At 41.4% G+C, this 144,179-nt stretch overlaps 1 protein-coding gene and 1 pseudogene across 2 annotated transcripts; one reads left to right on the top strand and one right to left on the bottom strand.

The window, feature by feature from the left end:
- Positions 1-42,926: 42,926 nt before the first annotated feature.
- LOC118385793 (rac GTPase-activating protein 1-like) lies at positions 42,927-124,102 on the top strand (annotated as a pseudogene).
- Positions 124,103-125,059: 957 nt separating this feature from the next.
- LOC118385959 (mannose-1-phosphate guanyltransferase alpha-A) lies at positions 125,060-132,544 on the bottom strand. Of its 2 annotated transcripts, XM_035773230.2 has the most exons (13): positions 132,401-132,544; positions 131,460-131,557; positions 131,274-131,377; positions 130,971-131,163; positions 130,780-130,839; positions 130,567-130,697; positions 130,385-130,399; positions 129,509-129,643; positions 128,494-128,591; positions 128,350-128,396; positions 126,607-126,699; positions 126,231-126,399; positions 125,060-126,041 (listed from the first exon to the last, which is right to left on the bottom strand). In XM_035773230.2, the coding sequence occupies exons 1-13, from the start codon at positions 132,438-132,440 to the stop codon at positions 125,941-125,943; spliced, it is 1,284 nt and encodes a 427-aa protein (XP_035629123.1). In that variant the 5' UTR covers positions 132,441-132,544; the 3' UTR covers positions 125,060-125,940. The 2 variants fall into 2 exon arrangements, with proteins under 2 accessions (XP_035629123.1, XP_035629124.1); XM_035773231.2 differs by lacking the exon at positions 130,385-130,399.
- Between the last annotated feature and the right edge of the window lie 11,635 nt (positions 132,545-144,179).

Raw genomic sequence — 144,179 nt, 5'->3', positions numbered from 1 at the left:
TGGCATCACGAGGAGGGGGAATGATGTGGATATATTGAAGCAACATCTCAAGACATCAGTCAGGAAGTTAAAGCTTGGTTGCGAATGGGTCTTCCAAATGGACAATGACCCAAAGCATACTTCCAAAGTTGTGGCAAAATGGCTTAATGACAACTAAGTCAAGGTATTGGAGTGGCCATCCAAAGCCCTGACCTCAATCCTATAGAACATGTGTGGGCAGAACTGAAAAAGCATGTGCGAGCAAGGAGGCCTACAAACCTGACTCAGTTACACCAGCTCTGTCAGGAGGAATGGGCCAAAATTCACCCAATTTATTGTGGGAAGCTTGTGGAAGGCTACCCAAAACGTTTGACCCAAGTTAAACAATGTAAAGGCAATGCTACCAAATACTAATTGAGCGTACTGTTAGATATTAGATATTAGATATTTTTGTCAGATGTTAGTTACTATGGAATACTGAAGTACAATTACAAGGATTTCATAAGTGTCAAAGGATTTTATTGACAATTACATGAAGTTGATGCAAAGAGTCATAATTTGCAGTGTTGACCCTTCTTTTTCAAGACCTCACATCCTGACTGATGGCAGCCCATTCTTGCATAATCAATGCTTGGAGTTTGTCAGAATTTGTGGGTTTTTGTTTGTCCACCCGCCTCTTGAGGATTGACCACAAGTTCTCAATGGGATTAAGGTCTGGGGAGTTTCCTGGCCATAGACTCAAAATATTGATGTTTTGTTCCCAGAGACACTTAGTTATCAATTTTGCCTTATGGTAAGGTGCTCCATCATGCTGGAAAAGGCATTATTCATCTCCAAACCGTTCCTGGATGGTTGGGAGAAGTTGCTCTCGGAGGATGTGTTGGTACAATTCTTTATTCATGGCTGTGTTCTTAGGCACAATTCTGAGTGAACCCACTCCCTTGGCTGAGAAGCAACCCCACACATGAATGGTCTCAGGATGCTTTACTGTTGGCATGACACAGGACTGATGGTAGCGCTCACCTTGTCTTCTCCGGACAAGCTTTTTTTCGAACGCCCCAAACAATCGGAAAGGGGATTCATCAGAGAAAATGACTTTACCCCAGTCCTCAGCAGTCCAACCCCTGTACCTTTTGCAGAATATCAGTCTGTCCCTGATGTTTTTCCTGGAGAGAAGTGGCTTCTTTTCTGCCCTTCTTGACACCAGGCCATCCTCAAAAAGTCTTCGCCTCACTGTGCAAGCAGATGCACTCACACCTGCCTGCTGCCATTCCTGAGCAAGCTCTGTAATGGTGGTGCCCCGATCCCGCAGCTGAATCAACTTTAGGAGACGGTCCTAGCGCTTGCTGGACTTTCTTGGGCACCCTGAAGCATTCTTCACAACAATTGAACCGCTCTCCTTGAAGTTCTTGATGATCCAATAAATGGTTGATTTAGGTGCAATCTTACTAGCAGCAATATCCTTGCCTGTGAAACCCTTTTTGTGCAAAGCAATGATGACGGCACGTGTTTCCTTGCAGGTAACCATGGTTGACAGAGGAAGAACAATGATTCCAAGCACCACCAGTCTGTTATTCGAACTCAATCAGCATGACAGAGTGATCTCCAGCCTGGTCAGAGAATCACTGGCTTGATGTCAGATGGTCCTTTTGTGGCAGAGCAGAAATTCAGTGGAAATGTTTTTGGGGGATTCAGTTCATTTGCATAGCAAAGAGGGACTTTGCAATTAATAGCAATTCATCTGATCACTCTTCATAACATTCTGGAGTATATGCAAAATGCCATCATACAAAATGAGGCAGTAGACTTTGTGAAAATGAATATTTGTGTCATTCTCAAAAAAAATTGCCATGACTGTATGTACACTTCTGGCTCACTGGGAATGTGATAGAAATAAAAGCTGAAATAAATAATTCTCTCTACTATTATTTCACATTTCACATTCTTAAAATGAAGTGGCGATCCTAACTGACCTAAAACAGGGAATTTTTACTAGGATTAAATGTCAGGAATTGTGAAAAGCTGAGTTTAAATGTATTTGGCTAAGATGTATGTAAACTTCCGACTTCAACTGTATATATTATTGTTATTATTTTATGGTGTGGTGGGGGTGAGTGCAACGCAAACTGATTATAACTTTGAGTTAAGTATAACTATAAGAATTCTATGATGTCAAATAAATGATATCCAGCTCAGGGGTCCAGCTATGCATTTGGTTTGCTAACTTGCTAGCAAAGTGGCTAGATGTCAAGATCAAGCTTCTTGGTTACAGCAGAGACATTCAATCCCCTCCTGGATCAAGATTCCTGTTGCCTAAATTGTTTTGTTCTTAAAAAATAGTTTAAAAAATAAATTTAATTGAAAATGTGATCTACGTAATCCCCAAAATGAATTGTTTATCGAGAGGGCCGTAAATAATAACTAGCAATTCTGCATACTCAAAGAAAGGTTAAACGCTCTCCTTTCTGGTAAAAATAGTAATACATTGCTGAGATGTAGTCACTTTACTAGGATTTAATGTCAGGAATTGTGAAAAAATGGAGTTCAAATGTATTTGGCTAAGATGTCTGTAAACTCATTGTAATCGTTACCCTTCGATAAAGTGCTGTTTGATATTCGACGTATTGATGACTAAGTAGTACTATTAAGTGTGGATTGTGGTTGTACGGTAGCTGTCTGACCTAAACCATTCCAAATAAGCCTTCTGATGGCAAATCATTTTAATTTACATTTAAGGTATGAACAGAACATGAGTCACTTTCCTGGAAATGTTGAAGTAAAAAAAACATGTTTTTACATATAGTAAGTACACACAGCTGGTACAGCATTATACATGAAAGCTGGAAACTGTAGTTTAAAGCTCTTTACACTCATGGGCTTTGTAATTGATTACCGCTAAAATCTGCAGTAGCAGACAGGTAATTCAAAATAGCATTTCCCCAGCTTACAAAGCATTTCTATCATCAAACAAACACGCTCTGCAAAAGCAAAGCCCCGGAAATCAGCGAGAGTTGGCCATTGCATTTCTGTTGGGAAAAGAACATGTCAATATCAAATTGATGTCTTAAGGAGTGTAAAAATGTTTCTGTCAGAAGCCCACTGATGCATGAGTAATGAAAGTGGGCTGAAGCTGAAGCACATTCAGCAGAGAGAGACAAGGCCATTGCCCATATATTTCATTATTCATCCGTCTACCGTGTGGTTACTGTTCAGAGGATATCTACATCCACCTTTCCTCATGTGACACATCTAGGAATACAGCAGGATTTCCTTTTTCACTTAATCTATGTATAAATATTGGATTCCCTCCCTCCAAGACCAACATCTCACTTAGGCCATGTCCCAATAACCTTTCCTTCCTCTCAAATTGTGCACTTGCTCACTTCTCTTTACTGATTTGAAAGGAAATGGCTGGTATAAGAATATGGTGAAAATTCCCACCAGCCCATACCTCCACCAATCCAATGCTTTTAGATTTGTGCACTTCAGGAAGGAGACAATATTATTGGGATGCAGGCTTGGATTGCAGATTGCTGCTCACCTTTTGTAATGGCAACAGCAATGTGTTGTGTAGCATAACAAAATAATTAGGAGTGCAAAATACTGAAAATATTATTAGCTTTTTCCGTAATCCTTTACCAGTCCCTCCAGGATTCTGCGATCGCATAATTCAATGGAAAATCAACAAATCTATGCATATTATGCGAGACCTTCCAATTTTGACCAATCACACTTTTACCGCATAAAAGGGTCCAATCAAAAAAGGGTTTGCAATTTCGACCACTTACCACGGAAAAACGCTTAATCAAACCACACGTCAACAAACTTTTTATCCCAGTCAGTCAGGAAGCGGATGGTTGATGACTGACAGATTACGACCGACAGAGCAGAAACCCATCTCATCTACCAACAAATAAAAGCTAAAGTCGCTTTGAATCTGCAATACATGTGAAAAGAATGTCCGAACAGCCACGATAGCAGCAGCAGATCACCGTGACCGAAGCAATACCAGGGAAATCTGTGGTAGGGATGTCCAATTCGCAAACAATTCTTCTTTTTACCGACTCAAAAATCATTATTATTTTCTGGAACTGATGGTCGCAATGAATGACAATGAAGGACTGATACACCCGGCTCAGCAGAGTGGCTCCAGACTCAGAGAGGTGTTCAGACCAACAACTGTCTATCATACGGTCTGTGCACGCAAGAAAATAGATGAAATCAAATCAAGTTTTATTTGTCACATGTGCCGAATACAACATGGGTAGTAGACCTTACAGTGAAATGCTTACTTCCACGCCCTTAACCAACAATGGTTTAAGAAGTTAAGAAAAATAAGTTAAGTAAAAAAAAAAAAAATATATAAGTAAAAAATAATTAAACGGCAGCAGTAAAATACAATACAGAGGCTATATACAGGAGGTACCGGTACAGAGTCAATGTGCGGGTTAGTCGAAGTAATTGAGGTAATATGTACATGTAGGTAGAGTTAAAGTGACTATGCATAGATAATAAACAGAGAGGAGCAGCAGCATAAAAGAGGGGTCTGGGTAGCCCTTTTCAGCTGTTCAGAAGTCTTATGGCCTGGGGGTAGAAACTGTGAAGAAGCCTTTTGGACCTAGACTTGGCGCTCTGGTTCCGCTTCCGTGCAGTAGCAGAGAGAACAGTCTATGACTAGGGTGGCTGGAGTCTTTGGCAATTTTTAGGGCCTGACACCACCTGGTATAGATGTCCTGGATGGCAGGAAGTTTGGCCCCAGTGATGTACTGGGCCGCACGCACTACCCTCTGTAGTGCCTTGCGGTTGGAGGCCGAGCAGTTGCCATACCAGGCAGTGATACAACCAGTCAGGATGCTCTCGATGGTGCAGCTGTAGAACTTTTTGAGGATCTGAGGACCCATGCCAAATCTTTTCAGTCTCCTGAGGGAGAATAGGTTTTGTCGTGCCCTCTTCACGACTGTCTTGGTGTGCTTGGACCATGCAGGCAGCATAGTGATGTATTCTGCTTAAAAATATTACCAGAAATAAGCACATATTTTTGCTTTATACGTAATTAACATGATAAAAACAAAAATTATAAATCACATATTGCATTGCAAAATTTCAGTAAAGTCGTCGCAAAACTCAAGCATTCTTGAGTTATCACACAAAAAAAACATTGCGAAATCCTGGGCGGACTGCTTTACAGCTAAACTCGTGACAGAATGTGATGTATAGGTGACTGACTTAAAACTTAAAACTGCAAAAACGCTAAATGAACACATGAAAAGACACGAATTGGCTACCCATGCAAAAATGTTGTTGGGCCAAATAAACAAAAATTGCTGCACATATACAGTGCCTTCGGAAAGTACTCAGACCCCTTGACTTTTTCCACATTTTATTACATTACAGCCTTATTCTAAAATGGATTACATTTAAAAAAAATCCTCAGCAATCGACACTCAATACCCCATAATGATAAAGTGAAAAACAGGTTTTTAGAAATGTTTGCAAATGTATTAATATAAAAAACACAGAAAAACCTTAAAAAGTATTCCTTAAAAATAACCTTAAAAAGATAAAGTATTCAGACCCTTTGCTACAGTATGAGACTCAAGATTGAACTGGTGCATCCTGTTTCATTTGATCATCCTTGAGATGTTTCTACAACAAAAATTGAGCCATGAGGTCGAAGGAATTGTCTGTTGAGCGCTGAGACAGGATTGTGTCGAGGCACAGATCTTGGGAAGAGTACAAAAACCTTTCTGCAGCATTGAAGGTCCCAAAGAACACAGAGGCCTCCATCAATCTTAAATGGAAGAAGTTTAGAACCACCAAGACTCTTCCTAGAGCTGGCCGCCTGGCCACACTGAGCAACCGGGGGGAGAAGGGACTTGGTCAGAGCTTAAGTTAGGGCTGCTCACTCAGTAACCCGCCTCTGTGAAAGGACAAGGACTATAAAACTTTTAAAACACACCCTCCTCTGCCTTCCTATATAAAGCCTTGACAACAACATAACTTCCTGTTCTGAGGATATGAGGGCGACGGTCCTATGTCAGAATGGTTCAGATAATAACTACAGAACGAAGCCAACATCAGCATGAGCTTTGATTGTGGATGGTATGAACTTTGAACTCTTATTCACGACAGAAGTGATACCTCCTAGCTGTTGAGTTAGCGACCGCAGCTGCAAACGCAGGTTAGGAAGGAACAGACAGAGTATCCCGTCTATCACATAACGACGTTACTACAACGTATCCAATTGACAACCAGAGACATTCCTCAAAGGACAGAGGACTTGGTTTGGCAACACAACCTACTGAAGCGCAGCTCAGAGTAAATATTTATTGCATTTTCCTTTTCCAAATGGGCGGTACTTTAGAATGCATAAGATACTGTATTTACGATAGCACAGCTTCTCCCTGTGTCCCTCATTCTTCCCGCTCCTTTACTCCAACCCAGCCCCTTTTCCTTTGTGTAACAAGCTGTCAAATCTGTTCCGCCCGCTAGGGACGTTTTCCTTTTTGACGTAATTTGTAATCAAGTTATGATGAATTGTGTGTATGTGAATTCTGTGTGATTAGTTAGGTATTTAGTAAATAAATAATTAAACCCAATGTTGTATTGCTGATTCAAATTGTTAGCCAGGGTTCTTGAAGATAAAATAATTTACAACTTTCAGATTATGAGACTGAAGTAAGATGAAGATTAATGTTGACTGCTATTGATGTAAAATATTACTAGTTCTTTAAGAGTTTATTCGGAAGATAACAGCTCTATAAATAATATTTTGTGGTGCCCGACTCTCTAGTTAATTACATTCACATGATTAGCTCAATCAGGTGATATTAATTACGGTGAAATTATTTTATAGAATAGCATGTCTTATCAATAGCCAAAGACACGAGAGACTTAATAGCATTATATTGATGACTGTACCTATTTTGTAATGACTACTGGTAATGCCTACTGGGAAACCTTAAAGCATCTCATCAAAGGGGAGCCTCTGTAAGCCATTAAAGTATGATATATACGGTTGTTATATTCTAACAAATGTGTCATTGGAACCCATAAGAGAATAGTTAATTTTCTCAAGCTTTAGGAAGAACATTACATCGCTGAGCCATTGAGAAGTAGAGGGGGGCTGAGCAGACTTCCACTGGAGAAGAAGTCTACGTCAAGCTAATAAGGATGTAAAAGCATGTTTGGGGTTCAAGGAATACCAAAAACAGCTATCAAGGGACAAAGCCGCAGGTGAATTTCAAGAACAGCTAAAGTTGTAAAAATAGAATCCCAGTAATTTTGTAGTTTAGAGTATTGAATAAGAATGTGACTAAGGTCACATGGTGAGACATGACATGTATCACACTCATCGTTTACATTTGGATATGAATGTCCTCTCACTGTCAAGTGTGTTTTAATTTCAGCAAAATTAACATGTGTATTTGTATGTGTACATGTGTACATTTGTATGAACATAACAAGATTCAACAACTGAGACAAACGGAACAAGTTCCACAGACATGTGACTAACAGAAATTTAATAATGTGTCCCTGAACAAAGGGTGGGGATAAAATCAAAAGTAACAGTCAACATCTGGTGTGGCCACCAGCTGCATTAAGAACTGCAGGGCATCTCCTCCTCATGGACTGCACCAGATTTGGCAGTTCTTGCTGTGAGATGTTACCCCACTCTTCCACCAAGGTACCTGCAGGTTCCCGGACATTTCTTGGTGGGAATGGCCCTAGCCCTCACCCTCCGATCCAATAGGTCCCAGACATGCTCAATGGGATTGAGATCCGGGCACTTCGCTGGCCATGGCAGAACACTTACATTCTTGTCTTGCAAGAAATCACGTACAGACGAGCAGTATGGCTGGTGGCATTGTCATGCTGGAGGGTCATGTCAGGATGAGTCTACAGGAAGAGTACCACAAGAGGGAGGAGGATGTCTTCCCTGTAATGCACAGCGTTGAGATTGCCTACAATGATAACAGGGTCAGTCCGATGATGCTGTGACACACCGCCACAGACCATGACGGATCCTCCACCTCCAAATTGATCCCGCTCCAGAGTACAGGCCTCGTTGTAACGCTCATTCCTTCGAAGATAAATGTGAATCCGACCATCACCACTGGTGAGACAAAACCGCGACTCGTCAGTGAAAATAACCTTTTGCCAGTCCTGTCTGGTCCAGTGAAGGTGCGTTTGTGCCCATAGGTGACGTTGTTTCCGGTGATGTCTGGTGAGGACCTGGCTTACAACAGGCCTACAAGCCCTCAATCCAGCCTCTCTCATCCTATTGCGGACAGTCTGAGCACTGATGGAGGGATTGTGCATTCTTGGTGTAAATTGGGCAGTTGTTGTTGCCATCCTGTACCTGTCCCGCAGGTGTGATGTTCGGATCTACCGATCTTGTGCAGGTGTTGTTACACATGGTCTGCCACTGCGAAAACGATCAGCTGTCCGTCCTGTCTCCCTGTAGCACTGTCTTAGGCTTCTCATAGTACGGACATTGCAATTTATTGCCCTGGTCACATCTGCAGTCCTCATGCCTCCTTGTAGCATGCCTAAGGCTCGTTCACGCAGATGAGCAGGGATCCTTGGCATCTTTATTTAGGTGGTTTTCAGAGTCAGTAGAAATGCCTCTTTAGTGTCCTAAGTTTTCATAACTGACCTTAATTGCCTACCGTCTGTAAGCTGTTCATGTCTTAACGACCGTTCTACAGGTGCATGTTCATTAATTGTTTATGGTTCATTGGGAAACAGTGTTTCAACCCTTTACAATGAAGACCTGTGAAGTTATTTAGATTTTTACGAATTATCTTTGAAAGACAGGGTCCTGAAAAAGGAACCATTCTTTCTTTGCTGAGTTTGTCAGACTGTCTGGATTTGGAAAAAATCTGTCTGCTGGAGCTGTATTGCTGCTGGATTGATTGGGAAACACTCACTTTTCTGGAGATTCAACTTGTAACCGGAGAAGAAGCCAGGTTGCAAGGTTATTTGCAAGGTTATTTACATAGAGTAACAAATCATCTGCATATAATGATAACCTATGTTCAACTCCTTCCCGTGTTACAAGCTACTGAAAGAGGCTCAATGGCGACGGTAAATAATAAAGGGGACAGTGGGCAGACTTTGCGTATCCCATGTTCCAGGGCAAAATAATCAGAACGGGTGTCATTGGTACAGACACTGGCCTGGGGAGATGTATACAGGAGATAGATCCATGAGCAAAATTGGACCCCAAATCCAATTTTTTACTTCCACTCAATTCTGTCAAATGCCTCCTCTGCGTCTAGGGAGATTACCACCTCAGGAAGTTGGAGAATTGTTGAGAATAAATTATGTTAAACAGCGTCCGAATGTTAAAAAAATAATATCTGTCCTTTATTAAGCCGGTTTGTGCCTGTGATATGAGTCCTGGTAAGACTACTTCCAAATGCCTAGCCATCCCCTTCACCAGCACCTTTACATCCACATTAAGGAGACTTAGGGGCCTAAATGAAGAACAGGAAGTGGGGTCTTTCCCCTTCTTAAGAAGCACTATTGAAGCCTGTGTTAGGTTAGGTGGCAACGAGCCATGTTCAAATGATTCATTATACATAGATAAAAGTAAAGGGGCTAACGTGGTATAGAATTTCTTAAAGAACTCAGTTGGAAACCCATCAGGCCCTGGAGCCTTGCTGCTCTGCATTGACTTTATAGACTGAAGCACTTCTTCAGGGCCGAGAGAGGTCATCTGCAGTTTCAAGATCATCTGCAGTTTCAGCCTCAACTGTGGGAGTCTCCAGTTCACCAAATGTAGTCATATTGGCAGTATCTGATGGAAATTCAGATGTATACAGGGAGGAATAGAAAGATTTGAAGGTGTCATTGATCACCGTAGGGTCAGAAATCAAGCTATGAGAGGAATCTTTAATTTGGGGAATCAGGTAGCAGCACTGCGTTTGAATTGGTGTGCGAGCAGACGACTTGCTCTGTCGCCATGTTCATAGTAGGTACCACATGAATGCAATAGTAACCGCTCTGCATCTGTAGTGGACAAGAGATTGAATTCAGATTGTAAGTTCAAGCGTAGCTTATATAGCTCTGGGGATGGCGTCAGGGCATACTGATGGTCTGACTCAAGGATGGCTTTAGTGAGTTCTTCTTTTTTAGCTTTCCGGGTTTTGTTTAAATGAAAAGAATAAGAAATAATTCTCCCCTAAGATAGGCCTTAAGTGATTCCCATAAGAGAGAATGAGAGGTTGAGCTTGTCTGTTTTGAAAAAAGAAAATGATCAATAGAAGTGTAGATACCGTTACAGAAGTCTGCATCAGACGGGAGAAGAGAATTGAATATCCAGACATTATCAAAATTGTGAGCATATACATTGACCAATATTACACGTGTGTGCCAATTGGTGCCAGTTATGATTAAATATCTCCCATTACTGTCTGAAATAACATTAGTAGTAGAGAAGTGTATTATTTTACTAACCGAAATTGCAACTCCTCTGGCTTTGGAGTTAGTCTGAATGGAAAACCTGACTAAACCTGGAGTTTTGTAGCCTTGTGATCTTTAATGTGTAAATGGGTCTCTTGTAAAAATACCACATCTGCTTTGAGCTTTTTCAAATGAGAGAAGACCCTAGACCTCTTGACAGGATTGTTCATTGCCTTAGTATTCCAAGATAAAAACTTTATAGGATTAGGCCTACCTATGGTACTATTATTAGCGTTGTTAGCCACCTAAAATATTGAAATGAAAAAGGTGTGAAAACAGACCAAGCATTTGCAAAGATAACAGAGAAAACAAATGAAAAACGCTAAGAAAATAAATAAATAATAATAGGACAGAAAATGGTCACTCTCCTCTCCTCCTCCCCTCCCCCCAAACCCAAAGTCTATTCCCCCAGCGAGGAGACACCAGCTTGAAGTTTGCGCAGCTTCGATGCATATGAACAGAAAACCTTCCCATCCTAATGCAGAGGCTCCATAGCACCAGTCGTGAAATACATTAGAAAAGGCATTCACAAACCGGTAAAGTAGGTCAACCAAAACAAACACCCCATAACGGTGAAACGGAACTGTCCTGACTCAGGGAGTCTTCAATCAGTGCAACAGGTACAATGTGTCTTAAGGATGGATGGCCAAATAAGTGTCCCACAGTATGTTGCCAAGTTACAAAAACAATAATGGGGGCCGAGTGTCTGTATATGTACGAATGATCAATAGGGCGTAATAAAAAGTGGTGAAAAGTCCTTCAGTAAGTATCTAGACGAAAAGAAAGGGGAAAAAACAACAGAGGAAAGCTCTGCAAACGCCTGGAATTGTAGCCATGCAATACTACGTTAGCCATCTAGCCAAATAACAATGACCTCCCAAATGTGTAGCTTAAATGACAACCACACAAGACAGAGTAGGTCATGGATCCAAGATACGGCTCAGAAGTGACTGTCGAACCAATGCTGGGCATCCTCGTGGGAGTCAAATTGTAGCTTCCCCCGGCATGTTCAATGTGCAGACAAGCAGGGAAGCAGGGAGTGAGAATTTCACTTTCCTCTCATGAAGGCTGCGTTTCACATTGAGGAATTTAGCTCTTTTCTTGGCGACATTCGAGGTCAGGAAAGATGAACACCTTGCGTCCGCAAAAGTGTAGCTGGTCTCTGCCCTGCCTCTGGAGGATGCACTCCTTGTCACCGTATTAGTGAAAACGGACGATAAAAACGCTAGGCTTGGAGTTGTCGTCTCAACCCCGCTGGGGAGGGGCCAAAGCGGTGGGCTCTATCCAGCTTCGGGGGTGATGGAATGATGGCCCGTCCCAACACATCCATGAAGAATTCTGACATTAACTTAACCGAGTCCCCTCCTTCACGTTTCTCTGGTATACCAACAACACGAAGATTGCAATGGCGAGAACGGGATTCCAGGTCATTGGTCTTTTCAATCAGTTTTTGGTTTTCGGAGCTCAGACGGGCTCAACCTACATATTGAATTGAGGATTATTAGCACCTGTTTGGTATAATTGTTTAATCATACACCTGACTATATGCCTACAAAAGCCCTGACTTTGTGCAAGTGTACCTAGAAGATCTGCTGCTGTTCTTGAAGGCAAAGGGTGGTCACACCAAATATGGATTTGATTTAGATTTTTCTTCTGTTCACTCACTTCGCATTTAGTGAATTGATAAATATAATCTATTAACATGTCTATTTTTGAAAGCATTCTTACTTTACAGCATTGTTTCACACCTGCTTAAAACTTTTGCACAGTACTGTATATTTTTTAGATCACAGTAAGTGAAAATAGACAACAAAAAAAATAAATACTTTTGGTCATGCACATTGCCCTCTTGCTGTCGCAAAAAAATGAAGATAATGTTTATGCATGTTGATATACTTACGTTAGACAAAGTAATTCATCACTGTGGCCAGTCTGCCAAAAGCTTATAATGTCCATTGCAGAAATCCCAAACACTACGAAATATGCAATTGATCAATGCCAGAAAATGACAACCCTGTAATACTGTCTTTCAAGGCCAATTTAAATAATTTGGCCATATCCCAACACCGCGTTTAACGGTGCCCCAGGTAATATGCGAGCAAGACCTTTGCATTAAACAAATATTTAATCTACCTGTGCCTAATAGATTAATAGACGCAAGGCTATGTGGGAGCGTGTGTTCAAAATCAAGTTAGCCTACCCTACCTTCGTAATTAGCATATAGCTTGATGTTCCTTCTCTGCACATGATTATGAGGACCGATTTGAAAACGTGGTCCTGGCCAAATTGTGAACATTATCTTAGAGCAGAGACCCCAAACTATATAAGCCATAACACAGGTCATGCATTAGACCAACTACCAGACTATTAATGTGTTCGTTCTATAAAAAATAGAAGCTTCTCAATATAGTAAATTGTGTCTGAGCTGTAATACATCTCATCGATTGATCCCTGGACGCTCGGGCCTAGTGTTTAAACAATAATTGATTTCTCTACTCACGTTTATGGAAGAATTGATTCCAACACATCAGAAGCTGCTGGGCTTCTAATCAATTTTGGTGGATTTAGTCAAAATGTTGTTCTTAGTATTACATTGGAAAACAGTGCTTTTCCCAGAGATGTGTAAATCTGAGAATAAACCCGTTCTTTCTGAATGTCTTTCCCATTTACAGTGGAGTCAAATTCTCCATTGTGTCAGTGACACTGACCATTGTGATAGCAGACAGTGAAAACAGTCAAAGCATCACACAGTGACGATTCTTCCCCAAATAGACCCATAATTGCAAACAATTATTAGAAATAGCGGACAGGCAAATAGGAAATGAACTGTTAAACCCATTTCCAGGTACTTTGAAGTGGTCTGCAGCGGCAAAGATCATTCTAAATGGATGTTGTTTGCTTCCTTGTGACCAAAATCAAATTTCAGTGTAAAAGCCAGCTGGCTACAGTCTTAAATACAACTCGGTGGATGCTGGATCTTTTATTAAAAATAACGTTTCTTCATTTCGCACCTGATCTTTGTATCCTCGGATAAGGCCACGGGTTCTTAAATCTAGGTCTGTCTGGGATACGATTACAACAAACCTTTTCCTTGAAAGGCTTCAGTTTGTTCAGAACAGTGTCAACACATTCAGAGTTCCTCATATTAGCACTGCTTCTTTAGACTGGTGAAATGCCTCCCGGCCAGTTGAAGGAAGGAAATCTTCATTGTTCATCATTAACATAGTGGGACAGCAATGGAAACAGCTCCACTGAAATGACAAGATGAGCCTGCAACAATATTCTGTTCTGCACTAGATGTGCTCAAGTAGATTACATCGAACACTTGGTATCACAGTGTGCAGAGGGATGTGATGTTTTTCTCTCCCTATCCAACTGTATAGTGTGTGCGAGTGTGCCTGTGGCCAGTTTGATCAGAGTAAGAGCAGTGTATTTTTGAAGACCATGCTCCATGGTGGCTCTGTCTGGTTGCCATGAAAGGTTGCTAGGTGAACATGTGCTAGTGGAGAAAGCAGCATGAGTGACTGTGATGAATGTGGATGGATGCATTAGCCTCAGACGTTTGCTGGAGCGGGCTCACATAGGGCATCCGTTCTGTTTAGGGGCCATTTGGAGGGATACAGATCCTTGGATTTACAGTACATTCAGACCCCATCACTTTCACATGTTGTTACGTTACAGCCTTATTCTAAGATGGATTAAATGTCCCTCATCAATCTACACACAATACCCCATAATGACAAATCAAAAACATGTTTTCAGAAATGTTTACAAATGTATAAACGTATATTTACATAAGTATTCAAACCCAAGCCTTCTTGGGTATGACGCTACAAGCTTGGCACACCTGTATTTGGGGAGTTTCTCCAACTCTTCTCTGCAAATCCTCTCAAGTTCTGTCAGGTTGGATGGTAGCGTCGCTGCACAGCTATTTTCAGGTCTCTCCAGAGATGTTTGATTGGGTTAGAGTGCGGGCTCTGGCTGGGCCACTCAAGGACATTCAGAGACTTGTCTCCTGCGTTGTCTTGGCTGTGTGCTTAGGGTCGTTGTCCTGTTGGAAGGTGAATCTTCGCCCCAGTCTGAGGTCCTGAGCGCTCTGGAGCAGGTTTTCATCAATGATCTCTCTGTACTTTGCTCTGTTCATCTTTCACTCAATCCTGACTAGTCTCCCAGTCCTTGCCACTGAAAAACATCCCCCAATCTTGGTTTCATCAGACCAGAGAATCTGGTGGTTCCAAAACTTATTCCATTTAAGAATGATGGAGGCCATTGTGTTCTTGGGGACCTTTAATGCTGCAGAAATGTTTTGGTACCCTTCCCCAGATCTGTGGCTCGACACAATCCTGTCTCAGAGCTCTACGGACAATTCCTTCGACCTTGTGCTTGGGTTTTGCTCTCTGACACGCACTGTCAACTGGGGGACCCTTAAATAGACAGGTGTGCAACTTTCCAAATCATGTCCAATCAATTGAATTTACTACAGGTGGACTCCAATCAAGTTGTAGAAACATCTCAAGGATGATCAATGGAAACAGGATTCACCTGAGCTCAATTTTTAGTCTCATAGCAAAGGGTCTGAATATTTAGGTAAATAATTGTGTGTAGATTGATGAGCAAAAAAAGTATTTTATCCATTTTAGAATAAGGCTGTAACGTAACAAATGTGTAAAAAGTGAAGGGGTCTGAATACTTTCCGAATGCACTGTACATCATTACATTTCCGCGACAAGTGTCAAATTAGACAGAAATTTAGAATGGTTCCGGCTCATTAAAAGTATGGCAGTATTTGGCAGTTACATTAACCCATAATAATAGTGATGCAAAAAAAAACAATAGTTTTATATTGCAATATTATTTTCGATGATATCATATCGATACGTTTTTTTGTTGCTAGGAAGCATTAGCTAGCACAAGTCGGCTGTACCTGTGCCAAAACTCCAGTATTTTTCATCCTATAGCTTGTTCGTTCATCTTATTATTAAATAGTGAGCCAACATGTTTTCAGCATTTATTTCCATAACTGATCAAAACATTTCCTCATGCCCTTTCGTCTTTCTGTAGCAGACATATAGTGAGCAATATGTTTGGAACATCATATCACAACAAATTTGCAGTTTCAAATTGCAATACACATAGAATCATGGCAATTACAATGCACGTCTTGCTCTTCGATGTAATCAGAGGGCTAATATTAACACGTTGCATGCCAGTACATCTTGGTTAAGAGTTGAGGAAACACTGACTGAGTCACTTCTTGTTTTTATAAGAAACATGAATGTGTTGGAAACTTACACACAGCACTGACACACACACTTACCCCACCAGACATGGCACCAGGGGTCTTTTCACTCAGGTCCAGAACAAATTCAAGGAAACGTACCGTATTATACAGAGCCATGAGTGCATGGGACTCCCTTCCATCTTATATAGAGCAAGTGAACAGCAAACCTAGTTTCATAAAGATGAGCAAAAAATACTAGAATAAATAATACAAATACTGAGTATAAGGACTAACCTTGTTAGGTATTTCAGGCAGCCCTTCTTTCATGTCAGGCCTAAACTGTTGGTGGCATCCATTTTATGTTATCATTCTGCTAAATGCTTCAGAGTTTTCACAACCCTTGATTTTTTTCTTGTGTTACAGACATAATTTAAAATGGATTCAATTGGGATTGTGTGTCCCTGGCCTACACAGACACAATACCCCATACTGTCAAAGGGGAAATGTGTTTTTTTAAATGTTTACAAATTAATAAAAAAAATATATGCTGAAATGTCTTGAGTGAATAGGAATTCCATATCCCTTTTGTTATGGCAAACATAAATAAGTTCAGGAGTAAAGATTTGCTTAACAAGTCACCTAAGTTGCATGGACTCACTGTGTGCAAAAATGGTGTTTAACATGATTTTTGAATGACTACCCCATCTCTGTACCCCACACAGAGTCAAGCAGGGAATTTCAAACACAGATTCAATCACAAAGACGAGAGAGGTTTACCAATGCCGTTTTAAGAAAGGCACCTGCTGTTAGATGGGCAAAAATAAAAGCAGACATTGAATATCCCTTTTACATGTAGCACAGTGAAGTTATTAATTACACTTTGCATATTGTACCATTATACCCAGTCACTACAAAGACACAGGCATCCTTCCTAACTCAGTTGCCGGAGAGGAAGAAAATAATCTCAGGGATTTCACCATGAGGCCGATGGTGACTTTAAAACAGTTAAGAGTTTATTGGCTGAGAATGGATTAACAACATTGTAGTTACTCCACAATACTAACTCCACAAAACACAAGACCAAATATACACTGGAGTTGCTTACCAAGACGACATTGAATGTTCTTGAGTGGCATTAGTTACAGTTTTTACTTAAATCGGGTTGAACATCTGTGGAAAGACTTGAAAAATTCTGTCAATTCTTTTGACCAGGTAAGTTGACTGAGAACACATTCTCATTTACAGAAACGACATGGGAATAGTTACAGGGGAGAGGAAGGGGGGATGACTGAGCCAGTAGAAAGCAGGGGGTGATTAGGTGGCCATTATGGTATGAGGGCCAGATTGTGAATTTAGCTAGGCCACCGGGGTAAACACCCATACTTATACGATTAGACCCAGAAATAGTGCCTCCCACTGGCCCTCAAAAACACCACTTCAGCATCTGGTCTCTACTCTAAAATGTGCAGTTTGGTCACACAACACAATGACACAGATGTCTCAATGATCTTTAAGAGAATATGGTAGTACGTTGAACCGGCCTCACAACTGCAGACCAACGCCAGCCCAGAACCACATCCGGCTTCTTCAACTGCGGGACCAGCCTTCCGGCCAGCTGATGAAACTGTGGGTTTGCACAGCTGAAGAATTTCTGCACAAACTGTCAGAACCCGTCTCAAGGAAATTCATCTGTGTGCTCGTCATGCTCACCAGGGTCTTGACCTGACTGCAGTTCGGCGTTGTAATCAACTTCAATGGGCAAATGCTCACCTTCAATGAACACTGGAGATATTCACAGATGAATCCCGGTTTTAAACTGTACCGGGCAGATGGCAGACAGCATGTACGGCTTCACGTGGGCAAGCGGTTATCTAATATATAATAATATAATAATAATAATAATAATAATATCTGATGTTAATGTTGTGAACAGAGTGCCCCATGGTGGACGAGGGGTTATGGTATGGGCAGGCATAAGCTAGGGACAACAAACAAAATGGCATTTTATCAATGACAATTTGAATGCACAGAAATACCATGGGGAGATCCTGAGGCCCATTGTCGTGCCATTCATCCACCGCCATCACCTCATGTTTCAACATGATAATGCACAATCTCATGTTGCAAGGATCTGTACACAATTCCTGGAAGCTGAAAATATCCCAATTCTTCCATGGCCTGCATACTCACCAGACATGTCAAACATTGAGCATGTTTGGGATGCTCTGGATTGATGTGTACAACAGCGTGTTCCAGTTCCCGCAACTTTGCACAGCAATTGAAGAGTGGGACAACATTCCACATGCTACAATCAACAGCATTATCAACTCTATGCTAAGGAAATGTGTCGTGCTGCATGAGGCAAATGGTGGCCACACCAGATACTGGTTTTCTGATCCATGCCCCTACCTTTTTTTTAAGGCACACTACATGGCCAAAAGTGCTAGACGAGCATCTCATTACGAAGTCATGAGCATTAATATGGAGTTTGTTTCCCCCCTTGCTGCTATAACAGCCTCCACTCTTTTCTACTAGATGTTGGAAGATTGCTGCAGGGACTTTCTTCCATTCAGCCAAAAGTGCATTAGTGAGGCCAGACACTGATGTTGGGCGATTAGGCCTGGCTCACAGTCGACGGTCCAATTCATCCCAAAGGGGATGGGATTGAGGTCAGGGCTCCGTGCCGACCAATCAAGTTCTTACATACCGATCTCGACAAACCATTTCTGTATAGACCTCGCTTTGTGAACGGGGGCATTGTAATGCTGAAACAGGAAAGGGCCTTCCCCATTCTGTTGCCACAAAGTTGTTAGCACAGAATCGTTTAGAATGTCATTGTATGCTGTAGCGTTAAGATTTCCCTTCAATTGAACTAAGGGGCCTAGCCCAAACCATGAAAAACGGCACCAGACCATTATTCCTCCTCCACCAAACTTTACAGTTGGCACTATGCATTCGGGCAGGTAGCATACTCCTGGCATCCGCCAAACCCAGATTCATCCGTCAGATGGTGAAGCGGGATTCATCACTCCAGAGAAAACGTTTCCACTGCTCCAGAGCTTTACACCACTCCAGTCGACGCTTGGCATTGTGCAAGGTGGTCTTTGGCATTCTTTGGCATTGCGCAAGGTGCAATTTGGAACTCTGTAGTGAGTGTTGCAACCGAGGACAAATTATTTTTACATGCTACACGATTCAGCACTCGCCGGTCCCATTCTATGAGCTTGTGTGACCTACCACTTTGCGGCTGAGCCGTTGTTGCTGCTAGACATTTCCATTTCACAATAACAGCACTTACTGTTGACCGGGGAAGCTCTAAAAGGGCAGAAATGTGACGAACTAACTTGTTAGAAAGGTGGCATCCTGGACTCTCGGGTGGCGCAGTGGTCTAGGGCACTGCATTGCAGTGCTAGCTGTGCCACCAGACATTCTGGGTTCGCGCCCAGGCTCTGTCGCAGCAGGTTTGGCCGGTAGGGATATCATTGTCTCATTGTCTCCTGCTTGGTTGGTTGGGTTGTGTTTCGACCTTCGACTCTCCCGAGACCGTATGGGAGTTGTAGCGATGTGACAAGATAGTAACTACTAACAATTGGATACCACAAAATTGGGGAGAAAAGGGGATAAAAACAGAAAGAAAAAGGTGGCATTCTATGACGGTGCCATGTTGATAGTCATTGAGCTCTTCACTACGGGCCATTCTACTGCGTATATCTGTCTATAGTGCTCGATGTTATACACCTGTCAGAAACGCTAGAGGAAGTAGAGTCCTTCGCAGAGATTAAAACTTCTTAGGGCTAGGAGCCACCTGTCGACAATTTCCAGTGAAATTCGGAGGGCGTGCAATTCAAATAAATAATCTTTAAAATTATGGATATTAAACATCTATATTGGTTAAAAGCTTAAATTCCTGTTTAACTGCATTGTCCGATTTACAATAGGCTTTACAGCGAAAGCATGCCATGCAAGTGTTTGAGGACGGCGCCCCACATCAACACATTTTTCAACCAGCACAGGCTTCATAAAATCACCAATAGCGATTAAATAATCACTTACTTTTTTGAAAATCTTCCTCTGATTTGCAATCCAAAAGGGTGCCAGCTACAACATGCATGGTCGTTTTGTTAGATTAAATACTTCTTTATATTAGAGGTCGACCGATTATGATTTTTTTAACGCCGATACCGATTATTGGAGGACAAAAGAAAAATCTGATACCGATTAATCGGCCGATATATAAAATGTATTTGTAATAATGACTATTACAACAATACTGAATGAACACTTATTTTATCTTAATGTAATACATCAATAACATCTATTTACCCTCAAATAAATAATGAAACATGTTCAATATGGTTTAAATAATGCAAAAACAATGTGTTGGAGAAGAAAGTAAAAGTGCAATATGTGCCATGTCAGAAAGCTAACGTTTAAGTTCCTTGCTCAGAACATGAGAACATATGAAAGCTGGGGGTTCCTTTTAACATGAGTCTTCAATATTCCCATATAAAAAGTTTTAGGTTGTAATTATTATAGGAATTATAGGACTATTTCTCTCTATACCATTTGTATTTCATATACCTTTGACTATTGGATGTTCTTATAGGCACTTTGGTATTGCCAGTGTAACAGTATAGCTTCAGTACCTCTCCTCGCTCCTACCTGGGCTCGAACCAGGAACACAACGACAACAGCCACCCTCGAAGCAGCGTTACCCATACAGAGCAAGGGGAACAACTACTCCAAGTCTCAGAGCAAGTGATGTTTGAAATGCTATTAGCGCGCACCCCGCTAACTAGCTAGCCATTTCACATCACATCGTTACACCAGCCTAATCTCGGGAGTTGATAGGCTTGAAGTAATAAACAGCAGAGCTGGTGGCAAAACGCACTAAGGTGCTGTTTTAATGAATGCTTATGAGCCTGCTGGTGCCTACCATCGCTCAGTCAGACGGCTCTATCAAATCATAGACTTAATTATAAAATAATAACACACAGAAATGCGATCCGGAAACTATCATCTCGAAAACAAGACGTTTATTCTTTCAGTGAAATACGGAACCGTTACGTATTTTATCTAACAGGTGGCATCCATCAGTCTAAATATTCCTGTTACATTGCACAACCTTCAATGTTATGTCATAATTACGTAATATTCTGGCAAATTAGTTCGCAATGAGCCAGGTGGCCCAAACTGTTGCATATACCCTGACTCTGCGTGCAATGAACACAGGAGAAGTGACACAATTTCACCTGGTTAATATTGCCTGCTAACCTGGATTTCCTTTAGCTATATATGCAGGTTTAAAAATATATACTTCTGTGTATTGATTTTAAGAAAGGCATTGGTGTTTATGGTTAGGTACACGTTGGAGCAACGACAGTCCTTTTTCGCGAATGCGCACTGCATCGATTATATGCAACGCAGGACACGCTAGATATCATCAACCATGTGTAGTTATAACTAGTGATTATGATTGATTAAGTTTAATGCTAGCTAGCAACTTACCTTGGCTTCTTACTGCATTCAGGTAACAGGCGGGCTCCTCGTGAGGCAGGTGGTTAGAGCGTTGGACTAGTTAACCGTAAGGTTGCAAGATTGAATCCCTGAGCTGACAAGGTAAAAATCTGTCGTTCTGCCCCTGAACAAGGGAGTTAACCCACCGTTCCTAGGCTGTCATTGAAAATAAGAATGTGTTCTTAACTGACTTGCCTCGTTACCAAAGTTTTTCAACCGATTTCTGATTCCAATTAATCGGTCGACCTCTACTTTATATCCCAAAAAGTCTGTTTAGTTGGTGCCATCGATTTGAGTAATCCACTTGTTCAACATGCAGACAAAGGAATCCAAAAAGCTACTGCTTAACTTTGTTAAAACAGGTCAAACTACGTTTCTATTAAATCCTCAGGTACCCTAAAATGTAATTAACCTATAATATTTCATATGGAAAGAAGTATGTTCAATGGAAAAGTAAAATTAGCAAGTGTGACTCCCAGTACCAAAACTCTAAATTCTTCCTCGTTTGAGAATAAACAAGCCTGAAACCTTGAACAAAGACTGTTGACATCTAGTGGAAGCCATATGAATTGCAATCTGGGAGCTGGAATTTCATAGGACCCATAGCTTTCCATTGTAAGAGCATGGGATCTCAAAACAAATACAATTCTGGTTGGTTTTCTCCTACCATATCAATTGTGTTATAGTCTCATATATTATTTTAACATTTCTACAAACTTCAAAGTGTTTTCTATCCAATGGTACCAATTATATGCATATCCTGGCTTCTGGGCCTGAGTAACAGGCAGTTTACTTTGGGCACGTCAGTCAGACGGAAATTCTGAAAATTGGCCCTACCCTTAAGAAATAGGATGACTAAGAAACCTTCTACAGACTATAAATATGTGACATGCACAAGGCACGTGATGAACAACGTGAGTCACTGGCTAGGACCGTTAATGACAAAAATGGCTCTCCTCACAACCCACCTGTTGCTGTTTACATACCACCTAGTTGCAATATGGCACTGTTCAGTCGGTTCCCAGTGAACCCTGATGAAATTCCTATCGAAGGCTGAGTTGCAGCTATGAAATCCACTATGAATATGTGGTAAACCCCAGTATTTACAGGGACAAGCCATATGTGTTAAGTGTGTTTCAAGATGGCGGCGCTGATTTGGAAGTGATGGGTTAATGCTGCCCAAAAAGTGCAGTAACTACAAATTTGGCTAAAAATCTTTGATCTATGGTAATGGCCAGATCTGGGGGGTCTGAAATTATTGACACCTGTGATAAAGATGGCATAATAACACAATAACCCCAAGCACACATCAACATCCACAAATAAATGGTTATTTGACCTGAAAATCAGTCTCTGGGCTTTGAAAAACTGTGGTTTTAACTGAAGAGGGCAGTCCAGAAGCGCAGACAAAGGATTTCAAGGATCTGTAAAGATTCTGCATGAAGGGATGGTCTAAGATCCCTCCCAATATTTTCTCTAATCCCATAAAACATTTTAGAAAAAGGTTTGGTGCCGTTATCCCTGCAAAGTGAGGTATTGAAAACCGGGGTGCCGATAATTCTGACCCTTAATCTTTGAGAACAAAAGTATTACTTGTTAAACAAAATCTCTGAGCAATTGTATTAGTATGAAATCATTTTCAGAAAAATGTCAGCATACAATATAGATAAGTATTTGTATTATTTATTTTATACAGTCTTTTTTGCTCATCAAGGGTGCTAATAGTTTTGACCAGACTGTATATTTGGAAATACAATTTATTTAATTTGTTTAGCTTTTCCTCACAAAATTAGGGCTGTCAAACAATATTTAATTTTAAATTTAGTTAATCAGAGGATTTGCTGCGAAGAAATCACAAATTCTGAATTTGCTCTAATTGAGCTGTAAATTTCCGATAGTTTGCAGACATAAAGCATTACAAGAATACAGACATTTTGGGGCGAAATTGTCCAAAGGGTTAGCAAAATGAGGTAAATTAATCAAGCACATTTTCTTTCTTAATTTTTTTCATACCCATTTTCACCCTAATTTCGTGCTATCCAATTGGTATTTACAGTCCTGTCCCATCACTGCAACTCAAATCAAATGAAATGTTATTGGTCACAGACACATGTTTAGCAGATGTTATTGTGGGTGCAGCGAAATGCTTGTGCTTCTAGCTCTGACATTGCAGTAATATCTAACAAATAATATCGAACAATTACGGAACATATACCCAATACAAACAAATCTGGTAAAGGAATGGAATTAAAAATATAAACATATATGGACGAGCAATGTCAGAGCGGCATAGAATAAGATACAGTAGAATAGTATAGGATACAGTGTATCGGGTAATGCAAGATATGTAGACATTATTAAAGTGACTAATGTCCCATTAATTCAAGTGGCCAGTGATTTCAAGTCAAGCCTCTATGTGATAGTGATGGCTATTTAACAGTCTGATGGCTTTAATTAAGAAAGAAGCTGTTTTTCAGTCTCTCAGGTCCCTGATTTGATGCACCTGTACTGACTTCACCTTCTGGATGATAACGGGGTGAACAGGCAGTGGTACGGGTTCCTGTTGTCCTTGATGATCTTTTTGACCTTCCTGTGACATCGGGAGCTGTAGGTGTCTTGGGGGGCAGGTAGTTTGCCCCCGGTAAATGTGTTGGGCAGACCGCACCACCCTCTGGAGAGCCCTGCGGTTGCAGGTGGTGCAGTTGCCGTACCAAGCGGTGATATAGACCGGCAGCATGCTCTCAATTGTGCATCTGTAAAAGTATGTGAGGGTTTTAGGTGACAAGCCAAATTTCCTCAGCTTCCTGAGGTTGAAGAGACGCTGTTGCGCCTTCTTCACCACACTGTCTGTGTGATTGGACCATTTCAATGAGTTGTTTCCTGAAGTCCACAATCATCTCCTTTGTTTTGTTGACGTTGTGTGAGAGGTTATTTTCATGGCACCACACTCCCAGAGCCCTCACCTCCTCCTCATTGTTGGTAATCAAGCCTACTACTGTTGTGTCATCTGCAAACTTGATGATTGAGTTAGAGGTGTGCTTGGTCACACAGGCTTGGGTGAACAGGGAGTACAGGAGGGGATTCAGCACGCACCCCTGTGGGGCCCCCGTATGGACTCTGGAGAGGTGAAGGTCGAGAGCTATGCGTCCTCTAAAACACGACACTGCCAGGCTGCACTGCTTCTTGTTTAACCCGGAAGCCAGTAACGCGACGCACAATTGGCCCAGCGTAGTCCGGGTTAGGGAGGGTTTGGCCAGCAGGGATGACCTTGTCCCATTGCCCTCTAGCTACTCCTGTGGTAGGCCGGGCGCATGCACGCTGACACAGTTGCCAGTTCTACTGTGTTTCTACGGTGTTTCTACGGTGTCAGCGTGCATGCGCCCGGCCTGCCACAAGAGTAGCTAGAGCGCAATGGGACAAGGTCATCCCTGCTGGCCAAACCCTCCCTAACCTGGACTACGCTGGGCCAATTGTGTGTCGCGTAACGGGTCTCCCGGTTGCGGCCAGCTGCGACACAGACCGGGATTGAACCCGGAACTGTAGCGACACCTCAAGCACTGCAATGCCTTAGACCGCAGCGCCACTCGGGAGGCACAATGTCTACTTGTTTTGACATCGCATTGTTTTTAGTTGTATAGAGTATGTATTTTGGATGTTTTAAAAAAAACATTCAGAATTTTGGTTTTACATCAATTCAACTGAAGGAGTGAGCAAAGAATTTTGTGATATGTAAGGGTACACCCAAACCGAACAAAATAATCCTAAAATGCAAACATTGATTTTCTACATCGCATTTGCAATAACAAACATAAAACTTGAGCCCGATGAACAACAACTTTATTTTGCCTTCGTCAAAAGTGCCATAACCTGAATTTCAGTTCATTTCGCTGGATATTTGAAGATAATAAAGTATTTAGACTTACATGTCTCTAGTGCATTTTCACCTTAGCAACCAAATAATTTAAAACACTGGCACAAAAGAAAAAGGGACAAATCTGGCAGGCAATTAAAAATGCAAAGTAGTCCAAGCAAGGCAATATTCCCTTACCACTCGAATGATTATTTCATCCAATCGTGCCAATTCAGATTGGCCATCGTAAACTGCTTTGGGTATTTCATTCTACCAGACACATATCTATTCTGCATATTTAAAAGCATTGAATACATTGAGATGTCCTTTGAGGCTCTGCTGGAGCAGTGAAATGTTCCCGTTGCAGTGGGTCGCCTGAACGAGCCTCCATCAGTGCCATATCAACTCTAGTGTTTTGTAGTTTGTGTGTAGAACAGAAGTGGAACAGAAGCAGCAGGAGAGAATGACTGGGAGTGTGTGCATACAGTCCACACCCCCAAACAGTCATCAATGGGCAGAGCGAGTCACTAATTACATTATAACCAAATGACAAGTTTTATTTAGTCAACAAATACTCTCAAAAGAAGAGTTAAAAAAAAAAAAAAAAAAGAAGCTATGTATCCGAACTGTTATTGTGGCAGAGTGTGAAGCTTAACAGAGAAGGGGATCAGGGAACGAGTGGCATTTCACTCTCAACAAAAGCAAAGGCAGTTTGTATTGCTGTTACTGTGAAATAGTCCTGTAGTTCTACTGGTTGTCTGTCCATCGACCTCTTGCGTATGTATAAAAAATAAATAATTAAATGACAAAACAAACTTCAAAGATGGCTCCATTTTCCCATAACCCATGCTAAGGGAGAAATATTGCGCATTCTTCACATCGATAATGTCCACCATTTCTTTTATCTTTTCTGTAGGTGTCGATGGGTATAACCGGTCCCTACATATGAAGATGTATATTGTGTTATTGACTGTAGGTTTTGTTTATTCCATGTGTAACTCTTTGTTGTTGTATGTGTCGCACTGCTTTGCTTTATCTTGGCCAGGTCGCAGTTGTAAATGAGAACACGTTCTCAACTAGCTTACCTGATTAAATAAAGGTGAATTTAAAAAAGATAATGTTTACTATAATATAATATAAAAAATAATTAAAAAAGACATTGATGATTGAGATTATATACTGGACATACACTTTGCCAAACACTCTCCCCATGTTGGTCCTCACAAAGGCAGCATTCATTCTGCTAAAGAAAGAAATGGGTTCAGGTGAACAGCCACCACAGTACTTGAGAACATGAGTGCAAGCTGTCATTTTGGGCTCCAGCTAAGTACACTTCAGTGTCCTTCTGGATCTGAACAGAGGTTTATTTGATTAATTCTCTCCTCGATAACAGCTTCTTAAAACACTGGCAGCAACAACGTGGTGAGGACTAATGACTATTCGATGAGAGGGCCAAGGATGGGGAAGCGATTACATCTCTCCTCGGATATCAATGGAAAAAGACCCAGGGCTCGCTTTTATCAACAATACATTTTGAAAGGCATTGTGAAATCATGGAGAACATGTGTACAACCTGAATACAAAGCCATATCAACGTATATGACGCATGTCGTACACTGCAGCATCTGTACCAGTACACTAATATCTGTGCATGGACAAGACTTTAAATGATGCTGTGCCTCAGAGGAACACAAACCATTACTGAACTGAAACAGCAAAACAAAAAAAAGCATTTTGCCTTTTGAATAAAGCTTCAAAGTATGGCATTTTGCAACCTCCAAACTGTGTGGTATTGCACACCTGGCCACAAAATAGGAATTTGTTGAGAGGAATCTAATTGCTTTGGACAGTGCCCAGGATGAGGTGGTTTATTATACGTTGTGATCCGGCATGGCAGAGGATCAAATGGGAGACAGAGATTCATGTTGCTCCAATGACTTCTATGGCCAAATGTTTCTGGGTCATGAGTATACTTTTAAACACAAACAGTGACAAGGGCAACAACAACAAACATGTAAACTGCATTGGGAAATAATTGCAAACTTGGCATACACATGAATTGAAATGTGCTGTTCCACACCTAGGGAACTCAAGCGCTATACTGGTCACATTTTCATTTTGTATGCCTGAGACGTGAAATCCATAAGATCAGTAAATTGGTATTGCATCGATGCCAAAAGACGTCAAGTTGTCAGCAAATCCGTAAAAAAAATGTATCACCACAGAATAAATGCCTGTCAGTCTATGCATGCATCGTTGCTTATGATGCGATCAGTAAGATTAAAAGAAAAGCCAATGAACATGACCAAATAGTCCTTGATTTGACAGACTCATTCATCAGGCTGTCAGATTCCTCTGTCACCACCAGCAGCCCCTCAATCTGTTCTGTTGCACTTCTTTGATGGGAAAATGAAATTGTTGTTTAGAACTGCCACCATAAGTGTTAACAATAGAATGCAACAAATATGTTTTTGACAATGACAAACTTATTAACGTGGCTAATGTAGATAGTTTGCCATATTGCCGATGTTAAGCAAGCTAGCTAAAGTTAGCCACCTTCTCTAGCTTTGGTCCAACCTCACAAGCACTTGAACACAATCATGTCGGACTTCCCACCTCACCCACGTCCCACGAGCACATTCACTTAATAATGTTTACATATCTTGCATTACTCATCTCATATGTATATACTGTGTTCTATACTATTCTACTGTATCTTAGTCCGTTCCGCTCTGACATCTCGTCCATATGTATGTGGTCTCAATTCATTCCCACTTAGATGTGTGTGAATTTAGGAAATATGTTGTGTAATTTGTTAGAATTACTTGTAAGATATTACAGCACTGTAGGAGCTAGGAGGCACAAGCATATCGCTACACCCACAATAACATCTGCTAATCACGTGTATGGGACCAATAAAATTGGATTTGACATGAATACCCCATACACCTACAATGTGGTACCTGGTAGCATAATTCTTTACCACATAAATAGAGGTGCATTGGATTGTCACCCATCATAAATGCCTTTCTTTGTACATTCAGCTTTCGGTTTCTTACACCGAATTGAATTCCTCACTTGAACTCCAACACAGGTGACTCACAGCTTCAAACAAACGAGGGTTATCAAATAGTTTACTCACAGTCCTTATATCCTAATTAGGCATATTTAATTAGGCAATGTCACGCCATTTTAACTGAATTCATTAACTTAGTTAATTAAAACCATGTTCATTTGTAAACCTTCCCCCATTGCCCCTGCATCATAATATGATAGTAATGGAAAAACTGAAAGGTGCTTTTCAACATTTCCAGTGCTGCAGAGTTAATACCATAACATCGACTGGAAGAAAAACACGAAATTAAAATGTAAAAATAATTGTACGTCCAGCAGGTAAGATCATTTGTTTGACTAATGAGGCACAAAGACATCTGGAGGTTCCATAAAAGCATGCTTTTCTCTCCTGATGAACCATATGTGTAAATTCAGAGAACTACTGAAGCTCACACAATGCCTTGAATATTTCTGGTTTCATGAATTTTACTCATTCAAATATTCTTTGTGTTACAAAATAGTCCAATATCGCAGAGAAACCAATGAGGTGAGGCCTCTTGGAAACATTTAGCTTACGAAACCATGTCTACTTAGTACAGTAGACCCTGCCATTAGGTTTATACTATTTATGTAAATTACAATATTGTAACCAAATTAAAAAAGGCACAAGATTCCATTCATGGTATATTTGCAGATACGTTCAGAGCTAAGTAATCTAGTGCCTCCCTGGGTGTATTTTTCCTCCTGTAAACAAAGTTTAGATGGGTAGGGCAGGAGAGACTATCAGCACCCTAGTACCCAGGATGTATTTGTCAGCCTTACTTTAATGTACGATTCATTTTCCACTGTGCGTGATCACCAGCGAGACAGCAAGTAAAGCCCTGGTTTAGGCAGCATGGCCGTCTGAGATATATTACTGCATGACTCAACAACCAAAGCCATTACAATTTATTATCGAAGAAAGGAAGGAAAAGAAAGAAAGAAGGACGGAAGAAAGGAAGGAAAGGAGGAAGGAAAGAAGGAAGAGAATGAAAGAAAGAAAAGCGAAAAATGTTTTGTGTGGACTCCAGGAAGAGTAGCTGCTGCTTTTGCAACACCTAATGGGGACCCTAATAAAATACCAATAAAATACCCAATTATCCTGCCTGGTCAGCCCTTTAGCCCTACCTTGTAACCACAAGACCTGAACACGAACACCTATTAACCGTCAATATTGCACATTGTCCTTACTACAGTGTTTGTGGACATGAAGCAGCCAGCTATAAACTCAATGGGACCCCCACAAACCAAGCCAGCTGTATTAGAATATATTTGCATTATTAAAACGATAACTGTTTGTGCTGTAGCCTATGTACTGTAGTTATTGGTGTCAGTGTCTTCATTAAGCAAGAGAAGGAAGCCCCCCTCCCTCAGACAGGCAGGTAGTGCTTTATGGTGCACAGTGCATTGCGGTGTGAGGGGTACCTCGGGTGTTTCACAGCCCTGTTTCAAAGGGAGGGCACGCTCTCTGATCGATGTTTTTATAAGTAAGACCTTGCACTGCGTTCCTCCTGGGCCGGGCCTATGCTTCCTGGCATCAATCACATGTCATTTCCATTCCTGCGCCACCACGTGACAGAAATACTGTAAAGGTGATCTATGTGTGTGTGTTAAGTAATTATTAAGTGTCCAGCTGCACTAATAAATCATTCACATCCACCCACCACCTCCTCAACACTCACATTCTCCCTTTCTTATACACCCCCTCTTTCCAAAATAATAACTTCAAGCTCGGGATCTACAGTAGGGTTAGTGCTATTTACATTTTCTTTCTGGGGGTTATTTAATTGAGGTAGGGAGACTTGGCCTAAAGGTACGCTGCGAATTTGAGCTGCCGGCTGGGTTGGGCTGTACGGCTCTGGCTGTGGTGCTGGCTGGTATGGTTTTAATGAGAAGCCTGCCATCAATCAGAGCCTGCGGAACGGGAGACGACTGTAAATAAGGTGGTGATTACGGGATGCCAGTGACAGGTGTCAAGGTGACAGGGGTCAGGGCACACCGCGGGACCATTATTGGAAACTGATGCAGGACCCAAGATGCTCCCTGTCAGCATGGTGACCACACTGCTGATGGATGAAGCTGTGGGACCAATCTGAGGGAGGGGTTGTGTAGGGGTGGGGCAGACTAATGTCATTGAAATCCATTGTTTCAGTACTTCTAGGTGGACAACAAATTACGAAGGTGATGCAGACTATAAACACCAAGATTCATCTATTTCAGTTGCCACTTTATATGGAGATGCTTTGATTGTAGTCAGTCATATCTACTGTGCACAAGCAGATTTGATTGTTGTCAACCATACTGTGCACAAGCAGATTTGATTGTAGTCAACCATACTGTGCACAAGCAGATTTGATTGCAGTCAACCATACTATGCACAAGCAGAGTTTTTAAATCATCATGACAAAGATGGCAACCAAGTGAAAGTCACTTGTGGAAGAAATAGCTCCAAAATGTACTTGAATCGGGACTCACATTCTTTTCATTCTATTTCTGTGCATTTAATCCTAATCCAGATCAATTTTGCAAATTACATTGAGTTTGTCTGTTTGTTAGTCAACAAAACTTTTTCTATTCAAAGCCTAACAAGAGGCTCGTTCACACTGCATTTTAGTTCTAGGCTAAGGGAGATTTTAGCCCAGGGCTAAGCATGTGTTCACACTTGCACATTCTAAAGTGGGCTAGCACAAACCTTAGCCCAGGGCTATATGGCCCTGCCAGGGTTAGCATCGGCTTTTCGGGGCTAGCCCCAGAAACACTGTGCCTAAATAGCCCATGTGAAACGGGGTCAAACACGACGCATAGAATTTTCACTGTCTAAACACAAAAGCTGCACTAGTATATATTTTCAGGCGAGTTTCAGAAGAAAGGCCTTTATTTCTGGCCCTTTTGAGCCTGTGATCGAGCACACAAATACTGTTGCTCTAGATACTCAACTAGTCTAAAGAAGGACAGTTTTATTGTTTCTTTAATCAGAAAAACAGTTTTCAGCTGTGCTAACATCATTGCAAAAGAGTTTTCTAATGATCAATAAGCCTTTTAAAATGAAAACCTTGGATTAGTTTACACAACGTGCCATTGGAACACAGGAGTGATGGTTGCTGATAATGGGCTTCTGTACTGCCTATGTAGATATTCCATAAAAAATCTGCCGTTTTCAGCAACAATAGTAATTTACAACATTAAAAATGTCTACACTGTATTTCTGATCAATTTGATGTTATTTTAATGGACAAAAGCTATTTTCGTTCTTTCAAAAACATGGACATTTCTAAGTGACCCCAAACGGTAGTGTATGCTGAGCACTTGTTGGCTGCTTTTCCTTCACTCTGCGGTCCAACTCATCCCAAACCATCTCAATTGGGTTGAGGTCGGGTGATTGTGGACGCCAGTTCATCTGATGCAGCACACCATCACTCTCCTTCTTGGTCAAATAGCCCTTACACAGCCTGGAGGTGTGTTGGGTCATTGTCCTGTTGAAAAAGAAATGATAATCCCACTAAGACCAAACCAGATGGGATGGCGTAGATGTCCATTGCTCATGTTTCTTGGCCCAAGCAAGTCTCTTCTTATTATTAGTGTCCTTTGGTAGTGGTTTCTTTGCAGCACTTCTACCATGAAGGCCTGATTCACGCAGTCTCCTTTGAACAGCTGATGTTGAGATGTGTCTGTTACTTGAACTCTGTGAAGCATTTATTTGGGCTGCAATTTCTGAGGCTGGTAACTCTAATGAATTTATCCTCTGCAGAAGGTAACTCTGGGTCTTCCATTCCTGTGGCGGTCCTCATGAGAGCCAGTTTCATCAGAGCGCATGATGGTTTTTGCAACTGCACTTGAAGAAACTTTCAAAGTTCTTGAAATGTTCCGTATTGACTGACCTTCCTGTTTTAAAATAATGGTGGACTGTCGTTTCTCTTTGCTTATTTGAGCTGTTCTTGCTATAATATGGACTTGGTCTTTTACCAAATAGGGCTATCTTCTGTATACCCCCATACCTTGTCACAACACAACTGATTGGCTCAAATGCATTAAGAAGGAAAGAAATGCCACAAATTAACTTAACAAGGCACACCTGTTAATTGAAATGCATATATTTTGATTTGTTTAACACTTTTTTTGGTTACTAGATGATTCCATGTGTGTTATTTCCTAGTTTTGATGTCCTTACTATTATTCTACAATGTAGAAAATAGTTTAAAAATAAATCAAAAATCAAAAATAAAGGTTATTGTGTGTAGATGGGTGAGAGAAAAAATCACTTCATCCATTTTGACACAAAATGTGGAATAACTCAATGGGTATAAATACTTGCGGAAGGCACTGTATATATTTCTTCCGAGACACGCTTTTAAATGGATAGTCGTTGGCTCAAATGACTAGAAGTCTATGGGAACAGCTAGCATGTCATTGCGCTTAAGCGAATAGTAGTGTGACCACTAAATCTACCTACTTTGTTTACCTACTTCTGTTTTATGTCTTCTAAGCAAAGTAGCTGAATGTCAGTGTCGTCAATTGCCTCCATTTTACCATACCCAGGCTATTGTGGTACTCCCTGCTCCAATATGTTCATGATACAAGCCCTGAGGCTCCTTAGGTGAGAGCACCTGAACTTCATGATGGAACGCACAGCAGCCCAGCCATTTCTAATGCAAATTAGTCACAAAATTACTTCTTTCATAATATGCATTAGAGTGATTGCAAAAATAATTCCATGTTTAACTATATTTAAGATAAAGGCATAAAGCTCGGATCTCTTTTTCAGCAGGGTAATGATTAAGCAGTCACGCTTTCCTAGCCACAGTATTGGAAAATGTAGAACTGGTTAATAAGGTCTAATGCAATATCTGAAGATAATACTGGAACAAGCCAAGCTGAGGAATGTTGTATTGTTTACAGTCAATTACAGTACCGCAGGGAAATGCTTAAAATAGAAGCATTGCAGTAAATACTAATTTTACTGTAGGCCCGCAGAGAAAGAGGACCCATTTCTACCTTCCCTCAAGCGTCCTGTCCAGGGGGTGTACTTGTACATCAAGCTGCCTCACGTTACAGAAACAGGAGATAGGCTCCTGTCCTATGGGTCGTTCCGGCTCGGAAAAGTCTTCGGCTCAGCATATACAGTAGAGTGCAGCTTCTCCCAAACCCTATCCTGGGGTGCCTGTTTCGTTTTTTCCCCCTAGAACTACATAGGTGATTCAAAATAATCAAAGATTGAAGAATGTATTGTTTGAAGTGGCTGTGTAGTGCTAGGGCAACAATCAAATGTGCACTCCTTGGGGTCCCCAGGATCAAGTTTGCTCTTGGACCAAGGTGCAAATCCTTACCACTGGGGGAAGTCTAATTGCATTTAAAAAAAAACTTTCTTCATTGTTTGTTGGTTTGGAAATGCGACTGTCAGTCAGAAGAAAATGCTGAGACTGATCAGACAGACAGGCTTAGATGATATCTTTAGGGTTAGGGTCCTCTGCACGGCTCACAGAATCATTTTAGTCCCAAGCCACCCACTATACCTGGACTTCAAACTGCTTGGTGTCACAGTGCTGCAGTTCATCCTCCCGGTTTGAGACTGGAAGTGGAGAGGCAGGTGTTTTTAGTAACACCGCAAGCTTTAAAGCTGCTTCCTTTTGATCCCAGCATGTCACACACATACAAGCCCACTTCCACCGGGGTTGCCTGATGAACCATGAAGCCCAATATGATGCTGGCCCTCAGCACAGCTAATCTTGGTGTACCGGAGCCCTGCTGGGGGGCCCTAGACAATCTCAGTTGACATGGTGGCCTGCCTGACCCCCAGCCTGGCTTCTCCAACATATCTCCATAAACATGAGGCTGCTCTCTGACCTGCTGGACACAAACAGGAAGTCCGCTCCCTCCTCACTCTTTCCCTTTCCCACTGCCCTGTGTTCCTCACTACCTAGTAGATCCATTGATTTTCTAAACTAGTGTCTAATGCAGGATGATGTCTCCCCACGCCCTTCCCCTGGTATGAACTCTGGGTCAGTGGGCCTGGCATGTCCAGAGGAGGAGAGAAAGACAGGCCAGGGTTGAATAATTCCCATTGGCTGATGGGTTTGGATGAGACCTTGTCCACCCTCCGTCTCCATGGCGGTGGCAATAATGATGACAGCAGCGGCTGTGGTAATGGCGACACATGCAGACGGGATCCATACAAATAAGAGTGAGATAACACTGATGGTCTCAACGCCATTAGTGTCCATCACATAGAATTACAGGGCAAAACCTCAAAGCCATATCTGTTATTATCAGCACGGCAGCCTGGTGTGTGTTTCTGCTAAAACAAGAGAGATTAGGACCATCAACCTGGTCAGGGAATACTAGATTGGAGTGCTGCTACAGCTGGACATGCATGTGACTCCTTTACCCCAGTGCCTTTTGTCGTCATTATAGCAATACTCTATATTGTTGACATCAAACAAACCAACACAGACAATGCAGGGATAAAACCCACCCATGTATTTACAACTTTGTCCTAATCTTTAACAGGCAACTCAAACATGGGATTAAATATTCAAAATGATTTGATTTGAAATGAAATTATTTAAAAGCTATTTTATCTCTCGCTGCATTTATAATATAATTGCTCATTACCACAGAACGTAAAATATTAACACCTTAAGTGGATTTGGGCAAGCATCAACATTTTTGTCGCTATTAACTTTGACACATTCCAGCATTAATACTGCATATTCCAGGAGGTGTACTTCAAACTCATGTTCATTTTGTATAAAGAGAAGCCAGGGAAAATAACAGAATGCTCTGGGTGAATAGCTGTAAAGGCATCATCCCACATAGCACCCCACTACACTCTGAAATATCAACAGAGCTGTGTATATGGTGATTTCCCCGTACTAACACGGGGGGGGCAGGAGAAATAGACTATTCTTCATGAGTTTAACAGTCCAGGCATGCAGCTACACACGGATGAGAGGGAGGCGCAAAGGTTTTTGTGTGCCAGAATAAGGAGGGTAATTGGGAGGGTAATATAAATGTTGAGGTTGCTCTATGATGATTAGTCCAATGACGGTTCAGTAGGTTTAATAATATTTTTCCAAATCAATTTACCATGGATATAAATGAAACAGACTCCAAGACCGGATATAAGTCATTCTAAGTAACCCCATTAGGCTTTCCTTTTGTGAGTGTGTGTGTGCAGTAGTTATTGCATTTAACCATAATACAGATTTCATGATAATGAATTATTATTAAATCCAAAGTTCACAGTGGTACAAAAAATGTATTTAAACTGGAGTGCAGACATTCCAATAACATTTAGATATGCCAATCCCCCCCTAATAGCGTGACAAACAGACAGTTAGCTCAAATAAAATGGTACCACTGTGGTATAGACACATGAATCTTGGCACACAGGTATAATTTGTCAAACTGAACAATTGTAGTGCCATTTGATCCAAACGGGCTAAACCTGGAGCTAGGGTTTCACATTTTGGGGAATATTCAGAGGTGGAAACATTCCGTGGGAATTAACGGGAATATATGTGAATTAACGGGAATAGATGGGAATTAACGGAAATATATGCAAATTAATACTAATACCATTTAAATGTAGATGTTTTTTTCCATTGGATATATTTACCATATCATACAGACACAGAAACAAAACCTTTTACCTTATGATAAGTAGACATAATTGCAAATGATGAAATCATTCCCAATAGAGATAAAAAATATTATAAATGTTTGTTACGAATTGAACTTTAATTAAATGAGTTGACCCTTCACATGGGATGATTTCGCTGATTTCACCCATTTTTCAACCCTTGGATTGGTCAGCCTGTTACGTGCTTTGGTGTGTGTGTTCCCAAACAAGAACCAGTTGTGCTCTGAGGCGGCTGATGTTGGTGGGATTTGGAGGATGATGGAGGCAACAGGGGAAAGATCCACAAAGTCTCTTCCACCAGGTGGCTGATGAGATATGTTGACAAGACTGCCATATTGCATCTCCATCCCAAAGCCCTTGCTTGGAAGTGTACTTCGCCAGACTGCCAAGAACCTTGCCCTCATCCAGGCCAAGGTGGCGAGACACGGTAGTGATGACTCCATAGCCCTTGTTGATCTCTGCACCAGACACGATGCTCTTGCCAGCATACTTGGGGTCAAACATGTACGCTGTGGCTTGTATGGGCTTCAAGCAGAAGTCTTCTCCCTTTTTTATATATTTCAGAACTGCAGTTTCCTCTGCTTGGAGCAACAGTGAAGTGGGCAGGGTAGTACGGATTTATTCTCTTACATCTGCAAGCAGAGTCTGAACATCAGACAGGATGGCATTGTCTCTCTTAATTTGTACAATGGCTACTGCTATACATTTCAGGAGTTTCAGGCTGCTTACCACTTTCTCCCAAAATATTTCATCCAGGAGGATCCTCTTGATGGGGCTGTCCATATCGGCAGACTGTGATATGGCCATTTCTTGGAGAGACTCCTTCCCCTCCAGGAGACTGTCAAACATGATGACAACACCATCCCAACAGGTGTTGCTGGGCAGCTTCAATGTAGTGGTCTTATTCTTCTCACTTTGCTTGGGGAGTTAGATTGCTACTATAACTTGATGACCCTTCACATACTTAACCATTTCCTTGGCCCTCTTGTAGAGCGTATCCATTGTTTTCAGTGCAATGATGTCCTTGAGGAGCAGATTCAATGCATGAGCAGCACAGCAAATGGGTGTGATGTGAGGGTAGGACTCCACTTTAGACCAAGCAGCCTTCATGTTCGCAGCATTGTTCGTGTCATGTCTGTGCGTTGTTTGTTTCTTATTTTGTATTATGTCATGTTTATTTATTAAAAACACTCACTCCCTGAACTTGCTTCCCGACTCTCACATACTTGTTACAGAATTACTCCTCTCCTATGGGAAGCATCAGGGAGTGTTTTTTGTGTCAGTGGGAATGACGTCGGGTACGGGAGCAGCTACAGGCTCTCATGCCTCAGATAGATCGCCAGGCTCCCTTGCCTCCACCGGCTAGTCAGGCTCTCATGCCTCAGCCGGATCGCCAGGCTCCCTTGCCTCCACCGGCTCGTGTATGCTCTCTCTCCGGCGCTCTAAGTCACAATGCTTCCACGTCTCAGCCGGATTGACAGGTTTCCCGCGCCTCAGCAGAGGTGACCGGTCCGCTCCTGATCCCCGGGATCGTCATTTTGGTTGGTGTCCTGCGGCCAGAGCCGCGAGTCGGGGAGGGGGTACTGTCGCGTGTGCTCCCTCTCCGACCTGTAGGGAGCACCTGTAGGCTGCTCGTTATGGTGCACACCTGTCACCATCGTCACACGGACCTGCGTGTCATCAGACTCACCTGGACTCCATCACCTCCCGGATTACCTTCCCTATATATGTCACTCCCTTTGGTTCCTTCCCCAGGCCTTCCCCCCACTGTTCCAGTGACATGTCTGTGCCTTGTTCGTGTTTCTTATTTTGTATTATGTTGTGTTAATTTATTATAACACTCACTACTGAATTTGCTTCCCGACTCTCAGCGTACTCGTTACAGTAGTAGTGTGGGCTCAATAGCATCTCATTAGTGTGCAAGATCTTGAGAATCAGCTGTACATGTGATGGAAGAATGCACTGTGCATGCAGAGGGTTGCAATTTCATTGAATTGTGGATAGTTTAACCATAATATGCCACAAGACCTAGAATTGCCTTTTGTGTATCCCACAAAAAAAGGTTCACTGTTATAAGCTAACATTTTTAATGAATTTAAGCAAAATTTCCCAAATTCCAGGGCTTAACTTCCCATGGAAAATTTCTGGAAAAAATCCTTTGCAACCCGGCCTGCAGCTAAATATCAACGTCAGCTATATTTTAGACTCCTACTTTGAGGCTATGTCAAATATTAATAGATTACTGCAATAACCAATGATGCCAGACACGTCTATGTGTGATTACAATAGAAGCGTAGCAGGGAGTCATTAATTGGTTTCATGCAAAGATCAAACATCCCTAACATGATAAAATGGGTTAAATAATAAATATATGCTTATTTTGTACCAGAATTGTTTTTAAAGAGTCATAATTCAAAATAGCATTTTTTATTTTTAAAGGCCTATTTATTTCTGCAACGTTCAAATTGTAAGCAAGCTAGTTGCCTCAAAAGACATGATTGACGGAAAAAGAGGGCGGGCTATCATTTATGTAAATCTGCTAGTTAGCTAACTCAGATACTTTTTTTATCCTACTGATTGTTATTTATCTTCAATGCCAATAAATAATAACTTCATAATATAATATTCATAATCTACCTCATGGTAACTGATGGCAGGCTGGCTAGTGGCCGGTGTGGGTATTTTTGTATATGGTGGTGAGCTAGAGTAAACTACCTCTGTTGCTGCTGCTGCTGGAACACGTGCAAATCCCGACTGAAGAAAGGAGGGGGTTGGGTTGTAGATGCAGCCGCTCCTCTCTTTCTGCTTCTCTACTGCACGTATCAGCCAACCAGACCAAAAATGGATTATGTAAATCAACTGTTAAAACCTTTTTGGGATAGGGGGCAGCATTCGGAATTTTGGATGAAAAGCGTGCCCAAAGTTAACTGCCTGCTACTCAGGCCCAGAAGCTAGGATATGTATATAATTGGTAGATTTGGATAGAAAACACTCTAAAAAGTTTCCAAAACTGTTAAAATAATGTCTGTGAGTATAACAGAACTGAAATGCCTGAGGAAAATCCATCCAGGAAGTGCTATTATTTTGAAATGGGTGTTTTTCCATTTAAAGCCTATCCACCATTTAAAGGGATAGGACCCAGATTCCATTCCCTATGGCTTCCACTAGCTGTGAACAGTCTTTAGACATTGTTTCAGGTCTTTATTCTGAAAAATGAGGGAGAATGAGCAGTTTCAATGAGAGGCCAGTGGAAAGTCCCCAACCTGTTTGGTGCGCAATCCCGAGAGCGTGCCTTTCTTGTTTTTCTTTTATATTGACGACGCTATTGAGGCTTGATTATAAACATCATTTGACATGTTTCTATGAACTTTACGGATACTATTTGGAATTTTCGTCTGCCTCTTGTGACCGCATTTCCAACAAATTGGAGGTTTTTGGATATATAGAGGAATTTTATTGATCAAAACAAATATTTATTGTGTAACTAGGAGCTTTGTGAGTGCAATCATAAGAAGATCACCAAAGATAAGTGTAATATTCATATGTGTAAACATACTGAATTGTAATTGGATGCTTTTTACAGCCATATCATACTGTGCTATGATTGGTTAAGACCACCCAAATGGTTAGGTCATGGGCAGTTTGATCCTGGTTGGCTATACGTGAACATGCCAGTTATAGCTAGCTAATAAAGAGCTACGTTAAGAAATATCCTGTAGTACTGCATTTTATTATTTTGTACAAAGTGTGCAAAACAAGACATGGTGTCAGAGTAAAAGGTCTTAAAAGATTTTTCAGGAGTTCCTTCACCTCGAAAGGACTGGCAGTCTACAAACTTATCCGATGCATGGCGTAAGTACAAACTGCATGTGGAGCTAATGTTCACGGGTCCTCTGAAGGACAGAGGAGAAGAGGAAAAATGCAGCTACCTGCTCCTCTGGATCGGTGAAAAAGGGAGAGATATTTACAAAACATGGACAGTTACCGAGGCTGAATCAAAGGTACTGAAAATATACTACGATCGTTTTGAAGCATATGTTGCGCCGAAGACCAATACGATATTCGCTAGGTACAAATTCCATGAGAATGTACAGGGAGCTAGCGAGTCTTTTGAACAGTTTGTGACAGAGCTGCGTCTGCTTGTGAAAGACTGTGATTATGCAAACAAGGATGAGATGGTCAGGGACCGTATTGTATTTGGAATACACTCACCGCGAGTGAGAGAGAAACTTTTGAATGTTGGGTCTGAGGTAACGCTGGACAAAGCTATCAACATAGCCAGATCTCATGAGCTAGCACAGGCTCCGATTAAAACCATTTTGCTCGGCAGCACGAGTGCATCACGTGAACAAGCAGTGCATGCAGTCAGGCAGACATAAAAGCACACCTCCGGTGCACAGAGAGCGTGTTTAGAACGGAGAGGGACATAACTCTAAAACAGAGTGACACAGACTCATAATGCCCCAAAACATGTGGATACAAAGTGCATGGCGAACAAGGAAATTGCCTCGCTAAAGGCAAACGGTGTACTAAATGTGGAAAATGGAATCACTTTGCAAAAGTGTGCAGAGCTTACCATGGAAAAACAGTACACACAGTGAGTAAAGATGAAATGTCAATCAAAGAGTCAAACGCTGATGAACTGTTTATTGATTCAGTGACACAGAAAAGTCAAATATCAGAGACAGAGCAAGCCTTTGCTGACATTGAGATAGGAACACAAGGCACAGAGCTAAAGTTCAAACTAGACACTGGTGCACAAGTAAACATTATTCCTATGAATAAGTACTGCAGCTTGACATCTGAGTGTGAGCAACAGCCCACCATGCGCAGACTGACTGGTTATGGTGGTGAACAGCTCCCAGTAAAAGGCACATGCACTTTCAAATGCAAATACAAGGAAAGTGGAATTATGTTGAACTTTTTTGTTGTTGACACTAGAGCACCTGCAGTGCTAGGTCTTAAAGCATGTTTAGACATGGACCTCATCAAGCTAGTTTTATTAGTGACAGCACCAGTAGAGATGTACTGGAGGAGTTTGCAGATGTTTCTACAGGAATAGGATTATTCCCAGGACAATGTACCATTCACCTTGACCCAGACGGAACCCCTGTGGTCTACCCACCGAGAAAGATTCCCCTTGCTCTCCGTGCCCGTCTGAAGAAAGAGTTGGATAGCATGGAGTAATCTGACATAGTCACCAAGGTTACAGAACCGACTGACTGGGTAAACGCGTTAGTGGTGGTAGAGAAACCACGCACAGGCAAGCTCCGATTATGCCTCGACCCAAGAGACTTGAACAAGGCTATCAAACGCCCACATTACCCTTTAGCGACGCGAGATGGCATCACACACAAGCTAGCGGGAGCACACTACTTCAGTGTCATGGATGTTAGATCAGGCTACTGGGCTATCAAGCTCACAGAAGAGTCATCTAAGCTCACAAAATTAATCACACCGTTTGGACGCTACAGGTTCAGTCGCCTGCCTTTTGGGATTATCTCAGCCCAAGACGAGTTTCAGCGAAAGATCGACGAAGTGTAGGAAGGCCTCGACGGAGTTGTGGCAATTGTGGACGACATCCTTGTCTATGGTCGAACCAAAGAGGAGCACGACCGAAACCTCCGCGCGATGCTGCAAAGGTCCCACGAGAGAGGAGTCCGGCTAAACCCCGAGAATAGCACAGTCGGTGCTACAAAGGTCAGCTACTTTGGACAACTTCTCACAGCAAATGGAATCAAGCCAGATCCACAGAAGATCTCAGCCATAAAATAAATGGAGCCACAATAGAACTGTGCAGAGCTGGAAACAGTGCTTGGCATGGTCAACTACTTAGCCAAGTACGCACCCAGTCTCTCCAATGCTAATGCACCCCTGCGTCAACTGCTAAAACAGTCCAGTGAATTTCTCTGGGACAAGCAACACGACATTGCTTTCCAGAATGTGAAAGACTTGATCACGAGAGAACCAGGACCAATCCTTGCCTACTACGACCCCGACAAAGAGCTCAGACTCCAAGTGGATGCGTCGAAGTATGGACTAGGTGCAGTGCTACTGCAAGAAGGAAACCCATCGGCTACGCTTAAACATCTCTCACAGACTGTGAAATCAACTACACTCAAATCGAAAAGGAGCTCTACGCCATTCTGTTCGGATGTAAATGTTTCCATCAGTACATACATGAACGACAAGTCATTGTGGAATCCGACCACAAGCCCCTTGAGTCAATTATGAGGAAACCACTAGCCGCAGCCCCGCCGAGGCTACAGAGAATGATCCTTCAACTACAAAAATACGACTTCACAATCACTCACCGTCCAGGAAAATACACCCCTGTCGCAGACACACTCTCCAGGAAGTTTCTTACCTACAAGGACAGCAGCCTCAGTGAAGGCATGGACATGCAAGTGCACACTGTGTACAGCAACTTACCAGTTAGTGACACAAAACTGAAGGAGATCCAAGCAGAAACAGATAAGGACTCGCAACTCACACAGCTGAGGAAAGTCATACAAGATGGATGGCCTGAGGAGAGGAGAAAATGCCCTCAGAGCATCTCAGAATTCTGGAACCATCGTGATGAACTATCACAGATCAACAGAATAATTTTCAAAGGAGAGAAAATCATTATTCCTACCAGTCTCAGAGAAGAGATTTTGACAAAGATCCATGCTGGACACATGGGCATGGAAAAGTGCAAACAGAGAGCACGGGACATTTTGTTTTGGCCCGGAATGTGCAAACCAATAGAGGACATTGTTGGTAAATGTGCCATATGTCTTGAACGACGCCCCTCAAACACCAAAGAGCCAATGTTACCTCACTGTATCCCAGACCGACCCTGGCAGGTCTTGGCAACCAATCTGTTCACCTGGAACAATGAGGACTACATCGTAACAGTGGACTACTACAGCAGAAACTTCAAACTCGACAAGCTTCACAGCACCACATCTGCAGCTGTGATACACAAGCTGAAAGCAGCCTTTGCCAGGCATGGCATTGTAGAGACTTTAATATCTGACTAGGGGCCCTGTTACACATCAAATTAGTTTGAATCCTTCACAAAAGCATGGGAGTTTACACATGTCACCACAAGCCCACATTACCCTCAAAGTAATGGCCTTGCTGAAAAATCAGTGCAGATTGCTAAATCACTCATGGACAAAGCAAAAGCAGACAAGAGAGACCCCTACCTCAGTCTCCTTGAATACCGCAACACTCCAGTTGACAACTTCAAATCACCAGCCCAGCTGTTGATGAGCCGCAGACTTCGCCCCCTCCTTCCCAGCACCAACCAGCAGCTGCAACCTGAGGTCGTCACCTACAAGGAAATGTATGAAAAACGTGCACAGAGACAACAACAACAAAAGCGATACTACGACAGGTCAGCTAGACCACTGCCATCACTGATTGACGGAGAGTCAGTTAGAATCCAGGAGCATGGCCTCTGAAAGCCAGCAGTCGCCATCCAGCCAGCTGACACTGAACGTTCATATCACGTCCGCACCGCAGAAGGAGCGGTGTACCGCCGCAATCGTCATCACCTACTGAACACAAAAGAACAACACACTGATGAGATTAACTGTTCCCCTGAAAGAGAACGTGATGGACTAAACACACACACAGCACAACATACACCGTACTTACCTGCAACACCACAAGAATTGTTGACTGACACAGAAGCATGCTCAGCATCATATCGCACAAGGTCAGGAAGAGAGGTCAAGCCCAGAGCTGTCCTAGGCCTGTGAAATGTCAAAGGGTGTAGGCGGATCGCTGCCCTAAAAGAGTTGCAGACTGTAAACTTGTTATTGAAAGTTCACTTGAAATGCTTTGGTATTGTATTTGTTTAAAATGTTAAGATGTTATTTCTACAGTGAAAGCTGAGAATCCCTTGCTTGAAAAGTAACAGTATGTTGGATCATTGTTTCAGAGTCTATGTTGATTCAGTTGGTGTAGTAAGCAATATAAATGGTTACTTACCTTGAGTTCAAACTACAGAGCATGTATTCAAAAGAAACGCTTAGAATATGGAAACATTTATTTTTGGTTTTAAAAGAAGGGGGATTTAATATTCATATGTGTAAACATACTGAATTGTAATTGGATGCATTTTACCACCATATCATACTGTGCTATGATTGGTTAAGACCACCCAAATGGTTTGATCATGGGCAGTTTGATCCTGGTTGGCAATACCTGAACATGCCAGTTATAGCTAGCTAATAAAGAGCTACGTTAAGAAATATCCTGTAGTACTGCATTTTATTATTTTGTACAAAGTGTGCAAAACAAGACAGGAAGTGATTCATTTTATTGCTATTTCTGACTTTCGTGACTGATCTACTTGGCTGCTAACTGTTTGTAATGTTTTGTGTGCTGAGCGCTGTCCTCAGATAATCCCATGGTTTGCTTTGGCCGTAAAGCCTTTTTGAAATCTGACACGGCGGATGGATTAACAATAAGTTAAGCTTTATTTTGCGCTCTGCAATTTCACCGGAAGTTGTCGAGGCGTCCCACTGATCCATAAGAAGTTTTTAATCAACTGTTATGCTGCAGCTGCTGAGGCAGGACTGTTGATAATTAAAACATGTAGCTTGCTACATATACTCACTCATCTCAAGATATGCATGTTTGAATACCGCAATCTCCATGGGCAGACCGGAAAACAGGCGCAACCGAGCAGCCGATAGTACTTGTAAAGAAAGATGGATTTTTCTGCAATTTGGAATCGTTGGGCCGGCTGCCTGAGTGGTTTTTTCCGGGGAACGCCTAAGTACAAATACATTTTCTGGATGGATAAACACAAACTTAAAAGACTGAAACCAGATAAAGTATTTAGAAAAGATAGCGGACCTATATCATTTCAAATAATATAATCCTTGGGAACTAACAATCACCAAAATAAAAGCAAGTCAGTCAGGGAAAATTGTAAATGACAAAAAACAATGAATTTAGCAGTATTGATTTTCAGTGTTGTAGTACTCGAGTCTGGTCTCCAGACGACATATTGAGTGTCACGTTCTTGCCTTGGTGTTGGACAGCAAGGACTCGTAATTTCATAATTATCAGCTTCCATTCAGTCAGCACATAAAACTGTTTTGCCAGGCCAAATATTATTGAAACATTAATATTAAGGATGCACGATATATCCGAGAACATATCGGAATCGGCTGATATTAGCTAAAAATGCCAACATTGGTATCGGTCCGATGTCTAATTTAATGCCGATGTGCAAAACCGATGTCAAAGCTTACATGCATACCTATATGACGTAGGTATATGACGTAATGACGCCACGTACAATTTTGCGCTACACTTGCAACACAGCATTCATAACAATAGCACACAATGTCTGCTGTGTGGATCGAGCAGTCAACAAGACAAGCAGTCACTGGAAATAATAACAACATTTCAGCAAGACAACTCAAATAGGAAATCCATGAAACGCCAAGATAATGGGATTTATTGCCCTGGACAATCAACCATTCTCTATCGTGGGTGATGTTGGCTTTCGCGACTGGTCGAGCACCGGTACACACTACCAAGTGCGCTATTTTTACAGATGTTGCCCTAACGAAGTTACACAGTAATAGCGTCACTGCTATAAGCTTCACGATATACTACAGAATGCCGTTTGGGCTTTGCATGTCAAAAAAAAGTTACCCGTCAAATAACTATTTGACAATAACACCATTTGATGCGTTAAATAAGGTTTTAATTTAACATGTCAAATAACACAGTTCTATTAGAAAATCTGATCATGTTAAACAAGGTTGGAATGTGAAGCAATGAAATGGGGTATCAGTTTACTCGGTGACACCCACAGAACACAAATGTGAAGAGTTTACGCAAATATTAGCGTTGTAGCTCTCATCACGGGACTGTGACCATGTGACATCACCTCCCCAGTCAGCCTATTGTGTGTATTGACATTCATGTTGCATGGTACAGCTTTACCTATGGATTGGGGATCAATGAAATGGGGTATCAGTTTACACAATACCCAAGATATTTTTCCCAACGTCCTCCTCAGAGTTATCAGATTCCAAAACATCCATGCAGTATTGTTTTTCCTAGGTGATAGTGTTCAATACACATAGGTTGACAATAAATGTGTCTCAATTCACAGTTGTTTCAGAATCCCACAATAAAAGCTACAGCGCTAATGTTCTCTGGGTGTCACTGAGACTGATACCCCCATGTCATTGATCCACAATCCAAAGGTAAGACTGTACAGTCGTGGCCAAAAGGTTTGAGAACGACACAAATATTAATTTTCACAAAGTTTGCTGCTTCAGTGTCTTTAGATATTTTTTTCAGATTTTTACTATGGAATACCGAAGTACACTGCTCAAAAAAATAAAGGGAACACCTAAACAACACATTGTAACTCCAAGTCAATCACACTTCTGTGAAATCAAACTGTCCACTTAGGAAGCAACACTGATTGACAATACATTTCACATGCTGTTGTGCAAATGGAATAGACAACAGGTGGAAATTATAGGCAATTAGCAAGACACCCCCAATAAAGGAGTGGTTCTGCAGGTGGTGACCACAGACCACTTCTCAGTTCCTATGCTTCCTGGCTGATGTTTTGGTCACTTGCTGGCGGTGCTTTCACTCTAGTGGTAGCATGAGACGGAGTCTATAACCCACACAAGTGGCTCAGGTAGTGCAGCTCATCCAGGATGGCACATCAATGCGAGCTGTGGCAAGAAGGTTTGCTGTGTCTGTCAGCATTGTGTCCAGAGCATGGAGGCACTACCAGGAGACAGGCCAGTACATCAGGAGACATGGAGGAGGCCGTAGGAGGGAAACAACCCAGCAGGAGGACCGCTACCTCCGCTACCTGCAAAATGACCTCCAGCAGGCCACAAATGTGGATGTGTCTGCTCAAACGGTCAGAAACAGACTCCATGAGGGTGGTATGAGGGCCCGACGTCCACAGGTGGGGGTTGTGCTTACAGCCCAACACCGTGCAGGACGTTTGGCATTTGCCAGAGAACACCAAGATTGGCAAATTCGCCACTGGCGCCCTGTGCTCTTCACAGATGGAGAACGTTCTGCTGCCTGCAACATTCTCCAGCATGACTGGTTTGGCGGTGGGTCAGTCATGGTGTGGGGTGTCATTTCTTTGGGGGGCCATCCTCAAAAAGTCACTGCACTGTGCGTGCAGATGCACTCACACCTGCCTGCTGCCATTCCTGAGCAAGCTCTGTACTGGTGGTGGCCCAATCCCGCAGCTGAATCAACTTTAGGAGACAGTCCTGGCGCTTGCTGGACTTTCTTGGGCGCCCTGAAGCCTTCTTCACAACAATTGAACCGTTCTCCTTGGAGTTCTTGATGATCCGATAAATGGTTGATTTAGGTTCAATCTTACTGGCAGCAATATCCTTGCCTGTGAAGCCCTTTTTGTGCAAAGCAATGATGACGGCACATGTTTCCTTGCAGGTAACCATGGTTGACAGAGGAAGAACAATGATTCTAAGCACCACCCTCCTTTTGAAGCTTCCAGTCTGTTATTCAAACTCAATCAGCATGACAGAGTGATCTCCAGCCTTGTCAACACTCACACCTGTGTTAACGAGAAAATCACTGACATGTCAGCTGGTCCTTTTGTGGCAGGGCTGAAATGCAGTGGAAATGTTTTTGGGGGATTCAGTTCATTTGCATAGCAAAAAGAGACTTTGCAATTAATAGCAATTCATCTCATCACTCTTCATAACATTCTGGGGTATATGCAAATTGCCATCATTCAAACTGAAGCAGCAGACTTTGAAAATTCATATTTGTGTCATTCTCAACTTTTGGCCACCACTGTACACTAAGGCATTTTGGCCAAATAGATGGATGCAGTTCAATGCATTATTAATATAATTCACCAATACATTTCTTGATAGGCCAAATAATATTGCTATCGGGTTGTAAATCAAAGTTGGCCTGGTATATTGTTTTCCGCCTCCATTTGGGATGTACTGTTTCAGTTTCAATGACTCAATAACAAACAAATGTAACTAAGGCTAGGAATGTCAATACAATAAAACTCACAGGGGCAATGATTACAAGTCAGTCATAGTGTGGCTAATAGGCTAGCGTATCTGTTTATGTAGCAAGCTAAAAACATGGAGCCTAACATTAGCTAGATAACCAGATAGCTAGCTGCTAGGAGGATGCCATGTCATGGCATTGGAGAAGTGGGTGAGTGACTGACCTTTTCCACTGATATCATTTTTTGGTGGCAATACACATGTTCATGTTGTTGTACATAACTGCATAACTAACATTTATAGTTGTTTGATAAATAGGACTGTAAAGTTCCAAAATGTAAGGGGACTCCCATGGTGTTTACATATTTGCAGAAATCCATTCAGGTGTATTTTGTGACTTTGGCGAATGCGTTCTAATGATCTAAAGTCGCGTTGTTGCTACTGCATGTAAACACACAGTCCAGTTCAAAGTCAAATCCAATTTTATTGGTCGCATACACATATTTTGCAGATGATATTGCGGGTATAGCGAAATGCTTGTGTTCCTAGCTCCAACAGTGCAGAAGTATCTAACAATTCACAACAATTCTAAAAGTAAAAGAATGGAATTAAGTGGTTGATGTCGATTATCTATCTGGTGCTGTAAGTGTCCTGGAGGGCAGGCAGTGTGCCCCACTCTCTGAAGAGCCCTCCGGTTGTGGGAGGTGCAGTTGCCGTACAGGATGCTTTCAATTTGTGAGGGTCTTAGAGGCCAAGCCAAAAAATGTCCAGCCTCCTGAGGTTGAAGAGGCGCTATTGCACCTTTTTCACCACAAAGTCTGTGTGGGTGGACCATTTCATATTGTCAGTGATGTGTACTCTGAGGAACTTGAAAATTTTCACCTTCTCCACTACAGCTCCTTTGTTTTGTTGACGTTGAGGGAGAGGTTATTTTTTTCTGGCACCACTCCAATAGGGCCCTCACCTCATCACTGTAGGCTGACTCGTCATTATTGGTAAATCAGGTCTACTACTGTGGTCTACAAACTTGATGACTGAGTTGGCGGGGTGAACTGGGAGTACAGGAAGGGGCTAAGCACGCACCCTTGTGGGGCCCATGTGTTGAGGATCAGCGTAGTGGAGGTGTTGTTTCCCACCTTCACCACCTGGGGGCAGCCATAAGGAAGTCCAGGACCCAGTTGCAGAGGGCGGGGTTCAGACCCAGGGCCCCGAGCTTGTTGATGAGCTTGAAGGGTACTATGGTGTTGAAGGTTGAGCTATAGTCAATGAACAGGATTCTTAAATAGGTATTCATCTTGTCCAGATGGGAAAGGGCAGTGTGCAGTGTACAGTGTGATGAAGATTGCATCGCCTATGGACCTATTGGGGTGGTATGCAAATTGCAGTGGGTCTACTGTGACAGATAAGGTGGAGGTCATATGATCCTTAACTAGTCTCTCAAAGCACTTCATGATGACAGAAGTGAATGCTGAAGTGAATAGTCGTTCAGTTACCTTTGCTTTGTTGGGTACAGAAACAATGGTGGATATCTTGAAGTAAGTGGGTACAGCAGATTGGAACAGGGAGAGATTTAATATGTCTGTAAACACTCCAGCGAGCTGGTCTGAGCATGCGTTGAGGACGCGGCTAAGGATGCCGTCTATGCCGGCAGCCTTGCGAGGGTTAACACGCTTAAATGTCTTACTCCCATTGGCCACAGACAACGAGAGCCCACAGTCCTTGGGAATGGGCCTCATCCACTTTGTCTCTGTACTGACATTTTGCCTGTTTGATTGCCTTACAGAGGGAATAACTACACTGTTTGTATTTGACCATACTCCCAGTGACCATGGTTAAATGCTATCGTTAAATGCGGTGGTTTGCGCTTTCAGATTTGCACAAATTCTGCCATCTTTCCACGGTTTCTTGTTTGGCTAGGTTTTAATAGTCACAGTGGCAACAACATCCCCTATACACTTCCTGATGAACTCAGTCACCGTGTCCATGTATACGTCAATGTTATTCTCAGAGGCGACCCGGAACATATCCCAGTCCGCGTGATCGAAACAAACTTGAAGCATGGATTCCGATTGGTCAGACCAGCGTTGAATAGACCTTAGCACGGGTACTTCCTTTTTGACTTTCTGCCTATAGGAAAGGAGGAACAAAATGGAGTCATGATCTGATTTGCAGAAGGGGGGGTCTTGTAGGCATTTCAAAAGGGGGAGTTGCAATGATCAAGTGTTTTACCAGGGCGAGTACTACAGTCAAATTTGTTTATAGAACTTCGGTAGCGTTTCCCTCAAATTTGCTTTGTTAAAAATCCCCAGCTACAATAAATGCGTCCTCAGTATATGTGGATTTCAGATTGCATAAAGTTCTGTGTAGTTCCTTGAGGGCTGCCGTGGTATCGGCTTAGGGGGGAATATACACGGCTGTGACTATAACCGAGGATAGTTATTCTGGGAGGTATTACGGTCAGCATTTGATTGTGAGGTATTGTAGGTCCGGTGAACAAAAAAATACTTGAGTTTCTGTACATTAACACAATCTGTACGTTAACACAATCACACCATGAGTAATTAATCATGAAACATACACCACCGCTCTTCTTCCGTTCTTTATGCCTGTCTGCAAGATGTATTGAGAACCCGGGTGGCTGTATGGACGGGGACAGTATATCCCGAGAAACAAAAATGTTTCACACACAACTTATTTTCAAATGAGATGACTAACAGCAAGCTCACTACAATTCCACTCACCAGATGATGATCATTTGAAAGTTAACTTCTTGAAGGTTATTGTTGAAAAGGGAGAAGCTAACAAATTAGCAACACCCTATTTGATAACACCTGCTGCAGCCGCTGTAAACTAGCCTAAAACAAAAGCGAGCTAGCTAGATTTACATTTACATTTAAGTCATTTAGCAGACGCTCTTATCCAGAGCGACTTACAAATTGGATCATGGGAAAACTATTGCTCGCGATTGCGCAGTGACCTGTTGGCCTTCAAGGCAGAAGTTTCCATACATTTTTGTAAAAACGGTCCCACCCATTAAGTCAAAATGTGATTGGTTGATTCCACGGTCACTTCAAAATGTTGCCCTAATACAGTTGAATGGCAGGTGCCTTTATCTAGCTTCTGATAGCCAATGGCTGACATAGATAGCTAGATTTATCTTCCCAGACATGAGCAAAGAAAGATCATGAGTGGATCTTTTTTTCTCGTCAGTGTTAATCCTGAAGAGATTAAATCAGAACATCAGTGAAAAGAATATAATTGTCATTATTATTATAATCATTATTTATAAATCCTTAGCCCTAGAAGGCCCTTCCGTAGAAGGACCATTGTTCCCCACTGTGTTTGGGTTAGTAATAATTTGCCACACACATTGCCACGCTCACCACCTAAACCCCTTTTTGATCCCCCAAAAATGACCTGGATGCAACCAGAGGTTTGAAAATGGGTGCTAATTAGTAACAAACAATGGAGACAACAATCCATGAGGAGCTCATTTGGGGATAAATCAGGGGGCTGAATCTTTATCCACCCAAAATATCCTTCAGAGTACTAGAAGCCATGATAATTGTGACCCTAACATACCCCTAATGCTAAGGATGGCCAGTTCTTTGAGTTCTTGGCCACTTGATGCCTGGTCCTGAGAACGCTCCAACCTGGTCCTGTTGACTTGCTATGTGGGATATTCTACTCTCATCTTCGAGCCTAACCACTTGGTTCAATTCATGACTGCATGTCTTCTTAGAAACACATGAACTGCTTTTCCCTAAATGTGATTTAAAGATAGCTGGGGTCTCTCTGGACTGTGGATTTCCAGAGGCAGGCCTGAGAGCTGCAGGTCCTTAGGGAGACCTTGGTACAGTACATCTGGCTCCATTAAGCCTGCCAGGCTGGCTCTCTGTGATCAGCACCCCACACACACACTCACTCTGGGGTGGGTTGCAGACGGGTGGGGCCAGATCACCTTGCTCTGTAAACAAGCTCTGGAAAACATCATCATGCCAAAACACAGCTCATCACTATTAGCGAGTCATTTCAGCAAATTGAATCCCCTCAACTCCTCTGGTTAGCAAACAGCTTAGGGTGATAGCTAAAGATTAAGAAAAAAAAGCTAGGCAAATTAAGGTAGGGCCCTCACCTTAATGGTGCTTGTGGGACAAACAGAGAAATAATATGATGGTTTTGTTAATGATCACAGACCAGGGTTTGACCATTTTTTCCCCGAGAGCAAACCAATCGGTTGGTTGGGGGTATATAATAAGCATGTGGCCTCAGTGGAAACATGCCCCTCGAATAACATTAATGACACCTAATGGGAGAGAAGCATATCAAATCAACTAATGAAACACTTTGTCACTATCATGTGAGGGGCATGGACAGGCAAGTGTCCTCTGTAGAAAGAAAACAAATAGTTTATTGCTTGCCAGTGTGCCAACAACTTCTTTTATTTTTGAGATTGCAGTTTAAATGTGATGATGCACAAAATGCATGTAATCAAATAGGCTCTTTATAGGAAAGCAAAGACTGAGGAATGGAAAAAATCATGAAATGTGAGCTGGGGAAAAGTAATCACACAGACTACAAAACTGGACGTGGATGCCTTGTCCCTCATGCTTACGGAACACATGCAGCACGTATAGAAAATGTCTACACCCCATTTAACTTTTTTCACATTTTGTTGTCTCAAGAGTTTCATGCAATTAAATAAGGATTCCCCCCCACTTATTTACACCATACTCCACACTTTTTATTGTGAAAAATTATATGAAAAATACCAAACTGAAATGTCATAATTGGTTAAGTCTCCACCCCCGAGTTAATTAGGCAATAAGGCCCGAGGGGGTGTGGTATATGGTCAAAATACCACGGCTAAGGGCTGTTCTTAGGCACAATGTAACACAGTGTTACCAAGGCCACTACTGTAGTTATCTAGTAAATTTGCTAGCTACTTCAGTGGATGTTGAACACATATCGATCTACCTGCAAATGAACACCTTTCTAGCAACAAATGTGTTAAATTATAGCCATGGTATAAAAGGGATAATCAACTCGGGGCTCTATGCATTCTCTGGAAAATAATGCAACTCCGTGGAAGGTCACTTCCAATCCGCTAGCACGTCGTGGAACACGCCTTCCACGTCGTTCATTATTTTCCATTAAATTCATAGCCCCTCAATGATTATCCCTTAAGTGGAAGCTCCTTTGGCAGCAAATACAACTGGGTTGGGATTACCATCTATAATTTAATTTTTTTACATGTTTCTGATTCTGGACATAAGAACAGCGATCACCCACCTCGATTTGGATGATGATTTCTACTTCCAACGAGTCAGCGGCGCAGGATATACTGCTCTCCCCAGACCAAACCCTATTCCCAGAGACTCGGAAAAAGAAGAGACCGTGGAAGAGGCCGACGTGTGGGCAGCCTTACAAAACTACTTCGGTGAGTAAATACGCCGCCTCTGCCCTCCGTTCTATAGGAGAACCTACAATTACTAGGGAACAAACTAGGGAACAAACTGTTAGAGACTATCCTCTCAACGGGACCTTAAGACCTGTAATATCCTATGTTTCTCTGAGTTGTTGCTGAACAAGGACATGGATAATATGCACTACATGACCAAAAGTATGTGGACACCTGCAAAATCATGGGCATTAATATGGAGTTGCTCCCCCCTTTGCTGCTATAACAGCCTCCACTCTTCTGGGAAGGCTTTCCACTAGATATTGGAACATTGCTGCGTGGACTTGCTTCCATTCAGCCATGTGCATTAGTAAGGTCGGGCACAGATTTACATTTACATTACATTTAAGTAATTTAGCAGACGCTCTTACCCAGAGCGACTTACAAATTGGTGCATTCACCTTATGACATCCAGTGGAACAGCCACTTTACAATAGTGCATCTAAATCTTTTAAGGGGGGGGGGTGAGTGAGAAGGATTACTTTATCCTATCCTAGGTATTCCTTAAAGAGGTGGGGTTTCAGGTGTCTCCGGAAGGTGGTGATTGACTCCGCTGTCCTGGCGTCGTGAGGGAGTTTGTTCCACCATTGGGGGGCCAGAGCAGCGAACAGTTTTGACTGGGCTGAGCGGGAACTGTACTTCCTCAGTGGTAGGGAGGCGAGCAGGCCAGAGGTGGATGAACGCAGTGCCCTTGTTTGGGTGTAGGGCCTGATCAGAGCCTGGAGGTACTGAGGTGCCGTTCCCCTCACAGCTCCGTAGGCAAGCACCATGGTCTTGTAGCTGATGCGAGCTTCAACTGGAAGCCAGTGGAGAGAGCGGAGGAGCGGGGTGACGTGAGAGAACTTGGGAAGGTTGAACAAATGTTGGGCAATTAGGCCTGGCTCGCAGTTGGTGTTCCAATTCATACCAAAGGTGCTCGATGGGATTGAGGTCAGGGCTCTGTGCAGTCTAGACAAGTTCTTCCACACCGATCTTGACAAACCATTTCTGTATAGGTCCACGCTTTGAGCATGGGGACATTTTCATGCTGAAACAGGTAAGGGCCTTTCCCAAACTGTTGCCACAAAGTTGGGGGCACAGAATCGTCCAGAATGTAATTGTAATTGCTGGAGCGTTAAGATTTCCCTTCACTGGAACTAAGGGGTCATGCCTGAACCATGAAAAACAGCCACAGATCATTATTCCTCCTCCACCAAACTTTACCGTTGGCATTATGCATTCAGACAGGTAGCGTTCTCCTGGCATCCGCCAAACCCAGATTTGTCTGTCGGACTGCCAAATGGTGAAGCGTGATTCATCACTCCAGAGAACACGTTTTCACTGCTCCAGAGTCCAATGGTGGCGATCTTTACACCACTCCAGGCTTGTGAGCGGCTGCTCAGCCATGCCATTTCATGAAGCTCCAGACAAACAGTTCTTGTGCTGACGTTGCTTCTAGAGGCCGTTTAGAACTCGGCAGTGAGTGTTGCAACCGAGGAAAGCACTTGGCAGTCCTTTTCTGTGAGCTTGTGTGGCCTACCACTTTGCGGCTGAACCGTTGTTGCCACATTTCCACATTACAATAACAGCACTTATAGTTGACTGGGGCAGCTCTAGCAGGGCAGAAATTTGACGAACTGACCTGTTAGAAAGATGTCATCCTATGACTGTGCCACGTTGAAAGTAACCGAGCTGTTCAGTAAGGCCATTCTACTGCCAATGTTTGTCTATGGCAATTGCATGGATGTATACAGTGCCTTGCGAAAGTATTCGGCCCCCTTGAACTTTGCGACCTTTTGCCACATTTCAGGCTTCAAACAAAGATGTAAAACTGTATTTTTTTTGAAGAATCAACAACAAGTGGGACACAATCATGAAGTGGAGCGACATTTATTGGATATTTCAAACTTTTTTAACAAATCAAAAACTAAAAAATTGGGCGTGCAAAATTATTCAGCCCCTTTACTTTCAGTGCAGCAAACTCTCTCCAGAAGTTCAGTGAGGATCTCTGAATGATCCAATGTTGACCTAAATGACTAATGATGATAAATACAATCCACCTGTGTGTAATCAAGTCTCCGTATAAATGCACCTGAACTGTGATAGTCTCAGAGGTCCGTTAAAAGCGCAGAGAGCATCATGAAGAACAAGGAACACACCAGGCAGGTCCGAGATACTGTTGTGAAGAAGTTTAAAGCCGGATTTGGATACAAAAAAATTCCCAAGCTTTAAACATCCCAATGAGCACTGTGCAAGTGATAATATTGAAATGGAAGGAGTATCAGACCACTACAAATCTACCAAGAACTGGCCGTCCTTCTAAACTTTCAGCTCATACAAGGAGAAGACCAAGAGGCCCATGATCACTCTGGATGAACTGCAGAGATCTACAGCTGAGGTGGGAGACTCTGTCCATAGGACAACACTCAGGCGTATATTGCACAAATCTTGCCTTTATGGATGAGTGGCAAGAAGAAAGCCATTTCTTAAAGATATCCATAAAAAGTGTTGTTTAAAGTTTGCCACAAGCCACCTGGGAGACACACCAAACATGTGGAAGAAGGTGCTCTGGTCAGATGAAACCAAAATTGAACTTTTTGGCAACAATGCAAAACGTTATGTTTGGCGTAAAAGCAACACCCTGAACACACCAACCCCACTGTCAAACATGGTGGTGGCAGCATCATGGTTTGGGCCTGCTTTTCTTCAGCAGGGACAGGGAAGATGGTTAAAATTGATGGGAAGATGGATGGAGCCAAATACAGGACCATTCTGGAAGAATGATGGATGGAGTCTGCAAAAGACCTGAGACTGGGATTTGTCTTCCAACAAGACAATGATCCAAAACATAAAGCAAAATCTACAATGGAATGGTTCAAAAATAAACATATCCAGGTGTTAGAATGGCCAAGTCAAAGTCCAGACCTGAATCCAATCGATAATCTGTGGAAAGAACTGAAAACTACTGTTCACAAATGCTCTCCATCCAACCTCACTGAGCTCGAGCTGTTTTGTAAGGAGGAATGGGAAAAAATGTCAGTCTCTCGATGTGCAAAACTGATAGAGACATACCCCAAGCGACTTACAGCTGTAATCGCAGCAAAAGGTGACGCTACAAAGTATTAACTTAAGGGGGCTGAATAATTTTGCACGCCCAATTTTTCAGTTTTTAATTCGTTAAAAAAAAGTTTGAAATATCCAATAAATGTCGTTCCACTTCATGATTGTGTCCCACTTGTTGTTGTTTCTTCACAAAAAAAATACAGTTTTATATCTTTATGTTTGAAGCCTGAAATGTGGCAAAATGTCGCAAAGTTCAAGATCATTAATACCGAATACTTTCGCAAGGCACTGTACACCTCTCAGCAAAAGATGTAGCTTGAAATAGCCAAATCCAATTATTTGAAGGTATGTCCACTAGAGGTCGGCGGATTAATCGGAATGGCTGATTAATTTTGGGTGCCGATTTTTTTTTGTTATTAAAAAAAATTATACCTTTATTTAACTAGGCAAGTCAGTTAAGAACACATTCTTATTTTCAATGACGGCCTAGGAACGGTGGGTTAACTGCCTTGTTCAGGAGCAGAATGACAGATTTTGACCGTGTCAGCTTGGGGAACCAATCTTGCGACCTTACAGTTAACTAGTCCAACGCTCTAACCACCTGCCTCTCATTGCACTCCACGAGGAGCCTGCCTGTTACGCGAAGGCAGGTAGAAGCCAAGGTAAGTTGCTAGCTAGCATTAAACTTGTAAAAACCAATCATAATCACTAGTTAAAACTACACATGGTTGATGATATTACTCGTTTATCTAGCGTGTCCTGCGTTGCATATAATCAATGCAAAAAAAAGCACAATCTTTGGAAGACTGTACCTACCAATAAACACCAATGCCTTTCTTAAGATCAATACACAGAAGTATATATTTTTAAACCTGCATATTTAGCTAAAAGAAATCCAGGTTAGCAGGCAATATTAACCAGGTGAAATTGTGTCAGTTCTCTTGCGTTCATTGCACGCAGAGTCAGGGTATATGCAAGAGTTTGGGCCTGGCTCATTTTACGTAAATATGACATAACATTGAAGGTTGTGCAATGTAACAAGAATATTTAGACTTAGAGATGCCACCCATTAGATAAAATACCTAACGGTTCCATATTTCACTGAAATAAACGTTTTGTTTTCGAAATTATAGTTTCCGGATTCGACCATATTAATGACCAAAGGCTCGAATTTCTGTGTGTTATTATGTTATAATTAAGTCTATGATTTGATAGAGCAGTCTGACTGAGCGATGGTAAAAAGCAGCAGGCTCATAAGCATTCATTCAAACAGCACTTTCGTGCGTTTTGCCAGCAGCTCTTCGCAAGCACAGCACTGTTTATGACTTCAAGTCTATCAGCCTAATGGCTGGTGTAACCGATGTGAAATGGCTGGCTAGTTAGCTGGTTGTGCGCTAATAGCGTTTCAAACATCACTCGCTCTGAGACTTGGAGTAGTTATTCTAATCTCCAATTATACTCCGCGGCTTTTGTGGAGCGATGGGTAAAGCTGCTTCGAGTGTGGCTGTTGTCGATGTGTTCCTGGTTCGAGCCCAGGTAGGGGCGAGGAGAGGGACGGAAGCTATACTGTTACACTGGCAATACTATAATGCCTATAAGAACATCCAATAGTCAAAGGTATATGAAATACAAATGGTATAGAGAGAAATAGTCCCATAAATACTATATTAACTACAACCTGATCAAGCCTACTACTGTTGTGTTGTCTGCAAACTTGATGATTGAGTTGGAGATGTGCATGGCCACGCAGTCATGGGTGAACATGGAGTACAGGAGGGGGCTGAGCACACACCCTTGTGGTGCTCCAGTGTTGAGGATCAGCAAAGTGGAGATGTTGTTTCCTACATTCACCACCTGGGGGCGGCCCGTCAGGAAGTCCTAGACCCAATCGCAAGGGGCGGGGTTCAGACCCAGGGCCTCAAGCTTAATGATGAGCTTGAAGGGTACTATGGTGTTGAATGCTGAGCTGTAGTCAATGAACAGCATTTGTACATAGGTATTCCTCTTGTCCAGATGGGAAAGGGCAGTGTGCAGTGTGATGAAGATTGCATCGTCTATGGACCTATTGGGGCGGTATGAAAATTGCAGTGGGTCTAGTGTGACAGGTAAGGTAGAGGTTAGATGATCCTTGACTAGTCTCTCAAAGCACTTCATAATGACAGAAGTGAGTGCTACGGGGCGATAGTCAGTTACCTTTGCCTTCTTGGGTACAGGACCAATGGTGGTCATCTTGAAGCATGTGGGGACAGCAGACTGGGAGAGATAGGGAGAGATTGAATATGTCCGTAAACACAACAACCAGCTAGTCTGTACATGCTCTGAGGACAGGAATGTCGTCTGGGCTGGCAGCCTTGCGAGGGTTAACACGTTTAATGTCTTACTCACGTCGGCCACGGAGAAGGAGAGCCCACAGTCCTTGGTAGCGGGCCACAATGGTGGCACTGTGTTATCCTCAAAGCAAGCAAAGAAGGTGTTTAGTTTGTCTGGAAGCAAGACGCCACTGTCCGTGACGTTGCTGATTTTCTTTTTGTAGTCCGTGATTTTCTGTAGACCCTGCCACATACGTCTCGTATCTGAGCCATTGAATTGCGACCACTTTTTCCCTATACTGACATTTTGCTTGTTGATTGCCTTGCGGAGGGAATAACTACACTGTTCGCATTCTGCCATATTTCCGGTCATCTTTCCATGGTTAAATGTGGTGGTTCGCGCTTTCAGTTTTGCGCAAATGCCGCCGTCTATCCTCGGTTTCTGGTTAGGGGCTACCCAGAACATGTCCCAGTCCACGTGATCAAAACAATCTTGAAGCGTGGATTCCGATTGGTGTATGTCATTTGCAGTTTCAGCACTGTCTTCATAAACGTCAAGTAACTTGCACTGCACTCCATCAGACACAGAGAAATATCTCACGCACACTGGAATTTTTTTTCTATTTCCCTTGTTTGAGGCATCACTGGCAACTGATAAATACACGGGCTCACATTCCGTAGGAGGCAGATAATCCTTTTCCGCAGTAGACGTCACGAAGAATGCGCCGATATTGCTAGCACCTTTAGCTAGCGTGGCCTTCTTGTGCATTTCTGTGGATGCATGCTGAGTTTGGTCACTCTCCCCTCCATGGCCAATTGAGAATTCCTGACAGCATAAAGTACAGAAAGCTTTCGTCGAGTCACCACTGACAGCTATAATCGGGATAGGGCTGTCTACTGCCCCCGCTGGAGTAATTACGTGCCCATAGTAAACATAATTTTTTTTTGTCAAAAGTTGCTAATATATGCAAATAAAACATATTATTGAATAGAAAACACTCTAAAGCTTCTAAAACCGTTTAAATTATGTCTGTATGTAAAGCAGAACTCTCAGGGCAGTCATTCTCCCAAACTCTCTCTTGTCATCATAAAAGTTGGCCCAACTTTGACGTCATCGCCCCCATCGCCTGCCCAAGCAGTTACAGGTCTGGGAACAGTCTCTCTGTCTTCAGCGCGATCTCAGCTTTCAATGGGGCTTCTCATTGTGAGAATCGCACGCTCACGAGAGTTTTGTCTGGCCGAAACCTTTCGGTCACACGAAAAAACAGGTCACTTTTATGCGCGCTCTGCTCAGGTCCTGTCTTTTTTCCAAGATCGATTATACAATGCATGCGTTTCTGTTCGTCCTCACGATTGCTGTACACCTTTATAACATGTTAAAGCTTGATTATGAAGTTAGTTTGACAAGTTTAATCGACATATAATATGTAAGTTAGAAGTTTTGGTGCGCATCCACTTGACTTTTGGCTACATTTCAACCGAAATGTGTCGTGTTTGAGAACCGAAAGACACAGACTGCAAAACTAAACGCTGTTTTTGGTAAGTATAATTCCTTCCAGGTCTTCTGATGGAAGAACAGCAAAGGTAAGGGAATATTTATGTGGTAAATTTGGGTTTATGTGGACTCCAAGATAGAGGAGCCATAATGCTACTTTTTGAGCGCCGACTCATAGTATAGCCTAGTGAACGAAACCTGTAACGTTAAAAATAAATGTAACACAGCGATTGCATTCAGAAGAAGTGTATCTAACTATATATATGTAGAACATGCATATTTAGTCAAAGTTTATGATGTGTATTCCTTGTTAGCTGACGTTATCTGACGGAGCTATCGTCATTTCTCAGGACATTTGAGTAGCATTTTTTTGAACGATGCATCATTGTAAACAGAGATTTATGGATATATATAGCATATTATTGAAAAAAAACAAATGTACTGTGTAACATGTTATATTACTGCCATCTGATGAAGATTTCAAAAGGTTAGTGCATTATTTTTCTTTTAATCCTGCGTTTGTTGATTGCATATTTTTTCAACTTGGCTATGCAAATTAGCCGTGTCTTCGGTGGTGGTTTGACATAAATATGTGCAATGTTTTCGCCGTAAAACTACTTCTAAAATGTTTTACGGCGAAAACATTGCACATATTTATTTCATTTGAGCCATTGGACTTGTTAATGTGTGGAGATTAAATATTTTTAGGAATATTTTTGCGTTCCATGCGCCACCTTCCAGCTGAACGTGGGGGGGGGTGTTCCAAAATTGGAACCCTAGTTCCCTTCTGGTTAACCCATGTATTTTTTGCTTCCCATTGTTAGTTGTAGCTGCACAGTCTTTTCTTTTTTGCAGGTTATCCATATTTCCTTGATATGCCAAACCGACCGAACAACAACAGAAATTACTTTGCAGGAATTGGCGCGTTTACACTATACTGTGATTGGATGTATATATGGGACAAGGGAGATCACGTATGGGACAAACCAATGTAGCCCAATATAAGGGACACCCCTGCTAATACGGGACAGTTGGCAACCCTACGTGACGCACAAAGAATCCCGGTGGCTGTACCGACTCTGACAGCATGTCCCAAGAGAGCCATGTTTCCGTGAAACCGAGTATATTACAATCCCGGATGTCTCTCTGGAAAGCAACCCTTGCCCTAATTTCATCTACTCTTGTTATCTAGAGACTGGAAATTAGAGAGTAATATACTCGGAAGCGGTGAGTGGTGTGCGTGCCTCTGAAGTCTGACCAGAAGGCTGCTCCGTCTCCCTCTTCTGCGGCGACATTGTTTTGGGTCGGCCTCTGGAATTAGTTTGAATACCTTGGGTGGTTCGAACAAAGGATCCGCTTCGAGAAAGTCGTATTCCTGGTGCTGGTAAGTTGACGTCGCTCTGATATCCTATAGTTCTTTCCGGCTGTATGTAATAAGTCTTCAGATTTCCTGGGCTAACAATGTAAGAAATAATACATTAAAAAAACAAAATACTCCATATTTTCATAAGGACTAGAAGCGAGGTGACCCTCTCTGTTGGCACCATCTTGCTCCGGGGCGGCAGGTAGCCTAGTGGTTAGAGCATTGGGCCAGTAACCGAAAGGTTGCTTGATTAAATCCCCAAGCTGACAAGTTAAAAATCTGCCGTTCTGCCCCTGAGCAAGGTAGTTAACCCACTGTTCCCTGGGCACCAAAAACTTGGACGTCGACTATGGCAGCCCCCCACATCTGTTCTATGTGCGCTATTTCTATGCTTCCCGTTCTTTAGTTTAGCTTTTGCGTCTCTTGCTTTTGTACACCAGCTTCAAACAGCTAAAAATACAATATTTTTTTATTATGTAAAATATATTTCACAAGAGTTTAGATGGTACGACGATTCTCTAGACTATACTTGCTTGTTTTGTCACAAATTAGGCAAACTATTAGAATTTTAGCAACCAGGAAATGGCGGAGCGATTTCTGCATAGTGCACCTTCAAGTCTTGAGGTTCTGCTCGCCGGAGTTAGAATACCTTTTAATAAGCTGTAGACCTACTATTTAGCAAAAGTTTTAATCTAAATGTTTTGTAGCTGTCTATTTACCACCACAACACGATGCTGGCACTAAGAACGCACTCAATGAGCTGTATAGGGCCATAAGCAAACAAGAAAATGCTCAGCCAGAGGCGGTGCTCCTAGTGGCAGGTGAACTTTAATGCAGACAAACTGAAATCCGTCTAACCTCATTTCTACCAGCATGTCACCTGTGCATCTAGAGGCGACAAAACTCTATATCACCATCCGTTTCTAAAATCTGACCATACCTCTATTCTCCTGAATCCTGCTTACAGGCAATAACTCGAACAGGAAGTAACAGTGACGCACAATATAGAAGTAGTCCAATGAGTGACCATAGGTACATATCTAAACCAGAAGCCATGGATTACAGGCAACATCCACACTCAGCTAAATGCCAGAGCTGCTGCTTTCAAGGAGCGGGACACTGAATCAGAACACTTACAAAAAATACTGCTACGACCTCTGACCAGCCATCAAACAAGCAAAGCATCAATACAGGACTAAGATTGAATCCCTACTATGCCGGCTCTGACGCTTGTTGGATGTGGCAGGGTTGCAAACTATCACAGATCACAAAGGGGAAACCCAGCTGCTAGCTGCCCAGTGATGACCAAAGTGCCTTCTATGCTAGCTTAGAGGCAAGCAATACTGAACCATGCATGAAAGCACCAGCTGTTCCTGACAACTGTGTGATCACGCTCTCCATAGCCGATGTAAGACCTTTAAAAAGGTTAACATTACAAAGGCCGCAGGGCTTGGTTGGGTTGTGTATCGGAGGATGCATGACTTTCAACCTTCGTCTCTCCCGAGCCCGTACGGGAGTTGTAGCGATGAGACAAGATAGTAGCTACTAAACAATTGGATACCACGAAATTGGGGAGAAAAAGAGGTTTAAAAAAAACTTTAAAAAACAAGGCCGCAAGGCCAGACGTACTCCGAGCATGCGCCGGCAAGTGTCTTTACTGACATCTTCAACCTCTCCCTGACCGTCTGTAATACCTATGTTTCAAGCAGACCACCATAGTTCCAGTGCGCAAGAACACCAAATTAAGCTGTCTAAATTACTATCACACCGTAGCACTCACTTCTGTAGCCATGAAATCCTTTGAAAAGCTGGCTCACATCAACGTCATCATCCCAAACTCCCTCAGAAGGCTGTAAAGATTTGGCATGGGCCTTCAGATCCTCAAAATGTTTTATAGCTGCACCATTGAGAGCATCTTACTGGCTTTACATGCTTCACAGTAGCAATGGTGATCTTTGGGTGATGTGCTGTGTTTGCTCCAAACGTAACGCTTTGCATATAGGCAAAAAAGTTCAATTTTAGTTTCGTCAGACCACAACTTTTTCCCACATGGCTACAGAATCTCCCAAGTGTTTTTTTTTTTGCATACTTCAAACGGATTCAAGATGGGCATTGAGCTTTGAGTAATGGCTTCCATTCATGCCAGATGTGAAGTGCTTGGGATATTGTTATCACATACACACCGACCAGTCTTGGCCATAAAGGCCTGCAGTTCTTTCAAAGTTGCTATTAGACTCTTGGTAGCCTCTGATCAGTCTCCTACTTGCTCGGCCACCCAGTTTGGAGGGATGGCTGATCTAGGCATGGTCTTGGCGGTGCCATGCACCTTGTGCTTCTTAATAATCGTCTTAACCGTGCTCCAAGGGATATTCAAGGCCTTTGATTTTTTTTTTCATACCTATCCCCTGACCAGTGCTTTTCCACAACTTTGGGTTCTTTTGAAAGCTCCTTGGTTGAGTGTCTGCTTTGCAATTCCCTCCCGAGCAGAGGGAACCAATAGGAACTGCTGAATTTATCCTGAAATAATGTGAATAACTACAGTTTAACACAGCTGGAGGCCAATTAACTTGGTGTGTGATTATGAAGGTGATTGGTTACACCTGAGTTAATTTAGGATTGCTATTACAAGGGGTGTGAAAAATCTGAAGAAAAAATGGATATGAAGACCAAATGGGGAAAAAGCAATGCATTTTAATTCCAGACTATAAGGCAACAAAAGGTGAACACTTTGAAAGAGGGTGTAGACTTTCTATAGGCACTGTAGATAATCTGACGATTCCGAATCTCTTTGAAGAGGTAGAAAGCAGGGTAGGAGGCATCTTTCACAAACACTAAGCCACCAGCCCAAAACTCAAAGCTTCTCAACTATGTATGTTCTATTAGTAATGGGTCTTATGCAAGTGTTCTCAACCAGTCTTGGCCAAAGAACCATGTGTTCTGCAATAGCATGTTCTGGACCAAAAAGTCCATGTCTGTGACCAAAAGTTTGTATATTTTCTAGAACAAACAAAAAACTATAATATGCCAATTAATTATACTTTTGAGATTCTTGAAATATTCTGAAAGCGTTGTGGGAATATTTTAAGAAATACAAGACAATGTTGCAAAGCTTCTAATAACCTTCTTTGCTTGTTAGAAAATCAGGGCTGGCATAGTTAATGTCCATTGTCCATGTCGATCCACATCCAACTTGACATCAATGCAACTTTAACTTTCAGCGATTTACTGTACTTTCTATTGGAAAGGGAACGATGTGATCTAACCTAAAGTGATCTAAATGACCAACAGGCCCTTCATAACCGCTAAACCAACAGCAAAACCTCAGATGCAGTTAGCTATTTTCTTTCTGATAGAAGGGATGAAATGACATTCACAGGTCCGTTTTCAAAACATGATGTCTGGAGCCTGCCTCCAGACGCCGCAATAAATCAGGATGACTTTGCAGAGTCCGACTAATGGCGACAAAACAGAAGATTAGTACGGCTCAAGGTTTTGATAAAAGTCAATTTAGTAAAAGTATGCATCCGTTTGAAGCAATTACCACCAGTGATCTGGCTGTACCTGCAGAATTAGGGTTGCCATGGATACCCGCTGAGCTGGAAATGGGAATGTTCCCCTGCATGACAACATCTTGGATTTGTTCATTACACTCCTATTTACCACTGCTAAAGCCAAACAAGCAATACATTTGTCCTAAAACTTAAAACACTGCTAGTCGCGTACAAAGACATTAGCCTTGTATCTTCTTCATTACACAAACAATGTAAATGTATTTCTGCTTGTGAATGTCTGGGAAATTTTGGGGAAATTTTTAATTTTCTTGACAGGAAATGTCATCTTTTGTGGTCTGTGCCAAAAGCAAAAGGATAAAAAGTGTTCATGAATGTGTTTATTAATGTTGTTTAGCTTCCAAACTGGTACATAATCTTTAATTTCAGACCTCTAAAAGGACTCATGGAAATGGAGATAACCCTGGTGCAATGTGACATGACATCAATATTGAGCAGTCAATCTCAGTGCTGAGGCCACCTCTGGTTTGTTTTCCCATTGTAAGACTGCATTGATCTGATCATCAGTAATAGCAGGGTAAATCAAATCAAATGTATTTTTATTTTTCTAATCAAATTTATTTATATAGCCCTTCGTACATCAGCTGATATCTCAAAGCGCTGTGTACAGAAACTCAGCCTAAAACCCCAAACAGCAAGCAATGCAGGTGTTGAAGCCACTGTGATAGACAAATCAACACACCAAACTTCTAAAATGGGTATAATCTTAGTCTTCTCTCCACATCGGCAATACAACTTACCTAACAATATTAGCTAGCAAGTCAGAATAGGCCAATACCAACTGCAAGGGATCCTGTTAAAATATTGTTGACCTATGAGGATATAAAAAGTCTCAAAGTCTAATCACGTACACCAGCAAATTACAAATCGTGAGTAGGTGCGCAAGGTATTTCTGAGGGTGTGTTTACATGTGAGAGACCGAATGATTTCCATAAGTCAATAAGACTTGCTTGATGAACGCTGCATTTAGAGAACAATTACTCGTCTACAGGCCACAATGTCTCTCTTCAAATGTTTCATATTCCTCCCAGTGCAGTTTGTCTAAGGTACTGTATGGCATTCATTAATATGATTTAGGTAGAACCTCATCTTTTCTGAAGATACCTCACCCTCTCCTCCTCACCCTCTCCTGGGTTAGCAGCGTTTTAATTAAACCCCAAACACTAGAGTGAAAGAAAGTCTTCACAACTTAATGCCTTGTCAGTCGCTGCTATGGAGATGGAAAGAGAATGGGGAGGTTGTTTACACCAAGAGGAGAGTTAATCTGCTTTGATACTCTTAGATTTCTAGTCAAATAGAGATATTGCATATACAGTACCAATCAAATATTTTGGGAACACCTACTCATTCAAGGGTTTTAAATTATTTTTACTATTTTCTACATCATAGAATAATAGTGAAGACATCGACACTAGGAAATAACACATATGGAATAATGTAGAAACCAAAAAAAGTGTTAAACAAAATCGGAATATAAGTTATATTTGAGATTCTTCAAAGTAGCCACCCTTAGCCTTGATGACAGTGTCGTGTCTTTGGCTATGCCAGATTAATTGCTATGACATGCTATTCTATACAATTATTTCTCCGTAATTAATATCACCTGATTGAGCTAATCATGTAAATGTAATTAACTAGAGAGTCGGGCACCACAAAATAATATTTATAGAGCTGTTATCTTCCGAATAAACTCTTAAAGAGTTAGTAATATTTTACATCAATAGCAGTCAACATTAATCGTCATCTTACTTCAGTCTCATATTCTGAAAGTTGTAAATTCTTGGTTATCTGCAAGAATCCTGGCTAACAAGTTGAATCAGCAATACAAAATTGGGTTTAATTATTTATTTACTAAATACCTAACTAATCACACAGAATAACATATACAAAGAATGAATTATACCTGGATAATTCTTTACGTCATAGGAAATGTCCCTAGCGGGCGGAACAGATATGACAGCTTGTTACACAAAGGAAAAGGGGCGGGGTTTGAGTAAAAGAGCGGGAGACTGGGGGAACAAAGGGAAGAAGCTGTGCTATCGTAAATACAGTATCTTATGCATTCTAAATTACCGCCCTTTTGGAAAAGGAAAATGCAACAAATATTTGCGCTTATCTGCGCTTCAGTAGGTTGGTGGTAGGTGGAAGGCCGTGTTGCCAAACCGAGTCCTCTGTCCTTTGAAGAATGTCTCTGCTGGTAAATTGGGTACATTGTGGTAACATCGTTGTGTGGTAGACGGGATACTCTGTCTGTTCCTTCCTAACCTGCGTTTGCAGCTGCGTTCGCTAACTCAACAGCTTGGAGGTATCACTTCTGTCGTGAATAAGAGTTCAAAGTTCATACCATTCGCAATCAAAGCTCATGCTGATGTTGGCTTCGTTCTGTAGTTTTTTCCTGAACCATTCTGACATGGGATCGTCATCGTCACATTCGCGGAACAGATAGTTATGTTGTAGTCAAGAGCTCATATAGGAAGGAAGAGGAGGGTGTGTTTGAAAAGTTTTATAGCCTTTGTCCCTTCACAGGGGAGGGCCACTGATTGAGCAACCCTATCTTATGAAAATCCAAATCTCACATTTTAGACGCTAAAATCACATTTCATCCCATCACAAATAATTTCATATTCAAACATTTAAATTGAACAACAATTCCATGTGAATCTGATAACTCTGATGTATAGACTTTCCACTGTGGAGTTTGTCATCTTATCATTGATGAGAATGTCTCAGATGAGAACCGAACTGACATCATATTCATTAAGTACCACTGCATATGTTCAATTGTTCGGATTACCACAATATAGTTTATTTCCCCACACATACTGATATTCCCAGAATCTCTATGTTAACCAGTTGTTGTTTTTTAAAATGTAACCTCAGTAGGATAGAGAAGAGAAAAGGGGGGAAGAGGTATTTATGACGGTCATAAACCTATCCCCCAGGCCAACGTCACGAGAACAGCTTGCACTCTTGGCGTTTTCTTAACCAGCCTCACCTAGAATGTTTTTCTAACAGTCTTGAAGGAGTTCCCACATATGCTGAGCACTTGTTGGCTGCTTTTCCTTCACTCTGCGGTCCAATTAATCCAAACCATCTCAATTGGGTTGAGGTCGGGTGACTGTGGAGGTCAGGTCACCTGATGCAGCACTCCATCACTCTCTTTCTTGGTCTAATAGCCCTTACATGGCCTTCCGAGTGGCGCAGTGGTCTAAGGCATTGCATCGCAGTGCTAGCTTTGCCACTAGAGATTCTGGGTTCGAGTCCAGGCTCTGTTACAGCCGACCGGAAAACCAATGGGGCGGCGCACAATTGACCCAGCGTTGTCCGGGTTAGGGGAGGGGTTGGCCAGCAGCGATGTCCTTGTCCCATCGTGCATTAGCGACTCCTGTGGGGGGCCGGGCACAGTGCACGCTGACACGGTTGCCAGGTGCATTGGTGCGTCTGGCTTCTGGGTTAAGTGGGCATTGTGTCAATAAGCAGTGCGGCTTGGTTGGGTTGTGTTTCGGATGCATGGCTCTCGACCTTCGCCTCTCCCGAGTCCGTACGGGAGTTGCAGCGATGAGACAAGACTGTAACTACTAATTGGATACCATAAAATTGGGGAGAAAACCGGGTGAAAAAAATAGCCCTTACACATCCTGGAGGTGTTGGGTCATGTTGAAAAACAAATGATAGTCCCACTAAGCGCAAACCAGATGGGATGGCGTATCGCTTCAGAATGCTGTGGCAGCCATGCTGGTTAAGTGTTCTAAATACATCACTGACAGTGTCACCAGCAAAGCACCATCACACCTCCTGCTTCATGGTGGGAACCACACATGAGGAGATCATCTGTTAATCTACTCTGCATCTCACAAAGACACGATGGTTGTTACCAAAAATCTAAAATTTGGACTCATCAGACCAAAGGACAGTTTTCCAACGGTCTAATGTCCATTGTGTTTCTTTGCCCAAGCAAGTCTCTTCTGCTTTTGGAGTCCTTTAGTAGTGGTTACTTTGCAGCAATTCAACCATGAAGGCCTGATTCACGCAGTCTCCTCTGAACAGCTGATGTTGAGATTTGTCTGTTAATTGAACTCGGTGAAGCATTTATTTGAGCAGCAATTTCTGAGGCTGGTAACTCTAATGAACTTATACTCTCTGCAGCAGAGGTAACTCTGGGTGTTCCTTTCCTGTGGTGGTCCTCATGAGAGCCCGTTTCATCATAATGCTTGATGGTTTTTGAGACTGCACTTGGAAGAAACTTTCAAAGTACTTGAAATATTCCGTATTGACTGACCTTCATGTCTTAAAGTAATGATGGACTGTTGTTTCTCTTTGCTTATTTGAGCTGTTGTTGCCATAATATGGACTTGATCTTTTGCCAAATGAGGCTATCTACTGTATACAACCCCTACCATGTCACAACACAACTGGTTGAATCAAACGCATAAAGAAGGGAAAAGAATTCCACAAATTAACAATACACACCTGTTAATTGAAATGCATGAAGCTGGTTAAGATTAACTTTTTATTTAATTAACTAGGCAGGTTAAGAACAAATTCTTATTTAAAATGACAGCCTAATGGGAAACAGTGGGTTAACTGCCTTGTTGCAGGGCAGAACTACAGATTTGTATCTTGTCAGTTCGGGGATTTGACCCGGCAACCTTTCGGTTACTGGCCCAACTTTCTAACCACTAGGCTACCTGCCACACCAATGCCAAGAGTGTGCAAAGCTGTCATCAAGGCAAAGGGTGGTTACTTTGAACAATCTCACAATCTAAAATATATTTTGATAAAGAAAAACCCTGGAATGAGTAGGTGTGTCCAAACTTTTGACTGGTACTATATCACTACAGAATAATCCTCCCTACCCATACACTGAGATGTCAGATTAAGGCAAAAGTTCAGTGCAATATGAGTACTTCTTGCATGATCTGAGCCACCTGTTTCTAGCATCTACTGTTCTTTATATAGCAGTCCAATGAATTACTTTATTGGCCGACTGTGGGTTAATACTTTGGTGTATGATGTGTATAAGTGCAGTATGGTATGTGGAAAAGGCTTATACTGAGTACTACTCGTATCAGGTGGTGAAACTGAACATGAAAGACTTTCCCATCTGCAACAGTCTCACCAACAGCCTCCTTTAGCCCTTATTTCAGGATTCATGTGCACTCAGGAGTATAAGACAGGTGGTCTCAAAATGATATGAACTGCTTTGGAAATGCCAAAGTAGAAAACGGAACTTCAAACAGAATATATTTCAAGCTTTGATGTCTAGTTAGTGCCTTTATGGGCAAAAAGCAAGATTTAGCAGACAGCTTATTCAAAAAGGTATTATTATTAGGGATGCACGATATATTGTTGAACATTTCGGAATCGGACGATATTAGCTAAAAATGGCAACATCGGTATCAGCCCGATGTCTAGATTAACGCCGATGTGCAAAACCGATGTCAAAGCTGATGTGCATACCTATATAACACAGATAGATGAGAACATCTTTGTACATAACGTAATGATGCCACGTAAAATGTTGTTGCCCTACCAGAGTTACACAGTAATAGCGTCACTGCTATTAGCTTCACGACTGACATTTGGACCAGCGATATCAGCCCCACAGTGACAGTGCGCAGAGGCCATGGACAGACAGCACTGAAACTTCACTGCTTGACATGTATGATGAAATCCTGGTTGAGAATGAAACGACTGAACAAATGAACCACGAAACAGCACAGCAAGTAAGTGAAATAAATAGGTTTTGATTATGTTTTACTGGTAATGGGGACATACGTCAATGCCAACTAAATAACTTTTTGGTCAGTGTGGTGTGTGCAACCTTTATTTAACTAGGCAAGTCAACTTATTAAGAACAAATTCTTATTTACAATGACGGCCTACCCCGGCCAAACCCGGACAGCGCTGGGCCAAGTGTGCGCTGCCCTATGGGACTCCCAATCACAGCCGGATGTGATACAGCCTGGATTCGAACCATGGACTGTAGTGACGCCTCCTGCACTGAGATGCAGTGCCTTGGACCACTGCCTCCGTGTGTGTGTGTTAACTAATTGTACGAGAATGCTTAAAAGGCCGCAAAAAAATGTAATATCGGTTATTGGTATCATTTTTTTGGCAAGGAAAATATTGGATATCGGCCAAAAATGTCATATTGGTGTAGCCATACATCACTACATTGTTCTTTCACTATGACATCACTTTCTTACAACAGAGAACTGGGGCTGGTCTTCCAATAGCGATGGAAATTATGATTACGATGCATCTTTCCTTCAACAGTCAAAGATGTAACATGCATTTCCAAAAACACCACGCAGAGAACGTTCGCTAAATGAGTCGTCGAGGCATGATTCGATGCTGATATGATCTAAAGAAAGGCAGCACTGCTCTCAGATCAGCTTTCTCCATTCAAATGTTACCTTAACATTAGAATTATTCCACAATACTGACAACATATCAGCTCCGAGAGAGTTATCACCTACGGCTGCAAATATTGAGGTGGCTGCTTAGCCAATAATAATGCACTTAATTAAAAAAATATTTTCATCCTTTGCTTGTTTGTAACAATTACAAAGATGCCAATGTCTTTGAATGTGAGTCAACTTCGTTGTGAAGTTATTGGAGGTAACAGAGAGACATCTTGATTCTATGGTTAGTGGAGATCTTCTGCGTATAAATTGACACGGTAGGGGAAACGCATCCAACGATGCACTTAGCTGTTCTACGAGTGCTCTGAGGCAGTCGCTAAATAGTGAGCATTAATCAAGTGCAACTTCAGTAATGATGGTTTTGGGAAACTGCTCACAGATTTAACGATGCTCCTATAAAGGTTCTAACAATGAACTTAGCCTTAAGATGCTTTATGGGAAACTGGGCCCTGGTCAATTCGAACATTTCTGATTCATCAATAGGCGGAGGCCTGTATGCATATTTCTAAGTTAATTGTTATCTTCCATACACCATGCAGGCCTCCACTGGAAGGATTAAGTTAAAAGGCAGAAGGAAAAATGACTCACTGACTCAGTCTTCGACCATGCAGTGGGCTTTCTGAAAGCGACATGACTTCACCATGTCCCAGGGGCGGTGTGAGGCTCGGTCATACAGCTCTGTCCAGTCAAACCTGCACAGGTAGCGCTCTAAGGTCATGGAAAACAGGTCTTTGAGATTCTTTAGGTTCGCTTCATCCACCATGTCAGGCAAGTTTGTTTCATGTTCACCAGAAAAAGACCACATCTTCCCAATATTCTCCACATCGCATTCAGTCAGCACAAACAGTCTGGGTGGATTTAAAATGCAGAAGGTTATGGCAGGGAAGTATCCCTGTTGAGCTCTTTGTCAAGTTTGGTGATAAGATTGAGCTGGAAGTAGTAGGTGCTTGCACAGATGAAGAGGTAGAGGAAGAAACAGAGTGACCTCGAGAAAGCCAGAGGCATCGCCTGATGCTGGACGAGCCACGGTTGACTGTATCTAGTAGACCATGGAGAGAGGTTCTTCTGAAAAACCTCTGCAAATATTCCTGAACCAGCAAACTATCGGCCACTGGCCCAAGCTCCCAAACACCAGACCACCAACCCAGACACATTTGCGTGAAAGCATTCAAAAACAGTAGTAGTTTGAAAGCATGGTTGAGCAATCTTGAGGAAAACAGTTTTAGGCCTACAGTTTATATGGTTCTTGTTCCAATTGAGTATTACACAACAAAACATATTCAATGAAAAACACTCTATATAAATGCATTTAAAATGGTTGTAATTTGGCAGATGCTCTTATCCAGAGGGACTTACAGTGCATTAAATGAAGACTAAAAAGTTATAGATTGTGTAACTGTATGGTTATTTAAACATAGATATTTTAGTGTTTGCCATCCTTCTCTTCATGGCCAATGATTTCCTGTTATACAAAGAAGTGGGCTCTGGCTTCCACCCAAACAACCCCCAACCCCTGTGAGACATCTCACGATAGGGAGTGTGATGTCCTGCCGACATCAATCATAATACATCAAGACACTGCATGTCCTCTCCGCTTAACAATCTCTACCTCACAAACCTCTTAGCCTACCTTCCAGTATCCACGTACCACTGGCAGACAGACAAGATACTGTACTGCCTGATAAAGGACCACCATCTCCTTTGGCGCAGCTCCAACTGCACCCAATAATAAATCCAAGAGCAACTTTCCGGGGAAGAGATTTTCGATCTACCGATTCCATGCCTTGTTCAAAACAGTTTTTCAATTTAAATTATTAGTCACAAATTTCAGGAAACTATGCGTATGTCATGCATCACTACTTCAGAGGAGCGCCATTAGAAGTTAGAAGTTAAACATGCAGGGTAGTAACATTATGAGTTGGGATTATGGTTCATTGTCTAAACAAAATACTCCACTATGCAAGTAACTATAGTATCAGTCAAAGGTTTGGACACACCTACTCATTCCAACTACATCTCTGATAGAGGTCAGTGTGTCAAATCAGAGGGCCTGTTGTCCGGGCCTCTGGCAGTCTCTATGGGGGTGCCACAGGATTCAATTCTTGGGCCGACTCTCTTCTCTGTATACATCAATGATGTCGCGCTTGCTGCTGGTGAGTCTCTGATCCACCTCTACGCAGACACCATTCTGTATATTTCTGGCCCTTCTTTGGACACTGTGTTAACAGCCCTCCAGACGAGCTTCGATGCCTTACAACTGTCCTTCCGTGACCTCCAACTGCTCTTAAATACAAGTACAACCAAATGCATGCTCTTTAACCGATCGCTGCCTGCACCTGCCCACCCATACATCATCACTACTCTGGGCGGTTCTGACTTAGAATATGTGGACAACTACAAATACCTAAGTGTCTGGTTAGACTGTAAACTCTCCTTCCAGATCCAAAGTTAAATCTAGAATTGGCTTCCTATTTTGCAACAAAGCATCCTTCACTCATGCTGCCAAATATACCCTCGTAAAACTGACCATCCTACCAATCCTCGACTTCGGCGATGTCATTTACAAAATAGCCTCCAATACCCTACTCAATAAATTGGACGCAGTCTATCACAGTGCCATCTGTTTTGTCACCAAAGCCCCATATGCCCCATATGCGACCTGTACGCTCTCGTTGGCTGGCCCTCACTTCATACTCGTTGCCAAACCCACTGGCTCCAGGTCATCTACAAGACCCTGCTAGGTAAAGTCCCCCCTTATCTCACCTCGCTGGTCATCATAGCAGCACCCACCTGTAGCACGCGCTCCAGCAGGTATATCTCTCTGGTCACTCCCAAAACCAATTCTTTCTTTGGTCGCCTCTCCTTCCAGTTCTCTGCTGCCAATGACTGGAACGAACTACAAAAATCTCTGAAACTGGAAATCACTAGCTTTAAGCACCAGCTGTTAGAGCCCATCTATAATTTAGCCCAAACAACTACCTCTTCCCCTACTGTATTTATTTATTTTGCTCCTTTGCACCCCATTATTTCTACTTCACACATTCTTCCACTGCAAATCTACCATTCCAGTGTTTTACTTGCTATATTGTATTTACTTCGCCACCATGGCCTTTTTTTTGCCTTTACCTCCCATATCTCACCTCATTTGCTCACATCATATATAGACTTATTTTTCTACTGTATTATTGACTGTATGTTTGTTTTACTCCATGTGTAACTCTGTGTTGTTGTATGTGTCGAACTGCTTTGCTTTATCTTGGCCAGGTCGCAATTATAAATGAGAACTTGTTCTCAACTTGCCTACCTGGTTAAATAAAGGTGAAATAAAAAATAAAAAATTCCAGGGTTTTTATGTTTACTATTTTCTACATTGCATAATAATAGTGAAGACATCAAAACAATGAAATAAAACATATGGAATCATGTAGTAACCAAAAAAGTGTTAAACAAATCAAAATATATTGTATATTTGAGGTTGTTCAAATTAGCCACCCTTTGCCTATATAAACAAAAAAAGAAACGTCTCTTTTTCAGGACCCTGTCTTTCAAAGATAATTAGTAAAAATCCAATTAACTCAGAGGACTGAAGGTCAAGAGGGAATTAACGATCAATGGAAATAGTGTTTTTCTGTAATAGGGAATTAATTATCAGTGGGTTAGAGACATAGGAGGAATTTGTCTGTACATTGAGCCTGAAACAGGATACTTGTTATTTGGCCATTGGCCCAGTTTTATTAGGAATTCTAATTGGTCAACCACAGACTAGGGTTGGGTAATAAATTACATCCTGTGTTTGTTCTGTGGAGAGAAACACCGAGGACAGGGAAGAATACACATTTACCTCTAAACATAACATCTATTATTTTTGAATAAACCTATTTTTCTCCCTCTGATTTGCTTTGGGGTCTGTGTTATTGAAGAGTAACATCAACTGCCAACACATGTTAGATATTGCTGCACTGTCTGAACTAGAAGCAGAAGCATTTCGCTACACTCACAATAACATCTGCTTACCATGTGTATGTGACCAATAACATTTTATTTGATATGGCCGGTGTCAGTAAACGTTGGCAAAAAAACAGAATTAAATTGTTGCCAGCAGCACAGTTGCAGTCACCAACACTCGGGATGACATCAAAACAGCCTAAACAGCTCTGCTAGGGCAAGTAAAAGGGTCAGGGTGAGCTGTTCTCTCCTTTGTGTCTGGAAGTAGCTAGCAAGCTAGCCAACATTAGCCAGTTAGCTTGGGTGCTTGACTGCTGTTATTAGGTCAGAACGCTCAGATCAACCATACTTTTCGGCCAGAGCATCCAGTGTGTGCTCTGAATGCTCCGAGAGCTAAATGCTCTGTACTTACGAACAGCCAATCTGACAACGCTCTGAGTTTACGAATGCCCAGAGCACACTCTGACACTCCAGATTCAATTTAAAAACACACCCGTAGTATAAGCCAGACTTTAGTCATGAAATCCTTGGTTGTTTAGTACATAGCCTCACATGTGAATCCTTAAAGAGATGGGTGGGGCTAAAGTTTAAGCGGGTGTGAAGGATCAAAACTGGATGGTGTTCAATGATAGATGGGAGGTGTTGAGGGTAGCTGAAGGATGGGACTAAAAACAAACAAAAAGTTAACTATTGTAAAATGAATATAGTATAAATAAACTGGAAGTAGAACCCTAAGTGTTGTTGTCCATTAGTTTACTCCAATTAGGGGAAGGGTGGTAGGGTTAGGGGAAAATAATCAAAGGAAAATATATATAAAAAAATATATATTTTTTATTTTATTTATTATTATTATTATTTTTTTTTTTACAGTGCATTCGGAAAGTATTCAGACTCCTTCTTTTCCACATTTTGTTACATTACAGCCTTATTCTAAAATTAATTAAATACAAATCCACACCAATCTACATGCAATACCCTATAATGACAAAGCAAAAACAGTTTTTTTGAATTTTTGCAAATGTATTAAAAATGAAAAAATGAAATTCCTTATTTACATAAGTAGTCAGACCCTTTGCTATGAAACTCAAAATTGAGCTCTGGTGCATCCTGTTTCCATTGATCATCCTTGAGATTAAAAATCTAAAAACCTGTTTTTGCTTTGTCATTACGGGGTATTGTAAGTAGATTGAGGGGGGGTGGGAACGATTTAGTCAATTTCAGAATATGGCTGTAACGTAACAATGTGGAAAAAGTCAAGGGGTCTGAATACTTTCCGAATGCACTGCAGCTAAGTGAAATATCATCAGCTAGTTATCTTGATGTAGGCCTATGTATCATTGTAAATTAAAAACTCATGCTCCATGAGTATTGAAAGTATTCTCCAGTTTTAGTCCCTAGAGAAAAACTATGAAGACAGAGAGATAATAGTCAGGCATATCCTTGTCATATCTATCCTCAGATATGGAGACCTGTGAAAGCTTGTCTACAGATGAAGAGGTCCCAGTGAATGGTCCAAGAGACTGCTGGCACATTCTTGTATGCCATGGGTTGTATGTATACTAATGTCAGCAAATGTTGCATACAACAATACAGTTAAAAGTCACACACAAAGTAGGCTACAAACTTATCACAACTTTAGCAGGCAAATCCTTCTCCAGGAGGTATGCTGGGTGTGCAGGCTTCTGTTCCAGCCCAGCACTAACACACCTGATTCAACTTATCAAGCCTAATGAAATGATAATGTGTATTATTGCTGGACTGGAATAGAAGTCGACTCATCCAGTAGATCAGAGTGGCTCAGGGTTGGCCACCTCTGGTGTGGACTTTTTAATTCACCTGAAATGATGCTTTAGTAATAATAGCCTACTTACTAAGAGGACTAACTAATTCAATGTTGATTCATTCGAAGTGAAGCAAAAAAGTATTTAGTCAGTCACCAATTGTGCAAGTTCTCTCACTTAAAAAGATGAGAGAGACCTGTAATTTTCATCATAGGTACACTTCAACTATGACAGACAAAATGAGGGGGGAAAATCCAGAAAATTACATTGTAGGATTTATAATGAATTTATTTGCAAATTATGGTGGAAAATAAGTATTGATGTTGCTGTTTGTTGGAGGGATTCAAACTGGTGAGGACCCAAAAATGGGACACCTTTTTTTTGCACTGAAACATGAAAACAAATCCCTGCTAAGGGGAAATGCAGATTTTAACTAATTATACAACAAATAATATGATCTACATGATCAGTCTCTGTGTGTAAAATAAAAAGTGGTTAATGTGAACCTAACTCACAGCTTAAAAACATGTAAAGAAAGCAATTCAATGTTATTTGTTGCCTAGACTTTACTGCAAATGACACTCAAGTCTTGAGAAAAAAACAATACATTAATATTGCAGTTAGCCATAACCACCTTTATAATAGAATGCTTGTGACCACACACATCTAAATATTGCTCTTGGGAAAAATATATATATATAATAAAACACACAGGTATTCTATTTTGCTCTATTATAGTGGCCACTATAGTAGACGTCGATCAAGTGCACAAGGAAGGCTACATGTGTGCAAAAATAACGTTCACTGAGTAAAAACCTTAATCCCCCCTCACATGTTACTGTTAAATTCAACCCAACAAAAACAGTATATTTGGGCTACACAGCACATTATTACATTGTACACTTTCTGCCTGTGGACTTCTATTCTACAATGTGCCAGCAGAGCATGATACCCTTTGTTGGCATAATTGATCTCTTTCAGGCAGAGAGTATATCTGGCATACCCCTTTTTATCCACTGTATTGAAAAAGTGAGAGAGGGAACGTGTGTGGTGTTCCTTTCAACTCTATAGTGGCATCCAGCATAAGCCAGGCCCAGCTCCAGCTACACTTGATCCCTGAATCCACTTGTTTAACAAGTAACGTCTCATATTCACCTTAATCTCTTATTCTGAAAATGAACCACATACTGTAGAGGGGAAACATTAGTTCACAGATAGTACTCTAATTAGTTCTTTAACTTGTTAACATTTCACACAGATTGCCAGGGTCCAGTAAGCAACTTGAGGAATGTGTTATAATTTGAGGAACAGCAAGGAAACTTGAGGAAGGCAAGTAAATGTTAGTCGTATTCCAGTTAATACTATAGCGAATGGTTTGATTACTAACGTTAGCTCTTCCTTAGCTCTACCTGTCTGACCTTATTAGTCAGCTAATTTTCACACCATATTAATTATTTGATCAGTTAAGTTGGCTAATGTTGCTCATTTCTCTGGCTAGCTAACGGAGAATTCGATCCAGCTACTGTAGCAATACTTTTTCCACCACACTTTCTCCCTCACCTCAAACTTTCCAACTGCCAGTTGTTTTTCAGTTACAGCTCATGAAGTAGGCTTCTCACCTACCTCTTCGTTATCGTTCAGGGGACGCGTTGCTGTAGCTGGTAAACTGCCGTTCCATGTTGTAACTGGCCCATTGGTTGTATCTTCTCTCCTCAGTCGAGTGCTGCATTCTGTTATGTGAACGATTGGAGCAATACTGGCTCAGGCCTTGGATACAGCTAGTATTGCTCCAACTCGCTTCACTTGTTCGCATACAGCCAGTAGTGATCCAAAGCCCCCCCGCCCAAACTTTTCTCATCGGATCTACACAAATCACGTAGGTCCCCTATTTTGGATCCAAAATGGTGAATTTCACCGAAAGGTGACTTGTTTGCGTCCCTGTTGTTGATGGTGGGTAAAGAGAGATTTGCACAACAATGTTTACAAGTCAAAGCCACAACTTCCTTTACCCAAAGTACCCATTCATGCAGGCCGATGTATTTTACAGGAAGTGAGCTATAATCATCAATGTCATGACACAAGCATAATGAAATAATAATAAGCTATAATATATGACAATCATAATGAGTCAAAACACAATACAAAAACAGTTCTACAAAATGATCCTGCAAAGGGCTACTATTGACAAGAATGATCTGTCAAAGTCAATGGGCTGAGAAGGTTTACAGACAGTAATTTGAGATGATGAAGGGGGTTTTGGTTGTGCTTATACAGTAAATGTATTGTTGTGTATGAGAGCAATGGAGGTGCTATTTCTCCTCAATCTCCCTTAAACAACAATTCATACTATGTAAGAACTGCCTTCCTAAGACTTTTCACACCTTCTTTAGCTCCCCCGGCCCAGTCACGTTGTTGACTGATTTGTTTTCCTCTCAAAAGCAGCTCCAAATGTCCCCTCATTGTCCTTAACAACACGCTAGCCGGTTCCATTCAGTTAATACCTTTACCAACAAAGGCATGTTGCCCTACGTCCCTTCCACAAAAAGTAGTAAATTCTAACACCACAACCATGTCTTTCCAAGAGTCGTGCAGTACCAGAAAATCTTCTGCAATAGGATTGGTGGTTAAGAGTTGGTGGTTAACCACCAAACAGTTGGTGGTTAAGAGGCCCTTACACCCCTTTCGTCAAAGTCTTATCCAGCTGGCCGTTCACCACAGACAGTACAAGCCCAACGCCATAAGCACAAAGAGTCTCAGCTTCCCCAGCCCACCATTGCCAGTGCACCTAAGCCGAATAAAGAACTATGGCTGCATTTACTGAACGATCAGTTCTGAAAACAATCAGATGTGATTAAGACCAATTAGTGTAAAAACTGTCAGAATTTGGCTGCCTGTATAAATGCATCCAGTGTGACTCGGCATAAGACTATGTAGAACACACAGGAGGCTGCTGAGGGGAGGACTGCTCATAATAATGTCCGTAACGGCGCAAATGGAATGGCATCAAACACATGGAAACAAAATCAAATCAACTTTTATTGGTCACATACACATGGTTAGCAGATGTTAATGCGGGTGTAGCGAAATCTTGGGATTCTAGTTCTGACAGTGCAGTAATATCTAACAAGTTATCTAACAATTCCCCAACAACTACCTAATACACACAATAATAAAGGGGTGCATGAGAATATGTACATATAACTATATGGGTGAGCGATGACCGAGCAGCATAGGCAAGGTGCAATAGATGGTATAAAATACAGTATATACATATGACATGAGTAATGTAAGATATGTAAACATTATTGAATTGGCATTATTTAAAGTGCCATTGTTTAAAGTGACTAGTGATCCATTTATTAAAGTGGCCAGTGATTGGGTCTTAATGTAGGCAGCATCCTCTTTGAGTTAGTGATTTCTGTTTAGCCGTCTGAAGGCCTTGAGATAGAAGCTGTTTTTCAGTCTCTTGGTCCCAGCTTTGAGGCACCTGTACTGCCCTCACCTTCTGGATGGTAAGCGCTGTGAACAGGCACTAGGTTGGTTGGTTCTTGTCCTTGATGATCTTTTTGGCCTTCCTGTGACATCAGGTGCTGTAGGTGTAATGGAGGGCAGGTAGTTTGCCCCTGATGATGCATTGTGCAGATCGCACCACCCTCTGGAGAGCCTTGCGGTTGAGGGCGGTGCAGTTGCTGTACGAGGCTTTGATACAGCCCGACAGGATGCTCTCGATTGTGCATCTGTAAAAGTTTGTCAGGGTTTTGGGTGACAAGCCACATTTCTTCAGCCTCCTGAGGTTGAAGAGGCGCTGTTGCGCCTTCTTCCCCACACTGTCTGTGGGGGTCGACCATTTCAGTTTGTCTGTGATGTGTACGCCAAGGAACTTAACTTTCCACCTTCTCCACTGCTGCCCCTTCGATGTGGATAGGGGGGTGCTCCCTCAGCTGTTTCCTGAAGTCCACGATCATCTCCTTTGTTTTGTTGACGTTGAGTGAGAGGTTGTTTTCCTGACACCACACTCCAAGTTCCCCCACCTCCTCCCTGTAGGTTGTCTCGTCGTTGTTGGTAATTAAGCCCACTGCTGTTGTGTCGTCTGCAAACTTGATGAATGAGTTGGAGGCGTGCATGGCCACGCAGTCATGGGTGAACAGGGAGTACAGGAGGGGGCTGAGCACGCACCCTTCTGGGGCCCCAGTGTTGAGGGTCAGCGAAGTGGAGATGTTGTTTCCTACCTTCACCGTATTTAATATATGCTATACCATTCCATTAATTAAATTCCAGCCATCACCACGAGCCCGTCCTCCCCAATTAAGGTGCAACAAACCCCCTGTGTTATAACAGGGGTCTCCAAACTTGTTCCTGAAGAGCTACCCTCCAGTAGGTTTTCGCACCAAACCCCAGATAATTAACCAGCTAATTATTAGAATCACATGTGCTAGATTAGGGTTGGAGTGAAAACCTTGCAGGATGGTAGCTCTCCAGGAACAGGGTTGCAGAGCCCTAATTTAGAACCACCATAAAATAAATATGGATATTTTCTATCAGTCTTTGAAATATGTCTGCACTTACAGATTTACATAATATATTTATATAAGCTGTACAGGGCGCTGTAGCATCAAGCAGATGCTAGACATTCAGATAAACAAAAGTTCTTTGGCTATTTGTCAAATTCTAAAACACAGGAGAGTGTACACTATTTAAAGCTAACTCAAGATAACTGGGTATTCAAAATGTGTATATGGTAAAAGTAACTTAAAAACAAGTATGAACAGTGTTGTTCACTGTCCGAATGTGTCTCAGGTGTAGAGACACAAGTGCAGAGAACTGTAGCTACAGATTGTTACACCGCATAATGTGATTTAACCAAATAATTGTCTATTTCAAGAATTCCCTCATTGATCGAGACAGATGGGTGTCCACCCCATAGTGCTGCATGTCACGAAGACAAACCTGTCTCGATCAATGAGTGAAAAGACTTGAAATAGACACGATGGAGGAACACATTGTTGGATTGTTTCAAAGAGCATTTTATAAATTCCAACTTCCCCCAGCAACTGAACAAGGACATTTTCGAGGATGAAGGTGGCCTCGCTAAGGTAGGTTCTCCACACAAAACAGTGTAAATCCCAGTAATGGATACCAAAAGTATTTAGTTAAATCTGGTGTAACGATCTGTAACTAAGAGAACTGGTGTTCAGCAGATGATGGGAATGATGAAATTGCACTTCAAATAATAAACATATAGTATGTTCAGAGAGTACTTGTAAAGCTGTGGGCGGAGTGTTGTCATGATCAAACTGCCATTCAGCTCCTCATGAGTCATCTGCAATCTGAATTCCAGCATAATGTCTAATCCCTCGAAGGATACACGGGATACAGTTCTGCTCCAATGACATACGCAGGCAAGGAATTCTGTTTCTGTATCTAGAATCCACTACAGGAAGAAGGCCAGGCATCACACAGTATTTTCTTTAAGACAAAAAATATATACACTAAAGGTCAAACGTTTCAGAACACCTACTCATTCAAGGGTTTATCTTTATTTGTACTATTGTAGAACAATAGTGAAGACATCAAAACACATGGAATCATGTAGTAACCAAAAAGTGTTAAACAAAACAAAATATATTTGAGATTCTTCAAATACCCACTCTGTCTTGATGACAGCTTTGCACACTCTTGGCATTCTCTCAACCAGCTTCATGAGGTAATGCATGTAATGCATTTCAATTAACAGGCGTGCCTACTTAAAAGTTAATTTTTGGCATTTCTTTCCTTCTTAATGCGTGTGAACCAATCAGTTGTGTTGTGACAAGGTAGGGGGTGGGTATACAGAAGATTTGGTAAAAGAGCAAGTCCATATTATGGCAAGAACAGCTCAAATAAGCAAAGAGAAACAACAGTCCATCATTACTTTAAGATATGAAGTTCAGTCAATATTTAAAATGTCAAGGACTTGGAAAGTTTCTTCAAGTGCAGTCGCAAAAACGATCAAGTGCTATGATAAAACTTGCTCTTATGAGGACCACCACAGGAATGGGAGACCCAGAGTCACCTCTGCAGCAGGGGGTAAATTCATTAGAGTTAACAGCCTCAGAAATTGCAGCCCAAATAAATGCTTCACAGAGTTCAAGTAACAGACACATCTCAACATCAACTGTTCAGAAGGACACTGTGTGAATCAGGCCTTCAAGGTGGAATTGCTGCAAAGAAACCATTATTAAAGGACACCAATAAGAATACACTCTCTTGGGCCAAGAAACACAGGCAATGGACATTAGACCGGTGGGAATTTGTCCTTTGGTCTGGAGTCCAAATCGGAGATTTCTGGTTCCAACCACTGTGTCTTTGTGAGACGCGGTGTAGGTGAACGGATGATCTCCGCGCGTGTATTTCCCAATGTAACGCATTGAGAAGGAGGTGTTATGGTGTGGGGGTGCTTTGCTGGTGACACTGTCTTTGATTTATTTAGAATTCAAGGCACACTTGACCAGCTTGGCTACCACAGCATTCTGCAGCGATACGCCATCCTATCTGGTTTGGGCTTAGTTGGACTATGATTTGTTTTTCAACAGGACAATGACCAAACACACCTGCAGGTGGTGTAAGGGCTATTTGACCAAGAAGGAGAGTGATGGAGTGCTGCATCAGATGACCTGGCCTCCACAATCCCCCGACCTCAACCAAATTAAGACGGTTTGGGATGAGTCAGACAGCAGAGAGAAAGAGAAGCAGCCAACACGTGCTCAGCATATGTGGGAACTCCTTCAAAACTGTTGGGAAAGCATTCCAGGTGAAGCTGGTTGAGAGAATGCCAATAAGAATGCCAAGAGTATGCAAAGCTGTCATCAAGGGTGGCTATTTGTAGAATCTCAAATATTTTAATTGTCAGCCATTTTTCCTGTTAATGCAAGTTATTGCTAGTTTGACCACCAGAGGGTATCTTTGAGAATCATTTGATAGTCTTCCATATTGTACGCAGGTGGGAGACCGGGGTCCAATTCCCCGATGTGGAGGAAGGAGTAGGCTGTCCTTGTAAATAAGAATTTGTTCTCAACGGATTCCATACGTGTTATTCCATATTTGTGATGTCTTCACTATTAATCTACAATGTAGAAAATAGTAAAGTATAGAAAAGTCCTGCAATGAGTAGGTGTGTCCAAACTTTTGACTGGTACTTGCTTAATTAATTTGATTAATATTATGGTGTTTCTATTCCATGAAAAACCCTCTGGGTAAATTCAGACCGTTCAGGCCAAGCAGTAGGATTGATTCGAGCGTTCTGGCCTTACAACGGCAGTCAAGCACCCACGCTAATGTTGGCTAGCTTACTAGCTACTTCCGGACACAAATGAGACCGCTCTGACCATTTCACTCGCTCTAACAGTTTTCGTGTTAACCAGAGTGTTGGTGACTAACTGTGCCGCTGGAAACAATTTAATTAAGCTTTTTTGCTGACGTTTACTGACATATTCAACAGGTGTATCCATTGAGAACGTACAACGACTATACCATTTAGCTAAGCTAAGAATGATGGGAATAATCAAGTCAATAAACGTAGGGTAGTTAGATATCCTATAGTTAATATACTGTCAAGTTTGATGTATAACTACTAAAGTTAGGTAGATAGCTAACATACCGTTACATACTGCTGTAATGATATGCTATGTGGTTCGTAAGAACAGCGTAGCTAACAGATTGTCGGCCAACATAACGTGTAAGGTACCTTATTTGAAAAGTCATTACTTTATGACATTGAGTAGCAAGCTACCGCCAGGACGCGCTCTATCGACTCTGCGACTTGAGCATGCTTTTGGTGCACAGTCGATAGCACGCTGGACAAGAAGGTTGAGGGTTCGAAACCTTCTCCCTGCTGGTTTCATTTGAAGTTGTGCACAATTATCAGTTTATTATTTGGTTTATATTGCCCATTCATTGTCAGTTAGAAACACAGTAGTGCATTGGGCCCCAAAAGCATAATGAGTGCTCCAACTTCCCTCCCCCTTGGTCGTTAGGGAAAATCTGGTCTGTGATAGGACGGGTGGTTTTCACACCTAGCTCGGTATTAGACTATTCTTTAGTAAAGGTTGAATAGTCTATAGTTCAGCTATTAGCCCCCCCTCCCCAACTTGCAGCAAATGGATGTCTTTTTGTCTAGAGTGAAACGTTTTTTATTTTCCATCAAAAATAATTGTTCTGAACGCAAAAACGAGGCTTCACAGTACAAAATCGAATATTTTGTAATAGAGTGTAAAACTTTATGCATTTTATTCCCCCAAAATATTATTTGAAAACAAAACTTCCATTTAATTTTGCTATCAACCACCCTCCATTTTGGCAATTTTTTGAGTGTCAGCCTTTCTTTCCAAAACAAAGGAAGTCATAGCAAACACCTACAAAGAAGGACTGTGTGATGATAGCAACTCAGGTAAGCAGCACTGGGTGTTCTTCCGTCCAACTTCTACATAGCTAGTAGTTATAAACCGAGACTGAATCATAGGAGCTAACATTCTACTATATTACATAGATACATGCATACTGTAGAATTATAAATCATGCAATTATTATTCTCAAACTAACCAAAAACGTTTAGCTACGAACGCCTGTTCTCGCCATTTTCAGTTGAATTCATCTTACTTTCTTTCATGGCAACTCATACGCAGGCCATGTCCCATTTGTTTCGTAGTCGATATATAATCATATTTCATGACAGTGTAACGGTTAGCTTTTTTTTACAGAAGGATGAAAGAACACAATATGTCTGTCAGGGAATGCTATTCTGATACGTCAGATGAAGAGTTAAACCAGAAAGTCAGGGCCATTAAGGCAAGGATGCCCCATGGGGGCTTTAGAATGGTCAAAGGAAGTCTCCAAGCAATGGGCCATCGTCTACAATTGCGAGAGTTAGGGAGTCTTTGCAGCATGTAGATGGTGCAGGTATCATTGCCAGAATGATCCAGCTTCTTTGCATTGCTCGGCAAAAATACTCTGTTCTTGCTCCCTTGTTTCTCGTCCACATTGATACAAATCATATATTGATAAGGTACTAAGATGTGTCCATCAAATCTAAGTTACTTCAACTTTTTTATTCTTACATATTCATAGACAAATTATCAATGAAATATGTATGAAATTGGAGTTGTTCTTCATCAACTGGTAAAACATAAATAATGAAGCAGGTTAATAGGTTAAACATTTCACTTTTAATTCCAATGCTTTTTTTCAAGATACAACATTGTAATCTTTGGTGGTACAGATGGATTTTCAAGGAAGGTAAGTATGTTATTTTGTATGCATATTCCATCACCTAATGAACAACCACAATACCAGTCTGGTGTTAAGATTTCTGTGCTTTATTGACGTATCCTGAAAATGACATCTGCTGCTTTAGATTTAATGGTCATATCTCAGTTATTGATTTCATATCTACAAAAAATAAGTTATTTTCTTTACTTTCAGTGAGCAAGCTGATCAAGGGGTCGGAAATGTAGATATTGCCAGAGGTTCACTGTCCGAGGAACAGGCCGTGGAAGCTTTATTGCTGGCAAAAGTGTCCATAACCAGAGGTAATTAAACTGTTCTGTGTTCTTTTTCTCTCTTCGTCTCTGCCTGTCTTGTTGTACATGGAACCTGTCTCAGATGCATTAATTTAAAAAAAACTTAAGATGTCAGCTGCTAATTTTAAGGTTTACACCACATAAACACTCAGCCATTTTCACTGGACTACCAAGCCCCTGTTGCTGCCAAATGTATCATCACTAATACAGATTTGTTTTGTTTGAGCGTTCCAGAATCAGAAGGTGGAGGACCTGCTTTATCAGGAGGATAATCTGGAATCTGGAAACACTGACAATGGGGTCATTGTTCCTGACATCGCATGCCCCCTGTCTACTGAGAATCTTGCTGTACTGCAACGTCAAGTGAACCCTACCACTGACTCCTCATCTTTTGGTCAGGACATATACATGCATGCTCTTTGATTAGTTATGAGTCTCCAGTCTTTTTAGGTGCAACCCTCCCACACTATGTAGGATATTGTTTTAGCCCCAGTGCCACTCTTAATAATGGCAAACATTTGTATATTTTGGAGGAGGGTGAAAGGATAGCAGGGCCAGCTGTCAAAGTGAGAGAGTAGGCTATTCTGGATAAAGCAGGTACTTTTGTGTAGTCTATTTCTTGTGAGGTTTTCTGTACTCAGATACAGAGAGCTGTGAAAACCTGTCTGCAGATTAACCATTTACGACTAGGGAGCGATATTTTAATTTTTGGATGAAAAACGTTCCCGTTTTAAATGGGATATTTTGTCACGAAAAGATGCTCGACTATGCATATAATTGACAGCTATTGTCTGTGAGTGCAACAGAACTGATGCTACAGGCGAAACCCAGATACAAATCCAATCAGGATGTGCCGCATTTTTTAAAACCGCCTCATGCCAATGACTCCTTATATGGCTGTGAATGAGCTACGAATGAGCTTACGTTTTCTACGTATTACCCAAGGTGTCTACAGCATTGTGACATCTTTTTACGCATTTCTGTTGAATAATTTTTTGTAAGCGACCACATTTAGCAAGTGGTCACCTGATGTCTCCCGCAGAAAATCTTGCGTAAAATACTGAGGTAGCCATTTTTCCAATCGCTTCTTATGAGAAACCAATTGCCTAGACGGATATATTATCGAATATATATGTTAAAAACACCTTGGGGATGAATTCTAAACAGCGTTTGCCATGTTTGTCGATATTATGGAGCTAATTTGGAAAAAAGTTTGGCATTGTCGTGATAGCATTTTCCGGTCGATTCCTCAGCCAAGCATGATGAACAAACGGGAGCTATTTCGCCTACAAAAATCATCTTTTTGGAAAAAAGGAACATTTGCTATCTAACTGGGAGTCTCGAGTGAAAACATCCGAAGTTCTTCAAAGGTAAATGATTTAATTTGATTGCTTTTCTTATTTTCGTGAAAATGTTGCATGCTGCCAGCAGAGCCTAGCATAGCATTATGCCATGATAAACTTACACAAATGCTTGTCTAGCATTGGCTGTAACGCATATTTTGAAAATCTGAGGTGACAGTGTGATTAACAAAAGGCTAAGCTGTGTCTCAATATATTTAATTTGTGATTTTCATGAATAGGAACATTTTCTCGGGTTATTTATGTCCGCTGCGTTATGTTAATTCGTTTGAGTCAATGATTACGCTCCCGGATCCGGGATTGCTAGTCACAAGAGGTCCCAATGAAGAGCAGCGGCTCTCAGTCCTGGTCCTGGGGACACAAAGGGGTGCACATTTTTGTTTTTGCCTTAGCACTACACAGCTGATTCAAATGATCAAGTCATCATCAAGCTTCAAGTGGTATTTATGTATTAATTTCTGACGCTATCCTTGATATGATCCTGCTATTGTCACATGCACATGTATGTGTCTATTCAATGTTATCATGATTTGTTATAAGGGATATTATACAGGAAGTATTATTAAAGAGATGCTTTACGTTGAAATCCAGATAGACATGTAGTAGTCCCCGAGTTAATGATCCAAGGTCAGTTTTGCATTTCACCTCCTGATGATTATGATGACTGACCGTGTTAGAATCAAATTTTAAAAAATCTTAAAAATGCCCTCGCTCTATCCATCTGTCTCTCGTCTCCAGGTATGTTTTGATGTCCCATCATCGACACCTCACCTGCTCTTAAGATAACCAGACTTGGGCTCCCAGTCTGCCCAAAGGTTAGGAGACACCGCAAGAGACACTATGTAATTTTGATGAACTGAGAGAATACTGCTCCGCTGTTTCACCACTTTCCTTTTCTGTCTTCTACACCTCTCTCCCGACCTCTTCTTCCTATTTTTTTATAATGCACACCATATGTGCATTGAAGTACAGATTGAACTTGTATTTATGATATAATTTTACAATTATAATATTTATAATGCATGTATTATGTATTTATAACACCTGGATAATGAACTTTCAATAAAGCTTTTCACATTCTCCACTGGTTGAAATTAAGTATCTCATTGGAATACTACACCTAACCTGTGTCCTCAGATGCAGATTAATGGTGTTAGATATGCATAGGTGTATTTCTGTATATACAGTTGAAGTCGGAAGTTTACATACACTTAGGTTTGGAGTCATTAAATCTTGTTTTTCAACCACTCCACAAATTTCTTGTTAACTTCTTATGGCTGGGGGGCAGTATTGAGTAGCTTGGATGAATAAGTTGCCCAAACTAAACGGCCTGCTCCTCAGTCTCAGTTGCTAATATATGCATATTATTATTAGTATTGGATAGAAAACACTCTAAAGTGTCCAAAACGGTCAAAATATTGTCTGTGAGTATAACAGAACTGATATTGCAGGCAAAACCCTGAGGAAAATTAAACCAGGAAGTGGCTTCTATTTTGAAAATTCCATGTTCCATAGCCTGCCTTTGCTCCATTTAAAGGGATATCAACCAGATTCCTTTTCCTATCGCTTCCTCAAGGTGTCAAGTCTTTAGACATAAGTGTCAGGCTTTTATTTTGAAAAATGAGCGAGAAAGATAACATTGCGTCATTATATGGCCGGGTGCCAGCAGCGTTTTGTATGAGTAACAGAATTTGGGCAGTCATTGCCTTTCCCTCTCCGACTGAAAAAGACAGTTGCGGTTGATTATATTATCGATTATATATTTTAAAAACAACCTGAGGATTGATTATAAAAAACATTTGACATGTTTCTGTGGACATTACGGATACTATTTGGAATTTGTCTGTATTGTCGTGACCGCTCTTTCCTGTGGATTTCTGAACATAACGCGCCAAACAAATACCAAAAGGTATTTTGGATATAAAAATAATCTTTATTATATATTGCACTTGTGATTTTATGAATATAAATATTTTTAGTAATATTATTTGAATGTGGCGCTATGCAATTCAGCGGTTGTTGATGACAATTATCCCGTTAACGGGACGGCAGCCATAAGAAGTTTTAACAAACTATAGTTTTGGCAAGTCGGTTAGGACATCTACTTTGTGCATGACACAAGTAATCTTTCCAACAATTGTTGACAAACAGATTATTCCACTGTTTCACAATTCCAGTGGGTCAGAAGTTTACATACACTAAGTTGAATGTGCATTTAAACAGCTTGGAGAATTCCAGAAAATTATGTCATATGTTTAGAAGCTTTTGATTGGCTAATTGATGGGTCTTCCAAATGGACCATCACAAAGCCCTGACCTCAATTCTATTGTGGGAAGCTTGTGGAAGGCTACCTAAACTGTTTGAACCAAGTTAAACAATTTAAAGGCAATGCTACCAAATACTAACTGAGTGTATGTAAACTTCTGAACCACTGGGAATGTGATGAAAGAAATACACACGGAAATAAGTAATTCTCTCTACTATTATTCTGACATTTCACATTCTTAAAATAAAAGAGGTGTTCCTAACTGACCTAAGACAGGAAATTCTTACTCTGATTAAATGTCAGGAATTGTGAAAAACTGAGTTTAAATGTATTTGGCTAAGGTGTATGTAAACTTCCGACTTCAACTATATGAATTACAAATCAGCCTTAACTTAAATAATGTTTCTAGTCCATTGCATAGTTACAATGTGTAATCATTGATGTCCCAGGAGCAGGAGTGGTAAACACTGTTGAAGTGTATAATTGTAATACATACATGCAGACACAGCATCATTCAAATAATGGAGTTTGATACACCTGGTATTGGATATGACTGAAAAAGAATGTCTCACAGAGATTCATACATGAACCGCACCTTTATTTGCCAAGGAAGAGTACATCATCAGTGAATATATTCAATGTACAAGCTACAATGTGGGGATCTCATTAGTGGTAATAACTACAGTACTTGCATCCTTCGTACAATAAAGTTATTATATTCTACTCAATCCATTGGCTTCATTATTGCCATTGAGACTTAAAATCGATGCAACAACTATGATAGCTGAGGTTCAAATCAAATCAAATTGTATTAGTCACATGCGCCGAATACAACAGGCCTTAGACCTTACAGTGAAATGCTTACTTATGAGTCCCTAGCCTACAGTGCAGTTAAAAAAATATGGATAAGAATAATAGATAAAAGTAAGAAGTAATTCAAGAGGAGAAGTAAAAAATAACTATTTACAGGGGGGTGTCAGTACAGAGTCAATGTGCGGTGGCACAGGTTAGTTGAGGTAGTATGTACATGTAGGTAGAGTTAATTAATTAAGTGAATAAGTGGGTAGCCGTTTTACTAGATGTTCAGGAGGCTTATCGCTTGGGGGTAGAAGCTGTTTAGAAGCCTCTTGGACCTAGACTTGGCAGTCCGGTACAGCTTGCCGTGTGGTAGTAGAGAGGACAGTCTATGACTAGGGTGGCTACAGTCTTTGACAATTTTAGGGCCTTCCTCTGACACTGCCTGGTATAGAGGTCCTGGATGGCAGGAAGCTTGGCCCAGTGATGTACTGGGCCGTACACACTACCCTCTGTAGTGCCTTGCGGTCGGAGGCAGAGCAGTTGCCATACCAGCCAGTGATGCAACCAGCAACCAACCATGCTCTCGATGCTGCAGCTGTAGAACCTTTTGAGGATCTCAGGACCCATGCCAAATCTTTTCAGTCTCCTGAGGGGGAATAGGTTTAGTAGTGCCCGCTTCACAACTGTCATGGTGTGCTTGGACCATGTTAGTTTGTTAGTGATGTGGACACCAAGAAACTTGAAGCTCTCAACCTGCTCCACTGCAGCCCTGTCGATGAGAATGGGGGCGTGCTCGGTCCTCTTTTTCCTGTAGTCCACAATCATCTCCTTTGTCTTAATCATGTTGAGGAAGAGGTTGTTGTCCTGGTCTCTGACCTCCTCCCTGTAGGCTGTCTCGTTGTTGTCTGTGATCAGGCCTACCACTGTTGTATCATCGGCAAACTTAATGATGGTATTGGAGTCGGGCCTAGCCATGCAGTTATGAGTAAACAGGGTGTACAGGAGGGGGCTGAGCACACACCCCTGAGGGGCCCCTGTGTTACCGATCAGCGTGGTGGATGCGTTGTTACCTACCCTTACCACCTGGGGGGCGGCCCGTCAGGAAGTCCAGGATCAAGTTGCAGAGGGAGGTATTTAGTCCCAGGGTCCTTAGCTTATTTATGAGCTTTGAGGGCACTATGGTGTTGAACGCTGAGCTGTAGTCTATGAATAGCATTCTCACATAGGTTTTCCTTTTGTCCAGGTGGGAAAGGGCAGTGTGGAGTGCAATAAAGACGGCATCATCTGTGGATCTGTTGGGGCGGTATGCAAATTGGAGTGGGTCTTGGGTTTCTGGGATGTTGGTGTTGATGTGTGCCATGACCAGCCACTTCATGGCTACATATGTGAGTGCTCGGTAGTCATGTAGGCAGGTCACCTTGGTGTTCTTGGGCACAGGCACTATGGTGGTCAGCTTAAATCATGTTGGTATTACAGACTCGGACAGGGATAGGTTCCTAGATAGTATTTCAGAACCTATGTATACCAAAAGTTTGAGGGTCCATACACAGATCGGCTACATACTGTATTGTAGCTAGCTACACATCCATAGGCATACAGTTATTTTTATCCTCCACTACACAATAAGAAAAAAAAATGTTTGCTAGCTATGTTACTTCAGCTGTATTACATGGCAAATATAAGCAAGGCAAACACAATTGTACATTCAATTTGCAGTAAATGCTTTAGCTAGCTAGATTCTTTACCTCCACAAGACGACAGCCTGGTTTGCTGGTTCTCAGGAGTCCCTAAAACATTAACAACACAAATGACAAATTACTACTCATGTCATAACACTAGCTAGCTAGCTGGCTAATGTTAGCTAGTCAGCTAACTCGCAAAATAGCGATTTTCGTAAATGTACTTTATGACAAAAAAAAAATCTGCACAAACACTTTCTCTACATTAACTATCATTCCTCTCAATTGTACATTTTTTGCTTGACTCATTATGATGTTATAACTACTTACATTTTCTTCCATTTCTTCCATTTTCTTCGCATCAAATTCGTCATTGGAACCACTCGATATGTTTGGTCATATAAAAACCTTGGGACCCAAATACATAATGAGTGCTCTAACTCCCCCTTGCGGTGGTCTGGAGCAATGAAGCCATGATGCTGGGTACCTCTAAGTGCCGCGGTGTAAACTCACAACTTTTAAAGGAGGAACCACTGTATACTCTATTATACAGTTTGAACAACTGTTGAACCGTGCCAGCATAACGTCAACATTAGGGTAGACTAGTTGAACATGCATGTGAACAGGCACAGATATTACATTTCCAACAATATCTAGGCCAATAAAAATAAATATGGCATAACCCTCAACTTTTGCACAGTGACCAGACCGTAGAAATGAGGCAGACAGTATCAGGCATGCGTAGGCATTTGTATAGTAAAACCAGCTTCAGTTTTAGAGATTTACAACAGTAAATTTAGCTAGCTTGCTGGATATGTGATACTTGTTATTTACATCTGCTTGGAATCCTCTCTTCCGTCATGGCTATAATTTGATGAGATTGAAATGCATACACTATCAGGTATGAAGGTAAGATCCAGATGCAGACCACGTCGAATAAACAATAGTTTAATATACCAACAGGGGCAGGCAACAGACAGGTCAAGGCAGGCAGGGGTCAGTAATCCAGAGGGGGGCAAAGGTACAGGTCGGCAGGCAGGCTCAGGGTCAGGCAGAGTCGCCAGACAGGCAGGTTTGGAGTCAGGACAGGCAAGGGTCAAAACCAGGAGGGTGAGAAAAGAGAGACTGGAAAAAGCAGGAGCTGAGACACAAAACGCTGGTTGACTTGAACAAATAAGACGAACTGGCAACAGACAACACAGTTATAAAAACACAGGGGATAATAGGTTAGATGGGTGACACCTGGAGGGGGTGGAGACAATAACAACGACAGGTGAAACAGATCAGGGTGTGACATACACGGTCATAATAATAACCAATGTTAGCCTTCATCAATTATGTTACATAGCTAGCTACTCAAATGTATTTACAGTTGCTGATGTTACACGAAAACAATTGGTAACACACTACGCCGTGAAGAACTGAAATCCTGCAGCGCCCGCAAGGTCCCCCTGCTCAAGAAAGCACATACAGTGCCTTGCGAAAGTATTCGCCCCCCTTGAACTTTGCGACCTTTTGCCACATTTCAGGCTTCAAACATAAAGATATAAAACTGTATTTTTCTGTGAAGAATCAACAACAAGTGGGACACAATCATGAAGTGGAACGACATTTATTGAATATTTCAAACTTTTTTAACAAATCAAAAACTGAAAAATTGGGCGTGCAAAATTATTCAGCCCCCTTAAGTTAATACTTTGTAGCGCCACCTTTTGCTGCGATTACAGCTGTAAGTCGCTTGGGGTATGTCTCTATCAGTTTTGCACATCGAGAGACTGAATTTTTTTCCCATTCCTCCTTGCAAAACAGCTCAAGCTCAGTGAGGTTGGATGGAGAGCATTTGTGAACAGCAGTTTTCAGTTCTTTCCACAGATTCTCGATTGGATTCAGGTCTGGACTTTGACTTGGCCATTCTAACACCTGGATATGTTTATTTTTGAACCATTCCATTGTAGATTTTGCTTTATGTTTTGGATCAATGTCTTGTTGGAAGACAAATCTCCGTCCCAGTCTCAGGTCTTTTGCAGACTCCATCAGGTTTTCTTCCAGAATGGTCCTGTATTTGGCTCCATCCATCTTCCCATCAATTTTAACCATCTTCCCTGTCCCTGCTGAAGAAAAGCAGGCCCAAACCATGATGCTGCCACCACCATGTTTGACAGTGGGGATGGTGTGTTCTGAGCTGTGTTGCTTTTACGCCAAACATAGTGTTTTGCATTGTTGCCAAAAAGTTCAATTTTGGTTTCATCTGACCAGAGCACCTTCTTCCACATGTTTGGTGTGTCTCCTAGGTGGCTTGTGGCAAACTTTAAACGACACTTTTTATGGATATCTTTAAGAAATGGCTTTCTTCTTGCCACTCTTCCATAAAGGCCAGATTTGTACAATATACGACTGATTGTTGTCATATGGACAGAGTCTCCCACCTCAGCTGTAGATCTCTGCAGTTCATCCAGAGTGATCATGGGCCTCTTGGCTGCATCTCTGATCAGTCTTCTCCTTGAATGAGCTGAAAGTTTAGAGGGATGGCCAGGTCTTGGTAGATTTGCAGTGGTCTGATACTCCTTCCATTTCAATATTATCGCTTGCACAGTGCTCCTTGGGATGTTTAAAGCTTGGGAAATATTTTTGTATCCAAATCCAGCTTTAAACTTCTTCACAACAGTATCTCGGACCTGCCTGGTGTGTTCCTTGTTCTTCATGATGCTCTCTGCGCTTTTAACTGACCTCTGAGACTATCACAGTGCAGGTGCATTTATACAGAGACTTGATTACACACAGATGGATTGTATTTATCATCATTAGTCATTTAGGTCAACATTGGATCATTCAGAGATCCTCACTGAACTTCTGGAGAGAGTTTGCTGCAATGAAAGTAAAGGGGCTGAATAATTTTGCACGCGCAGTTTTTCAGTTTTTGATTTGTTAAAAAAGTTTGAAATATCCAATAAATGTCGTTCCACTTCATGATTGTGTCCCACTTGTTGTTGATTCTTCACAAAAAATACAGTTTTATATCTTTATGTTTGAAGACTGAAATATGGCAAAAGGTTGCAAAGTTCAAGGGGGCCGAATACTTTCGCAAGGCACTGTATACATGCCCGTCTGAAGTTTGCCAATGAACATCTGAATGATTCAGAGGACAACTGGGTGAAAGTGTTGTGGTCAGATGAGACCAAAATTGAGTTCTTTGGCATCAACTCAACTCGCCATGTTTGGAGGAGGGGGAATGCTGCCTGTGACCCCAAAAACACCATCCCCACCATCAAACATGGAGGTGAAAACAGTATGCTTTGGGGGTGTTTTTCTGTTAAGGGGACAGGACAACTTCATCACATCAAAGGACGATGGACGGGGCCATGTACCTTCAAATCTTGGGTGAGAACCTCCTTCCCTCAGCTAGGGCATTGAAAATGGGTCGTGGATGGGTATTCCAGCACGACAATGACCAAAACACACAGCCAAGGCAACAAAGGAGTGGCTCAAGAAGAATCACATTAAGGTCCTGGAGTGGCCTAGCCAGTCTCCAGACCTTAATCCCATAGAAAATCTGTGGCGGGAACTGAAGGTTCGAGTTGCCAAACGTCAGCATCGAAACCTTAATGACTTGGAGAAGATCTGCAAAGAGGAGTGGGATCCCTCCTGAGATGTGTGCAAACCTGGTGGCCAACTACAAGAAACGTCTGACCTCTGTGAATGCCAACGAGGGTTTTGCCACCAAGTAGTAAATCATGTTTTGCAGAGGGGTCAAATTGCAAATCAATTTATAACATTTTTGACATGCGTTTTTCTGGATTTTGTTGTTGTTATTCTGTCTCTCAATGTTCAAATAAACCTACCATTAAAATTATAGACTGATAATTTCTTTGTCCGTGGGCAAACGTACAAAATCAGCAGGGGATCAAATACTTTTTTCCCTCACTGTATCTACACCCACAAAAATGTATAGTGTGATCAGTATAACATAGAGCCTTCACGAAATTCCACAAAGCAGTACTACATACATTTTTAGATCTCACCCCGCCATCAAATGCCTCAGACATGATGAAAACAAGCCCATAATCCCCCAGGGTGAAATTCCCCTTTAAAGACATTCTAATGTCTGGACCGCCTCACCACTTTCATTCTTTGAGGACTTTTATCATCATCATCATCATCAACACAGTAATGGCCTCTGGAACATATTCACTCAAGTGAGTTCATCATTCCAGATCCCAAACGTTCGAACCAAAAAATAAAATGCACATTAGGGAATAAATCAATTGAATAAATAATGCACACGGTCTAACAGGGTTATTTAAGGACATATCTGCCTCAAGCAGAAGAGACACGGACAGGTTTACCGGATTCTTTTCTATAAGAGCTGTAGTCATTCCTGTGATATTCACTGTTTAAATTGTGCTGTGACATTTGACACACAAATGTATAGAATAAATTGTGATTGTTGGCTGTAATCTCCTTACCGTGTTTGTTTAAAATTGCTACATTGTGCTTACAATTAAATCACAGGCTACACTGACATTTTCATTATATAATAATAATAATATATGCCATTTAGCAGACGCTTTTATCCAAAGCGACTTACAGTCATGTGTGCATACATTCTACGTATGGGTGGTCCCGGGGATCGAACCCACTACCCTGGCGTTACAAGCGCCATGCTCTACCAACTGAGCTTTAGAGACTGATAATGATTTTTTCATCTGAGTCAATTTGCTGATGTTCTCTCATAATAATCCAAATTACCCTAAATAGGCCGAGCAGAAATATCTGGATTTCTCTACTCCTTATCCTCCCAGATAAGCCTAAAAACCATGTACTTTGTGTAATTAGCTTCCATAAATTATGAATCACAACTAATTAATATTTCCATGTCTGGCTACTGTGTTAACAAAATTATATATATATTTTTTCCCCATACTTAAATTCCTTTCGCCGTTTGACTGAGTGCAGACAAATGTAAAACAATAGAGTATTTATTCACAAGACTGTGTAATAAGTCGAAGTTTAATGTTTCCCAAGGTCTTATTTAGTGTTCAAAAGGGCAATTAAACGCAATACCCTTCAGAAACGATTTTAAAGGTGCCATCAGCAGTACTATGCAAATAACTTACCTTCCACCAATCAAGAGTCTGCACACTAACCAAGGAGTGTTAACTTACTATCTTGAAAATAAATAATATGATGAGGGCTCAGAAATTGTATTCTTTGAGGGTTAGTGTGTAAACAGTAAACACGAGTTTACTGTAAACACTGGCATATTGTCACGACTTCTACCGAAGTCGTTGCCTCTCCTTGTTCGGGCGGTGCTCGGCGTTTGACGTCACCGGTCTTCTAGCCATCATTGATCCTTTTTTCATTTTCCATTGGTTTTGTCTTGTCTTCCCACACACCTGTTTTCAATACCATTCATTACCTGTTGTGTATTTAACCCTCTGTTTCCCCTCATGTCTTTGTCGGAGATTGTTTATTGTCAGTGTAGTGATGTTTATTGTATAGGTGCGCGTCGGGTCTTCGTACCCATATTTTGTTTATGTTCTTTTCCTGTTTAGTGTTATGGAGCATGTTACTAGGACATTATTAAAAGACTCCATTTTACACTCCGTTTGACTCTCCTGCGCCTGACTTCCCTGCCACCTATACACATATGCCTGACACATATAATAAACAAGAGATAGTATAGTATTGAATTAAATGTCAATCTATAGATCTAGACTATTGGATGTTTGAAATGCTAGCCGAAGACTGGGGGTACTGTCCTATAGGCCTATTTGGTCATTTAAAAAAGCATTTGAGAGCCATTTTGAACAATGAACCACAATCTAACAACATTGGCCTCTGGCATGTAATAAATGTTCCCTTCTTACCTTATCAGCCAAGACACCAATAAACAGTCCTTGGAGCTCCAACTCTGAACAAAATGACTTTGCGGGCATTCAGCCACTTGGAATATCGCCATTATTTGTGAATTATATCAAGAAAAAATCCCCAACCGCTTGGCCTGACAGCACCTTAAGTTATGCAATCTAATGCAAGTGGTCTTGTGAGCTCAACCAAGGGAGAACAAACATTTTCAGGAGCTCATCTTATTTGGAAAGTTGCCCAAAACTAAAATAAACAACATCCTGCAGTCTAATGTTGTGCCGTGTCCACAGCTCTACATCATGAGCATGAACTTCAAATTACCAATTTTAACTAAATAGAAACCACAACCATTTACATGTAAGCTTATTACTCCGATGTCCTCATTACAGTATAGTATACTACACAGGAAATGTGCATGAATACCAGTCTTGTATAAGATACCGTATTCAGATGCATGTGCATACTTCTGATATCCATTATGAATCACACAATGTTCACTAGTTTCTGATCAATGAACAAACACTCATATAATACACACAGCCTGGCTGGATGCTATCCTCAGAAGTCACTAATACACACTTCCACTTGTGTCTTCATTCAACATCCAACAAAGATGCATACAACTCAACCTGACATTAGGTTTAAAATGGGTGTAGAAAGAAGAGCCCTCCATTCAGTCTGGTTTACATTTAGTCCATTCCTGAATTCATTGTTTTCTGTACATCCTTCCCTCCCTATTCACTCAGAATTCATATGGGTCCTGTTTTCACAGGAAAATTATGGTTGCACTCAGGAGAAACATCTTGGATGAAGAGAATGTAATAAATACAACTAAACATGTCTAATGGGAGCTGATGGATGCTGCTCAAAGTAATTTGACAGTCTTACTAAGTGAGCAGTTGCAGCAAAATGTCCATACAATTAACAAGGGTTCGGGTGCCAAGGATTGTATTAAAAGCCAGTCACTAGTTCAACATGCTTGCTGATTCAAGAACAAATTGTAATGTGGTTTTAAGTCACATGAAATAAGAAAACTACATTTGTACACTTAGTTTCACTAATGCCACATATCTCTGAATGCTTATGTAGAAGCCTATGCTAGCGTCATTTAATTAAATGTGACCAACAGGCTCAAATCGATCTTATGTAGCGAAATTTGAAACAGTGTTTTTCGATATTGGATATAGAGGCTCAGTAGAGACTTAGACCTACAAAATGGTATATAATACACTACAGTTGAGGAACAACGGGAAAGTAATTTTGCTTTGAAAGTTGATAAACTTGTAAACTCACTTTTGACAAAATGGCCTTTGAATGTTTTGGTACAACTATTGGAGAGCCCGTCTTTGTATACACCCATTCAGCATCGCAAACACCCTCATAAGCTTTAGCCCCACCCATCTCTTTAAAGGTTGATCCGAATGTACTAACAGCAGCAGTCATGCACCCAAGCCAACCTGCTAGCTACTTCCAGACATCTAAGTGAGGAGAGAACAGCTCACTGAACATTACTCGCCCTAGCAGAGCTGGTTAGGCTGTTATGTTATCCAGGGTGTTGGTGACTGCAACTGTGTTGTCAGATTGTCAGTTTGTAAATTCACAGCGCTTCGTGTTCAGAGCGCACAGTGGACGTTCTGGCCGATGAGTTTACTGACATATTTAACGGGTGTGGAGCATTCGTAAATTCAGCAGTTATTCTGCACTCTCTGGCACACTCAGGTGAGAGTGCTCTGAGATCGGAGTAAATGGCCAGACTGAATTTACGAACGCACCGAAAATGTTTACTTGCATAGTAGTCTTTTGTTAAGACATGTAGCTACCTAGGTAAACAATGAACCATAATCACAACTCATGACGTTACTACCCTGCATGAATCTGCAGGTAGCTAACCAACCAGGTTCAATGTTAGCTAGCTAAAATTAAGCTGTAGCTAGCCATGCAAATAGCTATGAGATACGAATAATAAGGTCATACATGTAACGTTAGCTAGCAAGCCAGCCAGCTAATGTTAGCTAGGTAAACAATGAACCATAATAACAACTCACGACGTTATTACCCTGAATAAATCTGCAGGTAGTTAACCAATCAGGTTCAATGTTAGCTAGCTAACATTAGGCTATAGCTAGTGTAACAGTATAACTTTAGACCGTCCCCTCGCCCATACCCGGGCGTGAACCAGGGACCCTCTGCACACATCAACAACTGACACCCACGAAGCATCGTTACCCATCGCTCCACAAAAGCCACGGCCCTTGCAGAGCAAGCGGAACCACTACATAGCAAGTGACGTCACCGATTGACGCTATTTAGCGCGCACCACCGCTAACTAGCTAGCCGTTTCACATCCGTTACACTAGCTAAGCAAATAGCTCTGAGATACGAATAATAATGTCATACACGTAACGTCTAGGTAAACAATGAACCATAATCACAACTCATGACAATACTACCCTGCATGAATCTGCAGGTAGCTAACCAACCAGGTTAAATGTTAGCTAGCTAATAAAGTAAATGGCTCTTTCTGTTAAAATTAGAAACATGTCATATCTGATAATGTAGCTATTTTACCCGTATACATCATTCATGGTTGGATGTGTCTCCTGTCAGATGCCATGGTTGCCCTTAGTTTGAAGATGTAATCCAGAAGCTATCATACACAAATTCCACTGATTTCAAACCTCAGTCTTTCAGAAAGCGCAACATTTGTGCAGTTTTAATACACAATACAGCTGTGTTAGACAGGATTGCCTAGACATACTAACCAGCTCAAATAAAACAGAAGCGTGCTATATGGCAGACCAATCCAAACTCCTCTCTCGGCATGTCCAGCATACTCATTATCTCAGCCAATCATGGCTAGCAGGAAGGTTGCTGACTTTTTCTTAGGCTAAACCAACTAGGCCCGTAATTTAACTATTTTATTTGTATTTACAGATCGCATACAAGTTTGTTATTAAGGCACATGAAACTTCACATGTTCGAGAAGGCATTTCTGCCAAAAAACGCATTTAGATTTTTTTTTTTACGTTTATGTTGAAATGGCCCTCCTGTGAAGTAGTTACCCGCGACATACACCTAGTTTCCTAAAACGGGTCACAAATACCTAGAACAGGAATGGCAACCAAAAGTTAATATAGAGACATTTGTACATAGACATATTTTACTCACTGGAACCAGCCAGTGGAGGAAACCATTTGAAATGGGTAGAGTACAAGACGAGACATGGTTTGTGTTCAAAGTTGACATTTTCAAGATTCTTTAGAATACATTAAAGCATTACACAGAACATCCTCTGTCAACACACTTTCCATCTATACAAAGCCCATTAGTTCATGCATTGCTTAGCCACAGACTAGTGAATAGGCAGCTTTTATTGGCCCAACTAACACAGAAACACACCTCAACAACTGTTTCAACAATCAATATGCCGTTCAGTGTTTTGAGTCCAGACCTGGGTTTAAATACTACTTGAAATCTTTCAAATACTTAAGTGTTTGCAGAGTCTGCCTGGAGTGCCAGATGGGCAGGGTTTGCAACTGTGTCGAATATTCTAGTGGTTCTATTAAGCCAGGCAAGCTCAATCAACCACCGATAAAATATTTGGAATAGTATTTGAACCCAGGTCTGTCTGAAACATGTCATTCCCAAATGTCATTCGTAAACTGACTGGTCATCACTTAATTTCACCACCTGACCACTGCAGCGAACTGAAATGCTGTATGCTGAACATACTCAAATCAAACACTCTTGTTTTCGTCCGAGTTCACTGTCAACAAACCAATGTTTAGCGTGCCTTCTACACTTAAGATATGCTTTAATCTCTCTCCTTTTCCTTCTTATCGACCATCCCCAAGTCTCAGACAGCTTTTTAAAACGGCACTTGTAAACTTACCTGCTCCACCTCCCCTGGGTGCAGTCGGTTCATTTAAAACCCATTGAATTAATTATTCAAGGGTATTATATTTCACATGCAATCTATTTCCTGCATCAGCAATGCTGATAATGGCTCCCAGAAGATTTGGGGGTGCCATGCATCCCTTGTTTATTACACACACTGCCTTCATAAAAGCACCACAGATAAATACTACACACTAAAATCAACGCTCAAAGGTCCAGCAGTGTTAGACATGCTCTGGAATTTTGGCGACTACTAAGTTTATTTTCTTTATCTTCCGCTTTAGGCTGGTTGTGTCAATGTGTAGTTCATACATGCATAATCTATGAGCAGAATTACTGTTACCTCAATTTGCCACAAAATCGCTAGTTTGAAAGCAACTGTTTTTGTAGAAGCTGTGTTGCACTATTCCCCCCCACGTGGGCCAGCCCCTAGCAATTCAAGTTCAACCAAAGAGCTTCAGTCCCTCGCCATATGATTGACAGCTAGCAAGATGAACACGATGCACCCACAGCAGAGAGCGAGAGAGAGAAATGACATGCCACACATGTATGACTTAGTACACAATTTTCAGGGACCACTTTAGGCTTGTGAGCGCTACTTTCAGAACTACTACTACCCTTTAAGCAAAGTACACCACTAAATTAAAGTTCTGTACTTAGCAGAGTGGTGTACTTAGCAAATGGTATCATTCCATTTGAGGGATTTGATGTCGACACTGGAATGGCCACCACTCAAGATTGACAGAAGAAGGCAAGACTTTTAAGCAGAAAACTTCAGAATCAACCACCTAAAAGCAACTTTTTCCAATGGCCAAATCATTTAGGGTTAATATCCATGCCCAAGACCCCAGTGTCTTTGCTCAATTATTTTTGGATAACATCCTTGCATAAAGGAATAGTTTGTGATTTTGGCAATGAAGCCCTTACCCAGAGTCAGATGAACTTGATACCATTTGTATGTCTGTGTCCAGCATGAATGAAGTTAGAGGTAGTTTCGCAAACCAATGCTAACTAGCATCAGCACAATGACGAAGACTAAAGGAACAGCTAGAAATTTAGTCTTTGAACTGACGCTAGTTAACAATTGCGCTTACAATAATTGGCAACTTCCTTCAAACTGCACGCAGACATAAAAATGGTATCCACGAGTTCATCCGACTGTAGCGAAGTAGACAAAGGGCTTCACAGACAAAGTCCCGAACAAACCCTTTAAGACAGGTATTCCAAAACAGGGCAATGCCGTCGGGGGTACGCCAAATAAAAATGTGATTCACTTTTTTTTCTATACATGTACATAATAATAATAATTTATTCCCATTTCCAAACAGTCCATTTATATTTTCCAACAGGGCTATATATTTGGGTGAGGTTTTTTTCTCGCCTGAGTAGCGTCGTTTCACTGCCAAAAATAAAATTAAACCATCCAGTATTCAGCGAAATAACACAATGTCAAATACAGGTAGCTTAGTCAAATAATTAACATCCAAACACATTAATCATTACTCTCTTGCGGGAATTCCACTAACGGTCCGTATGTAGCCAAACGTAGCTGCATTCACAAAGAGGCTCTTGCTGCCAAGGGAATGCCTGACACCTTGAAAGATGCTTTGGACACTACAGTGAAAATGGTTAACTTTGTTAATGCAAGGCCCCTGAACTCTCGTGTATCTTCTGCGATATGCAATGATATGGGCAACGGCCATGTAACGCTTTTACAACATACAGAAGTGCACTGGTTATCAAGGGCCTTAGTATTGACACGTTTTTTTTTTATTGAGAGACAAGCTTAATTATGCAGGTACTTTCCCGAAACGAATGACAACAAACAACTGCATTCGTTATCCCTTTCATGCCCTGCCTCCAGTCCACTTACCGATATTTGAACAAGAGAGCCTCATCGAAATTGCAACAAGCAGTTTTGTAGAAATTTAATTTAATCAGAAGCCCACTGTCAAATTTCTGGATTGGCCTGCGCTCAGAGTATGCCTCCTTGGCAAATCGCGCTGTTAAGACACTGATGCCCTTTGCAACCACGTACCTATGTGAAAGTGGATTCTCGGCCCTCACTAGCATGGAAACTAAATACAGGCACAGACTGTGTGTGGAAAATGATTTAAGACTGAGACTCTCTCCAATACAACGCCACATTGCAGAGTTACGTGCATCCTTTCAAGCACAACCTTCTCATTAACCTGTGGTGAGTTATTCACCATTTTCAAATGAACAAATAAGGTTTTATATGTAAGATGGTTAAATAAAGAGCAAAATTATTGATTCTCATTATATTATTATTTGTGCCCTGGTCCTATAAGAGCTCTTTGTCACTTCCCTCGAGCCAGGTTGTGACAAAAACTCACACTCATTCTTATGTTTAATAAATGTATAGTGTGTGTGTGGCAGGCTTACAATGATGGCAAAAAATAACATTTGAGAGTGCGCTGACCCTGGTGCTAGAAAGGGTACGCAGCTGGAGGTTGAAAGTTTGATGGGGTACAGGAATATAAAACGTTTGGGAACCACTGCTTTAAGACATAGGCCTAAATATCTCAGCCGAACACTACTCAACTTGCATCAGTTGTCTTGCCTAACCAGACATTTTTACAAAATACTCTTGTTTATTGAAGTGCATTGCCACTGATAGCTACTGGCTGAAACAAACAATATAGCAGAAATGTATATACTGAAGGTATCATTTGATTACAGATGGTTGAGATTGTGTTAATGTCCAGCCTGAATGCTTCATAACACTAGACTCTCTTAGGGCCATGTTCTTCCTTTTATTTAGACTGTGTGGTTTAGACTGGATGGGACAACAGTTTAAATGAATTATGAGGACCCAGCGTGAGAAGGGAGGTGGTCAAGACTGTTTAATCACTGAGGCGAGAAACAGAATGGAGCCTCATTACTAAAATCATCTTTAAAATATGCATGTGAACATGTGACTACCAAAAGACTGTAAACATGGTTGCTTAACACAGGGCTATATCTTGTGGTAATTTCAAGTAAGTTTAACCTGTGAATAGTTTATTATACTTACTTATAGCATCTCCCTGAAGTCCAATTCCTCAATTTGAAAGAAACCAATCAACAATGGTGGAACTCATAATATAATAGAAAACAAAATCCCGTAAGAGCTTTAAATGGTATGCTTATGATGGAGCAAAAACTATTTTCTCTACAAACATTAACAGCAATAACGTGTGTTAATCCGAGGACAATCATTTGCAATGTCAATTTAAACCACAAATGATGGCTTTCATAAATGAATGCATGTTTTCTCCAAATGAACGTACCAAATGAATCGAATGTCTTATCGCCAACTGATTATTTTAAGGGTTTTCAAAACAATGCAAATAGGAATACACTCCGGAGAATAAGATTTAGCATTCAACACAACACCCCCGATCAGAATAACATTTTTATCAACAGGGCACGGGGAGAGCATTTCATTTAGAGAGAGAATCACTCCATTTCTAAAAATCACACTGGAATTATATGCAACGGGTGGAGAGAGAGAGGGGCACAAAGAGAATAGAAGTATGTGAGAGAGGAAGCAAAGATAGAGAAATAGTGGTGGGTAAAAGAGAAAGAAATGAGAAATTGCTTTATACAAAGGATTCATTAAAATACCTCTAGTCTATGCTCGTTTCAAATAGACAGCTAGAATGGGTTGGCAATGTCGGAGTGCGAGTGGGGACTCACCTACAAGATTAAGCCAACATTATCTTTCTCCCAGATGTAGTGTTCCTATTTGCATCACAGAAAGTAAAAATGTACATCTTCTACAGTACCTTTTTGAAAATGTTCATAAAAATCTACTCAGCCTTGTGTTGAATATTCAAAAACATTTACAAATGCACTTTTGCTAGGCATAGGCCATATCAATAAAGTGTTTTTCCATTAGTTCTCACCAATGTACTTTTCTTATTTTAAAATGATTGGTACATTAGTGATATGAGGGAGACTAGCCAATCCTTATTATTTTGTAAGTGTTACAGTAACCAGGTTTCCATCCAAACATTTCATGCAGATAAAAGTTGTCGTTAGAACTTCCCAATGTCGACAAAACAAAATAAGTTAGACAAGGAGGTATATTTAGTTTGTTGGTGAAGTAGATTATGCGACAGTGGAAACACATTTATGAGCAAATAATGATAGAAAGAACATAATAATGCAGTAAACTTGGGAGTCACGAGATGTTGTAGCCTACTATTACCACGACATGGAAAAGCATGTCGAGTTCTTAGTCAGATAGAATAAGTTATGATGAACTACATAAGTTATTTCATAACTTATGGTGTTTAAGTGCAAGATGATAAGCTTCAACCAAATGTCCAATAGATAGAAGGTTGGCTATCATTTGAATGATGCTGGGGACATGATCCATGCTTGGGATTATTTACTTTTCTTTTATTAAAAAAGAGGATCTTGGTTTTATCCATCATATAACCAAGCCTGTCCACTGTATCAGCAAACTTGTCTACAGAGCATGCGCCAAAACCAGATTGGGCAAGTATGCCATTTATCGCAACAGTTTGTGACAAAACCATCCTTAAGAGTTGAAAATGCAATGGATACACAATCCCCCTGCCGAGAGCGCTAATGGACACTATGTCACTGTTTGTGTGAGCATTTGTTTATTTGCTTTCTGGAGTCATGCTGTCTGACTCTCACCCATCCTCACCATTTCATTGAAAATAAGAATTTGTTCTTAACTGACTTGCCTAGTTAAATAAAGGTTAAATAAAATAAATAAATAAAAATCTCCCCCTCATGTGAGAGATCGATATCTCCTGCAGCTCATAGCTTCAGCCAATCGGACAAAGGCCATGTGTCTCACCCCTGTGCACGCTCTAGCCATGCAGTCTCTCCAGGTCCTGATTGGCTAGCCAGCCTGCCCCACACTCTCCAAGGGAGTAAATATTGCCAGGTACGGTGTTATTCCAGTCTGTGAGTGTGGGTGTATATATGTGCATGAGACACAGAAAACATACCCATGTTCATCTTCTCCTGTGTGTGATTAAAGTTCCTGTGTGTGTTAACTCTTGGGCTCCTTTATTCCCCTCTAACCGGGGGCGGTGTCAGTGAGTCACAAACCAATAAAATACGTAGAACTGGGTCACTGTCTTTCAACATTAAAAGTCGTGTTGATGGAAACACATCTGGTGGGAAAATGCACATATTTTTCGATGCAGACTTTAGAATATTCTCGTGAAAATCTGTCGCCAATTGGATGGAAACCTAGCTGGTGGTAAACTTTAATTCCTAGGTAAAATCTCTACAAATGTCTCAAAGAGGCTTTCTAATCCGTCTAATAAATGGTGTTATTGACTTAAAGTCAATCATCCAAAATCAATATAAACAGCTAGAATGGGTTGGCAAAACATTCTGTTGAAACTAATAAAGTGTTCAAACAATGTCTGAGATTAGCTCAAAATGAACAAATGCTGAAGGCACACCTGTATCTCAAATTTAGAACTAACCAAACAGGGAGGCTTGAGATCTGACTTATACTCAAGGGTCTCATATCACATCAGAATTTGGGGCTCTAAATTTAACTGATTCAGAGCCCGCTAACTACAGTTTGTGTAATAGAGTAATTCCAAAAATGGGGGCCTTTGATACCAGCAAACAGGTCATTTTTTATTGTGAGTCGTGTAACGTCAAACAAACACGACAAAAGGTTTGCACAAACATTATCCTAATCACTGAGACCACACAACCACACACTAAAACAAGGTACTGACATCCCTAGAATGAATAGGCCTACCACAGTGTCCTCTACTGGGCGAAAAAACAATATCCCACATCGCCTCGGCGCTACAGGATCAGTATGCACATAAATGGAGCTACAGGATCAGTATGCACATGAATGAAGCTACAGAATCGGTATGCACATGTATGGAGCTACAGGATCAGTATGCACATGTATGGAGCTACAGGATCAGTATGCACATGTATGGAGCTACAGGGTCAGTATACCACATGTATGGAGCTACAGGGTCAGTATGCACATGTATGGAGCTACAGGGTCAGTATACCACATGTATGGAGCTACAGGATCAGTATGCACATGTATGGAGCTACAGGGTCAGTATACCACATGTATGGAGCTACAGGGTCAGTATGCACATGTATGGAGCTACAGGGTCAGTATACCACATGTATGGAGCTACAGGGTCAGTATGCACATGTATGGAGCTACAGGATCAGTATGCACATGTATGGAGCTACAGGATCAGTATGCACGTGTATGGCGCTACAGGATCAGTATGCACATGTATGGAGCTACAAGATCAGTATGCACATGTATGGAGCTACAAGATCAGTATGCCCATGTATGGAGCTACAGGATCAGTATACCACATGTATGGAGCTACAAGATCAGTATGCACATGTATGGAACTACAGGATCAGTATGCACATGTATGGATCTACAGGATCAGTATGCACATGTATGGAGCTATGCAAACGCCATCTGAGGGAAATGATAAAACAAAAAGAGCACAATTAAGGCTGCATTATTAATCAAACAATAAGCCCTGCTCTGGCAACTTTCTAGAGATTGAAACATCAGATTGGTTTGATTTGGTTTTGTATGCCAATGTTGAGAATCAAGAAACAATGTAGAAAATGATTTCATAGCCTGTAAATTGCACAGTCAATGACTATTATGTCATCACCCAAGATATTTCATGCAATCAATACAAAGGCTATAGAAGTAGCCTAACTGGGTCAACAACAGTCTATCCCAGTTCCAATTTATCAAAATAGTACAGTATAATGTTATACATTTGTCTGGGGTTTGCAACTATTTCAAAGTCTTAAAACAATAAGGCTCTCCCAGTTTGCCTTTAATCATAATATAATAATATATGCCATTTAGCAGACGCTTTTATCCAAAGCGACTTACAGTCATGTGTGCATACATTCTACGTATGGGTGGTCCCGGGAATCGAACCCACTACCCTGGCGTTACAAGCGCCATGCTCTACCAACTGAGCTACAGAAGGACCACAAGGCCTTTCTCACAAGGCTTGTACAACATGTTTTTAGGGTGACGTAGACGGAAACATTTCATATTTTTCTGCAGGAGATGTAGGCGTATGAACAGTCAGGTTATAGGGAAAATATCATGGTCACTTTGCTAAACGTGTTATCCAGGCGCCAAGGTGTAGAACCTCAAAAGCGTTGCTTCTTGTTGAAAAACATTAAGGGATTTTGAACATACCCTTTGTGCTCAATCAGAGCAGGGTAGCTGAGATTTGTTAGTGAAGATAACTATAGTTTGACACGGCATCAATATAACACTTATCATATAGGGGCTGTCTGACAGCTGCTGCCAGCAAAGAAGAAAAATACATCTCCGAGGACACCAAGTTCCTACGATGGTTTAATCTTAAAATGTAGAGAGTGTTTAAAATGATGTTCTTATGGAAATGATGCAAATAATAACACTACCATCTCCTATAAATAAGTGACAGCGTTACATTCTGCAATCAAACTAATGGCATTCCTTCTTAAGAATGATGGTGTGCATGCATTAAAGCAGCATACATTAACATCTGCTCATGAGAACATCCACCAAAGGAATTATAGCCCTGCATTAGGCCAATTTACAATTCAGGAATAGACTGCTACGCTGGTGTGACCCCTCTGTATCTGGAAATGTACTGCCAGTACTATGGATATGGAAGAAAGGACTAAAAACCTCACAAAATTAACCTTAGACTCGGCCTACTGAGTAGGTTTACAGGTTCACAGCCAACCTACATAATTGAACACTGGACCCCATATTTTATTGCACTGCAATAATGCACATTATGACATAAATCATATAGTAAACAAAAACAACGTAGCCTGCATATTTAATTAACCCTTACCTGATTTGGAGGCGGGGAGAGTAAGATGTTTGCGAAGTTAACGTTTCAATCCCAACAAGGCTATTAAATACTGCAATAGATGTTTGTTCATCTCCATAAGAAGTGCTTGTAGGCTAATAAATATCCTACTGTTAACGCAGAGCTGACTGGCCTAGCTTCCAGACCTCGTGGTACAATGCGAGCTGACAGTTCTGGGTCTGCTAATAACTGGTGGGTTTTCCCTGAAATGCCAAGTACCACGACAACACATTGAAAAATACAGGTTATTAAAATCATAGGCAAGCTAGCCATTGCAATAAATACTGTTTTCCAGCTACACGTGGCAAAATGAGGAACACGGGGTCAATGACTACAAATAAAAACGAATGTGAATACCAACAAAAAAAAGTAACTTTTCTTTTTTTTTTTAAATTGGAGGATATCGTCATAGATTGAGTCTTTTGGGATAATGGTTTCATTTAACAATTACGCACGAGCCCAAAAGCCGGCAGGTGGCGATATTGAGTCTGCCATTTTACATGATTCAATCTCGCCATCTGCCGGCCTTTGGGCTAGATACCCACTTGGACGTCACTAGTTACCAGTCAGTCATAAACCCCGCATATTTCTTCAATTTCTCTTAAAATTTGATTTTAAACCATAACCCCAATGCTAACCTTAAATTAAGACCAAAAATAAAATGTTGGTTTTCATGAAGTTTGACTTTGTGGCTGTGTTATTTAGTGGAAACCTACGCACTGGGAAAGAGTTTTCCGGCACCAACCGTTCGTAAATGTTTGTTGCAGCGTTTTAACTACAAGCATATTTATGGTCACTTCGATAATATCCAGCAGCAAGGGCGTGCGCTTTGTAGTTATAACGTTGTATGTTGAATGGTGAATTCCTAATATTTATTCGTCAAATGTTAATGTGATATTATATCCACATTTGTGGAAGTGTTTTATTTGTTAGCCATCGATATTGGAAACAAGTGAAAAGTAGGCTATTGATTATTTAAGCAGTTATGCCATGTTTATCATGGATGTGATGCGGTCATAACCAGGAAGCGAACCGAGTGGTGTGGAACACACAGCCATGATTTTTTTTAAAGTCATAGCACATGGCCTCTTATGTATTAATGCTTTCATACAACGGTTACCGGCATAAAACATCTAGATTGTTTCTCAAACTATCCATTTTTCAACTAAACGTGATGTTACATTCACTAACACTGCTTTCCGCATGTATAACATTAACGCTGGGCTCAGGTTGCTGGTCCACGTTTTCTTCTTGTTTAATATCTTCAATATCCTCCTCTTCTTGTTGACACCATTCTTTAAACGTTAGTGGATAAAACAAATCAAACGTAACTATAAAATCATCCATGACGAATTACAGGTGCTAAAAATGGTAGTTGTAAAAGTAGTTGTGATAGTGTGTTGCCAGGTAACGATGTAAAGATGCCACTTGTTCAGGTGCATCTTGGATTGTCCCAGTGTTAGGGATGGGCATAGGGACGGGCCAGAAACATAAAACATATATATTCTATAAATAAATAAAAATGTTTGAATTTTCTAACCAGTTTTCATTGGGAAGACATATGAAGTGTTTTTATCAAAAGCAAGCACTTTTGCATGGTAAAAAAACAGAATCCTATTAATTACCACACATGCTTTATTACTTAACGATTGTTTTGAGCCAACTTGGACAGAGCTGTGCAAAACACGCCTACAAAGGCACCCAGGCAAGATTAATTGTACCCTCTTATTGGTTTTCTAAAGCAGTGGTTCCCAACCTTTTTTTGGTTACTGTACCACCGACTGAATTTTGCCCAGAGTATTGCTAAATTTCCCCCCATGTGTATTTTACCAGTAGGTCTATGGTCTCATGAGTCTTCTCAAGTACCCTCTGTGGATAGGCCAAGTACCCCCAGGGGTCCTAGTACCCTTGGTTGGGAACCACTGCCCTAAAGCATGCTCATTTGACAGCGTGCTTCCTACCTAAAAGGTAGGATGTAGAGCTATTGTTTGTTTTTAGGCCATTGCCCTATGCTTCTCTGAATTGAGAATTAATTTACTTAGATGCATTCTTTTCTATCATCAGTGAGAACAAGCGTTTCTATTGGACACATTCAGGTAGGCCCCTCCTCATTTAGTTCTAATAGCTTCTGTTTGGTTCTGTTTGGTTCCTAGTGAATACACCCCTGATGTTTAACTTTCCATAAGCTAATGCTGCGTTTGCAACCAAGTGGGAAGTGGGGAATTTACCACATATAGGACTGGGAAAAGGAACTCTGAACGGCCCTCCAACTGGTAGGAACTAGTGAGAAAACTTGTCTATCATCCGGAGCTCATATTTCTCCCACATGCTGACCTCTGACGTCACCTACCAAGGAAATTACCTTGATAAAAGCATTTTCGACAGTTAAATGCAACAGCAAAACATTATTTATCAAAAGCAATCTATTAATATGCACTCTAAAAATAAAAGGTTCCTGGAGTATCCTTTAGGGGTTCTTCAACTTGAAACTGTGGGGGAACCCCTATAAGTTCCTCAAAGAACCCCTTTAAATGAATCCTCGAAGAACCTTTTGAATAACATTTTGGCGTTAATTTTTGAACAACCCTCCTCCCCTATTATTATTATTATTAATAATAATAATAATGCTATTATTGTTTTGTTAGTCATCTGTATAATTACATTTTTTTCATCCTCCCTACACCTCTGATGAATATAACAGGAAACCTGTTAGATCACCATGCACTGCAAAATCATTCTGGCTACGGATACGGAGAACAACATATATTGGACATGGGGCTCTGCTGGGAGTTTACCTCATATTATTATTATTAATAATAATACACACAATAATAGCACAATACTTTAGTTGTCAGTGTTCATTATTATGAACCCCCACCTCCTATGGGGTTCTTGGAAGAAACTTTTGGGGGCAATTTTCAGTACTAAGAACCCTAAGCTTCTTCAAAAAACGTTGAGGATCTTAGAAGGACCCTTGTTGAACCCCTAATTTTTTGATAATAACAATCATTTGTTTACAAGCTTGATAGCTGTACATTTAGTTTATGGTTTACGCAGCTTGTTGGCCAATCAGTGTTTCGCAATGAGTTCAAAGCACTTGAATATATCAAAGCATTATTTACGACTTCACTACTGGTAAATTCCCACCTCCCACTTGGATACGAATGCAACATTATCCTGGGACTTGTAGATAAGTGAATGCCCAGTCAAATTCATTTTTGTGTGTAGGCTACAGGATTTAAATGTTGGCACACTACTACACTATGCCATTTAGCTTTTGTTCAGTTCAGAACATTACAGCCCCTAAAAAGATGTGACAAGACAAAATGTTGAATGGTATGACTTCAGACATGTTGTCACTTGAGACACATTTCAAGACGTATTCCATTCTAATGCGTCAAACCAAAAGACATGTTCATGTGTGAATGGTTGTGAGATGTTATGGTCAAATCTTGCAATTCACATGTACACATTTCATGTCATGGCATATTCTCTTTTTTTGTTCTATCATTATACACATTTGGAACATAGAATGATGTCTAACACAAACCTTGTCACTTTGGTCTTTTCTTTTCATGACAGAATTCATTGAAGTAGTGAAAAACTATGATGCCACCAAGAGGAAATGGCTACCTGCAGAGCTGGAGCTGAAGAGACACAAGCAGCTGATGGTGAAGTCAGACATAGCCCAGGCTGCCCTGGAGGTTAAACTGAAAAAATGTCGCAACCAGGTCAATGTGGAGATTAAGAAGCGCTATAAGCCCGAAGCAGACTTTCAGCACTTGGTATGGATCCCTTTGACTTTGTTAGGCTGTCCTGTTGGAGCTCATGATTTAGACTTTGAGGTCAAGAATTCATTATCATTAGGTCATTATCATGGTACGTGTCCGATTGTTATTAGCACCATCAGCTCGAACTTCCCAACATGCTTCTCATAAACTGAAGCCACTTACAGTTTGTTGATCAATAAATGCATGGTTTATTTGGTTAATGTTGTACTTTCTGCAGTCTGTAAGATGGGATCAACTTTTACCTTAAATGTCATACAGTACATTCGGAAGGTATTCAGACCCCTTTACTTTTCCCACATTGTTAACTTACAGCCTTATTCTAAAATGTATTAAATAGTTTTTTTCCTCATCAATCAACACACAATATCCTATAATGACAAAGCAAATATCACATTTACTCAGTACTTTGTTGAAGCACATTTGTCAGTGATTACAGCACTGTCTTCTTGGGTATGACGCTACAAGCCTGGTACAAATGTATTTGGGCAGATTCTCTCATTCTTCTCTGCAGATCCTCTCAAGATCTGTCAGGTTGGATGGGGAGCGTCGCTGCACAGCTATTTTCAGGTATCTTCAGAGATGTTTGATTGGGTTCAAGTCCGGCTCTGGCTATGTCCTGTTGGAAGGTGAACCGTCGCCCCAGTCTGAGGTCCGGAGTGTTCTGGAGCAGGTTTTCATCAAGGAACTCTCTGTACTTTGCCCCGCTCATCTTTCCCTCAATCCTGACTAGTCTGCAAGCCCCTGCCGCTGAAAAACATCCACACAGTATGATGCTGCCAGCACCATGCTTCACTGTAGGGATGGTGGCAGGTTTCCTTCAGTTGTGACACTTGGCATTCAGGCCAGAAAATCTTGTTTTCTAGGTCTGAAAGTCCTTTAGGTGACTTTTGGCAAACTCCAAGTGGGCTGTCATGTGCCTTTTACTGAGGAGTGGCTTCCATTTGGAAACTCTACCAGAGGCCTGATTGGTGGAGTGCTGCAGAGATGTTTGTCCTTCTGGAAGGTTCTCCCATCTCCACAGAGGAACTCTGGAGCTCCATCAGAGTGACCATCGGGTTCTTGGTCACCTCCCTGACCAAGGCCCTTCTCCCCCAATTGCTCTGTTTGGCCGGGCGGCCAGCTCTAGGAAGAGTCTTGGTGCTTCCAAACATTTTCCATTTAAGAATGATGGAGGCCACTGTGTTCTTGGGGACCTTCAATGCTGCAGACATTTTTTGGTACCCTTTCCCAGATTTGTGCCTCGACCCAATCCTGTCTTGGAGCTCTACAGACATTTCCTTTGACCTCGTGGCTTGGTTTTTGCTCTGACGTTGACTGTCAACTCTGGGACCTTATATAGACAGGTGTATGCCTTTCCAAATCATGTCCAACCAATTGAATTTGCCACAGGTGGACTCCAATCAAGTTGTAGAAACATCTCAAGGATGATCCATGGAAACAGGATGCACCTGAGCTCAATTTCGAGTCTCATAGCAAAGGGTCAGAATACTTATGCAAATAAGGTATTTCTGTTTTTTATTATTCATAAATGTGCAAACATTTCTAAAAACCTGTTTTTGCTTTGTCATTATGGGGTATTGTGTGTAGATTGATGAGATTCTTTTCATTTTTTTAATCACTTTTAGAATAAGGCTGTAACTTAACAAAAATTAGGAAAAAGTGAAGGGGTCTGAATATTTTCAGAATGTACTGTATATCCACACAGCAGCGACAATTGCAACTGATGCGTGATATACTGGTTCACGACAGGAAGTCCAATGCATGCCTGAATGATGAGCAGAGATCTATGCTGGCCAACTTCAACCACAGGGGAGCCAATGTCACCCAACACAAGAGCAAACAATAGGCTACTACAAGTATAGTCATATCCCAGTTATTTTTTAAATGACCTCATACTTTATTAATTTGGGTTTTGTTTCTATTGATTTCTCATTCGATTATCTGTCATTGACGAGTCTTCATTCCCGTCTCACTCTGATATTAGTTATGATAGAACTGATGATGACACTTTATCACTGAAAATCCACATTTAAACCAAGATTAAATTATTTCATATGTACCCTTATATGACAGTGTAAAAGCTTGTGGCTTGTGGATGGTCCGTGTATCACTCTTTCACGTAGTGTTTCAATGTGTACAGGTCCTGGATATAACAGTGGTAAACCACTTAAGTCGAGGGCAAGAGAAAAAAGGGTAAGTGTGGACCAGAGGAGGCTAGTGGGAGGAGCTATAGGAGGATGGGCTCATTGTAATGTCTGGAATGGATTTAATGGAACGGAGTCAAATGTTGTTTCCATATGTTTGATGTGTTTTGTTACCAATCCATCCTCCCACCAGCCTATGGTGTGGACCTCTTGAGGTTTAAGTTATGATTCATTTTGATAGATCTTTGACCCATGTTCTGCACTTTTGGGCATTCCAAGCTATCTTCCATGACACCAAATGCAGGTGCTGCCACTGGAAAGACAGGAAGAGTAGGTGGTCGCTCAGAAGATCACCTTGGGGGAAGACGAGTGGAAAAGGTAAGCAGAGGCATAATGTGGATTTGACCCATACTTTTCATAAAAACAAGGCTGCAACATGGAGGTCTATGGATTGGTTAACTTTAATAATTAGAAAACAATTCACTGGGGTTTCAGTTTCGACCACATAAAAACGATTAACTGAATTGTTCAAGTTGAAAATCGATTCTTTGTCCTTTGTTTCAAAATTGATGCTTCTGGTTTTACACTAAATCTTTTACTAATAAGTATTGGCCTTCACAATGCAAAAGCAGTCCAGTTTTCTGAATGTTATTTGAACCACCTGGAGTGGAACTAAGGCCTTTTTACCAGGGAGACAGTTACTTGGTTCAGCCAGTCTATCTTAAGCCCTTGGCACAAAAAACATGAGTTTATTTTTAGTTCAAACATATAGATTCATTTGATCAGCCAGTCGTTAGGTCTTTGACAATAAATCATTAGACATTGTGTGGGATAGAAATAACCTTACTGGATAATCAATTAACAGAGAACCCTTAATATACACCATGATTTGTCTAGTGTTACAGTTACCAAAACATTAATGCGGAATCATCTGATGTGTTCATGGCCATTGTGTCCCTGTAGTTGGGCCTAGTGTGTTGTCACTTCCTACTAGCTGCCGTATTCATCAGGCCCTCTGCTCAGCGTCATCCTCTCAGTGCACAGAGCAGCACACCCGTCTGCTCAGGTGGAAATAGCACAGGACCATTCACAATGTGCTTCCCAAATGGCACCCTATTCCCTATATAGTTAACTACACTATATATACAAAAGTATGTGGATGTAACGGATGTGAAACGGCTAGCTTAGTTAGCGGTGTGCGCTAAATAGCGTTTCAATCGGTTACGTCACTTGCTCTGAGACCTTGAAGTAGTATTTCCCCTTGCTCTGCAAGGGCCGCGGCTCTTGTGGAGCGATGGGTAACGATGCTTCGTGGATGACTGTTGTTGATGTGTGCAGAGGGTCCCTGGTTCGCGCGAGGGGACGGTTTAAAAGTATACTGTTACATGGACACCCCTTTAAATGAGTAGATTCAGCTATTTCAGCCACACCCATTGCTGACAGGTGTATAAAAGAGGACACAGCCATGCAATCTCCATAGCCAAACATTGGCCGTAGAATGGCCTTACTGAAGAGCTCAGTGACTTTCAACGCGTTACCGTCATAGGATGCCACCTTTCCAACAAGTCAGTGCCCCACTCAACTGTAAGTGCTGTTATTGTGAAGTGGAAACGTCTAGGAGCAACAATGGCACAGTTGAGAAGTGGGAGGCCACACAAGCTCACGGAACTGGACCGTCAAGCATGTAGCGCGTAAAAATCGTCTGTCCTCGGTTGCAACACTCACTTCCGAGTTTCAAAATGCCTCTGGAAGCCATGTCAGCACAATAACTGTTCGTCGGGAGCTTCATGAAATGGGTTTCCATGGCCGAGCAGCCACACACAAGCCTAAGATCACCATGCGCAATGCCAAGCGTCGCCTGGAGTTGTGTAAAGCTCTCCCCCATTGGACTCTGGAGCAGTGGAAACGTGTTCTCTGAAGTGATTAATCACGCTTCACCATTTGGCAGTCCGACAGACGAATCTGAGTTTGGCGGATGCCAGGAGAATGCCACCTGCCCGAATGCATAGTGCATTCTGTTTTTCATGATTCGGTCTAGGCCCCTAAGTTCCAGTGAAGAAAAATCTTAACACTACAGCATACAATGACATTCTTGACGATTCGGTACTTCCAACTTTGTGGCAACAGTTTGGGGACGGCCCTTTCCTGTTTCAACATGACAATGCCCCCGTGCACAAAGCGATGTCCAAACAGAAATGGTTTGTTGAGATCCGTGTGGAAGAACTTGACTGGCCTGCAGAGCCCTGACCTCAACCCCATCGAACACCTTTTGGATGAATTTGAACTCCAACTGCGAGCTAGGTCTAATCGCACAACTTCAGTGTCCAACGTAAATACTGCTCTTGTGGCTGAATGTAAGCAAGTCCCCATAGCAATGTTACAACATCTAGTGGAAAGCCTTAACAGAATAATGGAGGCTGTAATAGCAGCAAAGGGGGGGGCAACTCCATATTAATGCCCATGATTTTGAAATTAGATGTTCAATGAGCAGGTGTCCACATACTTTTGGTCAGGTAGTGTATATACACTGGGTGTACAAAACATTAAAGACGCCTGCTCTTTCCATGACACAGACTGACTAGCTGAATCCAGGTGAAAGCTATGATCCCTTATTGGTGTCACCTTTTTAAATCCACTTCAATCAGTGTAGAGGTGGCAGGTAGCCTAGCGGTTAGAACATTGGGCCAGTAGCCGAAAGGTCACTGGTTCGAATACCTGAGCCTTCAAGGTGCCCTTGAGCAAGGCAGTTAACCCTAATTTCCTACTATTTACTACTAAGGTTGACCATGTAAAACAACACATTTCACTGCACCTATCTGGTGTATGTGACAATAAAACAAGTTTTATTTCATTTCTTTTTTTACTACTTTTAGTGCAGGAAGGAATATGGTATCATCTGGGATGTAGCCTTTCTGACTGCCTTGTCACATTTATTCTCCTCCCACATGCACTGTAGAGATCACTTCACTCTGAGGGAGCAAAGACTACTCAGCACTGTGTGAGTTCATTCAATATGAGTAGGCCCACTCATTAATCTTGAAAATGGCAAGTGTTTCATACTTTTATTCAGAAAGTTGAGACTACGATTGTGAAAGCAACCGTCACAAACCCAGAGACTTTCCGGCAAGAGCATTTGGAAAGGACAATAAAGCCTACCTAACTCAATCCCTGTGGCTCAAGCTGTTTTTCCCCAATTCCCATGCAATAAAATGGTCAATGTTCTTGACTCACAATGATGAAACCACTGATGACCCTGAAACCACCGTGGAGCTCGACACCATAGCAGAGATGGAAATGACCACCACCACAGAGCCCAGACTCAAACGGGTCTTCCCTCCCACTTTGAGACACTACTTCCTGTCTGAAACAGAACTGTCTCATTGATATCATCTTCTTAAGTTAAACTACAGTTGAAGTCGGAAGTTTACATACACCTTAACCTGAGTTTAAATGTATTTGGCTTTCACAATTGCTGACATTTAATCCTAGTAAAAATTCCCTGTGTGAAATGTTGATTTATTTCAGCTTTTATTTCTTTCATCACATACCCAGTGGGTCAGAAGTTTACATATTAGTATTATAGCATTGCCTTTAAATTGTTTCACTTGGGTCAAACGTTTCGGGTAGCCTTCCACAAGCTTCCCACAATAAGTTGGGTGAATTCTGGCCCATTCCTCCTGACAGAGCTGGTGTAACTGAGTCAGGTTTGTAGGCCTCCTTGCTCACACATGCTTTTTCAGTTCTGCCCACAAATTTTCTATAGGATTGAGGTCAGGGCTTTGTGATGGCCACTCTAATACCGTGACTTTGTTGTTCTTAAGCAATTTTGCCACAACTTTGGAAGTATGCTTGTGGTCATTGTCCATTTGGAAGACCCATTTGAGACCAAGCTTTAACTTCCTGAGATGTTGCTTCAATATATCCACATAATTTTCCCCTCATGATTTGCACTTTTCGCACCAAAGTACGTTCATCTCTAGGAGACAGAATGCGTCTTCTTCCTGAGCGGTATGATGGATGCGTGGTCCCATGGTGTTTGTACTTACGTATTATTGTTTGTACAGATGAACATGGTACATGCAGGCGTTTGGAAATTGCTCCCAAGAATTAACCAGACATGTGGAGGTCTGGTTGATTTTCTCATGATGTCAAGCAAAGAGGCACTGATTTTGAAGGTACACCTCCAATTGACTCAAATGTTGTCAATTAGCCTATCAGAAGCTTCTAAAGCCATGACATAATTTTCTGGAATTTTCCAAGCTGTTTAAAGGCACAGTCAACTTAGTGTATGTAAACTTCTGACCCACTGGAATTGTGATACAGTGAATTATAAGTGAAATAATCTGTCTGTAAACAATTGTTGTAAAACATACTTGTGTCATGCACAAAGTAGATGTTCTAACCGACTTGCCAAAATTATAGTTTGTTAACAAGAAATTTGTGGAGTGGTTGAAAAACAAGTTTTAATGACTCCCAACCTAAGTGTATGTAAACTTCAAACTTCAACTGTACACAGTGACGCTTGAATAGAAATTGTTAGTACTATTTAGAATATGTATAGAACTTTGGTCCTTCTGTAGCTCAGTTGGTAGAGCATGGCGCTTGTAACGCCAGGGTAGTGGGTTTGATTCCCGGGACCACCCATACGTAGAATGTATGCACACATGACTGTAAGTCGCTTTGGATAAAAGCGTCCGCTAAATGGCATATATTATTATATTTTAACCATCTGGGCTCTATTCAGTTGATTAGTCCAGAAACGTGTGAGCCATGTCGGAAGAGGATCCAGTTCGGATAGATGGCCATGAAGTCCAGGGACTGCTTTGTGGTAGCTCATCCCGAATGTAAACAGAAGTGTCTGAACTACTCTGTCTCTGCCTCATGTGGAGCTCATGGATCTGAAGTACCTCAACTCAATATTCCCAAAAGTTCCAACCTTGCTTTGTTCTGTTTGTTAAAAATAAGCATTTCTAATTCATTTGCAGGACACGTTAGAGAGCTTTGCCCCACCTACCCAGCTTAGGATCCCTCAGATAATTGTTCAGTGCATGAATGAAATTGAGAAAGAGGATTGGAGGAGCAATATTATTCTCAATCTGGAATAGTTTCTATTCAGACACATTTATATTTGACTAGTTATCAGCATGTTTGACTTCCTCCTCCCTCTGTTGTTGCAGAAAGGCATTTAACGTGTTCCTGGGGGTGAGCGTATGGTGAAGCAGCATGCCCAGAGTGGATGACATACACATCATTTCCTGAGGAAACTGAAGGAGTCTCTCATCACCTTCAGGCTGCATAGAACCTTAATGGAGGCCTGTGGTATGTGATCACTTTTAATGACAGGGTTGGGTTCAATTCGGAATGACTGAATTTAATTACATTCAAACAATGAATTTGAATTGGCTACACCTCACAGAATTGGCTACACCTCAAACATGAAAGTCTCATTCAGTTGACAAAAGGATAGGCCACTTATTATTGCAAAGCATACAACAAATAAAGACTGATGATGTGTAGAATAAATATGCCTTTTGAATTTCGTTTCACAGTCATCAGGGAGTTGTCAAATATTACATCAATAACCATCTACCCTAAATGGGTCAGGTTAACGCATTCTCCAACACTTGGTACCTAAGGTTTTGCGAGGCGATTTTGAGATGCTCATTAAAAATCCATCCATGAGCGTTACTGCCAAATACACTGCATCAATCGTGCGGCTTCAAACCAGAGGCCAAATCACTGTAAATGTTTGAGTGCAACACTCAGAAATCCTGCTTTACACACTCAGTGTCGAGTCCTAACTTCCACTTAATTCAAATTCTCAGTTCGTCTCCCAATGACGTCAAAATGCATGACTATAAAGTGAAAATAATACTAAAGTGGAAGTTATGCTTTGCCCAACACAATGAACAGTCACAGGGTAATTTCTTGGCGTGTGACCAATTCAAAAATGGAATTGTAATTAAAGGAACCCCCTCCACAGAGGAATTTGCCGCCACTATTTTAACATAATTTCCTGTCCTAGAGAGGAAATGCACGTTTAGGTTCCACCTTCGAACTCAGAATTGACCCTAACCCTGTTTAATGATAATCAATTACCCTATGGCTGTTTATAAACTTCCACTTAAGTAGAATTTTCACTTTAGCTTGAACATTTGAGTTGAGTGGAAGTTAGGATTCCCCCTGAGTGTGTGAAGCAGGATTTCTGAGTGTTGCACGCAAAGTGATTTGGCCTATGGTTTGAAGCCACACTAAAGTATCTAAACTATGTAATCTACATGAATATAATGATTGATGCAATGCATTTGGCAGTAATGCTCATGGATGGATTTGTAATGAGCATCTCAAAATCACCTCGCAAACCTTTAGGTATCAAGCGCTGGAGAATGTTTACACTTAACCTCATCCATTCAGGGCAGATGGTTATTTCCTTGTTGTAATATGACTCCCTGATAACTGTAAAACTCCCTGATGACTATAAAAATATCAACACTCAATATTTCTCCCAGCCCAGTTTGTCTACTTCCAGCATATTAATTTCAATCGTATATATGGTCTTGAGTGAAGAGTAAGTGGTAATTTGTGGCATGCTGGGAATGAGCCCATTTAAATCAGTCTCTCTCGCTCTCTGCCTAAAAGCAGATTGACTTCAGGACATAACACCAACCCTTTTGTAAATTGCATTGAGATGTCTGAAGGAGCCCAGGGCATTTGCCATCCACGAAACGACTAATGCTACAAAGAACTATAATGTATCTCTAGAGGCCTTCTGAGTCATAATGGAGTGAGTGAATCAACAAAGAGATAATTGCCAGAGGGAGTGTAGATTATTTTGAGGTATAACGTTATTGTATGTCACAGCATTTTTCTCTGCTGTTCTTTGTCCTAAGGGCCTCACTGATGGGTTGTGTATCGCTTACAGAGATTACAGATGACGACAACAGCGCAGCAATCATTTACCAGGCCATAGCAGATCTGCCAAAGCCTAACAGTGACACACTGGTTTTCCTCATGCTGTATCTGCCGAGGTAACACCCAAGGGTGATGGGATACCTCCCTGTGTCTTTAGAGTGATTATTATTTTTTTCTCCCCGAGAAGGTACTATTTCCTCAACTTACAGTTCCATAAATGATGAATCCCATAACTTGTCAGGAAATTGAGCAAAATTGGACCACTCAGATGCAGGTTATTGCAAGAGTAAACAGGAAGTTTATATTCAATAAGAGGTTAATGTCTTCTTAATAAGTTTATTGCCCACTGTAGAGTCCTGCAGAGCCCCTTATGTCAAATGGGACCAGAACAGAACAATTTGTCTAGGATGTTTGGACCAACCATTATGGGACATGGAATGGCAGAGCCTTTCCCCACGACCCTTGAGAGAAACAAACACAAAGCCAAAATGTGGGCACTGTCTTGTGTATAAATTTCATGCAATTGTGATCTTCACTATTTCACAGTGTTTCAGTATTTAAAATAAATAAATATCAAGTGTCACATTGAGTATTTCCATTGATCTGGTCCTTTCAGTGCTGTAACATTTATGCAATGCTACCCATGTAGATGCAGAGGCATTACACATATTGCATGCATTTGTGAACCAGGTTACTGTCGATTTCATCATCTCTCTCAGATCACAGGCCGAATGCTGTCGTTCCCTGCTGAGAACTGGAAACGCCACCTCATGGTGTAGAACCAGGTTATATCAGTGATCGATGCCGATGTCAGCCACAGCATAGACAGAGGGCAAACAAACAACCTGACACCAACACTCAGCTGTGTGCTATTGAGAAACTCCACCGTCATTGACTCCTCAACAGCCCTTGCCCAAATGTAACCGGGGTGAGTGTCCGTTTTAATGTACACGATGCTGGATTAGGACAAAAGCTGAATCCTCATGGTGCCTCCAACACGTATCTACCATCTCTTCAGATTGTCTATTTAACCCGCCGACTTCCCCTGAGCTGTGTATGTACCCTAAGACTCCTACCCATGGTTCCCTAAAGGGCAGAATGAAGAATGCCTTCAACACGTAAGACCACTTTTATTTAATTAAAATAGTTTTTGAAATCTTTTAACACTTTTGAAATTTGTCAAAATAGTTTTGCAGATGGCATATGATAATTCGCTACCTTTTCTCATTGTCCTTGTTAGAATCGGCTTTTTTGCAGTAGCAAGGCAAAGACTGACACGGTTAAAGTTATTTACGTCCCTCAACTGATATCATTGTGGTTTCCTGACTTCTTTAAATTGGATTAGTTTTGTGTGGATAGTTCAGTGGAACGAATAACGTTGGTATGTTCTTGGGAAAATAAAAGCACTTTACATTTGACTACATATCTGTGTAAACATTTTTAAATATTATATGAAATGTTAAGTATTGTAAAATGGAGTATGATAGGGCAGTGTACATTTGAGGAACTCTCAGCACTAATGCATGACGAACATAATTGGGTAGCTGTGATAGAGTTTATTCAATTATGAAACATTTCTGCATGATCGTGAGAACCTATGTTTTTTTTCTTAAAATTGGAACTGATGGTTGCAATTTTGTTACAAAAAAACACTTTTGGTAATTAAAAAAAGGTACAAACTCAGGCTGAACCATAAGTGATTGATTAAAGCCAAAATCATTCCATTTCAAAATGAGTCACGCAGGAACAACATTTAATGATGGTTAACTATATCCCATTATGATTGTCACAAATAACAAAGTACAGAATCGAAGGCCAGAATCTCCAGGTCACCTGTTATGTTCAAATTTCAAGCAAACATTTTTTGATTGCTATTTAAAAGTGGAAAACGGCGATTGGTACATCCATTTTTGGACTTTTGCAGATTGCCCCTTTAATCAAAAGAAACATGAGACGGTCAACAATGTATTTCAGAGAAGAATGTCAGAATAACTCTTGCAATTAAAATGGTCACGTTTTAAAAATCAAAGCACTCATGTTGAAAGGCCCCCATATTATCACTCATAATTAAACAGTTTGTAACCAATTCCTTTTATTTCGCAATCCTATAAAAGTCTGCAGCTGATTAGTTTACATTTTCAGGACGCAATTTCTGAGTAACAAAAACTTAGCACCACCACCTAAAGTAAGTAATGCCAGCAACCCCATGCCAAAATATGACCATTATTTTATAATTTCCCTTACATGGTAGTGAATCCATCATACAGAGCTCATTATAGGGCTAGTGCAGAAATGTAACAGTTAAAATACATTTTATGAAACGTATGTTTCATAAAAGTGGTGGGATGACATTCAGACGTGTCGAAGTAAATCAAACCAACCAACGCTCATCATCAGACTCCCAAAGCATCTAAAAAGACGCTAACATCAGTTAATGCATAAAAGGGGGGGGGATACACAATATCAAATCTAGAACTTTCCAAACACCTAAATATGTGTCATCTCCTTTTTATATATTTATCTTATGTACAATAACCCAGAGGCAGTGGCATTGTTCTTCAAGCTAAAATCCTTAATTTGGTTTGACACTAAATGAACAGCGCACACAGAAAATTAACTACAATATAATTTGGTTTTTGAAGCTCCGGTTGAGGTCTTTGTATGGCAGAACAATTGAGTTGAGTATGATTACCTCGGCCGGGATAGTTACATTACAACCTGAAAAAAATAGCAATATTAAAACATTGTCATGGTGACATGCTCCAAAAATCAACATGAATCCAATACCCTTTTCACACCACTGCCCTGAAATGCACTGTGCTGGCTCAGATATTTCCTTTTCAGCAACTATGGTGGAGGTGTAACCAGTCCAGCTCAACTCAATGTTATAAGTTATAGGCAACTTACCAAGAATGGTGATTGATGGTGTGAGTTCTCCATCTCTGAAGAGTGTTTCACTATCTATTTTGGCATAGGGGTCATTTGGATTGGGGTCACTGGGAGTTCCTTCAACTCTGGCCCATTTGCCGATGGTGCTGTCCCATCCCACTATACAGTTCAACACACAACTGTGATCCTAAAAGAACCATATGAAAATGGAATTAGGTCAGTGTCAATTATCAATCCTGCTTTAAACAAGTGGACATAATAAAAACATGATCTGTGTGCTATGATCAAGAGAAGAACAGCCATTTCAGCATTTATTTTTTTGACTGAGGAACTGGCCAATTTTTCAAACAAAAATTTGCCATAATGTTAAGGTAGGCCAATAGGAACTGCTTGCCTGTAGAGTAGCCCCATGGAGAATAATGGACTCCCTCACTCGCACCCCAGCCCCGATGGTCACACCTGTGCCTATGGAGACGTTGGGACCCAACTATAGAAAGAGATTTATTTAGATGTTTTATTAGGTATCATTTATAGTCTTTTTGTTGTTGTAGCATGTAGTGTCTTTGACTGTTGAGGAGTTGAATTGTATAGTATATACACCACCGTTCAAAAGTTTTGAAAGAAAAGCACATTTTCTGTCCATTAAAATAACATCAAATTGATCAGAAATACAGTGTAGACATTTTTAATGTTGTAAATTACTATTGTAGCTGAAAAAGGCAGATTTTAATGGAATATCTACATAGGAGTACAGAAGCCCATTGTCAGCAACCATCACTCCTGTGTTCCAATGGCACATTGTGTTAGCTAATCCAAGAAAACCCTTTTGCAATTATGTTAGCACAGCTGAAAACTGTTGTTCTGATTAAAGAAGCAATACAACCGGCTTTCTTTAGACTAGTTGAGTATCTGGAGCATCAGCATTTGTGGGTTCGATTACAGGTTCAAAATGGCCAGAAACAAGGACCTTTCTTCTGAAACTCATGAGTCTATTCTTGTTCTGAGAAATGAAGGCTATTCCATGCAAGAAATTGCCAAGAAACTGAAGATCTCGCTGTGTACTACTCCCTTCACTGAACAGCGCAAACTGGCACTAACCAGAATATAAAGAGTGGGAGGCCCTGGTGCACAACTGCGCAAGATGACAAGTATATTAAAGTGTCTAGTTTGAGAAACAGACATCTCACAAGTCCTCAACTGGCAGCTTCATTAAATAGTACCCGCAAAACACCAGTCTCAACGTCAACAGTGAAGAGACGACTCCGGGATGCTGGCCTTCTAGGCAAAGTTGCAAAGAAAAAGACATATCTCAGACTGGCCAATAAAAATAAAACATTAAGATGGGCAATATAACAGACACTGGACAGAGGAAGATTGGAAAAAAGTGTTATGGACAGACGGATCTAAGTTTGAGGTGTTCGGATCACAAAGAACAACATTCGTGAGATGCAGAAAAAAAATAAATGATCTGTCAAGCATGGTGGATGCAATGTGATGGTCTGGGGGTGCTTTGATGGTGGTAAAGTGTGAGATTTGTACAGGGTAAAAGGGATCTTGAAGAAGGCTATCACTCCATTTTGCAACACCATGCCATACCCTGTGGACGGCACTTAATTGGAGCCTATTTCCTCCTACAACAGAACAATCACCCAAAGCACAGCACTAAACTATGCAATAATTATTTAGAGAAAAAGCAGTCAGCTGTTATTCGGTCTATAGTGGCCAGCACAGTCACTGGATCAACCCTATTAAGCTGTTGTGGGAGCAGCTTGTCCGTATGGTACGTAAGAAGTGCCCATCAAGCCAATACAATTTGTGGGAGGTGCTTCAGGAAGCATGGGGTGAAATCTCTTCAGATTATCTCAACAAATTGACAACTAGAACGCCAAAGGTCTGCAAGGCTGTAATTGCTGCAAATGGAGGATTCTTTGACGAAAGCAAAGTTTGAAGGACACAATTATTATTTATTTAAATTAAAAATCAATATTTATAACCTTGTCAATGTCTAGACTATATTTCCTATTCATTTTGCAACTAATTTCATGTATGTTTTCAAAGAAAACAACATTTCTATATTTTCAAACTTTTGAATGGTACTGTATGTAGGTAAGTAGTAAGAGCAAGGATAAGCACTTACCACCGCAGTAGGATCAATATTGGCTGTTGGGTGAATGTAAACATTTCCTGAAAAAAAATTATAATAATTGGTATAAATACACATGTAAAGACAACCAAAAAATTCAAAAAAGTAACAAAAGGTAAGTAATGTACTATAACCTACCACTTATTCTAGGCCCTCCTTCCTTGTTTGTAGCCAGTCTTTCAGGGTGGGTTTTATGGTACTGGTTGAGGTACAAGCGACTGGCGTATATTGCAGACCTGTAATTTTTTATTTACAAAAAGAAAATTGTAAAATGGGGAAATGTAAGATGACTAAAGTTAATAAACTCAGCAAAAAAAAAGAAAAGTCCCCTTTTCAGGACCCTGTCTTTCTAAGATAATTCATAAAAATCCAAATGACTTCACAGATCTTCATTGTAAAGGGTTTATACACAGTTTTCCATGCTTGTTCAATCAACCATAGACAATTAATGAACATGCACCTGTGGAACGGTCGTTAAGACACAAACAGCTTACAGACGGTCGGCAATTAAGGTCACAGTTATGAAAACTTAGGACACTAAAGAGGCCTTTCTACAGACTCTGAAAAACACAAAATAAAAATGCCACGGGTCCCTGCTCATCTGCGTGAACGTGCCTTAGGCATGCTGCAAGCAGGCATGAGGACTGCAGATGTGGCCAGGGCAATAAATTGCAATGTCTGTACTGTGAGACGCCTAAGACAGCGCTATACACTATCAACAGATATTGTCATATCTGTTGATAGTGATTGCCGCCAGACTAGAGGTACAAGGACAAAAGACACATTATGTACGGTCGTATTGTATTGATGCCATTCGGTGAACACTGTATTGTTCTGTAGCCACTGACAAAGTCACTGCCTTCTGGTTTTTAGCTCTTGCAAGCCTCTCGGGCTGGGGTTTACAGAACATTTGGTGATTTCTGATTAAGATAAGAGCCTGCTCAAAGAAGGCCAGTTAGACATTTTCCTGTGCTTGTTGCAACTCCTAATAAAATCATCTATCCGGCATATTACCTTTACCTATGACTGGTCTCCTTTTTGTTCACCTGTAAATTCCTATTACAGATTCAGAAGATGGTTGAGTATCCTACTCCAACATCTTCAGGTCCCACTGACCACACACATTATTCACAGATTGAGACGACCTACTCACCCTGCAGATTTGATTTGGCTCCAGATGGCAGGTGTTTTGTAGACATAGAGCTTGCCCTGCCCAGCCAGGGCTGTGAAGATGTCCTGTTCTAACCGAATGGCCTCAGCCCGATGCCAGCCGTTGGTCTGCTCGTCTCTGTGAGGAAGATACCAATCTATGAGACCATGCTCTTAACATTTATCTCTGGGTGCGTTTGTTTTGCATCATCCGGTAGCCACATTTTAGACCATTCAATTGGTTTTAAAGTGATACCTCCACCCAGAGCACCAGGCGATGCAAAACAGCTTGAAGGTCACAAGAAAGTTTGAAAGACTTTAGATGGGTCATTAACAGCACCAAAGTCACCAAGAAGAGTTGTCAAAAAGAGTCATTGATTCACCAAGTGCCCAAGGATACAGTGGGGATTGTTAAAAGTTGATAAAGCACAGTAGTATTAAAATGGACTGTGAAAGCAAAAGTCATTTGACAAAAGAGGGATCAGAGGCAACATGGTTGACTTGAGTAATGGAACACATACTCAAGGAAGTCCAAAAATATTCTTATATCAAGGTCAATGTCACAACAATCCCTTTGAATGGGTCCAAATTTGATAGTTAAATATCTGATTGTGCGATTTACTACTAACAATTGTATAATTGTGTATGCCAACTCCTTCAATCTTGACAAATGATGATGATGTGCACATCAAAAGATAAGTGAGTGTGTGGAACCTTCCAAAAACACACCTTTGAGAGTGATGTATCACCCCATGTGCTAGTATTGTGACTCAATGAAGAGATACGCTTTTTAGATAGATATTTTTGTGTGACATATTTGACTAATGCGTATCTCTACTCTAAAACCACACTGTGCAGTGGCCTAGTTGTACCGACTTACCCCTCGTATGGATATCTGGTGATGGGGACGGGAAACAGAATGATGGCAGGAAAGGGAAAAGGGAAAAAGACAAATGAGGAGAAACAATGATAGGAAATTATCAAATTTGCATGCACCACTCCCATGCATAGAGATCCTAGGATCTCACACGATAGGGTCCCTGAGGGACCCCTCCCACTCACAACAGCATGTCCTGCTGGTTCTTCTGGAAGACTGCCCCAATGTGTTGGAAGATCTCCGGGGTAAACAGGTAGATTCCACAGTTGATGATGTCACTCACAAAAGTGCTCGGCTTCTCCACATAATGTAAAACCTGAAATAAGAGCAAGACAAATACTTTCTGGGTCAAGTAATAATTGTAAATATAGAAGCGTGACTAAAATGTACTGCATCACCTCATTCGTTTGCTGGTTTTCCACGATACAGCCATAGTTCATGGACTGCTTTCTGTTTGCCTGCAAAATAAAGTAAAATAAAACAAGTGAGAGACAAATAATGATATCCCATTGTCTCCATCAAGCATATTCCCAACTTTTCCCTGTATTGTTGAAGGCCTAAGCCATAGAAATCATGGATGTCTCCTCACAGTTGTCCCCAGGATGACGAAACTGCTAGACTCTCCGTGTTCCTTCTGGAAGTTGAGCATCTCTGGTAGAGGAAACTCAGAGCACACGTCAGCATTCATAATGAAGAACGCCTCAGGGCCACCAGATAGAATCTGATCTCTGAAATGGTAGATTCCGCCTCCAGTGCCCAAAGCAGCATACTCCTGCAAATACCTACATATTTTCAACAAGTTCATCAATTAGACTACTGTCCATCCATGTGTTCTAGGCTTTGTCTTATTATGACAACGTTGACACAAAATTACTATGATCCTCTCCTTTACCTGATTGAGATTTTGAATTCCTGCTGTGCGCTAGACATGAATCTGGTAAGTTCTTCATTTGGCTGGTAAAAGCCTATTAGCAAAATCTCCTTCATATTTGGCACCTATGGGAAAAATGCAAACCATGTTTCTTTCTACCAATGATGAAGAGAGGGACATTTATTATTTTTGTCAGTGCTAACCTACCTTGGCACATTCTTCAACGTGATGCTGAAGCATGGGCACACCAGCCACTGGAAACAAGGGTTTCGGGACCTCAAAGGACAATGGTCGAAACCGTGTACCTGTATGACAAGTAGGGCAAAAGTCACCTGCTCAGTTGATCATAATTACATTTTGATGACCTGTCTATCCTCGATCAGCACGCCAGATCTTTCTGGAAATAATTAGAAGATACCTTGGGAAAATTAAAGAAGCTATACTATCCTAGATTATATTATATGGAGTTGAAAGCACCCCTATTCTATTATTTTCTGTTCTATTTTGGTCTAGTGTTGAAAGCCCCAACTTGTGCAATGTGACAATTCAAGTATCTAGCACAGAATGTCTATGCCAGGCTATATTGACAGCTAGCTGTCAGCCCTTTTTCGACAACGCTCATCGGAAAAAAATTCTTAGATATGGCAAACTGCACCTGAGGGTTTCCATGTTCACGCCACGTCATTCATTAGCCTACAACTAGGGTGTATTCATTATGCAGATTATCTTGCAAAACGTTTTGCTCCAAACGCTCTTCAACGTGACGGAGAAGCGGTTTTCTTAAACGTACATTGTCGTTCATTTTAATTGTATGGTTTCCACGCGTTGCCATTCAAATCTGTAATAGTCTGCGAAGTGTTTGGCACAAGCACCTATCGATTCGGCTATGCGGTAAAGTCCGCTTATTTTTTATGAAGAGAGACACGACTTCACTTCAACTTCCGTTTATGAACCAAACGGAACTCAACAGCGTTTGGAATAAACGGTTTCTTTTGCAAAAAGTTTTGTAACAGAATTGTCGTAACGAATACACCCCTAAACTAGCCCTTCAGAGCCAGGCTAGCTAACAGCTAGCTAGATATGTGGCTCTAGATAACAGAACTGGAGGAATTAACATGCATGAATTTAGTAATTTACTTAACACTCACCTTTCTGTGGGCCTCCAATGAGAATCACAGATTTCAGCATCTTGAATTTGTTGTAGCTAACGTTAGCTGTCTACTAGTAATCTGGATCAAATCCTGACTTTGTCTTCTTCCTGTTTGTTTGTTTTTGCTTAAAACGTCATCGCGTAAAACGGAGGATTGTGGGAAGTGGTGTTTTGTATACCTTTGTATATCAAAGGCATGTCAAATAATGAGTGGATGAATGCTGTGATGTTATATTCTGCTAGTTGTGACATGAATTATATTTGATTGTAAAACTTTAATGGGGGGTATTACATGAATGTATCCTGCTCATCACATTCTCTTCTTCCCACTACTAGTATTCCTTCATGTCTCAAAGTCAGTTCAAACCCGGGTCAAACACCTGCTTCACACTGATACCTGTTGTTTCACATCATATTTATGCATGAAAACTGCCTAAGGTCAAAGAAGATCATGAACTTCAATAAAAGAGAACTATACATAAACAGATACAATAACAGAGGAGTTTACTTTCTTATTTGCTCATTAAAATGTAACCTGCAGTAAAATGATCTCCCAAGTGGTTTCTAAAGCACATCTTTTCCACGTTAACTATAACATATGCAAAACCACAGATAGTGTTTGTATCAAACGGATGGAACACCATACTCTGCAATAATCAAAAAATTAGATATGAGTCTCTTTGGAGAAGTTAGGCCTCTTCAGCACTCAAAATGTGCAATTAGAGAGACATGCTTAGAGCAGCAGTAAGCATGAGGTTGGATCTGCTGCTATTCTTAACTCCGTGTCATATATGACTTGAATTTGAATAAATCAGCACATGTAAAGTACTCTATCTACCCATTTCCCTACCCTTCACAAGAACAAAAGGATTAACCACTAGGGTGCAGCAGCATAATAAGATGATGACATTTCAGGATGTCAGTACTGCGTATGTTTAGTTAACGACAATGCAAAAAGTCACCTCCAAAATGTTTGGCACCTATGATAAAGATCAACAAAAAACCAAATACCAGTAGTAAACTGTCATTTTCTAACAAGTGGGATTATATTTTTCTCTATTAATGATTCAATGGAATTAAACAAAATTACACATCTCAAATAAAATGGAAAAAGTAGCCAAAAACGAAGTGTCATAATTATTGGCACCCCTGTTTTCAATACTGTGTGCACTGAGACTGAGATTGGAGAACATATTGGGACAGATCTTAGACCATTCCTCGATACAGAATATTTCCAGATCCTTGATATCCTTTGGTCTGCGCTTAATGACTGCCCTCTTCAATTCAAACCACAGGTTTTTAATGGGGTACAAGTCAGGAGAATGAGATGGCCATTGCGAAATGTTTACTTTCTTAACTAAACCATTTCTTTGTGGATTTTCATGTGTGCTTAGGGGTCATTTTCTTGCTGGAAGATTCACTTGCGGGCCAGTTTAAGCCTTCTGACAGAGGCAACCAGGTTTTTGGATAAACTGACATTTTTGGGCACATTCTTACCATAATTCTGTTAACAATTTAAGATCTTCATACTGTATATCTGGTACACCTGGGTCATTTGGTTTTGTATTCTACATCACTGTAAATATGTGTATACACACACACTACCTTTCAAAAGCTTGGGGTCACTTAGAAATGTCCTAGTTTTTTAAAGAAAAGCATATTTCAAAAAACGCTGTGATCTCGTACAAACACCCGTCTCAACTTCAACAGCGAAGAGGCGTTGCACCAGATCTTCAGTTTCTTGGCAATTTCTCACATAGAATAGCCTTCCTTTCTCAGAACAAGAATAGACTGGTGAGTTTCAGAAGAAAATTCTTTGTTTCTGGCCATTTTGCTTCTGTAATCGAACCCACAAATGCTGATGCTCCAGATACTCAACTAGTCTAAAGAAAGCCAGTTTTATTGCTTCTTTAATCAGAACAACAGTTTTCAGCTGTGCTAACATAATTTGCAAAAGGGTTTTCTAATGATCAATTAGCCTTTTAAAATGATGAACTTGGATTTGTTTACACAATGTGCAATTGGAACACAGGACTGATGGTTGCTGATAATGGGCATCTGTACGCCTATGTAGATATCCATATCCATTTAAAAAATCTGCCGTTTCCAGCTACAATAGTCATTTACAACATTAACAATGTCTACACTATATTTCTGATTATTTGATGTTATTTTGAAATAAAATTGCTTTTCTTCCAAAGCCAGGACATTTCTAAGTGACCCCCAACTTCTGAACGGTAGTGTTTATACAGTTGAAGTTGGAAGTTGACATATACTTAGGTTGGAGTCATTAAAACTTGTTTCTCAACCACTCAACAAAATTCGTGTTAATAACAAACTATAGTTTTGGCAAGTCAGTTAGGTCATCTAACTTTGTGCATGACATACTCATTTTTCCAACAATTGTTTACAGGCAGATTATTTCACTTATAATTCACTGGAATCACAATTCCAGTAAATCAGAAGTTTACATACACAAAGTTGATTCCAGAAAAGGATGTCATGGCTTTAGAAGCTTCTGATAGGCTAATTGACATCATTTGAGTCAATTGGAGGTGTACCCATGGATGTATTTCAAGGCCAACCTTCAAACTCAGTGCCTCTTTCCTTGACATCATGGGAAAATCAAAAGAAATCAGCCAAGACCTCCACAAGTGTAGACCTTCACAAGTCTGGTTCATCCTTGGGAGCAATTTCCAAATGCCTGAAGGTACCACGTTCATCTGTACAAATAATAGTACGCAAGTATAAACACCATGGGACAACGCAGCCGTCACACCGGAGGGAGACGTGTTCTGTCTCTTAGCGATGAATGTACTTTGGTGCGAAAAGTACAAATCAATCCCAGAACAACAGCAGAGGACCTTGTGAAGATGCTGGAGGAAACAGGTACAAAAGTATCTATATCCACAGTTAAACGAGTCCTAAATCAAAATAACCTGAAAGGCCACTCAGCAAGGAAGAAGCCACTTCTCCAAAACCGCCATAAAAAAAGCCAGACTACGGTTTGCAACTGCACATGGGGACAGAGATCATACTTTTTGGAGAAATGTCCTCTGGTCTGATGAAACAAAAAGTTTGTTGTTTGGCCATAATGACCATTGTTATGTTTGGAGGAAAAAGGGGGAGGCTTCCAAGCTGAAGTACACCATCCCAACCGTGAAGCACAGGGGTGGCAGCATCATGTTGTGGGTGTGCTTTGCTGCAGGAGGGACTGGTGCACTTCACAAAATAGATGGCATCATGATGGAGGAAAATGATGTGGATATATTGAAACAACATCTCAACACATAAGTCAGGAAGTTAAAGCTTGGTCGCAAATGGGACTTCCAAATGGACAATGACCCCAAGCATACTTCCAAAGTTGTGGCAAAATGGCTTAAGAACAACAAAGTCAAGGTATTGGAGTGGCCATCACAAATCTCTGACCTCAATCCTATAGAAAATGTGTGGGCAGAACTGAAAAAGCGTGTGTGAGCGAGGAGGCCTTCAAACCTGACTCAGTTACACCACCTCTGTCAGGAGGAATGGGCCAAAATTCACCCAACTTATTGTGGTAAGCTTGTGGAAGGCTACCCGAAACGTTTGACCCAAGTTTAAAGGCAATTTAATAGCAATGGTACCAAATACTAATTGAGTGTATGTAAACTTCTGACCCACTGGGAATGTGATGAAAGAAAAATATAAGCTGAAATAAATCATTCTCTCTACTATTATTCTGACATTTCATTCTTAAAATAAAGTGGTGATCCTAACTGGCCTAAAATAGGGATTTTTTACTAGGATTAAATGTCAGGAATTGTGAAAAACTGAGTTGAAATGTATTTGGCTAAGGCGTATGTAAACTTCCGACTTCAACTGTATATATTGTGGCGTACAGCAGGTCAGCCACCAGGGGGAGACTCATTGAGGCCTGGTGAGAGATGGAGTATACATCACGAGGCGATGGCTCCATCTGCTGGACGTGCCAGGTCTCTAATTGGGGCTGATTGGGAGCTTGTGAGTAATCAAGGGCTGATTGCTCACCAGCTGTGCAAGGCCCATAAAGCTGCCAGAAGGGCAGTAACACAAGGGAGAGCGGGGGAAGAAAGGACTCCCGTATAGTTGAGGGCGGTTGCAGAGGTATGTGCAGGGAGTTCAGTTTTTGAGCCCAATAGGATACAGCCAGATCCGGAGCCCAGAAGACGGTATCCCGGAGAGGGTCTCATGGGGGAGACCTATCCTTTTCTTTTTTATGTATTATTTAAATAAACACCATTGAAACCGAGCTAATCATACTCTGTCCGTGTCGGATCTGTGTAAACATCTTGACCAAACCCCCTGGTCTGCCACAAGTGGTGGAGAATGCGGGCATTCTGATAAAGTGGTTAAATCAGGGTTGACGTTTACACAGCATCAGCATGGACGAGTTGATAGCTCAGTTCGTCCGGGCCCAACAAGCACAACAGGCAGTTCAGGAACGAACGCTGGAGGAACAGTGACAGCAAAACGCCCGCCTCGTTGAGGAAATCAAGAAGCTGCAAGGAGGAGCGTCTCCTGGATCACATCCCAACCAGTTTTTAATCAAGCTAACGGAAGACGATGACATCGAAACATACCTCTGTACGTTTGAACGGACAGCGCTACGGGAAGGATGGCCAAGGCCAAAGTGGGCTAGTCTGCTGGCCTCCTCTCTGGGAACGCCCAAAATCTGTATTGGGACCTGAACAACGAACAGGCAGATAACTACGGCGGACTCAAACGGGAGATACTCAACCGATATGGGTACAGCCTGGCCCATCGGGCTCAACGGTTCCACGACTGGAGGTTCGTACCCGATGAATCCCCGCGAGCCCAGATGAGCGACATGAAGAGGGCAGCGGGTCTATGCACACCCCAGACCTTGGAGGGCCTCCTGGAAGCAGTGGAGACGCATCAGAAAACTGCGGAGCCGGAATGAGTCGGCGACCATTTCAAGGGGATGGAAGGACAGCCCCACCGCTGTATCCCCCAAACTTTGGCAGTGCCAAAGGACCACAAACCCGTGGAGAGACGGCTGGGGTAGGGCCGACCCGCCACCGACGACCCCAGGTAGATGGAGACCAAAGGAAGTGTTTTGAGTGTGGCGCCCGAGGGCAAATTGCCTGGAATTGCCCGGCTTGAGAGGAGTCATTGCCATCAGCTAGCCCCGGACGTGAGGTGGGTCACGCTGTAAACTATGTCACCTCCTGTTGGGCGCACCACAAATCAACTGCACCTATGGTCCCGGTGAAGGTTGACGGACACGACACGGAAGCGATGTTAGACTCCGGAAGTATGGTTACGCTCGTAACCACGAGCCTGCTCAACCAGGACACCGAAGGGGGTAGGAAGATGTCCAATTCCTGTGTTCACGGTGACACAAAGCAGTATCCAAACATATGGACCAACCTCGTGACGCCACCAGGGAGCTGCCAGATGATGGTGGGTGCAGTACTAGAGTTGCCGGTACCTCTCCTAGTGGGACGGGATTGTCCGCTGTTCGCGGCCCTATGGGGGCACGAGTTGAGGAAAAATATACGAGCCGGCCGAAGAAGAAAGCGGGGACGACCCATCGCCTATGCGGCCCGGGAACTTGCAGATGCCTTGGTGGAAGAGTGAGGTAACATCTCACAGCAAGAACTGGTAAATCTGGTGCAGTCCATGAGGAGAAGATGCACTGCAGTACTTAATGCAGCTGGTGGTCACACCAGATATTGTTACTTTTGATTTTGACCCCTCCCTTTGTTTAGGGACACATTATTCAAATTCTGTTAGTCACATGTGTGTGGACCTTGTTCAGTTTATGTCTCAGTTGTTGAATATTGTTATGTTCATACAAATATTTACACATGTTAAGTTTGCTGAAAATAAACGCATTTGACAATGAGAAGACGTTTATTTGGGCAGTCTACAATTATATTTCATACAGGTATGGTCATGCGAAATTGTCCCAAAGACCTCATTGAGTTGTTTGATGGCCATTTTGAAAAAAGGCTTCTGTGGGGTTAATGTATAAGTTGTGTGATGGCCCTGTATCTACACATCTTTTCAAAGCCCTGTTCTTGCTGTGTGTGTGCAATTTGGTGCCTCTATCACCAAAGTTACAATCCAAAAACATAGCTGCCCCAATACATGGAATTCAATGGCTAAACTTCCAACATTCTAATGTCAATGCTCAATGGCACAATATGGGGGATTTTTTTAAACTAACAGTGGTAGCTGGTGCTTTACAAAGTTAGTTATTTTATTGGTCATTTGAAAGGTAATTTCATGGCCTTTCAGAACCACTTGTCAAACTGGTAATTCTGATATGCACCCTAGAGGTCAAACGACAATGTTCTGTTGACCAGAACATTCTGAAAATGAATGGGATGAAGGGATGAAAGAAAGAGTGATAACACAGAAAGCTACCATTGCTGCACTGCTATCACACATTTACCAACTCTCAGGACATAGACTTTCAAACAAATCACTTTGCAAAATCGTTGGCCCAAGTGAGCCCGACGGTCCAATTTTGGGGGTCTGGCTCATGGACTATTTGGTTTAGATATTAGATACAAGCATCATGAAACTGATGGGGTCACCTCGGTGTCATGATAGGGGCTGCACCAAATGATTGATGTATTATAATAATTGATTATGCTTATGTTGTATTAATAGAAGGGGAATGGCTATAAGACCCTCCCCCCCACTACATGTATAGGGTCCTGGACCACAGATGAGCAATATATGCATCATAAGGTTTAATAGTGTTCCACAGTTCTTTTCTAGTCTCTGCTTCTTAAGAAACGGTCTGAGCAGATGTGTGAGCCATTGCAGTCAAAACAGGGTGTCTGTGAGAAAGCACCTCAAGGCTAAAAGAGATACATAGACAAAGACCCCTACAGGGGAGTAAATAGATATGAGACAAGTCAGACATACCACTGTAAGCCACACGTGATTGGAAAATTACTGCAGAGCCCTTAGAAAACACAGGACTATTGTTTTCTCCTTTAGGTTTGTATAACTGGATATATGCATGGGTTTGGTCTCATGAGTAGAATGTGTTGACTTAGGCAGTTACATCACTAGGGGTTGACTGCAAGTATATTAAAGCAACTTTGACCTTTTTTATTTTGCAGAACTCTTACTCTGAAACATGTGTGCTGTGTTTCCATTGTCAACTTCTGTCTGCAATTTCATTAATAAAGGTTTGATTGATTTACTTAAAGAAGATATTGTCTGATTGCCAATTTCACCAATAAGCCAATGATTGACAAGGAACAAGCAACCTACCCCAACAAAACCTTTCACAATAAATTATTTTGACTTGGTGAAAATGCAGTTTTTGGACATAACTTGCTCACCACTTTTTCCACGTGATTTCTTCCTTCACAGACTCCATGAAATGACCTCTTATTAAATATTTGGTTAAATTATGCATTTTGTGTATGGTTTCCTCGAAACAAGAGCAGCTCAACTTACCCCTATGACTCAATTTACCCCAATCTCCCCTGATAAGGTCCATGATGTCGTTGACCTTAGGTGTTTTTAACAACGCGGGTGCATTTACATACAATTGAAGCAACACTAGTGTATTTGGTTGCACGAAAACAGTCCATGGGAAGCCAGAAGTTAAATTTAATTCCATTTCAACTCACTGTGCCGGTGGGCATGGTGGTTGGTCATTATGATGGGCGGAATTTGAAACAAAATATCTAAAGGATCAAATTATTAAACAGACTTTCCAAACGTGGGTCTTTGGTAGACCAACTTCCTCTCTGCTTACCGGTAAGAACTAACATATCTATTTGATCATACCACCATTATTCAAGTGCCAATGCCTTTTAGAAAACTCCAGGCGTTAACATTTGTTGGTTGCTCTCAATAGGCTTTTTTCTGGCAAGCCTTCCAAAGAGACTATTTTCATGGAGGTGGTGTCTACTTGTAGATTTGGAGACTTGATGACCCCAAGATGCGACCAAGTTCTGTAATTCTCCAACTGTGACCCTTAGATTTTTCTTGGCCTCTGGAAACATCTTCCTCACTGTGTTTGGGGACAAGATACACTTGCGTCCTCTACCAGGCAAGTTTACCACTGTTCCAGTGGTTTTAAACTTCTTCATTATTGCCCTAATAGCGGTAAGTGGTATATTTAAGCAACAAGGCCCAAGGAGTTGTGGTCTATGGCCAATATACCACAGCTAATGGCTGTTCTTATGCACAACACAACAGACTGCCTGGACACAGCCCTTAGCCTTCTGGTTAAAAGAAAATTACTCAAGTAAAAGTAACCCGGTAAAATACTACTTGATTAAAAGTCTTCAAATATTTGGTTTTAAATATACTTAAGTATCAGAAGTAAATGTAATTTCTAAAATATGTGTGTTAATTGTTTCCAATTCCTTATGTTAAGCAAAACAGACGGCACCATTTTTATTTTTTATTTAGGGAAAGCCAGGGGCACACTCCAACACTCAGACATCATTTACAAACAAAGCATGTGTTTCGTGAGTCCGCCAGATCAGAGGCAGTAGGGATGACCTGGGATGTGTCTGAATCCTGGCTTAGGATATGTGGACAACTACAAATACCTAGGTGTCTGGCTAGACTGTAAACTCTCCTTCCAGACTCATATTAAACATCTCTAATCCAAAATCACATCTAGAATCGGCTTCCTATCCAATGGGTTTTAAAAAAAGGGAGGATGCGAGGAGTACACAATTGAGATTCTCCCAATGTCATCCTTCACCATGGTGAAAGGCAAAGAACTCACAAACAAAAATGGTTCTTGACCTTCATAGATCAGCCAATTTGGTACATTTTTTAAATGTATTATAAACTGGGTGGTTCAAGCCCTGAAAATGCTGATTGGCTGACAGTCGTGGTATATCAGACCGTATCCCACTGGTATGACAAAACATTTATTTTTACAGCTCTAATTACATTAGTAACCAGTTTATAATAGCAATAAGGCACCTCGGGGTTTATGATATAAGGCCAATATACCATGGCTAAGGGCTTAGGAAGACCACCAAGAATTCTGACATTTTAATTCCAAACTACAATATTTTCAGACAAGATAGAACTGCCAAAGGGGGCGGTGTTGCAATCTACTGCAAAGATAGCCTGCAGAGTTCTGTCCTACTATCCAGGTCTGTACCCAAACAATTTGAACTTTTACTTTTAAAAATCCACCTCTCTAAAAACAAGTCTCTCACCGTTGCCGCCTGCTATAGACCACCCTCTGCCCCCAGCTGTGCTCTGGACACCATATGTGAACTGATTGCCCCCCATCTATCTTCAGAGCTCGTGCTGCTAGGCGACCTAAACTGGAACATGTTTAACACCCCAGCCATCCTACAATCTAAACTTGATGCCCTCAATCTCACACAAATTATCAATTAACCTACCAGGTACCTCCCCAAAGCCTTAAACACGGGCACCCTCATAGATATCATCCTAACCAACTTTCCCTCTAAATACACCTATGCTGTCTTCAACCAAGATCTCAGCGATCACTGCCTCATTGCCTGCATCCGTAATGGATCAGCGGTCAAACGACATCCACTCATCACTGTAAAACGCTCCCTGAAACATTTCAGTGAGCAGGCCTTTCTAATCGACCTGGCCGGGGTATCCTGGAAGGATATTGATCTCATCCCGTCAGTAGAGGATGCCTGGATATTTAAAAAAAATGCCTTCCTAACCATCTTAAATAAACATGCCCCATTCAAGAAATTTAGAACCAGGAACAGATATAGCCCTTGGTTCTCCCCAGACCTGACTGCCCTTAACCAACACAAAAACATCCTATGGCGTTCTGCATTAGCATCGAACAGCCCCCGTGATATGCAGCTGTTCAGGGAAGCTAGAAACCATTATACACAGGCAGTTAGAAAAGCCAAGGCTAGCTTTTTCAAGCAGAAATTTGCTTCCTGCAACACTAACTCAAAAAAGTTCTGGGACACTGTAAAGTCCATGGAGAATAAGAACACCTCCTCCCAGCTGCCCACTGCACTGAAGATAGGAAACACTGTCACCACTGATAAATCCACCATAATTGAGAATTTCAATAAGCATTTTTCTATGGCTGGCCATGCTTTCCACCTGGCTACTCCTACCCCGGTCAACAGCACTGCACCCCCCACAGCAACTCGCCCAAGCCTTCCCCATTTCTCCTTCTCCCAAATCCGTTCAGCTGATGTTCTGAAAGAGCTGCAAAATCTGGACCCCTACAAATCAGCCGGGCTAGACAATCTGGACCCTTTCTTTCTAAAATTATCTGCCGAAATTGTTGCCACCCCTATTACTAGCCTGTTCAACCTCTCTTTCATGTCGTCTGAGATTCCCAAAGATTTGGGCGGCAGCGTAGCCTAGTGGTTAGAGCATTGGACTAGTAACCGGAAGGTTGCGAGTTCAAACCCCCGAGCTGTTCCCAGGCTGTCATTGAAAATAAGAATGCGTTCTTAACTGACTTGACTGGTTAAATAAAGGTGAAATAAATCAATAAAATAAATAAAACATGTTCTCTTGATACAGTGGAAAGTATTCAGACCGCTTGACTGTTTCCCAAATGTAAGATTTTCCATAGGTGAACTCCAATGAAGTTGTAGAAACATCTCAAGGATGATCAATGGAAACAGGATGCACCTGAGCTCAATTTCAAGAGATCTTTCTGGCGCCGACAGAGATGGCCGCCTTGCATCACGTTCCTATGCAGTATTTTTTTACATTTTATGTAGACAGTGGCGATTTTAGCATGTACATCTTGGTGGGATAAATTCCCCATCAAAGCCATTCCAAAACACAACACTAAACAATGCACTAATTGCACTATAACGGTGACAAACGGCGCCCACAAACTGTTAAGGCCTGCATAAAGCTGTCCCAACAGCAGAACTTCCTTTTCAGCTAAGTCTTGTCTGGCAGCAAAACAGTTCTTTCAGCCTTAAAAAAAAAAATGTGGATATGGCTGACTTGCTTAAACAAATGTGGTTTCTACTGACAATTGAGATGTACTAACTATGGCATAAGACTTGGTCAATAAAACAATTTATTCAGCACTTTTGAAATGTACAGTGACCAAATTCAGGACATGGACCATTCTTACAGTATTCTCCTTGTACAGCAAGTCAAAACCATATGATAAATAAAGAGGGCATATAAGCAGACAATGAAAGTTCTTACAATATTCAATGATGACATTTCTCTAAAACAGGCTATAGGCTACATGTGCACCACCATGTCAGAACAGTAGGCTAAGTTATAAGGGGGCAAGAGAACAAATTATTAAGGTGAGACACATGGGCTACTAACAGCTTACTACACAACATACACCTATTATTACTTTCGTAGCTACAGTATGCATCTCTCCCAGGCATATTACATAATTTATTTAATAATTTATTCATACTCACCTTGTTGTGCTGTGCTCACTTGAACAGGAAGGTGGCATGGCGATCCTTTTTGTGGACAAATTTTGTCATCAAACTTTATCATCAAAGTCTGGGATTCTCTGGATTTATGGTGCTTTTAAGACAACTGGGAACTCGGGGGAAAAACAAGGTTGAATCATAATGTCAGTGATCTTCAGGTCGGAGGTCTATGAAGAGGCTAGAGTTCCCGAGTTGGAATTCCGAGTTGGATGACCGTTCAAAACATATTTTCCCAGTCAGTTCCCAGTTGTCTTGAACTAACTGAGGTCTGAGATTTCCCAGTTCCGAGTTTCCAGTTGTTTTGAACAGGGCAGAAGTCATGCTGGATTGACAGAATGGCCAATGTATTCTATATTTTCT

Source organism: Oncorhynchus keta, chromosome 7 (assembly GCF_023373465.1).
Source record: "Oncorhynchus keta strain PuntledgeMale-10-30-2019 chromosome 7, Oket_V2, whole genome shotgun sequence".
Classification (NCBI taxonomy): domain Eukaryota; kingdom Metazoa; phylum Chordata; class Actinopteri; order Salmoniformes; family Salmonidae; genus Oncorhynchus; species Oncorhynchus keta.
This window is presented reverse-complemented; position numbering and strand designations above follow the sequence as displayed.

Excerpts from the sequence above, each read along its gene's own strand:
- LOC118385959 (XM_035773230.2), bottom strand. The coding sequence starts at position 132,440 with ATGCTGAAATCTGTGATTCTCATTGGAGGCCCACAGAAAG. Across the intron at positions 128,592-129,508 it reads AGCCAAATCAAATCTGCAGG|GTCTGCAATATACGCCAGTC; the intron begins GTGAGTAGGTCG and ends AAAAAATTACAG. Across the intron at positions 126,700-128,349 it reads ATATTGATCCTACTGCGGTG|TTGGGTCCCAACGTCTCCAT; the intron begins GTAAGTGCTTAT and ends CTCTTTCTATAG.